The sequence below is a fragment of the Pteronotus mesoamericanus genome, unplaced genomic scaffold (assembly GCF_021234165.1).
Source record: "Pteronotus mesoamericanus isolate MK-2021 breed Mesoamerican mustached bat unplaced genomic scaffold, CSHL_Meso_final contig_180, whole genome shotgun sequence".
In the NCBI taxonomy this organism is placed as follows: Eukaryota; Metazoa; Chordata; class Mammalia; order Chiroptera; family Mormoopidae; genus Pteronotus; species Pteronotus mesoamericanus.
The window spans coordinates 4,064,173-4,208,351 of NW_026555076.1; the positions used below are offsets into that span (position 1 = coordinate 4,064,173).

General features: G+C 33.9%; 1 pseudogene; it reads right to left on the reverse strand.

Moving 5' to 3' along the window:
• Positions 1-17,134: 17,134 nt before the first annotated feature.
• Positions 17,135-17,256, reverse strand: LOC129065548 (uncharacterized; annotated as a pseudogene).
• Between the last annotated feature and the right edge of the window lie 126,923 nt (positions 17,257-144,179).

Genomic DNA, 144,179 nt, shown 5'->3' on the forward strand with positions numbered 1-144,179 from the left:
ATGATGAGAATGAGCTTAAAATGGTGAAGGCGGATGCAGCATCTCCTTACAAGAGGACTGTAAGTCCCCTGAAAGCGACGTGACCTCAGAGAGTTAGATTGTCCTATCTAGGGAGACACCCCTCCCCTCCAAAATGAGACAGAAGGAAGGAGAAGGAAGAAGGAAGGGTAAAAGGGAGGAAAGGAAGGATGGAGGGAGGGAGGAAGGAAGGGAGAGATTTTCTTTAGAGAATTTTAATTATTTTAATGAAGGTGCCACAAAGGATGATGTCTACCCTCTCTCCTCACTCCTGCCCCCGCAGAAAACCACAGAAAGAGCTCGTTTGTACACTTGCACCTAGCCGAGCCAACGATTCCCACACTGGTCGCTGAGCCAAAACAGAGGCCCGGATCCCAAACTAGAAATGAGATTATCACATTATCATCTTTTCTCTAGTACAATGACCTCAATCCAGTGGTTTCATTCAAAACAGAGTGGGGAAAAAAATAATACATTATGTTTGTAATTGTCTAGCTTTGTCTGCCAACAACAAATAGTATCATGTACATGAGAGAAAGTAAACAGATATTAAATGGAGTTGACACTTTTAAAGTCTGGCTGTGTGTCAGCTTTCATTTAGTGATCAGGATGCCCATGAGCACATGCATAAATGGAATAAACAGAATACATTTTTATTGTATCTATATGAGAAGATGGATATTAACTGAACCTACTGTGGTATCATTTCACAATACATGTAAATCAAATCATCAAGCTGTAAGCCTTAAACTTACACTGTGATATATCAATTATTTCTCTGTAAAACTGGAAAAAATATATTTTTGAGTTGATGGTAGGAACTTTTAGGCATATTACAAAAAATAATCATACACAACAGTTTTTATCTAGAAGTTAAGAGGGAGGGGGAAGTACACAGTGTTCTTCAGGGGGGCAAAAGTAGGTCTAATTCAGATGGATATTAATATAATTCTCAATAAATAATAATATAAGAATAAACCCTGTGTTTTGCATACTCACAACTTTAAACCTACTTTTGCCCCACCCTGTGTTTATAAGGTCATAAAAACTAGGAGATATAGATGAAAACTTAGCTTTCTGTATGTGTTAGACCAAGATAATAACTAGAACTACTGACCGTAGCAAACAGACTCCCTGAACTCTGTATTCGAATTGATGAGCTTAGACTAAACCACACCCCAGACTGACAGCATCTTAAGTCTCTCTGGCTGCTGCAACAAAAATACCATACACTGGGCTGAAACAACAAACAGTTATCTCTTCCATTTCTGGAGGCTGGGATGTCCAAGACGAAGGCACCAGTAGATTATACCTGGCAAAGGGCCCAATTCCTGGTTCTTAGATTGCTGTCTACTTCTTCGTAGAAGGAGCCAGTGAGCTTTCTGGGGTCTCTTATAAGGGAACTAAATCCATTCATGAGGGCTCCACCCTCATGACCTAATTAATCCCCTCTCCAAAGCCCTGTCTCCTCACATGGTCACATGAGGATCAGGAATTCAACGTATAAATTTTGGACGTACACAAACATGCAGGACATAGCAGATGGTGACATATAAAGTAACATGAAATTATCAGTCCGTTTCTAGTGAAGGAAAGTTCAGGTGAGTCAAAGGCTGACTTACCAGGCAGAGCAGGACTGCCCGTAGCATGGAGGTGAAACTGATTATTGACTGTAATTTAATCAGAAACCAGGCCCTTCCTGACTCAGGGAAAACACATGCCACTCAGTGGCTATAAATTTTCTTGGTATTTCATGTCATTTAAAAATGAAAAATTGTCTCCAGTCCTGTGTCCTAGCCCTTCCTTTGTTCTAGTGAGTGAGTGTTACAGAAGACTTCAGTTCCGGAATCTCTGAGAGAGGGCTCAGTATTCATTTCATCAGGAAAATATAAGCATGCTTTCTTTTCTGGGTGTCAAATATCATGTGCCAGCAATTTTGTATTCATCAACCCTGGAAGCAACTGCTGTGTCTTCTCAGTATATAAGCCTATGTTGTTTTCCTCTTTCTACACATGGTAATGTAGAAATAAAGACTTTGTTAATAACAATTTAAATTTTATTTTACAGATTCATAACCACAAATGCTAAAGCTGAAGACTTTGTTTCTGCCTCTGATATATTTAGAACTGGTTATGTACAATGACTTTGAAGGAAGGTTTGGTAGTTTTTTAATAAAGTTAAGCATACACCTACCCTATGACACAGATATTCTATTTCCAGATACTCTTGTAAAAGAGATGAAAATACAGTAGTATTTTCAAAGACTTGTTCATAATGACTATAGTAGATTTATCCAAAGTTCCAACAAATGTAAACAACCCAATGTCCCTGTGGTATAGTCATACAATGGAGTATTACTCACAATATAAAGAGTCAATACATAAAACAACAACATAAATAAATCTCACAGGCATTACGCGGAACCAAAAATACCATACCTAAATTATTACACATTGCATGGATCCTGGTGCCTGTGGTTGTTGAAATGACAAACTCAAGTGGACCAAGCATGCTTAAGAGAGAGAATTATGATACATGCTTGGGGTAGAGCCCTTTCTCTTGCTCTTCTATTGGACAGAAACAAGTAAACCCTACCTAAGGTATCTCTAGCAGCCATTTTAAAGAACATGACGGGAAATAGTATCAAAGTGAAGACTACAATTAAGATGATGGAACAGAGAACTGGAAAAAAAGTGGGTTGTTGGGCACATTAACTGATCCAGCTCTGGAGATTGCCTTACTCTGTACTACTTCATATCGGAACGTATACCTTTTCTTAACTTTATAGCAGTCTAAGATGTACTGCTGCAGACAGCCGAAGCAGACTAAACGAAATGGCTCCATGCTCCTTTTGAAATTCCTGTTAGATTATTTCACTAAACATATTCTGGCATAGGATTTGCTGTTTTGTCCTGCCCCAAATAATATTTCCTTGACATACACCCCAAACTTTTACATGATATCCTGTCCTAACCAATCCCTAGACAAGAATGGTGGGAAATTTAACCTCTATGACCCCAAACCAGGTTGCCTTGCAATTTTCCTCATCTATGTAAATAGAATCTCCATACTTCCATCTGTTCTTGCCAAAATCTTTGGAAAGGTCTTTGACTTTTCCTCTTATACCTCATAAACAATCCATCAGGAAGGCAAAATCCTTTCAATTTTGCCTTCTAAATATTTCTATATTATTGCTGTGTAGACTCTCCTTAAGAACTATATACTGAAGTACTTAGGAATAACATGTTATGATTTTTCTGTGAGTTGGGAAAAAGTTGAATGTGTGTATATACATACATACATACTACATATTCACATATATAGTAAACAGAGTGATATAAAGCAAGTATAGAAAAATAATAATAATTGGTGAATCTAGATGAAAGGTATGTGGTTGTTTATTTTACTATTATTTAAACATTCTATAGGTTTAAAATGTGGAATATAAAGTGTGGGGGAAATGCTACTTCTAAAAACATACAATATTATCTAGAGTCTAACTACTTCTTACCACCTTAAGCAAACCCACCTGCTTGTTCTTAATAGCTGTTTCCTCCTGCCTGGGCTACTGAAGCGCCCTTATAACTCCTTTCCCTGCCTCTGCTCCTTTGCCTCTATCATAAATTAGTTACAGCCAGAGTTATCCACTTTAAAACTGTATCACTTTGCTTCTATGCTTAAAAATCACCAAATAGCTTCTTACTTCAATCAAACTAGACACCAAGATCCTGACCATAGCTTTAAAAGCTCTAGAATCTGCCCAGATCACCTCTGACTTTTGCTCCTCCAACTCTCCTTTTGGCCACTGCATGCCCACTACACTGACCTTCTTGCTATTGCTCCAAAAAAACACTCCTACTTGCCTGCTTGTGTTCTTTACATTTGCTATTCTCTCTGTATAAGATTGCTTCATGTAGGAAGCTACATGTTTCACTCTATCATTTTTTTCTAGTTTTTGCTTAAGTGTAACCTCTCCATCTAAAGCCAACTTGTTCCCATGTGGTGAAGAGAGCTGTCTCTACCAAAGACTATTTTCCCATTATGTGATGTAGTTGTTGCTGGCAAGTGGCTGCCCAGACATGCACTACATTTCCCATGTCCCCTTGCATCTAAAGGAACCAAGTTATTACATGATACTCAATGGAATGAGGGAGGGGGTAAAGAGATTCATCACGTCTATGCCTATCCTATAAAATCTCTTGTGATAGCTCTACATTTTTCCTCTTCTCAGTCATCTAGGTATTAATACTCAAGGTAACATTAGGAACCACACTTTAAGATAATAGAGTCCTATTAGCCTGGGCTTCTGAATAATTTCAAAGAGCATTGTACCCCACTGCCACCACAAATGCCACCGTTTGTACTTATAGATGAACAAGAAATTTCAATATGGATAAAGCTCTGAAATGTAGGCATTTATTTGTTGCAAGAGCTATTGTGTACTACAAATGATATACCATCCTGTGCTCAATAGAAAGTCCCTGATCATCGTTTAATACAGTGAACATTTATTTGTTGTCTATTTTCCTCAGAAGGCCATAAATTGAATGATATGGGATACTTATTTTCCTTTTGTTTGTCTTTGTATCATCACTACTTGGAGCACCTTTTTGCATCCATCTCACCTTTTCAATCTATTCTTATCATGGTACAACCTGTCTCAGTAAATGGCAATTCCTTTCCTTTGGTTATTTAGAGTTATCCTTCTCATGTCTTTCTCAAACTCTCCCTTCTATCCATCATCAAATCTATTTGCTCTATCTTCAAAATATATCCAGAATATCACTACTTCTTACTATTTCCACTGCTACCACCGTCACCTCTGCTGGATGACTCCAAGAACTTCCTAACTGAGGGTTTTACTGCTGCCTTGTCCCACTTCATTCCATTCTTAACAAGTCACTTGAAAGCTACAACTAAAGGCTAAGTTCAATCATATTAACTCTCTATTTAAAACTCTACTATTTCAGAGGAACCTAATTCAGGCTTACAATGATCTCCAAAGCCCTATGTGACCCAAATCCAATTTTTCTTCCTACTTGACCTCTTGACCTCTTGACCTACTTGACCTATTCTTCCCTCAATCACTGCTCTGGCTACAGTGGCTCACTCTGTGATCCCAGACTCGTTAGACTACCAACTGAGAACGTCTTCATTTGCTATTACTTCCTCCTCAAGAGCTTCTCTGTCAGATCACTGCGCAGCTTGTTCCAGCATATTCTTTGAGTCTTAACTCAAAACATCAGTTTTTAAATGAGGGCTAACCTCGCCACCAGACATTTCTTATCCCCCTTCTTTATTTTATTTGTCCCATGGCATTTACCTCTAACAACATATTATATACTTTATTTTAAACCTTTTGTATTGTCTATTTCTGTTTTAAATATAAGGTCCACAAGGACAATGATTTCTGCCTGTTTTTATATGCTGCACCCCTGTGTTTAGATAATCACCTGATACATAAGTGTTCAATAAACATATACTGAATAAAATAATTATAAAAATCTCTGAAGAAATGCATGGAGTGCATAGAAATGCATCTCTAAACTGATGGAGTGACATAGTGGTATCTTTGATAGGATGGTCAAGGAAGGCCTCCCTAAACAGGTGACAAATGCTCAGACTTGAATCCAATAGTAGGCTTAGCCATTCAGATATCTATGGGATGAGAGTTCCCATAAATAAAATACTTTATTTATGGAGATAGAATAAAAATTTTTAAAAATGAGGCAGGTGTGTGCTTGATGTTTTCTAGGAATAACAAGGAGAAGAGTATGACTATAGTTTCAAAGAGACAAGGAAGCAGTAAGAAATATAGTCAAAATTTCTGCCAGGTAAGACCTATTAGAAGTTGTATAAGGCTGTGACAATAAATTTGGATTTTAATTCTATAAATTGACTACTTAGTTTCAGGAGCTGTGGTAGAAAACAGAAATATGATAGTGGCCAAAATTTCTCAGTCCCTTATCTACTGACGATCTGGAAAGGGAAACACGGGTAAATGAGCAAATTACATGAGTACATGTAAATTTCAGCTACGTTATGACTTCCTCATAGTACATCCCATTTTTTCCAATGATTACCACCAGCAACAGAGTACCTCAGAGTGATGGAGACATAAAGCTCTACTTTAGGTCTTCTAATTAATTGACTCCTTGACTTTGAAAGAATTAACTTTTTGTTATCCCCATTTCTCTAGAAATTTCAGGATAGTATTTGCAGAGTGAGAGAATGAGTAATAAAATAATGAGATTATTTATAGAAATTTAAAAGAAAACCTAAATTAAAGGCTATTTTCATACCATGTCATATATGTGAAAAAAGTTCGTTCGTTTTGTTTTTTTTTTTTAACTTATGCAAGCTCCTTTTTCCTCCCACTGTCTCTCTCCTGGTGACCCCATTTCTCCCTTTAATTTTCTCCTTCTTTATCCTCATTGCTTCTTGTAATCCAGATATCTCCTGGAAACAATCCCTTCCCACTTCAAAAGGACAGTATGCTCTAGGTTATTGTCCTTCCAAAAAGCTGGGAAAGAATGATTTATTGATTTATGTTTTTTTAAAAAACATTTGAATTATATGTATATTTTATTTCTATGTAAATATAACAATATATGTTTACTAATACTAAAATATTGAATGAAAATACTGCATTATATAAGTGGAAAATAAACAAATATGTTAGGAATTGTTTTAAAATAAACAATAAACAAATCAATGAACAGGAACTAATAGTTGTATAAGTAATTTCATGAATAAGACCACTTTTACATCTGTAGGCACAAACAGGATGTTCATTTCTGTGTTTTTCTTCCATTTGGAATATATTTTAACATTATGAATCTTAACTTTTATTTCTATCTTCAATCTGATAACTTTTTTTGGAAAACAATAGAGAAACTTCATATTTTCTAAGTGGGAGAATATGTAGAAGACTAACAAGAATCAGCATCAGAGTCATTTATTTATTATTCATCTCTAGATGTTATAGTTTAAATGGTTAACACAGAGGCAATTTTTATTATGATAGAGATATTTTCCAGTGAGAGAAATGAGCAATAATCAATAACACAGACAGACAAATAGAAACTGTGATAAAGAAGGCTTAAATATAACTGTATGTGCCTGTGTAGCATTAAGAATTCAAATTAATTCTTAAATAGTATGTAAGGTGTTGGGAACATTTGCCTTAGCTGCTGTGAACACATCGGGCAATCAGAATGCATGCATACAAAAACCTAGTCATACTAGCTAATAAATTTTATTGTTAAAATATCATGTCAGTTTTTTTGTTTTTCTCAGATATTTTCTCTTTTTTTTTGTTCTTCAATTATAGCTGTCCCAGTTTTCCCCGCAATGCTCTACTCACCCCACCCCCCTCCTTCCGCAGCTCCCGCCCTGTTGCCCGTTACGGTGGGCCCTTTGGACATGTTCCTTGACTATGCCCTTCCCCTTCTTTATCCCTCCCCCTCTCCCCTCTTCATTATCACTGGAAATACCTTTCTAAAATAATAATAATCACATCAGTTTTCACATTGAACCTTTCAAACAAGCCCCAAATCCAGTCTTTTTAGCCCTATCTTACAAATGAAGAAACTAGATTAAGAAAATCAAGATTAAATAACTATAAAGGAAGTATTTGCATTTTTTTAAATTATTCTTCTATCCTCAGTTTTCAACTAAGTGCCAGCTATGCAGTAGGTCACCAATAAATATCTGTTGACTAAATGGCAATGCTTAAATCCCATCTTTTAGACAACAAAATACATATTTCGTGTAGTATATGCTACGATACTTGTGTTTTATTTTGTAAAAATAAGATAATATTTTAGATACATTTGAAGTGGGGTGGGAGTGGTGTTTGGGTACTATATGGTTAGATGTGACATCTAAATAGTGTGGTAGGCAGAATATACATTAATAATGATAATGATGCTGTCTTATGTAGTAACCATGCATTAAGATATCTACATATTTATATTCATATATGAAATGCAATTTTATTCCTTCTCACATTCCTTAGAGATAAGTACTATCTAGTAAATTCTTTGGGACCCAACAGACATTAAATGGTTGTGCCAGGATTTATGACCTGGTGTGTCTGACTTTGAAGCCATTATGCCAAATTCTTCAGAGTGCTTTCCTCAAGCTGAGATGAGCTTAAGGATTAAAGTAACAGAGTATGGAAAGGAGAGAATTAATTAAAATGGTAAATTGGTGATCTCATGGCAAATTTTAAAGAATAATTAGATATGGAAATAAAAGATACATTAATGTTAATGATGACCTTGTTTTTAACCAGAGAAAATATAACATCATTGATAGGGATTACAAGAGAGGAAGAATTAAGAGGAAGAAGGTGAGGCAGACAATGATTTAAAAAATGTTTCTCAAAACATTCATTTCTGATGAAGTGGAATGTAAATTATAATACAGCAGTGCGAGAGAATAGGCAAAATTGAAGAAATGGAAGAGAATAGCTCTGGATACATTAATAGGTTATATAAAGATGAAAGAGATATCAAATATAAAATTGCTCAGATAATGTGCTTGTGCTTATGTGAAGAGAAAACCCATAAATCCTTTCTCTGAAAGATAGTTTATAAGATGTACTACCTGACAAGTAGCATGAATAGAGTAAATAATCTATATGATATTTGTGGTTGATAATAATACTTTTTTGGGAGAAATATCTATATCCAATATTTTCTTCTAAAAACTTCCTGGGAACAAAGCTTTATATATTTCTGTCCTCCAACAAGCCCTAAATTCGAGCTTTAATTTGCTCAGAAAATAACTTATTAGCAATTAGTCTTAAATGTTTTCTATTTACCAAGTTAATTCATTGCTCAGCTAGAGTAGTAGGTCATTTCCCCTCAGCCATGGGGAGCAAGATTTTACACCAAATGTTATTTCCACACACTGGTGTCAATGTGCCCTTCTTAGTCAAATACGACATACATTCTGGCTCTTGATCTTGTTGCCCAGGACCATCTGCTACAATGGCAGTGTGCCCATTCATAAGATGCTCTCCCAGGTTTAGCTGGACAAAGGTACAAAGAGAGGCTAGAAAGAGTTTGTTAAAATGCAAATGGATATACTAAGGTATGAAAATGTACTTGATCCTTGAAGATATGACATATGAACTGTGAACACTGAAAACTTTTTACACTATTTGATCCACTTTGTTCCACAATGTGTTAATCACAGATCTCTTTCATTTAAAACTACAGGAACTAACTGATAACTCTTCGGCACACCACTTTAGACTTTTAAGAGCAGTACATACTTATAAGAGGAAAAATTTTATAATAAAAAGAAAAGTTAATCCATAAAAGTAGTGTCACAATTGAAGAACAGAAAACTCAATAATTATCATCTTTTTGACAGCAGCTAAATGATAATGTACAAACACTTAGTCATTTTACATTCTTCAGCTTGTTTGTTTTTATCTTTATAATTATATTAGTTCCTCATCTTGTTTTTCTATTATAAAATATCATAGGAATTCCGCACTCTTAGTATGTTACAGAACTTCTATGAAAGTATAACATTCACTTGAGTTAGGTTTTATTGGAGACTCTAGTTGTCTTACAAATAATCCACCCCTTTTCTTTAAAAAACTGATGTTTTTCTATATTTGGATAGAATAATTATGTAGGTAGCCAGTTATCAGAAACGTCATTATTGCTGAGTTTTCCTGTCATTAGAATTACATTTTGTTGACTAAATAGCCATCAATTTCTGCCAAACTGTAGGTTTTACTTATTTGACCATGTTTAACTATCTGTTATTGTATAAGTGACTATAAGATTCACCAGAATTTCTCAGTGCACCAAACACATTTTCACCCTCAGACATACAGATATGCATTTCCCACACTCACATGAGCTAGCTTCTTTTCATCCTTCACAAAGCTGTTTTTGATCTAAATAGGTTTCTTTTATTATGTCACTTCACTGATTTTCCTTATAGCACTAATTATTATTTGAGAAAATATTTATTTGTTTATTGACTTGTTAATTATGTCTCCTCTAATATATTTTTAACTTCCATACCTAGGGTTGAAGTCTGTTTTGATATACCAGTTTATGTGCACTGTCTAACCCAATGTCTTATGCTCAATGATTATTTTTAATGGAATAAAGATTATCTTATACTAAGAAACTATAATGAGTGTTTCAATTTTTTCAATTTTTAAAAATTGCTCTATTACTTCAGGATTCTTAGTTGTAGATAACAGAGTCCACTCTAGTTGGTTTAAGCAGAAAAGCCCTTAGTAACTCACAGAATTTTGGGGAAGTCCAGGGAACTAATACTTGATGCTCAACAGCCCAGGCGACCCAACCATAAGATACACCCAATGTCAACACCAGAAGTGTTACTGATACAATCACCTGCTGTTCAAGAGTTATGAAAAACAAAGATGCGTATATTCCTATATCTGATGTTGTAGGAATAAAAGGCTTCCCAGACTCTGTTCATGAAAGGGAACATAGTTCCCCAATGTTCACTCTTACCTTCCTAGTCTTGTTTATGTGTGTCTATTTGCTGGAATAATGTCTCATTGGAATCCTAATGCACTGAAATCAAAGAAATGCAATCTTTAGCTTTTTAGTCTCTGGTTTAAAGGAAGGTATATGTTACCAGAGAGATAACTGTGGTGGAATGAAGTGATCTACAACAGTTTCCACAATCTCTGTGGCCAAAAAAAGTGTAATGCAGTCAGGGGACGGAAAGAAAACCAATGGAGCTGAAATACAACGAGAGTGGATGTATACTCTATATACATCTTCTCACGCAGTTCTCACCACAATCATCTAAACCAGGCAATCAACTATTTAAACCTATCTATCTGACTACATAACTGAATATCTAATAATTTACCTATTTTCTTTTATTATTTTTACCAAATATTAAATGGCATAAACATTTAGCAATTCCTTCCATATTATATAAGGTTGGCAAAAGTAGATTTATAGTTGTGAGTATGCCAAAGACAGAGAGTTCATTCTTGTATTACATATTTTCCATGTTAATAACTATAAACCTACTTTTACCCACCCCTGTATATAATATAGAGGCAAATGGATATCTTAGTACCTTAGTAACTTAAAAATCCCCGTAATGTTAGGACTCATTTTCCTGTCTCCTGGTTGCCCTTTATTTTAGGATCTAAATTTTAAAATTCCCATTATGCTCATTTGTAAAGCCCTAAGTAGTCCCACGTGATTTTAGAAAATGAGTTGTCGGTGTTATTTGTCATGTGGGAAACAGTCCAAAAGTATGCTGTTGGTCTACTTAAACTCAGTCATGCATAATTTACTGGATAATCACTAGTGTCCTAATCAATATCTCTATCTACCTACTTATTAATCCAGTTCAAGAACTATGTGATTTACATTCAACAGACTCAGGACTAGCCCTTGACAAAATGAAATCAGTTGCTCTGTTTACCAACTATCATTCCCCAAACTCAGACTATGTTCTCATTAAATTTAAGCTAAAAATGACTTGAGAGGGTTTTATTTTTCCATGTCCTCTCTCAATGTGAGGAAATGGAGGGTTATAAACTATGAGTGACTGACCAAAAGTCATTAAATTAAACAATGACAAGGTCAAAGCTAATAACCTATATCTAGGATACACTGATTCCACAGCCCATAAACTGCCCATTGTCTCTCTCTAAAGTGTTTTTAGGACTGTCTGTGAGTCCCGGTCAGTTCTATAATACGGATCTCTAGTTTAAAAAAGAAAAAATAAAACACAAAGGACATCAGCATGTTTCCATTTGGTCCAGCTGAAAAAAAATACACATTTGCCTCAAAGCAGCATTGAATATTTAAGAGAGAGAGAGAGAGAAGCACTGGGTGTATAGCCTAGCTCAGGTACTAACCAGTTCTTTTCTGGGGACTTGGGCAAATAATTTCATGTCCCTGGGCCTTAAAAATATATTATTTATAAAACAAGAAATTGAAATCAATGGCCTCTGAATTTCTTTCCAGCTTAGGAAATTCATTAAGAAGTAGTAGTACTGCTATATCAATGAAGAAAATGGCCTCAGGCCAATGATGGCAAATTCACATTGCATGCATGATAACCATCTGTCCCAGTTTGACCAGGACAGTGTTAGTTTACACCTGTTGTCCTCATGTAATTAAACACTTTCATTCTCAAAATGATTCTGGTTTTAAAGATAAATTTTAAAAATAAACTTATACATGTAGGAGAGGTTAATGTTGGGTCAAGCTGATACATTTATAAGGCAAGTAGAGTACTGATGATAACAATTTTTACACTTACAAGAGCAAACAGGATGCACTTAGACACCTTTCTTTGACATTATGCCATTCCAGAAATTCTGTGTTGGTGCTAGGAAGATGATCTCTTGAGTCAGATTGCTGGATTCAAACTTACCCATACATCTCAATGAATTTTCAGAAACAACATATTTATGGCTCAAGCACTATTATATCAGAACATTACCACATTGAACATGTTTTTCTTGTGCAGTCCCTGGTCACATGTCCCCCACAATGGCAATCACTACCTTGACTTCTACCACTAAGTATAGTGTTACCTGGTTTGGAACATTCTATAAATTGTCATACTGGATACATTCTTTTGTTCTGGCCTCTTTTTTTCTACAATTAAGTTTGTGAGATTCATCAGCATCGTTTTACTCTCTGGATATAATCTGAAAAATGCATAATCCTTTATATCTACAAGAACAAACGATTCTTGTTATTTGTACTGTTTTTGTTTTATAAAGTTGAGGGAAAACAGAAATCATAAATATTGAATTATCTCTGAGGGAAATACAGAAGTCGGTTCCTGTGAGCCTCAGATCATATTTTCGTTACCCAATCAATACATAACCTTATTTCATTGGTGTTTCAATTTAAAGATACTTTGTTTTATTCGTCTTTCAGTTTAAGGACACCTTATTTAATATATATTGTTGATATATTAACACTGAACTTAAAAGCAGCAACATTATAACTCATACCTAAATGAATACATATTAACACGTGTTTTCTCATAAGACACACCATAGCTCTCTTCCACTCAGAAACAATAGTTTGCATTTCAACACGACAACTGGGGAGTATTTCAAACAACAAAACCACCAAAAAAGCATAACAATATGCAAAAGATGACACTAAGAGATATGTAAAGGATACTTTTTAACACGATGAGAGCTGAAACAGAAAGGCAGAGTGTTGCTTTTTTTTTGACACTTTTCCCCTTCTAATATTCACATTGAGCAACTGAATTTTTTTTTTTTTTTACGTTCTGCACATGTGCATGTCTCTGAATGACCGTGAAGGAACCATGAGTAATAATCCCCAGCACAAATAAATTTTAGGGACTAGGCAAATTTACAAACACAGAATCCACAAATGGGGACTGATAGTGTCTCTTTCAAAAAATCCCTACACCTTCATCACATGAGGTTACAGCAAGAAGACAGTTGTCTCTGAACCTGAAAGTGAGCTCCAGCAGGCATTGATTCTGCCAGTGCCTGGTTTTTGGACTTCTGAGCCTGCAGAATTGTAAGAAATAAATTGTTGTTTAAGCCATCCATTCTATAGTATTTTTGTTATAACAGCCCAAATGGACAAAGACAGTCAGCATTCAGGTTTCCCACAGGCATCTCCAACTCAATGTATTTCCTCCAAACTCATGTCTCTCTCTGCATCTATTACCCATGACAGAAATTTGGGAGTTCCTGGGTAGCTCCCTTTCCCTCAACAAGTTAGTTTTATCTGTTGCTTAGTACTATTGATATATGTGGGGGGTTTTTTCCAGTCCTTTTCTTCCTCTCGACTTTCACCCCTAGCTCTATTTCCATCATTTCTCACCTGAATCCCTGCCAATGTCTCCTCATTGTTCCCTCATTTTCCAGGAACTGCTATTTATTTTCTCTTTTCTGCCTCCTGAAGGTTCGGATGTCATACTTAACACCCTAAATTCTCTAGCTTGGAAATGAAATTGGCCAGCATCTTTCTTGTGTTTGCGTCTCAGTGCCACACCGCCCCCCGGACACACACACACATTCTTTTCATTCTAATATAATTAACTATGGAGATCATTACTTTATGTTTCAGTTCGTCCTTTGAGAATACAATAGAATCTATCGGGGTCAACCTATTTATTTCAGAACTAGTTTATTATTGTGCTTTCTACATTATACCATATGTCCTAGAGTATGTTAAATCCATTTCTTTCTTTTTTCTGTTTGTTTTTACCATTACTGTATAATTTTCTTAAAGACAAGAAAAGTCTTTTCATTTTTATTTCTGTGGCTTAATTGATTATCATCAATAAATATATAAAACAATAAACTGACAGTGAAGAAAATTGCTTATTTTATGAGTACCATTTTCTTTCTTAATTACTCCATACACCAAAATATAAAACAAAAGCAAAAGTCTACTTCCAAGGACGTCATGTATGTAGATTTTTCCTTATTCAAAAGTCTTAGAATTTTCACATTTATATAATTTTACTTGCCTAGTCTAATTATATATTAAACCAGAGAGGTAAAATTTAACAGTTTTAGGGAGAGAACTCTTTATTAGCTCAGTTGCCAATGTAGTAATCACTTCTGAGAGACTTTATACAAAGGAATAAACCTTTGTTTTTTAGAAATGTGTTTTAATTCATTAAGTCTAAGTTTCTATTTACCTGTTTTTCTCATTATTCCAAATTGTTTTAAACCTTTATTGTCTCTGTTTTTAAGTTAAAACATTATAATGGACCACTAAGGTTAAACTCTTTCCAGTTAGCATTTTCTTACCTCTGGAAATTGATTTAAATTAGCAGAAATCAGAAATGCTTCCAGACAAGGTAAATGATTGAGGACAATCAGTTGCCAGTTCTCTCATGTAAAATAAAATAATAAAAGTAAAACTGCAGAGGGAGAGACTTAAATAACATAACAGGAAGAATTATTACTGAGAGTTATACGACAAATAGATTTTATAACCAATTAATGCTATAGCCTGGATTCGAATTCTGGAAGTATTTACAGCATTAGGAGACTGAGTTCTATTCACCATGAAAATTCATTCCCTGGAAAATTCCATCTCCTCAAAAGTCTTGGAAGATCTTTGTTGCCTCCATTTTCTCACCTCTCCCAAAGGAAATTTAAGCTTTCTTCATTTAAATTCTGATATAATAAAGTTATTCTGGTAACAGTCATCACTGATTTCTTCCTACTTTCATATTATATGATGTACAATTACATGCCTTTGCTAAATCTGGAATTTTTATCATCTCTTCCTTTAGGAACTCTCTTTTCTTAGTTGCCTATGACACCAAATTCTGCGCTTTCTGATTCTCTTTTTAATTACTTGATTGCAGGTATGTTTGTACTTATCACTTAAACTGCTCTTTCTTTCCATGTCCATAAATATTTGTATTCTCTAGTATACCATCCTCAATTCCTCTTTCTTCATTATAAATTTTCTCACTGTGAAATCTAATCTACTTTTGCATATTCAACTATCACAAATATGCTTGAGGCTCTTCTTGAACAAAACATACAGCTATATTTAAACTGTCTACAAATTCTCAGCTGAATGACTCACAGACATCCCCAATTCAACATATCCAAAAATGACTTTCTCTATCTTTCTTTTGGGAGGCATTAGAGTGTGGTAATTGATGAAAAGCTGGGTCTGGAGCTACCCCTGTGCACGCTGCTCCACCAGCACCCGTTTATTATCACCTTTGGCAATTTTTTTGCCTTGCTAGGTCTTGGTTACTGTATCTGTAAAGTGTAGAAAGAATAGTACTAACTTCATAATGGAAATATCATGTTTCAATAGGTTAATACATATAAATTGCTCAGCACAGTGCATATTAAACAACTGATAAAAAGAGAGCCATTTTCATTTTTACTGTTCTCCTTCTCAATGAAGACCATCAATATCTGTCCATCTGCCCAAGCTGAGATCTTGAAGTGATTCTACCAAATTCTTCATTGCCCAGATATTCAGTTGCTTACTAAATATTTACTTCTTCTTCTATTTTCAAACATCTTTTGGAGGCTGTTGTCTTCTTTCCATTCTATTGTTGGTGACATAATTCCATCACTTACTTTCAAAACATTTTTTAAAACTGCAGACTGGTGCAGCCACTGTGGAAAACAGTATGGAATTTCCTCAAAAAACTGAAGATGGAGCTGCCTTTTGATCCATTGATCTCACTGCTGGTATTACACCCCAAGAATCCCAAATCATCAATTCAGAACTCACATACCTCAATGTTCATGGCAGTGCTATTTACAATAGCCAAGTGCTGGAAACAGCCTAAGTGCCCATCAGCAAGTGAGTGGATCAGAAAACTATTCACACAATTTAATACTATGCAGCAGAAAGAAAGAAGGAACTCTTACCTTTCACAATAGCATAGATGGAATTGGAGAGCATTTTGTTAAGTGGAATAAGCCAGGCATGAAAGGCAAATACCATATGATCTCACCTATAAGTGGAAACTAATCAACGAAACAAAAAAAATAAGCAAAATAGAACCAAAGACTTGGAAATAAAGAACAAACTGACAGTGGTCAGAGGGGAGGGGAGAGGGAGAGAACAGGGGAAAGAAGGGAAAGGGGCGAGCAAAGGAACGGGAATAGAGGACTCATGGGCACGGACAGTGCAGGGGATTGACTGTGGGAGTCAGGGGAATGGAGTAGGGAGAGCAAAGGGGGAAACGGCAGGACAGCTGTAACTGAACAACAATAAAAAAATAAAACTGCATAATCATGTTCCCTGTATCCAGTCTCTCTTCTTCCATGAGTGTGCTACTTCTCAAAAGTGAACTGATTCTGCTACTTTTTCAAAATGGTGTCTACTGATTACTATAGAAAAAAAACTCAAAACTTCATAGCATGATATACAGGTCACAATCTGATCCTTGCTAGCCATCAGCCCTTGCTCTTCTGTCCCAATCTTTTTCACTTAAATCCTTGTAAATCCTCCACATCCAACAACTCTCTGAAGTGCCTTGTCTGCTTGGCAAAGTCCTATTCATTCCTTAGTCCTCATTCCAAAAATACCTGCTCTCCTATATAGCTGACTCTCTGGACCACCCACCCTCTCTCACTCAGAACAGTTACTTGCCTATCTGCACTTTTCACCCTATTATGATGAATTTCACATTATATCATCATTATTACACTGATAAGAATAGATACTACAGTTGATCTTAGCCAAAAGGCCAAGAAGCAATATATATCATCATTATTTATTTTTCTATTTATTTTACTCTAAGACTTTGGTCTTCTTATAAGATAGAAAGAATGCCTTCTTCAATATAATTTAGTAACCAGTAGGTCATTTGATATTATTATATTAGTAAGTAGTTGATGGTTTGGGTTAATTATGACAAATAGCCCCAAATTTAAATAATGACTCAAACACAATAAAAGTTTGTTTCTTGCTCACAAAAATGTTCATGTCAGCAAGAAGTCTCTGCTCCACACACTGATTTAGAAACATGGACTTATATTGTCTGGAATCTTTAACTTATGTCTATTAAATTGGTCATGGAAAAAGCATCCAAATGACAAAAAAGGGAAGAGAATGGAAAAACGTTAAGGAAATATCTTTTTTTGTTAAAATCACAAATCACTTCTGCTCACATCGCACTAGCTAGAACTCAGCCACATGACTGCACCTAATGTAAAGAAGGCTGAGAAATGCAATTGTCTGTCAAGAACAATAACTCTGGTGTGCAGATACTAGAATGGATTGCCACAGATATACGGTAGGCACAGACACACACAAAAAGTGAATTAATTGAATGGCAAACTAGTGCTTCGAATCAGAATTTTTCCATGGAGCTGTTTTTAGAATACAAATGCTTAAGCTACTATCTAAAACGTTCTATGCCTAAATATCCAGGTATAAAGTTAGGAAATCTGTATTTTGTAATTCTTTCCGGTTGCACAGGTGATTTTGCTGTATAGACAGAGTAATAATTCTACGGGTGCTAACTAACTAGTCTATTGAATAGCCATTATCACATATGGAAATGGAAGCAGTCATTATGGCACAGACTACATCAGAGGGTTTTTAAAAATAGGTTAATTTCTAACTAGAACACATTAGTTGATCTGTCTCATTAAAAACTCAATAAAATGAATGTTAGATTCAACACTGCAGAATCTCTACATTGTTGTGTACATTTTCTTAAATATTCTCCTGTAAGAAGTACATACAGCACACAATCAAATGAAGTATAAACTCTCTCTAAAAGAACGTTATTTTCCTATTTATTTTCTGCTCCAAGAGCACCTCTAACAATAATTGGTACTTACTTCGGATCAATAAATATCAAAGGCTACAGTTCTATCATTTTCCCTTTGCTTTGCGATGGTTTGGCTAACATAAATTAGTGAATGACTTGAGAAAAAGGATAAGTGGCTTTGCTTAATTGATAATAATATCACTTTTGGTTACATTACCCATATGCAAGTAAGCCTTCATATTTGTTTCAGCTTTAATCTGTGTTCCTCAATCACTTAAGGGCCACCTAATTAGTTTATAACCTGTAATCAATTTAGCCTTTCATTACTCAATGTGAAAATATTTATTCACAAGTGGTAATAATTAGTAAAATCATACGGAATACCACACTAGCCTATTCTCTGTTCACTAAGTTCTCTGGCCTTCTGTCATTCAGCAGGAATAAATTTCAAATTTATACAAATATGAACACACAAGAATGCAACTCTTTAAATAGTAACCAATTAAGCATAAGTTAATATGTACAATTCAAATGATATTGTTTACTACACTGAAAAGTATGAATTAGTAAATGGTGTATTTGCAATAGCAAAAGTGAGGTGTTCAAATTTCCAAAATGATTGTTTTACCTTTGATTATTAGCTTCTTTCAAAGCCTTCCACAGCATTTCCTGAAATGGGAATATTTTATTCAGATCTATACTGGTATTTGGATTGGTCCCAAACTTACATATAGATGGGGCAGGTCAAGTCTTTGGGAAAACATTGTTAAGATGCACTTGTTTCATAGAGATGTGATATCGATTTGTTACTGAAGCTTGAAGGCTTACCTGGCTATGGAATCCTACTTTTTAGTCTAGGTGGTACTAAAACTGTGACTATAGAGACTTTTTGTTTGTAAAAGGCTAGTTGTTAACAATAATGAAAATGCTAAAGGAAATTGTAAAGAGATTACTGTAATAGAAGAGAATCACATTTTAATATATCTAGGTAGCAGGCTTTAGGATAGTGTTTTTTAAAAACCATTGCAGTTATAATGAAATGAACAAAAAATAATATCTAGGGAAACTAACCCTCTGTTGAAATTTGAGGAATTAGAAAGACCTTGCTCAGTTTCCTCATTTAAAAATCCAGTCCTCAGCTTTGCAATTCCAGAAACTTTGGACCAAGAAATTGAACAAGTTCAAAGAAATTACTTATGAAATATAAGTGCAAATAGTAGCTAAATCAATAATAGAATCAAAAACTATTTTTTCTTCCTAGTGGCTACAGGTGCAGGTATATAAAACAACTAAGGGGATTAAAATATTTTCCAGAATATCATACAGAATGTACGTATACATTATTTTTTACATATTATTTGTGTGACTACTTATAAAAACTGTCACTGTATAGTAAAACTGATCGTATATAACTTAACCTGTCAGCAATGCCACCTTTAGCTCATTACCCAACAATAATGTATAAATATAATAAATAACAACAAAATGTACAGGATGCTGAGAACAATACTATGTATGAGTCAAAAAGTGAAAACAGTCCACATGCCCATCAACACCAGAATTGGCAAATAATTTGCAGTTTACTCATAAAGAGAATATCAGCTAGAAATCACATGAGCAAGCAATTTGTTATATGAAACACCATGGATAAGTTCATAAACATATGATAAACCAAAGAACTGAGACATAAGAGAGCACATATTGTGTGATTCTATTATGCAAATTTAACCAAAGGCAAAATTTATGCATGGTATTAAAAGTAAGGATAGAGATTCCTTTGAGAACATGATGCAATTTCTGGGCAGCTGATAATATTTAACTTCTTGATTGAGATTCTGAATATACATAATAGAATGAAACATAACAGTGAAATGTTTTCATTCTATAAAAACTTATTGAGCTACATGCTTATTATTTGTAGACTCCCGTGTAAACATCAATAAAATGCTTTAATACTGTTAGCAACTTGGGAATATAGAGATGTAGGAAGGAATATAGAGAAAACAAAATTAACCATGAGTTGAAAAATATTGATGAGGGGTGATGAATACATGGTAGATCATCATACCACAGTCCCTTCTTTTGTATATTTGTAATGTTCATAATTTTTTAAAAATTAAATATCTAGCACTGGCCTCTGTGGCTCAGTTAGTTGGAGTGTTGTCCTATAAAACAATAGGTTGTGGGTTTGATTCCCAGTCAGCCGTGCACAGGCATGGCTGCAGATTCAGTCCCCGGTTGGGGTGTGCATGAGAGGCCATGTTTCTCTCTCACATCAATGTTTCTCACTCTCTCTCTCTCTCTCTGACCCTCTCTAAAATCAATAAGCATGTCCTTGGGTGAGGATAAAAAATAAAAATAAATAAATATCAAGAAAAAACTTCCTAGGCATTTACCTAAACTATGTATGGAATCAAAAGCACGATTCATTAAAATAATAAATTACACTTCATAAAATTAAAAATTTTTGCTCTTTGAAAGATTCTAACAGGGGAATAAAAAGACAAGTCACCACGAGAAGAAAGCCACATACTTCATATAGGACATTTATCCAAAATATATACATAACTCTCAAAACTGAGTAATAAAACTATAGACAGCCCAACTTAAGAAAGGCTAAAAATTTGGATGGATATTTCAGCAAAGATGACATACGGATGTCAAATAAAGTTATGAAAAGATGCTCAACAGCACTAGACTTTAGGGAAATGCAAATTAAAACCATGAGATGCCACTACACATCAATTGAAATAAAAAATTGAAAATATTGAACACACAAAATGGTGAGGATGTAAACAAATGGATACAACTTTTGACTAATTATTTTTACTCCTGGGCATTTTTTTTTTAAGTGAAAGCATGTGAACACACATAGACTTGTACAAAAACCTTCATAATGGTTTTATTTGTAACAGTCAAAAACTGGAAACAAAACAAATATTCACCAACAGGCAAACAGATAGACACATTGTGGAAAATCTGCTGCATTGAATATTACTCCACTGTAAAAAAATGAATGAAGTACCTATACATGCAACACAGATAATCTCGAGATAATTATATGTTTTATAAAACCCCGGGAAAAGTAGTAAATTCTGTATGATTCCCTTGATGTAAAATGACAGGAAATTCGAACTAATTCATAGCAACAGAAAGCAAAAGTCTTTGAGGAGTGGGGAGAAATGGGAGGGAAAGGAGAAAGGTATTACAAATGAGCACAGGGAAACTGCAGCAGCGTGACAGGAATATCCACGTTCTTGATTTTAGTGATGGTTTCATGGGGATGCACGTATGTCCAAACTTACCAGTTGTAAACTTGCAATAGTTTTTAGTATGTCAGTTGGTTTTTAGGGTGTCAATTATACTTCAGTATAACTGTAGAGAAGATAAAATAACTGCCCAGTTCCTTTTTTATATTTCTAGTGTGAACTTATTCAATATTCATTTATGTACTTATAATAAATTAAAAATAACCTTGAGGAACTTATTTTATTTAGGTTACAATGATGCTGGGATATCTATTCCTATGTCTCAACAATATATGCCTTTTCAATGCTCAGAATATTCAAATGCATTTTTATAGACTATACTTTAAAAAATGAAGTTAAATTCTTATTTCAGTAGCTTTAACTAACCATTCTGTGAGTGATTTCCCTCATGTCAACTTCCCCCCCCTTTAAAACAGGGCTGTAACCTGGAGAGTCTACAACTTGATTTTAATCTGAATCTTCCAGTATGCTTCAGCCACCATAAAATATTAATATACAGACATTTTTCCTCTGATAAATATTACTTATTTTTGAATTGTCTATAATTTTGTTCTCACAATATAACTTTATCCTTATTTTTGAGAAATAGCACATTATCCCTTTATATATTGTGAAAATATGTATAAACTTCACAAACCCTGAAGTAGTTTTTATAACAAGCTTTTGCTGATGAGATACTCAGATTAAAAGAGTTAAAGTGACTTACCTAAACTTGCATACATGTTAAAGTGTTAAGTTAGGACTCAAAACTAGATATGACTTTTTATCATATTACATCACTTTCCAACAGAGGAAAGCAACTGCACTTCTAAATAAAAAAAATAAAAAATAAAAAAAAGTTCCCATATGGCTATCAGCTGATTTCTCAAAAGAAACCTTGCAAAGAAGAAGGGGCTGGAAAAAAGTATTCAAAGTCATGAAAACAAAGCCCGACATCCAAGATTACTCTATGCAGCAAATCTATCATTATGAATGGAAGGACAGATACAGTGCTTCCCAGATAAGGTAAAGTTAAAGGAGTTCATCATCACCAAGCCCTCATTATATGAAATGTTAAAGGAACTTATCTGAGAAAAAGAAGATCAAAACTATGAGCCGTAAAATGACAACAAACTCACAACTATCAACAACCGAACCTAAAAAAACAAAAACAAAAGCAAACTAAGCAAACAGCTAGAATAGTGAGAGAATCACAGAAATGGAGATCGCATGGAGGGTTATCAGTGGGGAGGGGGAATGGGGAGAATGGGGAAAAAGACACAGGGAATAAGAAGCATAATTGGTAGGTGCAAAATAGACAGGGAGAGATTAAGAATAGTATAGGAAAGGGAGAAGCCAAAGAACTTACATGTATGATCCATAGACATGAACTGAGGGGGTGATACTAGAGGGAATGGGGGTTCCAGGGAGAGAGGGATAAAGAGGAGAAAAAACATGAGACAACTGTAATAGCATAATCAATAAAATATACTTTAAAAAGATTATATAAGAAATACAATAAAATGTTGAAATGTTTAAACTATTCCTTCTTTTACATCATTTTCTCTCAGAATAGACATTATTTAAAATGACCCAAATCTAAGGACACTTATATACTGCTACATAATCTTCTGCAGTGTGAAATCCAGTCATTAATGAAGGTGGTATGTTATAAAAAGAAACAAATGAAATTTTCAAATAAAACATAGACCAGTTCAAATCTAGAGAGTTAACAACAACATGAGTGAGTTTAGGAGAGTTAGTTTAAACCCCTGGGTTTCTATTTCCACATTCAATAAAACTGAGAAATAATGCCTGCCTTGCTGACTACTTTCAAGTTTCAAGATAATGAACAATGACTGAGGGTGGCCATTCGATTCCCAGGCAAGGCACCTGCCTAGGTTTGTGGGCTGGGTCCCCAGTAGGGGGTGCGTAAGAGGTAACCACATATTGATGTTTCTTCCCTTCTCTTTCTCCTTCCCCTCCCCTCTCTCTCTATAGATAAATAAATAAATAAATAAATAAATAAAATCTTTTTAAAAAGTTAAAGAAAAAGAATACACACTGTGTAGCATGAGAGTGTTCAATAAATGGTTGCTCAAAAGAAAAAAACAATTGATGAGTAAAAAGTATACTTCAGAGGGCAGTCATTAGATATTGCTACCACTGTGTAACAATTATTTCCATTTTTGATGACACCTTTCTAAAAATACATTACAAAAATATTTGAAGAGGAATAAAAAATATAAGCTGTGTGTGACAGACACACACACACACATATAATGCTTTACAGTAAACAAAAGGCATGCTTGGCAAAAAAAAGTTTTGGAGATTTAGAAAACTCACATATGTGAATCACCATATTCCATTTATTCTACATGTATACAGTATTAGGTAAGAGGTTAAAAAAAAGTTTGGCCATATGAAGACCATGTTTCCAGGGCCTCTCTACCAGCTATCGCTGCTCTGTGTGGCTTTGGGCAATTTACAGCCAAGTTTCCACCTATTAAAATCTGAGACAATAGAACTAGATGTTCTCTAAGTTATATTAAAACTCAAAAAAATCCTCTCCTGACTATATTACTTTTTCTAATTAAATAATATAAAATTAGCACAACTTGAGTATTCATTTTATCCCACAAAATTAGCACTCTGTAGGATGATAAATGAATCTATGCCAACCATATTCACAGTGCCTACTGTTGTAGAAATGTAGTGAATCACACGGGCTGGCTTTTTCAGGTTCGTTGTTACAGGATTAATACTGTGCTGGGCAATTTTGAGTTTTGTTTTATATTTGCAGTGCACAGGCTCAAAATTATCAGTTCAGCCAAGAGAAAACAAATCCCTGGGATTAGATGTACTCTATAAAATTTAAACTGTAATGATTCTCTCTTTTCTGCAGCAGCAATTTCTCTCATGAGAGCATTGCTGGCGGCATGCAAACAACCTTGAATAAAATAAACCCTCCCCAGACCCCATGTCCTCCTATAATCACTACCCCATTTCCCTCCTCATTGGCCCTAGTGTCACTTCTCTGTGTTTATATTATCTGACCACTCAGTAATATTTGACATTGCTGGGCATCCTTTATTTCTTGCATTTTTTTTTTCTTCCTTGAGTCCAGAATATTTCTTTCCTAGCTACTCCTTCTCAATCTCCTGTGCTGGCTTCACTTCCACTAGACCCCTTGCTTCTTACGAATATGATCCAGAAGCCATCTTTTTCTCCTTATCTTTCTTGACAATCTCATTTACCTCATGGCTTTAAATACAATGGTATTTCTTTGACCTCCAAATGAATACATTCATTTTCAAGGTCCTCCATGAAACTGCAGACATATATACCTGGCTGTGTATTTGATATGTCCATTTGGGTCTCTAATAGAACTCTTTTTGTCCTCTCACCCTACCCTTCAGCAATTCTGATGAACTTAATCTGGCGTCTTCTTTGTAATTCTCACCCAGGCCATCATCTCTCATCTAGATTATTGCAAGATCCCTCTAATCTCTCTGCTACCACTCTTGTCCTCTCCAACCAATTCTCAACAGAGCGACCAGAAGAACTTTTTAAAATATAAATCAGACTGTATCATTCCTTTGACCAAAACCAACCAAGACCTCTCCTTTACACTTAAAGTAGAGTATATGAACTTACAGTAGACCTCAATATCTATCCCCTGCCAACTTCTGCTCACATCTACTGCCACTCAGTCCCTTACTCAATCCACTCTTCTTATAGTGACATTCTTTATGTTCTTCAAATATATCAGTATCATTCAAATTTTAGACCCTTGTCCTGGGATATTTAAATGTCTGACTCCTCAGAATTCTGGAATTAGTTTAAATGTTATCTCCTCCAGGAGGAAAGGTCTTTTCTGTCTATTTATCTCCAGCACACCATCTTGTTTCATATTCAACACATTATATCCATTATTCTGTATTTATCAATTTGTTTGTTGCATGCCTCCTCCACTAAATGTAAACTTGAGGCAGAATCTTGTCTATCCTAGTCAATTTTTTATAACTAATGCTTAAAACAGTGTTTCTCTCATAAGAGATTTTGAATACATGCTGAAGGAACTAAACATAAATATATGTAGAGGTGGCTATTCACAATAGACATGAAAATGGCATCAGATATTTGAGTATGGCTTAGATACTGTTTTTTGGAAATTAATAAAATAGAAGCTTGGCTTAGGCTAAGAGGAGTTATATGCAATTTTGGTAATAAACAGAACTCAATAATTTTTAGTGCCTGTAAAAAGCACAGGACTTCTAAAATCTATGTCTTCAGGATTTGTATATATGTTCTGACTAGTATGTCTTCCCCACACCAAAGCAACTATAGCAGGTAAGCCACCACTAAGACAATAGGCATCTGGGAAAAGCAGTGACTAGAGGTCACTACTGCTGGCATGTTAAATGCAGACACATAACTGTGACTTCTTAGTCAGTGAAGTCTGTGGCTCTAATTTAATTTGATCAGGAAGAACTGAATTAAGACAAGCCAGTGGTCCCATTTCTACACAGATTGCACTGACAAGCTCGGTTTTGGAGAGCTCTGGGCACAGGCCTGACAGTTCCATTATTTCAGAGGTCGTTATGTGTGGAAACGACACATAGGCAGGGCTTGGGAACTAAGCTGTGCTGCCTAGGTTAATAGTCAATTCTTCCATTGTTTTCGAAATACCTAAAAATGACTCTAATGATCTATATCAGCGCAGGCATATATTTAAGGATTATTGATAATATAAGACATTGTTTCCTTAGGAATATTCTAAAAAGTTACCATGGTTAGCCTTAGGTATTAGAAAGCATACGTGATCAACCCTGAGTGTCAAAAAGCACAGACAAACTCCTTCCCTGCTGTGTGACTATGTGTGCCACACTTTGCAAAGGAAAGCACAGGCAGAGGAAGGTGAATCCTTAGTGACCGGTATCTTCTAGGTTCTTGCTTGAATGACAGTCATCAGACAGAAGCTGCATCCCTAAAGGTTTCAGGACATTTGCTTACTTGTAGACTCTCGTCGCTGTGGACCGCTCACTGCTGGGCCATCATTTCACTAAGCATAGTAGGCATGGATGCCCATCTTTTATTTTCACAGAGAAATTCTCTCTCTCCTTATTCTTTTCCTCAGGAGAAAAATGAACCTGCTAATGACAGTTCCTTAACAAGTCTACCCTCATTTATCATTACATGTGATCTCATTTGGTTTCTTTAATTATTCTCCATTTTGCTAATTGTGATTATCCAGAGTACCACAATTTATCATATTTCTCTACCTCTTAAAAGACTCATTTACAGTTCTTGTTCTTTCATGGATTCTTATCGACATTTTTAATTGCAGCTGCTTTAGAAGAATTTTCATGCTTCCCTCTTCTCAAAGCATAGCAGTATTTATCTTTAATGTCTCTAGTCATTTTTTCTAATGTATGCTGTTCTATGTTGTCTTTGTAAGTGTATTTTCTTAATGTAGGCCTTTCTACAAAAGAAATTTAAGTCTGTCATTGATTTTCTGTTGAGACAGTAATGGCATGAACATCACCTTGTAGGAAAATTAAAGTAGATAACTTAAATGTTTTATTTAGCAACTAATAAAATGCACTGGAATCAATTCAATGAACTGAATTAAATACAGGCTCTAAATAAATAAGTAAATAACAGCTAAGTTCTGCAAAAGAAAGATATATTCTGCAGAACTTGGCATGCAATGTTTCTAACTTATCATTTCTTGATTTTCACCCATACCAATATTCAAGAAACATATATTATTCAATAATGAAATTAAGAATGTTATTGTAACTGGTGAGAAAAACAAAAGATGAGTTCCTATATTAAATGGGTAGCATCTTATAGATATAATAAGATATGTAGAGCAACACTGGATTATTCAATGTGCCTCAAGAAGTTAGCAGAAGTTTCTTTGAACTAGGAAAAGCAGGAAAGACTTTGGAGAAGAGGTAACATTTGAGTTGGGCCTTCAATAAGATTTAGAATATTTGACATATTAGAGAGGAATATGATTGCCTGCATAATAAGAAAACTAATATTATAGTAAAAACACCAGTTATAAGACTATAACAATAACAACAGTTAAGCTTGAACAAAGATGGCAGGAGGGGAAATGGAAGCAATCTTGATTTAATGTTAAGCTTAGGAGATAAAGTGAATATATCAGTAACTGTTTAAACAAGGATAAGGCCTAACCAATTCCAAGATTCTGCAGCCAGGTAACTAACAACAATAAAAACAATAATTAATATCAAACACTTATGAACAAGTTGCTAAATTTTAAATCCTCCAAATGTATTGATTTATTTAATTCTCAGACCTTTTCTATGTAGCTAAGGAACATAAATTAGAAAATGTGATAGGGAAATAGATTTTGGAGTGAAGTATAATAAGCTTGGTTTTAGTGTTGTGGTTTTAGTCAAAATAGGATACGGCATGCTGCAAAAAGTTATCATATCTTAAAAATGAAGGTTTGTTTTTCATGCTAATTAAATGTCCCACACAGAATTCTTGGGCATTCTGCCTCCATAGTCTCAGGATGATGAAGGTTCTGCCCGCTTTTAACCAGCACTTGAAACACAGGGCCTCCTAAGTTTCCACAGAAGCAGAAAGTAGGGATGGAGTAGGCACACACTTTTTATACTGCTTCAACACAGACAAAGCTGACATTTCCACTCACATTCTTTGAATAGAACTAACTACATGATTTTAACATAATTGCAAGGGATATATAGGGGAACATGCGTACCACTTGATCAGTGTTGCCTTCACTCCTTGGTGAGCCACAGGCACCATCTGTTCCTTTAGAAGCATAGAATGTAATAAAAGTGGGGTCTGGAACAAAGTATGGGGTCCAAGCTAACTAACTATGCTAAATTATTTACAGATCTCAGATCTCACAATTTCCTTAATTGTATTTCTGTCTTCTATCATGTGATTCCATTTGCTGAAAATTCCTTCCCTTCTGTGTCTACATAGTTAATCCTTGTTCACTCTTCAAAATACAATTCAATATGTTAAAAAAAAAAGTACATTGTAATTGGTTATCTATGTCAAAAAGAAAACACTTATCTCAAACAAAAATATATTATTGGTAAATAAGACTAAACATCAATTCAAAAAGATATGAAACATTAATAGAAAACATACTATTTTGAGAATAGTTGTAGAAAAAAATCACAAAAAAGATCAGTTGATCTAACTACATATATTCCCAGATATAAAATATATTAAAAGATAAATATGAACAAGGAAACCATTCCCAAAAATAAATATTAAAAATATTTCATCGCCCTAAAAGAAAAATTACAAAGAACAAGCCAACTCATTAAATAAATATAATATAAAAACACAAGAAATCTTTAAAAATGAAGAAGTACTAAGTATTAAAGAAATTTTAAAATGCACATAACAATGCGATTTATACTTTAAAATTGGCACTTAGAATTCTAGTGAATGGTGCTGAAAAGTATTTACTAAGTTCATTAATTTTCACAATTAGTTCATTAGTTCCACAAATATTTGCATACCTACTCTGTGCCTAACATTGTTGTACATATATCAGTTGAGATAATACTATTTAATAATAAAGAAAAAGAGTGTGCCTTCATGAAACTTACATTCTAATTGATATCTAGTTTGGGTCCCCTCAGAAAGAAACCCCGAACAAGGTATTAGAGTGCAAATAATTTCTTTATAAGTAGATGGTTTATTTAGAAGTAGGTAAAACATACAGTGGACATACAGTGAATTGGAGATAGAAAGGCAACCAATCAAAGATGATTTGTTATGTCACTTATCATGATGGGAGATAGCCACTAAGTCACGTGCAGAAATTCTGGGAGAGAATGCAAAAGTCAGCCTTGAGAATTATCCACAAAAGGATTGAGACAGCCGGTATATTTATAGACTAACCCATATAAGTTGGTTAAGATCTGTTTTGGAGATGTTAATTTTTCTATACATTCAGTCTGTCACATGCAGAACAGCATTCTACAGATTCAGAGGGAAGCCATGAAACCCAGAGATGCAGACACTAGCACTTCGGTATGAGCAGGAATAAAGTGTCTACTAAATATAGGCAGGACACTGATAAATGTGCTATACTAAGAGAACAAAGAATAAACATTACACAAAAGAAAGTTACAAATACATTAAAAAGTTACAAATGTTATTGTAATAAAGAAAAGAAGTAGAGTTAGGTAAGAGGGATCAGTGTTTTCAGGCAGAGGAATAGCCTGTTATTAGCTTGGTGTTAAATAGGGCAATCAGGGTAGGCCCCATTGGAAGTATGAAACAAGACCTGAAGAAGAGAAATCAACTAGCTATCTGTGTAGGATTATTACAGGCAGAAAGGACATTTGATCAAAGGGCCCATTAGATCTTTTCTGGAAAGTCTGAGGAACAACAAGGAGGCTACTGTAACTGGAATATTGGTTGCAGTGGGAAGAGAGGTAATGGGTTGGCTAGGGAGGGATAGTAAGCGAATATGTAGGACCTAAGTTGACTCGTAAGACTTTTTACTGTAATGGAAATGGAGATCCACAGCAGAGTTTTGAATAGTGGGAGACATAAAATGTTTTCTCTTACAAAATAATTACTCAGTACTTCCCTTTCTGATCATGAGAAAGTAACTGGTTTCAGACTTACCCTACTGGAATAAACAAATAAAACACTGCCAAAATAGATGAGGTAATTGTTTTCCTACTTTGGAGACTAGGCATCTCAGGACCATGAACCTTAAAAAAAAAAGGAAATTTATAAACTCACATAAAAACACATAGGAATAATTTAATGAATGTCAAATACAATTTCTACACTGAAAACTACAAAACACTGTTAAGAGAAATTAAAGGAGACCTAAATAAGTGAAAATATATACCATGCTCATGGATTGTGAGACTCAATATCATTGATGTATCAGTTTCCCCAAATTAATCTATACATTTTAATATAGTCCTTACCTGAATCCCAATAAAAATTTTGCTACTCATTCAGAAGTAAATTTAAAGCTCATAAAGAAATGAAAAGATATAGCATAAACAAAACTACTTTAAAAATTGTTCCCAACTTTGTTGAAATATAACTATCATATACCATTGTGTAAGTTTAATATATATAACATGGTGATTTGGTATATTTATATATTCTAAAAATGATTACCATAATAACATTAGTTAATATACCCATTACCTCACATAATTAAAATTTATGTGTGTTGAGAAACTTTAAGATCTTTTGGTGATTTTCAAAAATACAATACAATATTCTTAACTATAATCACTGTGCTCTACATTATATCCCTAGAACTCACTCATGTTATCAGTGGAAAATCTTTTAAATACACACACACACATATGTGTGTATACAAATAAACATATATTTGGAGGACTTCCATTGCCTGATTTGAAGAATTCTAAAAAGAGAAAAATAATTCATTAGACCCAAAGAGAGCTCAGAAATAAAAATTGCAGAAGTGTGGTTTCCATCAGAGACGCGCAATGCGATTCAGCGGGGAAAGGGAAATCAACAAATGATACTGGAATAACTGGATAATAAGATAAACTTGAAAAACTGCTTCATACTATATACAAAAGGTAATCTGAAATTGATCACAGACTTAACCATAAAAGTTAAGAATATAAACTTTTGGGGGAACCCCCATGAGAATGTCTTCATAACTCTGGAGTAGACAAAGATTTCCTTGACAGACTATTGAAAGCTATAACCATAAAAAAAAAAGATAAATTGAATTCCATCAAAATTAAACACTTGAACTGGTGTTTAAATATAAAGTGGCACTACTTCAGAAAACTATTTCATCACCTACCCTATTCTCTAAAAGTTTCACTCTTAGCTATTTACTCAAGATAAATGAAGACACCTATACATAAAAAGAGTTGTACAGAAATATTTATAGCTGCTTTATTCATAATAGTCACACACTAGAAACCACTGAAATGTCCAACAAATGAATGGGCAATTTTGTGGTACATGTATATGTTATAACACTACTAAGAAGTTTACAAAATAAGCTTCTGACTTAGTCAATGTGGAAAACTCTCTAAAATATTATGTTAAATACACACAAAAAATAAATATAATATCACTTCAATTGGATAACATTTGCAATAAGAAGTCAGGATTTTCTGTGGCCCAAGTCCCCTCTAATTATTATTACACAGAGAGGCAAAAGATGGCTACGAAATATTTTATAATGTCCTTTCAGATCAGATTATTCATAGTAAAGTGTTTCTTATCTCTGCATTGATGATGTCATAAAAATACAAGACTGCCTAAGAGTAGAGCTATATGTAATTTAGTTGTATTTTGTCAGCATGACAATATTTTCAGGCTTCCTCAGTTTCTAAAACCATCTTTGCCTTTTGAATATCATTTAGGGATGACCCAAACAGCATCTTTGTTGTTCTGAAGTGCTGGGGAGGGTGTGTGTGTGTGTGTGGTGGAAGGTAAAGGAAAATATAACCTGCTCATGAGCCTGATTCTTTCAAAGTTCTTATCCCAAAACTAAAATCCAGAGGGACAATGTAGCATTTTTATAAAGAGAAATGGCTGTTGAAGTTGCAGATAAAAGTCTTAGTAAAATCTTATTTATAGTGCTCAGACCATTGATATCCATACATTCATGCTAAAATGATTTGTTGAAATTAAAATTTCTTTTATATCCACCGTCTTCCACTTGTTCAACCAATGGCCTGAATTAAGTGGAGTCATAGTTGAAATGATCCTAAACTCCTGGGACAAATACTTATAAAAAGGATATTTGGACCTTCCCTACAGGTCCTGAGTATATGTTTCACTGGGATCAAGAATTCTGTTTTTATCCTTCCTAGTTTAAACAACTATGAATAGGGATAGGAAGGTAAGTAGATAATGTTTCTGGTATATTCTGTGGCTCTTCCCTCTGAGGTTAGAAGTCTCAAACTGCGGACCTCAGTTACTTTTAGTTACAGAAACTTTGGTCTATCCACCATTCCTAATGTCTCCCAATTAAAAGACCTTTATTATGTAAAGTTTTGAGAGGACAAACACATGACCCTAAAATTTAAGCAAATAGGACTCTGCTCTCTAAAACGTTAAATTCTTAAAGGAAAAAATAACTTTTATGGAAAGAAATTGGAATGCAATGCTGCAGCTGCCTATAAAATATGTTAAGTGGGTGTCCTAACAAGAAGTTAGATAGAAACACAGACTGTGAACACTGCAGGATTTGCCTTTGATTTCCATGTAGCTTTGGCTATTGCTATTTTTAGGCCTACCGGTACATACACAGGTGTTGCATCAAGGAGCAGCTGAACCAGAAGGGGTCCGGGGCTTACTGGAGTCTGTCAGTAAGGATCATAGCTCCATAAAGAGAAGGTGGAAATTCCAAGGGTTTATTACTGTCGTTGCTGAAGATTCCAGAGACAAGCTGTTCATCCTCTGATGCTTCTCTTTCTGTTGTTCTGTGTTGCTTCTATGTTGGGAGTGCAAGGCCGTTGTCATTGGTAAACAACATTCAAGGTGATTTATTATTTTCCTGCTGATATTTGGACTTTGGCTATTATGTGTTATTGTCAAAAGCACAGTTTTCTATATGTTCTGGTGTATTCTGATGCTCAAAATGACCTAAACCATAAAGGGAGAAAAAGTAGACAAAAATATGTAGTGGGCTGTAAAGACAATTTTAATTATATGGTAAGGTACTACAAAAGTTCTTCAAGATCATCCTCTCTTCCCAAAATACAACTTAATCTAAAAACTCAGTTTTTCACCTAATAGAAGATTCTAAGGACTTTTAATAACCAGAAATGTTATGCATAATCTCTTGCCAGCCTCAAAGCCTCCATCCCCAGCAAACATTAATTAAATCTCTGCCTTGCTCTCTTTGCCTGCTGCCCCTCCCTGGTAAAAGTGCATTGCAAGTGTTCGTCATCATTCTCTCTGTCTCTGCCTCTCTCATCTTCTAACATACACACATATACAATCCTACTCAAGAAGCTCATAATATTTTCTCTCGAATATTGGCACTACAATAGCAGTAGATCTAACAATGTTGTTCTTTAAAAAGTACATCTGGGAATATATATGTAAACATATCCAAATAATCTCCTTTCACTACAAAAATACAGGTTTTTACCCCCAGTCTTTGCATGTGCAACATCAAACTCCCAATGGCATTGCTCTGGTTTTCTTCAAAAGGTGGCGGCAAATGCAATGCTATCACCCCTTTTATTAGCTGCTCGATATTGTGCTAGGCTAAGACACACTACAAGAGGGTGGGGATGGGTAATGGTGCCTGATCTTGGCCAGTATGCATCCCGTCACAGGGGATTAGGCTGACACTAATGGGGTTGATTCTGCAGCCTGTTCACCCTCTGTCTGCCAATAGTCAGAGTGAGCAGCCAGAGAACAGAGTATCTGAGTGTTCATGCCAAGACAACCGCAGTAACTGAGGCTTGCTGCTATCAGTGCCTCTTCAGAATGGAGGCAGACGGTAACATGAACAAGAGAATGGCAACAGGAGGGTTTTCGGATTCACCTGGCACGAAGGGGCAAAGAATGTCAGGTGGCTTGTTCTGTTGTAAATGCCTCTTGTTTGGAAAAGATTAATTCTCACCCAAGTAGGCCCATCGGGCTATAAAGGTTGGCACTGGGGAAAAGCCCAGGATTATCACAAATTCAATAAATAGTATTTTCTGCTGAGCTGATGAAGACTTTTCCCTGTATTTGGTGTGCTATGGATAATATTGCAATCAGGTTCATTTTTGTTTCGTTTTCCTGGCACAGAATCTGGCAAAGACACAGAACTCGTGACCCAAACGGAAACTTTTTATGCATTTCCACATGAGCCCCCTGTGGCTCCGTTTGGTGCAGCCACAGCTGGTATCTCCTGCAGATCGCAAGGGCGCATTCTCAGAAGCGGGAAGGAGATAAAATGCTGTACAAAGGCAGCTTCTAAATGGTTAGTCTCTCAAACTCTCAGGATGTCACAGAAGCATTTGACAGCCTATATACTCTGATCTTTTCTAAAAGGAAACGAAGAGGCTTTGTCTCAAAGTCAGAGAACCAAGGCAATAGCATCTTGATGGGACAATTGACATTTAAGATTCAGGTTCCTGCATTGTCCCACCTGCCCAGCCTTGATAAGAGCATTAAAATTTCCACACTGTCATACTGATATTTCTTCAAATAAGAACAAAATGTTAATAACATTAGAAACTAACATTTTAATGTTTAAAGAAAATGTTTATTATGTGTCAATTACTTTACGAAGTACTTCAATTTCATTATTTTTGTGTTTGATTTTGGACCTTTTTATTTACATTTTGTTTCTGTCTTTTCCTGGAAATTGCTATACAAATGTCCAAGTCATTACTCAGTTTTAGATATGTATCAGTAATCATGACTATGACAAAACACTTTTTCCCCTATGATAGAGAGTGTATAATTCAAAGAATTTTAATAAGAAAGTGAGGCAAAAATCCCTTACTTCCAGAAACTACCATGTCAAATAAAAATTCATTCTGTACTAATGTCTTTATGCATTTCAGTAGAGAGAGATGCTAAATAAGACTGCATTTGTAGTTCTTGAATTTGAGGAAAGAAGAGATGAATACAGCAAACAAAAAGTTAATACTGTGCATAGACCTGTTGGTATATATGATTTAAATTCTTTTTTAAAAAATTCATATACACAAGTTTTATTAGTGTAGTAATTTGTTTTTCTCAAAATATTTTTAGTTAGATGGTTTCCTATTTCTGTCAAAAAATACATCATATAAGTAGTACAAAAATACCTATTTTACTACTTAAAAAGAAGAAACAGAAATTAAACATACTTCTATGAGTTTGGGAATAGCCCACACAACTGATTTTTTTTTAATGCTATAATCTCTTCATGTTTCCTTCCGTACTGCATCCTTTTATAACGCATGCCACTCATTAATCTATCTGGTCTGCAGTAAGGAACCTCACCAGACAATTCCAGAATATATGAACGTGTGGCTAGAATGAGATCACTATAATAAAAAGGGTGGTTTTTGTTTTTGTTTTTGTTTTGTTTTGTTTTACCAAAGAGTTGAAATTAAGGCCACTTACTTTTCCTGCCATAGCTCTTAGGGTTCTTTCCATTAGAAACTGAAATATAGCCTTTTCTGTACCTTAGACATTTTAACTAGCCAATGCCAATGATTCAGTCCTACTTTGTTCGTCAGAATCCCGTTAGAGACCACACAAGTTATATGTTAACAGAGAGAATTTAATGTGAATAATGGTTAAGCAAGTATGAGAGAACTGAAAGGAAAAGACAGACACTGAACTCTCATGAACCAGCCATTGCAGAAGCAGATGCTAACCCAGCCCTGGGAGAACAAAAGGACAAGGCTGGAATGATTGACATGTCCATCTTGGAGAAGGGAACTGGGACTTGGATCCTCTGATAAAGGGACAGTGCTTGGATATTATTGGGGCCTCAGGACCTCAGAGGAGGGATCCTAAGGAGTTGGGATTAGAACTGGAAGAGAATGTCTCTAATGAGTCTGGTTCTCTGATTGCTGGGAACGCTATAAACTGGAATATAATGCTTCAATTGTGGCAAACTGTTTCCATTAGGTGAATTAGTGTTGCAGACGAGATGCTGACAGGAATAGGAAATGTCTTCTGCCTCCAAGCCTCCCCTATTCTTGTGGCAAGAGCCAGACAGGAACCAGCTGGCAAAGGAGAAAACATGTTTTGCAGTATTTTGGTCTTAGCATTGCAAAGTAGAGTATGAAAGAGTGAGTTCAAAGCTGAGAGACAAATATAAAAAGAATGTAAAGAAATTATGAAGATCTTCTGATAGGTTATTTCACCAGTATTTATTCTCCCAATTTCATAGAAGGAGGCTCAGTATTGAAGCTGCATGTATAAGCACACAAAATATTAATGAATTTCAGTGGTTTTCAGTCCTGGCTGGATATCATTAACCCCTGAAGTACTTTTTAAAAAACACAAGGGCCCGCTTTCAACAAATTAAATCAGGATGTTTAGAAATGTGACCTAGATATTACTGTGGTTTTTAACCTACCAAATTATTTTCATGTTCAACCAAAGCTAAGAAACACTTCAAAAATAATACATAATGCAACCTCAATAGTGACAAAAGAATTCAAAATGTGCAAGATTTTTACCCAATAAGTTGACAGTATTTCTTTTTAATGTAATTCCTTTTATTTGATGGGTGCTTTAAAAAAGATGCTCTCATTCACTGAATTCAAAGTTAGGACAATATTTGTCAAAGAAATTTAGCTATTATTTTACAAAGATACATAAACTGTTATACCATTTAAACCTAGGGATATGGAATAGGGGTTCATTCTAAGAATATTCATCCAACTCTTTACCAGATATTATTGAAAAACTACCATGTGCTGGATGGTTTTAGAAGAACTGTGAACATGGCAGGAAAACAAAGATAGTGTGGCTAGTAATATGGCATTTGTTTTCCAGAGGGCAGAGGAAGAAAATGCATGAAAATTCATAATCAGGTAATACAGTACTTTAATGAAAATGAATTCAAACAATGGGTACGGAATAAAGTTACTTTAGGTAGTATAGTCAAGGATGGTCTCTGAAGAGCTATTTATAGAGTCAAATCCAAATGAATTTGTTACAGTTGAAGAACAGGAAGAAGTTTAATGAAGCCAAATTCAACAAAGGGCAAAAGAAGTAGGAAAGTCAGGGAGTTATTCTGGAACCAGCTCAAGCAGACCCTGAAAGGCCACTATAAGGAACTTGAACTCCTTTGGATTATTTCTCACTGGACTAATGTGAAATAACTTGTAGCATTTTTAAGAGGAAAGTGACAATCTAATTTGGGTTTCTAAATGTCATTCTGAATGTTGTGGTGGGGAGGAAAGGAGTGGCAAGTGTCGGATTAGCAGAACTAGCACGAACAATTCTGAACTTCCAGGGTAAGAGAGGAGAGTGGTTCAAACTAAAATAGTAGCTGCGGAAGTGGAAAAAAGAAGTGGCTACATGTAGAACATATATTTGAGGAAATAGATTAGATAATGAATGAATAAAAAGGAAAAAATACTTATGGTTTAAGTAATTACATGGCATTGCTGTTTACTGAGATGGGATTCTAAAGCAAAAGAAAAAAAAAGATTTGGACAAGAAATTAAGGAATTTTTACCGTAGATTTTATGTTTTAGAGCATATGCCAATATGATGGCTGGATAATTCTGTAAATGCAGAAAGCAGAGTGAAAAGTATTATTTTCAAGTCCTTAGCAAAGATAATCAAAGATTCTGACAAATGTCTTTACCAAGGCATTCATTGTAGCATTTGTTTATAATGGAAAACTTTGAAAATAATATACAGTAATTATTTGTAAAGTATATAGTGTCAGCAAAAGAAGAATCAGGTTGACTTCTGTCTTACAGCTATCATCACATTTTCCTTAGTTAGACAATGTCAGTGTAGAGTAAGTGAGCAATAATTACAACCAGTATGTGGCTCGGGAGCCACATTTATTATTGTAACTAAGAAAAATAATCTATATGGCTTATAAATGGCTCATTTATGCTCATGTAAAGTCTTTTTACAGAATTAATTAGGCTAATTAAAATGTAAAATAATTTAAATATTAAAAGAAATTTAAAGGCTATCTACAGGAAAAAATTAGAGGCACCCATGATTCACAAAAATTTTTCTGTAAATAGAAAAATGTACTCTATGCACTAATGTATCAGGATGAGGAAGATCTGGCACATCTTGATTTTAAGGTTATGATCCAATAGCAGTTATTGTCATATAATTTTAGACTTTAAGTGTAAAATACAAGCCTTCTATTCATTCACATTTAGACCTAATTAATCTATTCTGTCTTCATCTATTATCTCATGTGCTTTTCTTTGGAGTTATTCCCAAACAAAAGGTTTCAGATGCAAGAGATTAACTATGTAAGTGCCAATTTATATTACCAACACAGAGCACCAGGGAATGGAATCCTCACAAATGTTTCGTTGTTGTTGTTTTGTTTTGTTTTTTTCAACAGCATCAAGTAAGCATATTATTTCATCTCTTTTTAAGTCAGGAATCTTGGCTGGCTTGACTGGTTTATCTGCTCCACGTTTCATAAGAAAGAAATTCATGTACTGGGCCAACTGGACTTATTGAAAAGCTCTGGGAAGAATCTGCTTGTCCAAGCTTATTCAGGTTGTTGATAGATTTTCTTTCTTTATGACTGTTTCTTCGCTTGCTGTTTGCTGGGAGTGAATCTGCGCTCCCACAGACCACTCCTCTCTCTTCAGATGCCTTCTAAGTGGTCTCCCTCCCGCCACTGACTGAGTCCCTGTCATGCTTGGGATCCCCCTGACGTCCCTTTCTGACATGCCTTTGACTGACTACCCTGCCTTTCTCTTTTGCTTTTAACTGCTTATGTGGTTGCATTGGGCCCTCTAAGATAATTCAAATTAATCTTATTATAGGTCAGCTTTGTTGGTTTCTTTTAATACTGTATTCACCTTTTTTTTTTACTTTAATTTCCATACCTGGCCTCAAAAGTAAATTACTTACCAATTTGAAACAAGTCTAGCTGAAGTAGGTTCTGTGATTTCTCTATTACATGTTCTTAATGATTTTATTTCAACACATTTTGATAGAATGTGTTGGATAGGATTCACCCACAACCTGATACTCATTTCTGCTTTTAGTTTATTAAATCATGCAAATGAAATCATTATTATTTAATTATTTTTCATATGAATGTTGCAACATACATATATTTTTAAAATTCCAACATAGATCTCTTCATCAATGAGGGCTGTTACAAGTCTTTTAGTTTGTATTTTGGATATGACTAGATAAATTTCTGCTAATGTTTAGTAGTTGTGGAGGTGGAAATGTTTGCATACCCTTCCAACATTAACTAGAAAACTTTTTGATAGAATACTTTGTGTTAGCCTTTTTGCAATCCCAGTCATTACTGCCTATTCCTTGATTAAAATAGTGACCTAGACCTCCAGATTCTTTTTCAGTTCTTTCCCAGTTCTTTTCTCTGAGCCTACAATTTTCAACCTTTTTCATATCATGGCACACATAAACTTATTACTAAAATTCTGTGGCACACCAAAAAATATGTTTTTTCCAATCTGACAAAAAAATAGGTATGATTTTGATTCATTCACACCAGATGGTTATTGTTATGTTGGCTATTGCATTTTTTTTATTTGACAATCTAAAGGAAAAGAGGACAGTGTCTCTGACTAAATAGTCAGGTATTGCATGTTTTAAAAATTCTTGCAGCACACAGATAGGAAATCATTGCTTTACACTGTAAGACTTCTAAAGAAAATAAATGAAAGATATAACCTCCTGCATATAGGGAGCTATCAAAAGATAATGATAAGTTAATAACCATTTGGTTATAAAAATAACTAGTAAAGAAATAAACTATGTCCTGGTTGGTGTGGCTCAGATGGTTGGAGTATAATCCTATAAACGGAAGGGTTCAATTCCCAGGCAGGACACATGCTTTGTTGCAGATTCAGTCCCAGTTGGGGCATGTGCAAGAGGCAACAGATCAGTGTTTCTCTCTCACATTGCTGTTTCTCTCCTTCTCGTTTTCCCTTACTGTCCCTCACTCTAAAATCGATAAACATGTCCTTGTGTGGTGATTAAAAATTAATTAATCAATTTTAAGAAAACAACCTAAACATGACATATTGGTATAAATTCAGAGTTTACGAGACAATAATTTGTTTTTCTAATAGCCTTTCATTCCCTATTCTCTCCAAGCTGCCTAAATCAATCTTATCTTCACAGAAGACAAGGGGGAAAACAAGAAAACAGACAAGGAAAGAGATAATGTAGAAGAGAAAATTTCTTTATTTATTTCATATATACTAGCACAGAAGCAAGAAACAGAAAAAAATTATCCTTTTTAAAAATCATTCTTCCTGTTTCTAACACAGGATTTTAAAAATACATCTAACAATAGCTTCATTAATTAATCTCAGGGCTCATGAACTTTAGGTATCGTATGTCCTCTAAGTTGCAAAGCATCTTTCTAAATAATGAAGGTACTTGTTACCATAAATAGAAAAAAATGAAAGGTACACTTATTCATTTTTAATTTTTTAAGGTATCTCCATACTGCTTTCCACAGTGGTCACATGGATCTGCATTCCCACCAACAGTGCAAAAGGATTCCTGTTCTGCCTGTCCTCACCAGCACTTGTTGTTTGTTGATTTATTGATCATGGGAGTGAGATGACATCTCATTGTGGTTTTAATTTGCATTTTCTCTGATGATTAGTGACATTGAGCATCTTTTCATATGTTTATTAGCCATCTGCATGTCCTCTTTGGAGAAGTGTCTGTTCAGGTCCTTTGCCCATTTTTTTAATTGGATTGTTAGCTTTTTTCATGTTGAGTATTGTAAGTTCTTTATAAAATTTGGATACTAACCCCTTATCAGATGTATCGATGAATATGTTCCCCCATTCCATGGCTTTTCTTTGTATTTTGTTGATAGTTTCCTTTGCTGCGCAAAAATATTTTAGTTTGATGTAGTCCCATTTATTTTTTTTATTTTATATCCCTTGCCTGAGAGATATATTAGATAAAATATTGCTATGAGCAATGTCCAATATTTTACTGCTTATGTTTTCTTCTAGGATTTTTACAGATTCAGGTATAACATTTAAGTCTTCAATCCATTTAAATTTATTCTGGTCTCCCTTTTGACCCAGCATTCCCACTTCTAGGAATATTTCTGAAGAAACCCAAAACACTAATTTGAAAGGACATAAGCACCCTTATGTTCATTGTAATGTTATTTACAATCGCCAAGATATAGAAGCAGCCCAAGTGTCCATCCGTAGATCCGTGGTAAAACAACTATGGGACATTTGCATAAGAAAATACTTCCCAGCCATAAAAAAGAAAAATTTACCTTTTGTGATAGTTTGGATGGACATGTAGAACATTATGCTAAGTGAAATAAGCCAGTCAGAGAAAGACAAGTACCATATGATTTCACTCATATGTGGAGTCAAGTGAACAAACTGAACCAACAAGCCAAACTGAGACAGCCTCACAGGTGAAGAGCAGGATGACAGCTACGGGCGGAGGGGCGGGGGTGGAGGGCTTAGGCCAGAAGGATAGTGGACTCATTGACATAGACAACAGTTGGTGATATTTGCAGGGGAAGGGGGTTACAAGGAGCTAACTCATAATGGAAAAATACAATAAAAATTTTAAAGTTGCAACACCATAAAAACCCTAGAGGAAAACATAGGCAGGAAACTCTCAGATCTCCCACACAGCAATATTCTCACTGGTATGTCCCCTAAAGCAAGGGACATAAAGGAAAGAATAAGCAAGTGGGACCTCATCAAAATAAGAAGCTTCTGCATGACTAAAGATAACATCAGCAAAATGAAAAGGGAACCAAGCGTATGGGAAAATATATTTGCTAATGATACATCAGATAGAGGTTTCATCTCCAAAATATATAAAGAACTCACATAACTCCACTCCAAGAAGAAAAATAATCATATTAAAAAATGTGCAAAGGACCTGGGCAGACAGTTCTCCAAGGAAGAGATACAGAGGGCCTAGAGACATATGAAAAAGGATGCTCAGCATCACTAGCCATCAGAGAAATGCAGATCAAAACCACAATGAGATACCACCTCACACTGGTCAGAATGGCCATCATAAAGAGATCAACAAACAACAGGTGCTGGCGAGGCTGTGGAGAAAAGGGAAAGCTGCTACACTGTTGGTGGGGATTCGGACTGGTGCAGCCACTGTGGAAAACAGTTTGGAATTTCCTCAAAAAGCTAAAAATGGAACTGCCTTTCGACCCAGTGATTCCACTACTGGGATTATACCCTAAGAATCCCAAAATGCAATTCAAAAGAACCTATGCACCCCAATGTTCGTAGCAGCACAATTTACAATAGCCAAGTGTTGGAAGCAACCTAAATGCCCATCAGTAAATGAGTGGATCAAAAAACTATGCTACATTTACACAATGGAATACTATGCAGCAGAAGGAAAGAGCTACTATCCTTTGTGACAGCATGGATGGAACTGGAGAGCATTATGCTAAGCGAAATAAGCCAGGGGGCAAAAGACAAATACCATATGATCTCACCTATAAGTGGAACCTAACCAACAAAACAAACAAGCAAGGAAAATATAAGCAGCAACACTGAAAGAAAAAAACAAACCAAAAGAAATGAGAGGGAAGGAGGGAGGGCAGGGAGCAGGGAAAGGGAAGGGAAGGGTCAAGTCAACGAACATGTATAAAGGACCAATGGACAAAGCCAAAGTGGGGAAGGATTGAGGGAAGGAGGTGAGGGAGGGGGCAGGGGAAAGTGGTGGCAAGAAGGTGGAGACAGAAGCATTTGAACAAAAAATAAAAATTTAAAGAAAGAAAACCACAATAAAAACTTTAAAAATAAAGTTCATGTATTTCTATTTAGTGGCTTCACTTTATAAACAGAACTAATTCTTTAAATTAGCCCTGCTTCTCTCTCAAATAACAAACATATGAATTTTTCTAGAGCTACTTTTCATATTCTTCTATATATTGAAACAAAAAAGAATACAAATTTTGTATAAATCGATTCAGAAAGAGAGTGTGATATCTTCATTATATCACAAATATTGAGTATTTATCTTTCATGTATGTACAGATACTATGTACAATAAATCCCTGAGCAATAGTTCAGTCCTACAATCTGTCATAGTTATTAACTCTCATCACTTATTACCTGGATCCTTAAAAATTCTGGATTCATCCCGGGGTTATGAAAACACTGTCACAGATCTCTTACTGTCGTGTTAAATGGTGCTCAACACCTAAAAACCTCATGGAGTGTGGAAGAAACTGCTCATGATATTTCAGAGCTAATTTCATCAACTCACAATTGAAATAAAGCAGAATGGCTGAGATTAAAAAAAAAAGAACTGAAAAACAACTGTTCCTTAACTCAGTTCAAGGACTTGAAATTAAAAAAGAGAGAACAATTTCAGTAAAACTGCTAATAAAAATGAAATATTCATTCACTTGTTGAATGAATACAATAGTGACTATTGAGCTTATTTTCTGTGCACTGTTATGAAAAACACCAAAAATCTTACTTCATCTTACTCTTAAGTTTAAGATCTAGTTGAAGAATCAAAACATTGGAACATAAATGGATCAACTGAAAGCAAATAATTGATACTATACAAAAAAACATAAATGTGATAAATGTGCATGAACTGTAAGGCAAAGGGTGATTATTGCAGATTTAAACTCAAAACAAGATGATTTTTTGACAAAGGAAAATATAAGACTTATTCATTTATATAACCTACCTCATTAAGTACATTTTGATATGTTGTAGATTTTTTGCTAATTCTAGATAATACTAAAATGAATAAAAAGCAAACTGCTCTATACATCTAAATTCTTAAGCCATTTTTAATGTGTGCTGTATTTGACTATGAATGAGAAGTTAGAGTTTAGGGAAAGGACTACTTAGGTATTTATGTTAAGAGATAGCAGAGAAGGTATCACATAAAAAGTCACAGTTGAGCCACTGTAAATGACAAATTAGGAGATTCCTGAGCAAAAGAATCCACAAGTCAACAAACAGGCATAAAATATTGATCATTCCCTATGGTCATCTCCCAGGAGAAATGTACATAAGTATTGCAAATGCTGCAAAGATAAGTAAGACCCCTTGTATTTGATATAAAGAATTTTTAAATTTGTCATATGAGCTTTGTGGGATCACTGAAAAACTTTAAGACTGGATTGGTAGGATTTGCAATTTAAACTATCAGGCTGGTGGCTTTGCAGAAAATAGGCTAGGTGAGGTTAAAAAAAGGGGGGTAAGACAAGTGTGTTAGATACCTCAGATTCAACACTTTAGATCTTGTTAGGCTTGGCTAACTGTCTCTGCATGGCTCTGACCTCAGTTGTTTATAATGTGACAGCACTTTCTCACATGGCTTTGTCTGGTCACGAGCCTTGTTTGTGTATTCCTGAGACTTTTCTGTTGACCTTTGCAGTCCCTCTAGATACCCACTTTTGTGTAATCCAAAAGGGAGATGTTATAAAGCCCCTGGACCAATCTTTGACCAATAGAATATGGGATCAAGCTGATAAATTCTTCCATCATTTCCTTAACCTGTCCCCAATCCCAATCCTTAACTGTTTATAGGACTTCTCAGAGGATGGATTTGCAAAGTTGAGCAGTCACTCTTATCCAGCTAGGTATTGTGGCCACTGACTGGTTCTCTTTCTGTGTCTGCTTTACTCCTCCTCAATCCCACTCCTTATATTACATTTTTTTAAACTAGAGGGTTTATTTTAACCATAGAAGTGAAGGAGGGAAGAGAATGAATTTAAGAGTTATTAAAGAAGATAGACTCAACATGGCCTGTTTACTGACCGGATGTGGAAAATGAGCGGTAAAAGGCAAGCTAAAGATGCTTCTAAGATGGCAGTCTGGGTGATTTGTTAAGAGATAAATGCCATTAAACAAAATAATAAATACAAAAAGAGGGACATGTTTGGAATGTAGAAATGTTCAATTTTAGATATAAAATTTAGATGTCATTTATTATGGAGAAGAAACAATCAAAAAAGACTATTGAAAATATGACTATGGCACTCAGAAAGAATGGTTAGTCTAGGCATAATTTGGGAGTCACCGGGTTTAGACAGCCAGGTGAATTTTGAGGAGAAGAGAATAGAGGATGAAACTTTTCATTATTCTATTATTAAGGAACATAGAACAAGAAAAGTCAGAAAGAGTCTTACAAGGAGTTGCAAATGAAGAGTAAGAAGAACAAGAAATAATATGGGCTTGGAAGTCAAGGAAGGAAGGGATTTCAAGAAGAGAGGCATCAACTGTGTCAAATGTGCTAGAGATTAAATAAAATAAATAGAGTGGAAAGTGTGAACTACATTGAACAATGATGTCATTGTTGACTTAACAAGAGCATTTTCAGAAGTAGAATATGGTGAGGGGAAAAAATCCACATAATAAAAATAATAACTGGAAAAATGAAATTAGCCAGGGAAACTGTAAAATAACAAGTAGGCAAATATGTATGTAACAGGCATTTCCTAATCTTTCTCTCTCTTGTCCCATTAGGATTTCTTCCACCAGTAACTCACAGATACTTTAAAAGAAAGAGAGAGGCCAGGCTGGGAAACCCCCACTTAAAAAAACGGACTTAAGCCTTCCATTGTTCTCCTAGAGATTTACTACTGATATTATTGGCAATTGTTTTTTACCTTCTGGTTCCCACTGACAGCGTTCCTTGTTTTAATCCCTTTATTGATATGGTGAAATCAGGAAGACTTATCTATTGTCACACTTCGCAGGAGCATATCATATTTCCATTGAGGTATTTATTTATCTATTAATGCATGGCAAATATTTGTACAGAACACTGGGTGACATTTAGCCTCCTGAGTAGTAGAGCAGAGCCATTTCTCAGAACTGCACTGAGAGTGTGTGCGTGTGTGTGTATATATATATATATATACACACACGTGCACACACACACTCAGGGTGTGCATGATCTCTTAAAGCAAACAAATCTCTGCCACCAACTCCTGCCTTCGAGCTCCACCTCTGCCCCTTGAAAAACGAAGCATATTTCTCTTCTTTCTCCTTTTTTATTCCAAGACATATTTTGCTGTCACAGTTTTAACTCAAGCATTCCTCTCCCATTTGGGAGGTTAGTACCTAAACAAGTAATGGGAGTATAAAATAAACAGAATTATAGATTAACATATTTGAAATAGGTTTGTTCTTTAATAAGCAAGGACAAGATTTCTTATTGAAGCAGAGGGACTTCTGATATTTTAACATGATTCAGAACAATTAGAAAGTACCTTTATGCAAAGTGAATATTATAAAATAAATTATTTTTTATTTTATATTGTTTCAATGCAATTAAAGAGGGTTTTCTTCTGTCAGGGAACACATTGGATTGATTTGGAACATCGCTATAGTATAAATAATGCAGAAGAACACTAAAGAATTCTTGTTCAGTTTCTTTTCCCCGGAAAAGCAAATGTGAACACACCAGTATGTTAGAAACTATGTATAGGGCATGCAGGATCAAATTTAGTCATTTGTAATGAGTAAAATAATATTGCTAGGTTATTCCAGCAAAAATAAAATAAGATGGACTGATCTATAAAAATACATTCTAACATGTTCTGAGACTCCAGCAAAAATTAGAAAGAAAACCCAAAGTAAAGATAAAATAACAAGAAAGAAATACTGGAGAAGCACAATAATGATGTTTGACCTGCCCAGGAATGAAGAAAAAAATTTAATCCCAATGGTTCTAAGTCATGCTGAAATACTAGAAGTCTGTCTGGTTCAGTAAGAAGTGTAGTTTTTGCTTAATAAAGAACAAGCATAGTTCAAACTTGTGATTTTATATATATATGTATATAATATATGTATATATAATATATTAATATATTTATAAAATCAGCTTTGCTCATTAAAATAAGACTAAAAAATTGAGGAGTTCTTTTAAAAATGCCAGTGTTGAGAAGCTACTTATAGAAGGTTAATTAAGGGCCACCTCAAATATCCCTTATGAAAATGATTATAAAATATTTAACAAAACACTAGGAAACTTCATTACAGCAACATAACCAAGCAAGGTTTATCCCAGGAATGCAAGGTTTGTTCAAAATACAAAATGAATCATTATAAAACACTATGTAGCTATATAAATATATGTATATATAGTTATATATAAATTTGTGTGTACCATAATTACACTTATATGAAAAAAGATAAGGATCAAAGGAAATGTTAAATAAAAATAACTGTGTTGCAGTAGTGGGGATTATAAATAATAAATATTTTTGAGCATTTATAACTTTTTCCCCTTAAGATAATAAATATACTTGATTTAAGAGGAAGATATCGTAAAGTAATTACATAGTAAGAAGTCCCATACATTTGATTATGAGGAAGTGGGCCACTTGTACCTTCTTTAAAGTTATTTATGAGCTGCGAAAAACATTAACTTGTTTTGAAATTCTGATTACATGGGTCTGGGGTACTAATATTAGTACCAGTGCTAAATGTGTATATATATATTATATATATATATGTACATATATATACACACATATATATGTATATACACATATATATGTATATACACATACACACACACGCGCGCATGCACACGTGCTCTGTTGTTGTTTATGTAAAATTTTGCCACCCTTCACAAGTATATTATATTACTATGGTAAATTTTTCTCTATTTTACTCGTAAAATGTTCACAGGTCAAAGCTCTATTATTTGTTTTGTTGTGGCTGTTTACACCAAAATGAAGTTAGGCCTTCCCAAAGGGTTGTACCTCTAGCGTCAGGTGATAGTATGCAAACATAATAGTAGGTTAATTAAACTAGCAGTACTCCAGAATAATTTTTAATACCATTAGTGTTGAGAGTCATCACAGCTGAACCTTCCAACCTACATACTATGTTCACTAAATCTTCATTAATGGGCCACATTAAATTTATTTGACAGCCACCCTGTGGCATTCACAGTATAGTTCTGAGTGAAATTGTGATAACTGTAAGGAATAATTCCTCCCATCAAGGATCCTTTCCCACTAATGGCCCTCTTTATTCCCACTCTATTTTTAGTTTTCATCCTTTGTTACATTTTATTACAAAATCATACTTACTTATTATAACAAGTAAAACAATGCAAAACCTATAAATTTTAAAATTCACTTATCCATCCCTCTCCACCATCATGCCAGTGAATCCCAATTCCATGATGAAGAGTATTAACAGCCTAATGTATATCCTTTAATTCTTCCCTTGATGTTCACAAAAGCATTTACAGAAATGTTTAGTATGTTGTTTTTTTTTCCAAAAACTGCTAAGACTCCCATAATCATTCCATAAGCTCCTTACTAAAAAAAAAAAAAAAAAGAACTCCATTTTATTCATTTACATGAATGGCTAACCACTTAAGGTATTGGGTTGGCTAAACATTTCATTTTTGTTTTTGTTTTTTCTGTAAGATGGCTCTAATAGTGCATAGCTATCTTTAACTTCATTTGAAACAATTTTGTTAGATTTTATTGTGACATCTGTCATATCAGTATGCATTTTAAAAAATTATCAAATGGTGAATTTTTGTATAGCCATTTCAATAATGAATATGGAAGAAAATGTACAACATTTTAGGCATATTATGCTTTTTTTCTCAAGAAAAGGTAAAAACATGACTGAAATGCAGAAAAGATTTGTGCAGAATATGGAGAAGGTTTTGTGACTGATCAAATGTATCAAAAGTGGTTTGTTGAAGTTGTTAGTGATCAAATTGAGACATTAATTGAGAAAATCAATACTATATCACACGGGAGATAGCCAACATAAAATAACCAAATCGATAAAGTTGTTGGTGAAAATGAAAATATGTCTTTTATTTTACAGAAAACACAGAACTTTTTTGGCCAACCCAATTTTAATCTTCTAATAATAATTTATTGTTAACAAGTCAAAAAGCTGTAAATTAGAAATTAAATTATAATGACAGAATTGCAAGTGTTGATCAGTGGATAAGAAAGGACTATATATAGTTGGGGTAGCGGAAAGGGCAATATATGGCCTTCAAGAACCTCAGATCTTTGATTTCTTATCCTTTCTTATACATATGGCACTCTTTGAGCAATTCTTATTCACTAAATGTACACAATCTCAAAGGTTTCAGTTTATTGAAAGATTCCGGCATCACCTCACATTCACAAATGTATGTAAATATGCACTGGGTTATTCTTTCATCCATTTGCAGAACATACTAGTCCCTGCATGTTAGTGAAAAGCTATACATATTCATCAATGAAAAGTGTCTTTGTTGTTTATGCACTGACTTTTTATATGGGGACAAACCAGGTGGAAAATAACATATAATGTATTAAACAATAAAGATCATTATGAAATAATAGAAAATAATGAGGAAAGAATGAGGTAACACAGCAGCCATGTTTAGGCAACTCCTTTTACTCTATCTGCCCCAGGTAATATGTGGGAGAAAAGAATGCAAGGAATGTCTAAGGTTTGCTTTTTCTGTATCTTTGAAGTTCATACCTGTTTATTATACCACTAAACACTAATTGTACAGCTTAATTGAAGCAATTACTTTGGGATTAGAGAAAAAATAAACCCTTACAACACTGCATACAGTCCTGGCTGGTGTGGCTCAGTGGATTGAGCTCTGGACTGTGAAGCAAAGGGTCACCAGTTTGATTCCCAGTCGGAGCACATGCCTGAGTTGCAGGCCAGGTCCCTGCGGGGGGGCACGTGAGAGGTAACCACACCTCAATCTTTCTTTCCCTTTCTTTTGCCCTCCCCCTCTCTCGAAAATTAAAAAAAATAAAATAAAATCTTTTTTAAAAATCCTGTTTACAAAACATTAGTTCTGGGATTTTTGTTTGTTTGTTTGTTTGGTTTTTTGGTAATAAAATCAAAATTCCCAAATACTATGATTCTGGAAGCAGTAATAGTGAAAGTTTAAGTATTAAAATGAAATCTCATCAAATGCCATTGTTTAAAGCCTATCAAGATAGATATTAGAAAACAGATGACAAACACTTCATACATCCCTCTAGGAATATTTTTGCTTACATGTCTCTAGAAAAAGCACTAAAACCATTTCATGAAATAACCAACTCATTTATTGTGTCATCATGAAATCAATATAAATCTTTGACATAGCTGATTTCAATTGCTCAGACATTTTTACATTCTAAGTACTAAACCACATTACAACACTGAGCCTATGATTTATTTTTCTGAATTATTTCTCTAAAAATTTTGCTCACTATTTTGATCTTGCATTTTATTTTCTCAACTTTCTTGCCTAACACAGACCTACTTTGGTTCACGTAACTAGTAAAAATCAAAACCAAAGATGTAGGGACACATTAAGACAAGGGACACATTATAGACTAAAACCCAAGTTTAAGAAATGAAGATCTGTGATATTAATAATATTCATGATGTAAATGATCAAAGATTTGGGGATATAGAGCAGAGGGCAGTTTAAGGTAACAGTTAATATTGGTGACTGGGTATATTACACAAGAGGCAAAGGATGGATTTTAATATCTGGCAGCTAACAGCCCTGGTGTACCTTCAAGGTTAACATAGCTATAAAACTGGATTTCTATGTTAAATTAGGGCACTATTTGTGAATACCCACTATTAAGCTTACTTGACCTAATATTTTACAGTCATTAGCATATTAAAAATTGATTTATTAAGTAGTCTTTGGAAATGAGGCACAAAATATGTGGTAGAAGTAAAGGTTAGGGCCAGAAGATAAATCATACTTAAAGTGAGGCAACTACAACCTGGTGCCTGGGAGGACCTGGGGCAGCACAAGGCGACTGGTACCTCCAGAGGCAAAATGTCAGCACGATTACCGTCCTCTTTTCCCGCACACACAAAATATATTTTATTCAGTGGACTCATGATAATACATTTTCTTGAATATTTTTAGAACTGAAAATAGGCTTAATAAAAACCTTATTAGATTACAGAAAGAATGAACTTAGGAAAATAATACTTTAAGAAAACATTAAGAGATTTTCAAATATGGGTTTTTGAAAAGATCAAGTGTCAGACTTAAATATATCCTCAAAATTTTGATAGAAAACATTGCAAAGGTTTTAAATGCTATTACAAATTGTTCTCCAAACAAAACAAACCAAAAATATGCATAATATCTAGTATAATTCTAACTGAAATTAGTGAGGTAATGACTTAAAGGAAGTATATAATTTAACTAGAATTTACCTGTCCACAGTCTTCCTGCATGAAAATATGTTAGCATTATGTTCCACAGAAAAGAATTTTTATTTCCTGATGAAATAGATGTAATTATCTAAATTTTTAATTTACTCCATGGGATCAAAAGAAACACCCACCGACAAATGAAGAATTATAACAATTAGAAATGTTTAAGCTTTGACATGGTTATTAGATTTTAGACATTAATAAATGGACCGCTATGATGACAAATATGACTTGTTTAATCTCTGAAGCAAAATAGATATTAATTATACAGAGTAATTTTTTAAATTGAAATATTTCCAATTTTGATCAGCTAAAAATGTTAGTCTATATATTTGACTTTAAAATTTCTTAGGTTTAAAATGTTATCAGAAGAAATTCAGTTGCATAACTTTTAAGAAAAATGAACTTAAAATAAGTTAACAAGAGTTACAGCTTATTAAGTTTTAAAAAATGTATTCATCATACCAAGGAATGATCCTACCATTCTTGGGATCTAATGGTAATAAAATTACCTAAAGTTCTTAAAAGTAATGGGTTTTTTAAATGAGGATATAAGCATGCTCCCTGACATTGCCTCAGCCATTTGCTTAAGGACAGGACAGGCACAGAGGGTCACCAGCACAGAAAACCCCCAGAGCCTAGCAACAGGCAACATGGGAAACACAAGTATTGAAGGGTGGGACTTCATCTGCAAGGTGACCTTTCCACTCCTAGCGTATGACTGGGCATGTGGTTTAGACTCTCCCCGGACCTTTCCTACCCTGGCATGTTGCCAGTAATCTGGTAGACATCCCTTACAGGAGGGACAAGAGGGCCAGGGAATATTCTCATAGGACTCTCATACAAGCCTTTGCATCACCATCCTCTTAAGCATTAAGCCCTAAAGATAACAACTAAGCCTTAGCGGTGTTTCAGCTCCAGGCCCAGGAAAGCTGCAAGGCCAGTCAGGGAAACGCCATGGCTGACATCAGGACCAACTGCATGACTAATGGCCCCCTGACCTGGTGCTGACCAATCAGTAGAGATCACCACCTTGAACCGACACACCTGGAAAGTTGATGAATATTCTATTGAGTTCCTCTCCTGAGACCTCCCCTGAAACCCCCCACCTCTGGAAAACAGATAAAAGCCCTTAAGACAAAAGACCCAGTTATATGTATGTGCTGCCACATACACTCTCTCTTGGGCTCTCTCTCTGTCTCTGTCTCTGTCTCTGTCTCTGTCACTCTCTCTCTCTCTCTCTCTCACACACACACACACACACACACACACACACTCACACACACCACTCTCACGCCTTTCCCCAACCCCTTTCTTCCCTTCAGGAGCATACCTTTGCTTCCTTTCTTCTAAGCTCCAAGGCCCTTCCTTTGCCACTGTAACCAGCTTTCTGAGTCCACGCAGTCTAGCATGGATGGCTTACTTCCTCCACAGCTCACTTCTATCTCTCTGACTTTCTAAACAAACTTTTATCTGTATTTGGAAAAAAAATAAAAGAAAAAGAAAACTTGTCTTTACAGCTGGTGCTAAGTGAACCCTAATTTAACCATTGTTTCATGATTAGAAACAGAAAAACATGATGTAGAAATTGATACTAAGTTATAATATAGCTGTTTTCACATTATTACAAGTAAAGCTTGACATAGTAAGAAAAAAAAAAAAAAAGATAAAAGGGAGCACTGAAAGAAAATGTGGGAGAAAGAAGTAGGTGCCGGGCATTGCCTATTGTTAGTTTGCTGTAATACTTTGGCCTCATCACCTTATCTTTAACACTGTTTTCATTTATTCAGTTAGTAAATTAGATAAGGGAATCTATCAGGATTTTTCCAGCTGAATTGATAAAATACTAATTGATGAAAAAATATTGTAATAGACTGCTACTTGATTTAGTAGTCTATTATGCATTCATGATTTAATAAATCAACTGAGAGAGTTGGTAATAAATACAATGTAGCATAAGATTATGCTTAAACTTTGAGAGTTGCTTGGTATATGTTTAACTACATACTTCACTGTCAGCTCTTGTTAGTACTCTGTAACTGTAAGCTTTTAAAAAAATATTTAAGATAGAGGTTAAAAACCACCATCCTCTAAGTTAAACCTCTTCAATAGTTGACAGTGCTCACTGTGTTTAAAAGAAAAATATATAAACTTTTCAAATTAGGAATCATAATTTTAAAAACATGGATTTGTAACTTGTTCAGAAAAAAAATGGAAGATTTTAAAACACTAGTATACTCAGAGCAGAGGAACAATTTGCTGGTAATGAAGAGCGAGAGCCTTAAACGGAGCAGGAGTTCACACCTCAGCCTCCGCCCAGTCTCATTTTCTCATTTACTTGTAGACTTTCATTCATAAATCTTACCTCTCTCTGTCAGTGATTCATCAAGAAATTACGACAAGAGAATAAAATACCATGAGACTTGATCCTAGAGCATTTCCTTGGGAGGAGCTATGTCTTCAGAAATTGTAGCAGAAGATTTGAAATCAGCAATTTGACTCTTACCTTTTTATATTTGCCGCTTATAAACATATCATCCTAGTAATATGTCATCGACATTTCTTCCCCCAAATATGTGCAGACAAAAGGGTATTATCCTATTTTTTATATCTGTAGTGTAGAATATACAGTGACTGATCTCTATATAGTTTTGAATTGTAGCAGTAAAAAATTAGCTGTGTGAACAGGAACCAAGAGACAGTCTGTGCACTATATTTCCTGCTCATATGTTGTCTCAGCTGTTTTGCACTTTATAGTTTCAGCTGAAGAATGTCCATTTATCACATAATGCTAATCAGTTATCATTCTACTCTACATTTTGTATAAAACATCTCTGGGAAGTCTGTTCTGGATTTGATGGATAGCCAGAATGGGATAGCACATAACCAAAAAAGACATAAATACTCACAGATGTCTGGTTATACAGATGAGTTAAAATCAAAGAAAATTAGAGCTGAATAAGACAGACGTGATCATAGAGCACATCAGGGGAGCATAAACTTGCTTGTTCTTCACCTTTCTCATCCAAATGGATTTTCCTCTCATTAAAATAAATATTCAAACCAGAGGGTCTTTCATTTGTTTCCTTTAACTAGTAGGGTCCCCCCTACCAATGTAAACCCCACATCATGAAGACAAAAAGCAGAAATCCTGTTTATTATAAAGGCATCCAAAAAGCTGTCCAAATCCAAATTAGAGCATATGGAGCAAATTCCCCCCTCTTAAGTCCTCCAACATTCCCCACCTTACCCATTCATCCCTCTATTGTTCTGGTTTGAAAAATCTCCTTATTTGTTTCCTCACTCCTTATTCAAGAACCACTGAACAAGTCATTTTTGCTTTACCAAAAAATAATTGTCTAGCAGTAAATAATTGTAAAGTAGTAATTTTACTGTTTCTTTATTCCATTAGTGATACTGTATTTTTGTTAAGCAATATCTAATTGTTGTAAATGTTTCTCATATATTCTTTTGTTGTTGACTATTTTTCTTTTCATATATTGTTATCTGATTATGAGTTCTTTGTTTCTTCAATCTATTGGTATACTTTTCCCATTGCCAATCAGCCATTACTCTCATAGCCACCTATTAAAATAGTCCATCTTAATGATGGACTAAGAAATAATCTTAGACTCAGCCTAAGCTTATTTCTATAGATTTAATATTTTTATCTATAAAATAATAAATTATTGATGTTTTCTTATAACCCTTTAATTAATGAGAATTTAAAATTAAAGAATAGTAGTGGTTTCCTTCTTGGGAATTGTCCTTTCACATTGTAATAGTTTGTAAGGCAAAGTAATATACAACAACGTCTGTCTAGAAAGTATCCAGTCATGTAATAACGGAGGTATTTATTTAAAAAGACATGAGAAACAAGAAACATTGTACATAGGGCAATGAAGCCTCAGCACCCTTCAAAGTGGGTACTTTGGAACTGCACACAGTTCTCCCAGTGTCTCTTCCATTGCAAAATCCTTTGCTGGAATTGCCATCACCTGCTGCATCATATTTTCCTGAATCTCAGTGATGGTCTGAAATCTCTTCCTTTTCAAAGGTGATTTTGTTTTGGGAAAAGCCAGAAGTTGCAGGGCACCAAATCTGGACTGTCTGAGTCACCCAGGTGATTTGACGTTTAGCAAACAAACTCTACATAAGATGTGATGCAGGAGCAGGCGCGTTACTGTGATGAAGCTACCAATCACCTGTAGCCTAGAGCTGCAGCCATCTTCATTGTATTGCATCTCCCAACTGATAAAGAACATTGAGATAGTACTCCTTATTAATTGTTTGGCATGGAGGGGTATACTTGTGTTGCACAACACCTTCCCAATCAAAAAACACAGTTAACATGATCTTGATCTTGCTGTGATGTTGCTGTGCCTTCTTCAGGCATGGAAAGTCAGGCAACTTCCACGGAGACAACTGGGCCTTCCTTTCTGGATCATAACAATAGAACTGCAATTCATCTCTGGCTATCACCTTCTTGAGGAAATCTGGTTCCTTCGTAGTGGTTTAAATCAAATCATTAGCAACTGCAGCACAATGTTCCTCCTGCTACGGTAGCAGAAACTGCAGAATGAATTTTACCAAAACATTTCATGCCAAGAATCTGTGTCAAAATCTTATACACAGTAGTTTTTGGAATCCCCAGATCAGCTTCTAGTTCTCACACTGTTGGTCGCTAACTGTTGTTGATTGCAGCCCATACTTGTTCAACATTCTCAGGTGTTCTGCATGTTGCAGGCCTTCCAAAATATGGATCACTTTCAACAGATTCTCTACCACCTTTGAAGGATTTGTGCCACATGTTTATTTGTGCTACACTCATTGGATTGTCCCCAAAAGCCTTCTGAATCATCCAAATAGTTTTCACAGGAGAATGCTCAAGCTTCATGCAAAATTTGATGCAAATTCATTGTTCTACTTACTAAGTCATTTTAAATGTGATGGCCATGCAGTACACAGACACTCTCAATGACATCTACTGCTCCCACTGACTAGTACAGTGAAGCCATTATTGTTCACACATGCACATTCCAGTGCACTCTTGGCCGCCACGTTTCATCAATGTCGTGCAAACTGTTCTCATTACATTAAAAAATCACTGGACTTTTTCTGGAAAGACTTCACATTTTATTTTATATTCATTCATACAATTAGTTTTCAATCACCCATAAATTTAAATTTAGCCTTCTCAAAGTTGTATCGATTTTCAAATTTCTTGATGGATTTATAAAATAATAATATTTAACTGTACAAATGATAACTTTAAAATATTGGATATTTGTGTAACAAATGCCAAAAATGTAAGATTTCAAATCAAATGGCAATGGCAATTTGAGAGAATTGAAGATTAGGAAAGTTTTATGTATTTGAACTCCCAACACTAGATTTTTAAAGAGTAGTCTGATCAGTTCAGCAGACTTATGAAAACCATGGTAAGCATTATGACAGAGAAGACACAGTAATCATGCACTTCAAACTTATGTTTTCTGAAGTCATTTTCAGTATACGTTTTGGAAGATAAATTTCACTGTATTTTATTTTGAGTTGGAATTGCTAGCAAGAAATTGACTTTAATATATATATGACTGTTATTCTTTCAAGAAAAAACAATTCCACCCTGACTGGTGTGGCTCAGTGGGTTAGGTGTCATCTTGTAAACCAAAAAGGCCATGGCTCAATTCTCAGTCTGGGCATATGCCTGAGTTGTGGGCCAGGTCCCCAAGTTGGGGGTGTGTAAGAGGCCATTAATCATTGTTTCTCTGGCACATCAATGTTTTTCTTCCTTCTCTTCCTTCCTCCCTCTCTCTAAAAATAATAAATAAATAAATTCTTTAAAAAAAATAAAAAATATGCCATCCCATTATTAAGCAGAAAAAATTGTCATTTTCCAAATCTACCAGCCCCTTGCTCACATACATGACTACTAGTTCTATTTTCATTCTTTAAAAGACCTATACAATTGCCAATACTTTTAAATGATTTAGCAACTAAAGACCATATCCTCTTATTCAAGTTCAAATATCTCCAAAAATATAAAGAAAATTGTCAACTATAAAATGTTGATTGCATATTCTATCTGGTGGATAACAAATAAGGAAAAAATCAGAAATAAAATATAGATATATAAAATAAGCAAAAAATTATGAATTTGAGACTCATTTTTTCAAAATTTAAAATCATTTAATGATTTGTATATAAATCTAAGACAGAACCCACTTAGTTCATTTATTTATTTTTAAATCTTTTTTATTCTATATACACTTACTGAGTAACTTCTATGTCTAAGGCACTCCACTTACACGTGAAAACATGTTATTAGAACATAAGGCTTCTAGAGTCAAGGCAAATTAATTTCAGCTTGACTTGAGGGCACAGGAATATGCCTTATTGCTTTTTGTTTGACAAAGGGTAGGTTTGGGGCAACCAGTAACATAAATTTAAGATCAAACTTAAGTTACTAGTTCTGAACATGACACCAATAAAAGCTAACCACACAATTTCTTATGCAAATAATAGAGCAATAACTTCACTTATCACAAAATTGAGGAGAATCAAGATGGTGGAGGAGTGAGTGGAAGTCACACTGACCTCCTCCCAGGACCAACCTGGAATTACAACTAAATTGTGGAGAAATCACCTGGAACAAACAACTGAACAATAGCGGGAGAAGAGCCTTATATCCTCAGAGATGGAAGAATCAGCTTTAGGGCAATCTAACTGGTAAGGAGTGAGGGAGAGACTTGAGAAGGTGGGCAAGTCACCCACGGGCAGCAGCACCAGAAGGATATTGAAAGGACCAGTTGGATCCCCCTGAAAAGAGTGGAGTATAAACCAGAAGCAGTTGGATTTCCAGCCTATAGCACCAGAGCCCAAAAAGCACACAGAAAACAGCCAGCTGCGAAAAGCAGCAAGGTTGCTCTCTGCCAGAGACAGGCAGTTGGAGACGCAAAGAGCCACTTAAAGGGCCAACGCATTAATTTTTATTTGTAGCCACTTACCCTGGTCTCTGGCAAAGGTGGGGACAGAGTGAGCTAGAGATGCCTGAGGAGAGACTGGGGAAGGAGGCTTTGGAGAGAGAACTGAGAGAGTAGCCAGCAGGATCTTGGTGCTGACTCATCCCCCATGCAGCAGCAGCCATCTTGCTCAGGCAGGGACCATTCCCCTGAGGGGGAGCAGCATGAAAGGACGCAATAGCCTCGCCCCCAGTAGGGACTCTGCCCCGCCTTGAGCTGTCTAAGCGAGCCTGCTGAGTGCAGAGTGACTAGATTAACAGCTGAAGGAGAAAGCCACAGAGAGTAGATTCCTGGAAGTCTCGAACAGACTGCCCAAGAATAGACAGAGACAACATCTGACAGCATTAGAGGCAAATCCAGAAAGTAATAGCAGCAGTGTCCTACCATAGAAGTTCACAGCACAAAGTCAGGAAATCAAGACAGGTCAATTTAAGAAGCAGAGGCAAAAAAGAAGAGTCTCACATAAAATGGGAAGATACAGTAATACCTCCTACTCAAAGGGAAAGGAGGAATCCCCAGAAAGAGAATTAAATGTAGTAGAAGCAAGTAAACTATCAGATATTGAGTTCAAAACAACAGGTCTATGGAAGCTCACAATGAGCTCAGTGAGCTCAGAGAGAATGAAAAAAATCTACAGAAAAACTATGAGGAAACTTACTGAAAACTATATCAGCATGAAAAAGGACATAGAAACTATCTGTAAGAGACAAAAGGAAATGAAGAATACAATTTCTGAATTGAAGAACACAGTAGAAAGAATCAAAAGAAGGCTAGATGAAGCTGAGGACCGAATCAGCGAGCTGGAGGACAAGGTAGAAAAAAGCTCCCAGAAAGAGCAAGAAAATGAAAAAAAGATTCAAAAAGAATGAAGAGGCATTGAGGGAAATGCAGGACAACATGAAACGTAATAATTTCCGTATAATAGGGATGCCAGAAGGAAAAGAGAAGGAGAAAGGGATAGAGAACCTGTTTGAAAAAATCATGATGGAAAACTTCTCTAATTGGAGGAGAGAAAAAGTCACACAAATCCAGAAAGCACAGAGGGTCCCATTCAAGAGGAACCCAATGAGGTGCACTACAAGACACATCATCATTAAAATGGCAAATATCAAAGACAAACACAGGATCCTAAAGCAAGCAAGGAAGAAAGAGGTAGTAATATCTAAGGGAGCACCAGTATGGCTAGCATCTGACTTCTCAACAGAAACACTGCAAGCCAGAAGGGAATGGCAAGAAATATTCCAAGTCATGAAAAGCAAAGGCCTGCAACCAAGACTGCGCTACCCAGCAAGGCTCTTAATTAAAATGGAAGGCAAAATAAGGAGTTTCCCAGACAAAAGAAAGCTGAAAGAACACACCTCCACCAAACCAGCACTGCAAAATATGCTAAAGGGACTGCTTTGAGATAAAGAAAAAGTCTATGAATACCCAGTTCTATTCAGAGTTGCCAATACTTGATATTACCAATATTTTTTAATATGTATTAATCTGATTGTGACAATGATGTATTATTTTAATTGTTCCTTTATTATTTGTTGAAACTAAACCTTTCTTTGTACATTTCTTGCCTATTTCTATTATTTTTAAAAAGTTTTAAATGACTTTTTGGTATTACTTATCCATTTATTGATTAAAGGCTTGTAGAATTGTTTTTCCCTAAAAAAAACTAAAAACAAAAAACAACTATTAACCCTTTTTTTTCGATGTGTGACAAATACTTTCCCATTCTATTACTTGTCCTTTAACTTTTTTATATGGATATTACTATACAGTCTTAAATGTTTAATATAGTCATATTGTCAATATTTTACTTTATAGCTTCTGGTTTTGAATATTTTACTTCAGGATAAGAAAAATATTAGTTTGCATTTTCTCCTAAAACTCCTTAAATTCTACATATTGATTTTTAATTCACCTGAATATTTCTTGTATAATGTGTGAAAAAGGGCTCTATATTTGTTTTATTTCAAGTAATAGTGGTTTATTCACCTTATTTGTTGAATAAGCCTTATTTTACCCATTGATTTGAAAAATCAATTTAACCATATATTACATTGTTAGGCAGATATATACATTTGTTTCTAGAATGCTCATTATATTTATCTACTTGATTATTTATGTGCTGGTGTCATGTTGTTTTAATTGCTGAGACTTTATAATGGTTTTAAATTTTTTAATATTTTATAATGGATCTTGACATTGAGAAAAATTAATAAAGTCAATCAGAAAGAAAGAAAGAAAGAAAGAAAGAAAGAAAGAAAGAAAGAAAGAAAGAAAGAAAGACAAAAAGAAAGAGGAATGAGGGAAGGAAGGAAGGAAGGAAGGAAGGAAGGAAGGAAGGAAGGAAGGAAGGAAGGAAGGAAGGAAGGAAGATGGAACTCCTACCTTTTGCGACAGCATGGATAGAACTGGAGAATATTATGCTAAGTGAAATAAACCAGTTGATGAAAGATAAATACCATATGATCTCACGTATAAGTGGAATCTATTCAAGAAAATAAACTAACAAACAAAATAAACCACAGGCATGGAAACATGGAGGAGACTGAAAGATCAGAGGGGATGGGAAAAGAGGACGGTGGCAGAACGAAGGGGGAGGGACTAGACAAAGAACATGTGTGAATGACCTATGGACATGGACAACAGAGTGGAAATTGACAGTGGGAGCAGGGGGTGGGGGTGAGTTGGGTGGAGGGGGGTAAAGGGGGAAAAATTGAGACAACTGTAATAGAATAAACATGATTTAAAATGTTTTTTTAAGTTTAGATTAAAGAAAAAAATTGAAGCAAAGATAGATAACCTCAATGTTCCATAATAATGCTTTTCATTGTTTTGAGACATCTCAAATGTATTAATGCATCATTAATTTATTTTGTAAATGTTTATGGAACATCTATCATGTGTTATTTTTTTTCTCTCCCAGTTATGTTGAATAAGCATAAAGATCCAACAAACCAGAGAGGAAGACAGACAAGAAAACAGGTAATTTCAATATAAGGGAAGATGGAGAGGAAAGACCATGCTTAGGGGTTTCAGACTTTATCCTGAAAACTATAGGAAGACACTGAGAGTACATAAACTAGAAAGTAACTTGATATGTTCTGTATTTTAATAGGATCACTCTGATTGAAAGTTCAAAAAAATGGAAAAATATAGAGAAATAAGACTAAAATCAGAAAGACGAGAGGAAGATTCTTTTAGGAAATGTGATGAAAAAGAATATTGTCTGAAAATAAGGCCATTATTCTAAATATAGAAAGAAGTAAATTGATGTGAAGTGAATCAATAGAGATAGGAAAAAATATATTATGATTGATGTTGAGGTTGGTTAAGAAAATATTATATTGGGCACTGAGAAATCTACATGGCAATTCAAATTTGCTACTATACAGTGCAGTCATTAACATAAGCCTATTATTTCTATACCTAAATTCACCTTACTAATTTAAAATATATGTTATTCTATCTCCAAAATTTAGATATCTATCCATTCTTCATTCATGCATTCATTTAGTTATTAATTTGTCAAGTACTTGAGGATGTTCTAGTGTCACACTTATTGGGATACATAGGACATAACCAGTTGGAAAAAAAACAGATGAACAAAAAGAAAATTGTATGCAAATATGAGAAGAGGAGTCTGGCATGTACAATTAATTAAAAGAAGGTAGAAAATTAGAACTAGAATACAAAGCAAATATTATGCAAGAAGGAGCTGCTGGGGAGACCACCCCAAGTCCTATATTCAACATAGTCATTACCATTAATCTAAGAAAAACTGGCAAACCTCAAACAATTTTAAACAGAAGAGAAAAAGTAGTGCCATTAAAATATTTGTGTTTTGAAAAGACTATTCTTTTAGAATAGAGAAGAAATAGAGATTGTTAAAGAAAAAAATAGGAGAATGATTTATAGGAGACATATTTATTGGTAATTAGCAGCAGGTTAGTGAAGTAAAGAATATGGAGAGAAATAGGTTAAGATATTTAGAAGATAAAAGCAATAAAGCTTAGGGGAAAATATACAAAGAGGGAAAAAGAAGGGAAATATCAATATTTCTGGTTTATAATATTGTACTATATGAATAGAACCACCACTCACCAAAATAGGTGACATTGGAAGGGGAAGAGCTTCATTTGGAGAGAGATCATATTTTTGAGACCTCATTGAAGTCTTCAAGAAAGATCTCACAGGCAGTTGGATACCGTGTGGTCCAAATAGATTGGTATACGAGGTATGTCTGGAAAAAATCCAGCCATTGTTAATATCACAAGAACCTTTTGCACCTCACCTCAATGTAACCTGGCAGCCAAGAAGAGCAGACTGGAATGAACATGCATGAACAATGACAACTTCACTGTATTAAATCAGTGAGGGCTGTAGACACTATTGAGTGAGCATGTGTACTGTGTGGCTGTTGCATTCAAAATGACTGAGTGAGTAGAGCAACAAATCTGCATCAAATTTTGCATTAAGCCTGAACATTCCTCCATGGAAATTATTTGGATGATTCAGAAGGCCGTAGCCATGGACAACTGGTGACTGGCAGCTTCATCAGGACAGCACATCCACTCATGTATTACATTTCGTGCAGGGATATTTGGAAAAACATCAAATCACCCAGGTGACTCAGCCCTTCTACAGCCCAGATTTGGCACCCTATGACATCTGGCTTCTTCCCAAACAAAATCACTTTTGAAAGGGGAAAGATTTTGGACCACCAGTGAGAATCAGGAAAATAAGATGGGGCAGCTGAGATGATTGGGAGAACTGTGTGAGATCCCCAGGTGCCTACTTTGAAGGGGACTGAGGCATCATTGTCCTATGTACAATGTTTTTTGTATCTTATATCTTCTTCAATAAATGTCTCTATTTTTCATATTATGTGGCTGGATACCTTCAGGACAGACCTCATATTTGGCCTAAAAGAAATGAGTGCTTCTATTTTCTCTGTGATATGGAAGATTAGGTCAGAGGTAGAGCAGGAAATAAAATAAGTTGAAGCATATGAAGATTTTTTTTTAAGTTTTATATAGTTGAACACATGAATTGGCCAGAGAAATATAGTAAGGTTGACAAGCAATAGACGTAAGTATCTTGCATTTACAGTGGAATTCGTATTCACCGGACTTCCTTTTTCAGTGCTGGGATATAGACAAGCTATAACAGGATTCATTTATGGCTAAGGTTTGCTGTACAAGTATGGCTTAAAAAAAAGAGAAACAGGGTGTTTGGTAAATTTTTGCAAACGTACAACTGAAATTATTATCTATGAAATTTAATTTTGATAAGAAAAAATGGAAGAAACCTGAAATATTGGTAAAAATTAGAGTTATAAATGTTTTCTCATGATGGTGAGGAGGAATTAAAATGACAGTCATAGAATAAGCAAGTGAAGAAAGAAAAGTGACATATTTAATTGCGGGTTTTGGATATAGCAGTTACGGGTGACAACAGAATTCAAAGGATGATCGTGGAAGAGGAAAGCTAAAGATTCAATGAACTGCCTAAGACATATTAAAAGGTGAGACATGGATATGGCTCTGAAATTATTCAAGATGAGGACAAGATTTGTAAATAAGGTTCTTATATTTTTTGCTTAGTACAGCAGAATAATCAGCTCAGTGATTATCAGTAACCAAAAGAGAAATAGGGGGTAGAAACTTATTTTCAGAAGTGCAAGAATGAGTAGGCGGGTGTTATGAGCTGAATTGCTCCCCGCCCCACAATTCATATGTTAAAATTCTAACACTCAGTATCAAGGTCTTTAAAGAAATAATTAAAGTTAAAAGGGGCCATTAGGGTGGGCCCTAATCCAAATGACCCCTGTCCTTATGAGAAGAGGCTATTGGTCACAGAGTTCCATAGAGGGAAGATGATGTGACGATCTAAGGAGAACACAGCCATCGATACATGAAAAAGAGATGCCTCAGAAGAAAAACTGCCAACATCCTGATATGGGACTTCTAGCCTCCAGAATTAAGAGAAAATAAATTTCTGTTGTTTAAGTAACTCTGTTACTTAATACTACAACTGTTAAGTTTGTAGTATTTTGTTATGGCAAGAAACTAATACAAGGGAATTTGAGAAAGGATGGCCTGGAAGCAGCAATAGAGAACTACCAGCCCCTCTCCTTGGCCCCGCAGTTCATGGAATATGGTAAAAGAAGCAATACCCATTTAAACACACTATAGGGGAAATTAGCCCTCAGGGTTTCAATTATGGCAAGGAAGCAGAATCGTACCCAGTAAAATGTTGGAGGATCAAGAGGATAATATGGGTAACTCTATTTCCAATAATTTGAACTTAATTCTAAGGAAGAAAACAATCAAAGGAGATCAAACTCTCCTAGCGTCTTAGGTCAAGATACAAGACAGTGGACATTAAGACTTTCAAAATAGGCATGCCTAAGTACAAACTAAGTAGTTTAATTAAGTGCGTCATTGAGATCAATCCAATTTTAAATAACCAGTTTAGATCACAGCTGGTCAGGTATAGAACAGAGAAAATCAGCAATCTCTTTCATGTTTCTTCTATTTTCATACTGACTAAAATATGAAACGCTTAAAAAAGAAGATTTCCCATGCATTTTCAATAAGAAAAATGGGAAAAGGTAAGAAAAATGAAGGCAGACACACTAAATGACCTATGGAAAGACAGAAATTTTCTTAGGGGTAAGTTAAAGACCTTAGAGGCCAGGCTAGGCAGATATGAAAAGAAAAAATGATATATCCAATTACAATTATTTCTAAAGAAGAGTATATGACATAAAGATATCCTAATTGTTTTCTTAGGGAATGTGCCTAAGATTCATGTTGATTTAATAGAACTGTAAGTTTTCATAAAGAAAGCTGAATTGGCTTCCTAAGAGGGAGACAAATGAAGAAACATTTGAGGCTCTCTCTGAAAGCATGGAAAATAGTTTAAAATTGGAACAACTGGGAACTTATTTTTCATAATGAGTTAGGTTTCATAACCTAGTTAGGTGTAAATATATTTGAATAGCAAAAGGTAGAAACATCGGGAAGAATTCTTCTAAAACCACTTAGTCGTTTCAAAAGGATCCAGTGATTGTACATGGAGAAACAGTTCTACCCTGTGTCAGGAAAAGTAAAAAGAAGGAAAGACCAAATTCACTTAAAAAAAAAGGTCAGATGAAACAATTTGTCAAAGCCTGTTGTAAAAGTCTATTCCCTGTGTGAAAAATGCCACAATGAGGAAGAAGATAATGGGAACTTTTTGTTTTGTTTTGTTTTGTTTTGTTTGTTTAAAATAACAGATGCTTTGGAGAGACCTACTACTCCTTGACTGTTGAAGAAACTGACAAAGCAGAATATAGAAGCGTGTGTGCAGGGAATAAATGCCTAAGCCCAAAACAAAGAAAAAAGAAATATTTTAAATTCTACTTATAATATGTTATTCTTTCTATCAAAAAAGAAAGAAAGAAAAGGAATATGTGCAATTGAAAATAGATGGGACTTTTTTAAATGTAAACTTTTGTTAGGATTGGGGTAAATCATGGAAAAATGGAAGCCTTGAGAAATGGAAGCCTTGTTTTAGAAGTAAAGGAAGTAGAAAGTGTTTTTCTTAAGACTATGAAAAATCTAATAAAAGATACTATGGCTTGGAAAATTAAAACTCAGAAGGGAAGCCCTACTTTGCGGAGCAGCAATAATCTAATTGTTTTCATCCTGTGATTTGCCAAACATACTGTAAATTTTGAAATGTCAATAGAAGCACATTAATCTGTTGGGCACGGCCCTCTAGTTAGCTCAGGGAGCATGCCAGAAGAAAGGTTTCTTAGAAAGCAGCAGAAGGTGCTATGACATAGCGTGAAAGATGGAGTATCCCATTTGTATTGAAAAACTACAGCCAACAGTAGGTCATGTGTGGGGCCACAATAATTAACGTCACTCACGGATTGACTGCTACAACGGCGAAATACAATACGTGCAAGTGAAGATAGACATTGAGGGAGAGAGCTGTCCTTCTCTTGTATCCTCTAACTGAAAAGCCTGGTGTAGTGAACGAAAACACAGTTACAATTCCTGATTCCACAAGTTATCAGCTTTTTGGCCTTGGGTGTTACTTTAGTCTCCCTCTTCTTAGATTTTTCACCTTCAAAGTAGGATTAATAAGTGTCTGCCCCAAATGCATATTATGAGAATTAAATGAAGGTAACAACTATGTGATAAGGACTCAACCAATTTTAAATATAATTAAAATTATTTTCTCACATCAAACTAAACACACTTCTGTCAGGCAATACCAAATTCTTTTTCATCTGCTCTGCCCTCATATCCTCCCTTGAAGAAAAAGTATAGCAAAATGGTGAAGAGCATCGGCTCTTAAACCAGACTATCTAGATTCAAATCCTAACTCATATAGTATGATTTGAGGGTAGATACCATCATTGGACCTCAATTTTCTTCTGTGTGCCTACCTAGCAGAGTTGTTATGAGAATTAAATGAGTTGCTATACGTGAGGTGCTTAGAAGACTGCATGCCTATGGTATGAATGTGTTAGGGTGCATAATGTATACTATCCCAGCATTGCTTTTATCAGTATGATTGATGAGCACCTGGGTATTCTGTAAACCTCACTTTACCTTTGTGCCTTAGCAACCAGGGTCCCTGCTTCACCTTTCCTCTTAAACTTTGTACTTGCTATGGCGGCTATGGAGGAAAACGTGCCTATCTCCCAGGGCAGCCCTGACTCACTCACTCTCTGCTGTGCCCTCTGAGATTTCAGTAGCAGTAGAATTATGCAAAGTAGGAGATCCCACTTATACCCCCAGGTCTATGCCAAAGCTCTGACTCAGCCTTTTCCCCAATAATCTGCTTTAGAGAAGTAGGAAATTACACAGATATTGAATAGTCAATTCCAAATAAGTAAATTAATTAATTAAACAGCTTCCATGGGACCCTCATCGGGTTGAGGGAGAAGCCTTTGGCAGGATTCATGATTCAGACATTTGTGAGTTCCGAGGACTAACAACAGTCCAACACTAAAATCTCATCCTTAACTTTAACTAACACAGAATCTCTGATATTGAGCGCATTTTTTAAAAAATATTTGTAAAATTACAAAATGTCACATAGAGGAAAAAATTCAGAAAATGACATATAAAGTTTAAAACCGTTACTAAAACATACTTCCAGCTTTCATCGTCTATTTAAAAAAAATAGAATGTAAGTGCCATATATCACAGTTACCAACCTCTTTGGCACCGGGGACTAGTTTCGTGGGGACATGGGAAGCAGAGTCACTGGTGGCCGCATTCCCTAAAGGGCCGCAGACCAGTACCAGTCCTTGGCCCTGGGATCAGGGACCTCTGCCCTATGTAACCAGGTTTTGTTAGTTTTCTTGAAGGGAAGGATATAACTTTCGTGTCATAAAATGTTCTCTCCTTCCTTTCTTCTTAATGAAATCACAATATTTAGTATGAGTATACTCCTAAGTAATATAGTCCAGCCAGAAAAGCTACTTATTCACCAACTCATAACATTAAAACATATTCTGGATTTCAACTCTCAGCGTCAGCCTAACATACTCTGGGAACAAAATTCTTCCAAAAGATGCTATCTTTCACTGTACATATTTTACACTTGAGCCAGTAAAATCCAGTCAATTGTCAAAGAACATATTAAGCACTTTTCATACTGACAAGTTCTATGTTTGGCTTGTCTGCTGATTTTTACCCTCAAACCCATGGACTTTCATTAGTTAGCAATGTGTAAAACCAAAGATTGGTTAACCTCTCAAAAACTGCTCCCTTGGAGTTTCTTGTTGGGAGACACTATGCTTCTCATAACAAACCTCCCTGAACAAGAACAAAATAGACTTGGGAAAGGGTAGTTTTTTGTTTTTGTTTTTGTTTACCTCTGTAGAATGTTTTTTATTAACTGGTCTCAAATATCCAACAGAGTTCTAAAAATTCCTTCTTCCAAAACACCACTGAAAAATATTTTACACATAGAAGTGGAAACAAGGAGAAAGTTTCTGGAGGGAAAATTGATCATAAGTAACAAAATTAACATTATATACTTCCTTGACTCAGTAATTTAAATTGTAGGTGTTTTAACTAAGTATTTAGAAAAGTTTAGAAAGAGATATATGGTCACAGTAGCAGTTTTGTTGGTTTCATTGCTGTTGTTAATTGATGAAGAAGCAATTAAATACTTATTAATAGAAAATTAGTTCATTAAATATAATGCCTTTATACACCAAAATGTTGCATAATAGTTAAAAAGTACTTTAAAAACTTGAATATATTAACATAGTTCAAAATTGATTAATTGAAAAGAGATACAGGGGATATATATAGCATTATTCCATTTCCATTTCTATGTTTGCATATAGAAAATTTCTTAAAGGGAAAACATTATATTGTTAACAGATGCTATCACTCAGGAGTGGAACAATGTAAAGTCTTCCACTTTATACACTTTTCTTTTTTGTTTTCCTATATTTTTTAATTGTTCAAATACATTTGTCTCCATTTTTCCGACACTTTTCTTCTTTAACATCTTACAATTAAGTGATTTTATATACATATACATTCCAACAGAGACAAAAAGCAGAGAAAAGAATGGGCCTCTGGGAATGAGCTCCTCCAGGTGGCCCACAGGCACTGGCATTCCAACGTGGATTATGTAAAATTAACTGGCCAATTATTAAAGTACTTTTACAATCACAGGGAGAGGAAGGAATGTGTGTAAGCAAGTCAATTTACAAAAGGCCAGGAAAACAAAATATCGGATATTCCTTGGTGAAGAAGAAAGGAGAGACGTACGGTGGTGGTAAGAGAAGCTTTGAGACTAATTTGCTAACACCCCAATTTTTACCAGTAGCTAAGCTTACTATTTAAATTTTGGGTTGTCTTACAACATTTAAAGTAAGCTCCGACAAGCTAGAGCTCTTCACATCAAAAGTATCAGCTGATATAGCTCTCACCTGTTTATCCCACACTAGTGTTAAAATTATGTAAACTAGTATCTTGCATTTTACCTGTTAATAGAATAGAGCATCCAATTCTTTGCCTTTTATTCCCCAATCTCCAGAGTTAGCAAATGCCATTTCTGCAGGCAGTTTCAATAATAAAATGACATCAAACAATGTAACTGCGGCTTGAAGAAGCCAAAAGATACAAGAATCTCACATGCAAAAAACTAATCAAGAAAGAAAAACAACTCTCCCATCCAACCACCAGCTTCTTCTCACAAATCACTTACGTTTCATTCCCTGTTGCTATCCTGCCATCCAAAGTTCTATATCTGGAACTCAAAGCAACCTTAAATTAAACTATGTACAGGTGACTAAATGCAAGCCTTTCATTTACCATGACTTCCATAGTTTATGAGTTTTCCTTTTTAACAAATGGCTTTTATTTGTACTATGAAAAACTAAGTTCTCATTAATCACTCAGGTGTGTGTGCGTGTTTAATTTATTGCATAGAATAGCACTGGGCATGAAAGAAAAAAAATGTTCTGTCGGTCATTAAAAGCTACTGGCTTTAGAGTAAATAGTTAATACTTCTGCATGTATGGCAAATAAACTTTGACTAGCATTAATAGATCTTTTAAAGATCTACTCATGAACAAGTCTTTAAATCTGCTTTCCCATTGCAAACCATACAGATACGCAAAGAGTTTCTTATTTGGAAAAATGGAGTACATTACTGGGTAATATTGAGCTGCCTATGATGTAGCCAAAAAATACAAATAGTTCCATTTACTGAGGCCTCTCCAGAGGATTTTAAAGACCACAATTTGCTGCCTTCTAATTCTGGATTTCTGGCATAAAAATAAGATATCTTTGGAATTGGGTAGGTTTATAATCTACCCATAAGGCTAGTGCCAGAAAATAAAGCATATTTAATTTCATTTAACATTCAGAGTGGCAATGCTTTATGAGAAATTTAGTCCTACTGAAATTACATGGCAATATTTTGTTGAGTTTGAATCCTGTAGGAAGAGCTCATTCCACTATGCATTCGTCTAATTGAAAATTTTCCACTGACAGTCAAACTAAAATTGTATTATTTGGCCAAGAGCCAGATGTAAACTTTTGAAGTATTGTAAGTGTCGTGTCAGAGCACTCCAAGACTGCAATAAATTTATGAAGTCAAGTCTTGCAAGACTAACATGGGTTCAGGAAATCCATTGTTGCCCTTAATGATCTGCTGTAACTTATACTCTGTTCTCAAGATATGAGCTACATGACTCTAGACAAAGCTGTTTGCTATATCAGGTGATTATCATTAGAGGTACATTCCAATAATTAAAGGCAAGCCTGCATTTTTCTCCCAGAAGCACATTTCTGAACCACAAAAAACATACTCATTATACACACACATCACACATCCATACCTATATACCCATGATTGATGAAGCATTACATGTGATGATGTCAAAATATGTTTATATATAGTGTGTGTGATTCATCATATGTTTAAAAATATACATTACATACTCACTTATATAAGCCTATATATGCCTAGGTAATTTTGGAAAGATAAACTAGAAATCATTCCATAGAAAATACTCTGAGAAATATGACTAGGCAGCTGAGAATTTATGAGAGAAATATTTATTTTTCACCATATGCTGCTTTGAACTGTTAATTTTATTTTAAGTAGTATTTACAGTTTTATAACTTTAAAAATTAGTTATAAATATTTATATACAGATTAAAGAGAAGAATGTCATTAATGTTGATTTCATACAGTATGAGGAAAAAGTAAGTTTACAGTCATGTGTATGCAAAACACAGTTAATTCTTGTACTATTGTCTATTAATTATTGTATTATTTTCCCTGTGAAGAACTGTAAACCTACTTTGCCCCACTCTATATAAATATGCAATTAATTTTCTATAAAAATCAAGAAAAATTAGTTCCTAAGAGAACTTTTTGTCATATTTGCAGATCTAAACACACTGAACAAAAAATTCCATTTGATTTTCTTATGTTGTATGTACACCCTTAATACAACCTTAACTTTTACATGAAACTTCTAACTTTTATAAACTATTTACCCCAGCAGTGCACTCTCTCACAAGTATTTAGTCAAACTGATGACAACGTTTCCCTATCCTCAGCTCATTTAGCCATATTTTCTGACAATGAGCTGGATACTCTCAATAAACAATGAAGGCTCCATCTCCTTGCAGAGGACTCACAAATGAATTAATGAGAACCAGCAGTGTCCCCAAGATGAAATAGCCTTAAGTAATCTGAGGATTGTTACCATAAGAAGGTGGCACAACAAGGGAGTGAATATGGTCAGACTTGGGCTACAGCCAGCAAATTCAAGGTCTTTCAAATACTTTAATAAAATTTCCTTAAGGGTAGAGTGTACACAGAGTCAAAGGGGCGTGCCTCGATTTCATGGAATATGCTCTTTGCTTTAAGAGATTAGTGAGGGACATACAAACGATTTCCCTTCCAATAATCTATGAAGAGAGAATCCAAACTGCAGTAACAAAATGTTGAAAGAGTAATATTCCATAAAGACAAGAAATCAAGCTCTATTATAATCTTCTTCAGCAAGACTGTATTCCATTGAAACTCATCCTGGAAACTAACTCCTTTGGGAGAGTCCAGAATTCCTGTGTCAGTCCTGGGGTCGCTTCTGTGATTACAACATTATTTGCAAAAAGATGCCACATCTATGTACCTTTTCTTTTTCAGAAAATTTCCATACATCTCTTTTCTCCCCCTTCACACTTTCCCCTGTTATTAACAACATGCATTTTAGAGTAGTTCATTTGTTAAAATTGATGAACCAGTATTGATCTATTATTATTAGCTGAAGTCCACAGTTTACACTAAAAGTCACGCTTTGTATTGTATTATAGTTCTGTGGATTGTGACAAATGTACGATGTTATTTATCCACCATTACAGTCTCACACAGAATAATTTCACTGCCCTAAAATTCACCTATCCACTCCCCTCTTCTCCCTTCCCTTTTCAAACATCTGGCAATCACTGATCTTTTAACTGTCTCTATAGTCCTGCTTTTTCCAGCAGGACTATATGTCAGATAGTTGGAATCATATAGTATGTAACCTTTTCCAGATTGGCTTCTTTCCTTATGCACATATGCATTTAAGTTTCCTCTGTGCCTTTTCATAACTTGATAACTCATTTTTTAATCACTGAATAATATTCAATTGTGTGGCTGTACCACATGTTTATCCATTCAGCTTTAGAAGGACATCATGGCTGCTTGCAGGTAATTGCACTTTTAAGTAAAATTACCTTTCTTTCAGCCCTTTGTTGAGCTTAATTGCTGTTTCAAGAGGGTGGCTAACAGCTGCTTTACTCTCCCCTTCTGCCTTTTGTTGAGAAACTGAGTTACAGATGATGCAGCGTTAATTTCTCACATCCAGTATTGGCTGTCCTTATCCTGTCTCCTTTCTAGTACCTCCTGAATAAAAATACATCCCTGGGATACACTTTGGACTTCTACTTACTCCACAGACTACTTCCCTGCATCCTGACACTTTATAATCTATGCTTGAAATGGGTGTAAATCTGATCTTAAAAATATTCATGGAAAGAAATATGAGAACTTCTAATATTACCTTTGGATTTATGGATTTAAATGCATTCATCTATGCTCACTGAAACCATAAAGGTACTTAACCTTGGATATCTTAAATCAAGAGTGTAGAGTTTGAACAATAACAAAAAAAAAATTCTGGGAGGGGAAGTAAAAATAAATAGCATAAACTTCAAGCCTCTCATAAATATTTTAAATGAAAGGAATTTGAGGCTTACAACCCTTGAAAGAAATTGGCCTGATGATAATATTTATTTATCATTTAATAAATATGTATGAAACAATGACATTTTAGCATAAGCCATGTTTCTTAGGAGATGAGATTCCTGTTGAAGGTATAGACCGTTTTTAGTACTATTCTAAGTAAAACGAATAGTACTAAATTATTAGTACCATGTGAATTAACCTACTAAAGTGTTCTGTAATTGTTTTCAATAATTAGTGTGTTATTGATTAATAGTACTGCCTTGATTACTATTAACACATTTTTGTGTATATCTTCTGTTGAAAATTTGTCACAGGTTGATTTGAGAGAATTCATTCAGTAAATATTGATGACTTATTTATTCTTTAGGTCCTGCATTTAAAAGCTCCTAAACAAGTAACAGTGGCCTATATTTGGGAATCAAGAATTTCCAAATATCAAGAAATAAGAAAAATATTCATTTGTTCATATCTTATGTTCTTATAATATGACATATCTCAATAATAGACAAATACAAAAAAACCTACAAAATTGGGCAAAGGGATATGGTAGACAGATATGCACCGCCACTCCCCCTCCCTGCCCTAAGTGTCACAAAGTTATAATTTCTTGAACCTATGAATCTATTGGCTCACATCGCGGGGGGGCGCTATTGAAGTCTTTTAAGTTAAGCATTTTGAAAAGGGGAAGAGTATCCTGGATTATCCAGGTGGGCCCAATGTAATCATGAGAGTCCTTATAATAGGGAGGCAAGAAAGAGCTCCCTTTCATGATGTGACGATGACATCAGAGGTCAACAAGGCGACCACGAGAAAATGAATGTAGATGGCTTGTAGGAGCTGGAGGAGGCAAGGGACATGTCCTCTCAAGCCTCCGGGAGAGGTCAGCCCTGTCATCACCTTAGTTTTAGTCCTGTAAGACCCATGTCATACTCTGATGGCCGGAACTATGAGATAATAACTGTATGTGATTTTTAAGCCCCTAAGTTTATGGTAATGTGTTAGAGCAACAATAAGAAACGAATTCAAGGAATAACAGTGTCTGTCATTAATTTACCTGTTTCCTCTCAGAGCCATCTTAGGCTCTACTCTATCTCCAGGTTTTTTTTCCTCAGGTTGCTAGGAAAACAGAGCTAACTCAAGGGTGGATGGGTGATTATGGGGTGGGAAGAAGTGAGGACCCAAAGAACTTCCCTCTCTGGTTCCGGAGAGCTCCTTCTGTGTCCCTCTATGATGCCAGCTCCTGCGGGTCTTCCGTCCTATCTACCCAAAATAGACATAATAGTTCATATATTCCAGAAATAGTAATATTTTGAGAGCAGATATTTTAAGACATTTATACATGTTTTAGTACTAGTTTACTGGCTATCTTATAATTGTGTGTTCAAAAGAGAATAAATTGTTAAAACCTGCTTGCTTTTTCCAAAATGTTCTCTCAAATTTACCCCAGACTCCAACAACCTGTTACCCAAACCAGATTTTTCATTTTTCCAAACTCAGATTCTTGTGCTACTTAAAGCTGGATTTTTAGAACTTGTTACTATTTCTTAGCTTGTTTTAGTTTGCGATTTCCAACAACTACCTTTCCTAGTTGGATCTGAGCTTTCGTAATCCAGCACGTCCTATCTCCTCTCTTCTTTAATGTCACCGTTTAGCAGTCTGGATGTACTAGTCAGGTTTGACTTGGCAACACTTTCAGGGAACCACTCCACTGAGCATTATTTCCACCTTTCATTCTGGATGCTCCACCAAGGCACTTGGCCTTAAAAGCTATAATACATGAATTTAAAAAAAAATAAGGATATTTTCATATTGTAATATAAGCTGATAATGAAAGTCTAGAGCAAAACACCCATTGATCTCATAAAATTATGATAAAGTGATGAAAATGTACCATTAAATATTTCTTTAAATTTTCATACATAACTATTAAATATGTATCTTCATAGACATTTTAATTAAAAAATAAGAACAACAAAAATAAGAGGGCAATAAATCTGCAGATGTCAATAATTTGTCTAGGTCCTACATTTTTTAGGGCAGTTTACTTACCCTGTTTCTTTAAAATAACTAAAAAATAACTTTAAAATTTTCTTAAAGATATCAATAACTTATTAGTAATTTTTTCAGAAATCTTTTAAAATGAAATATTTGATCGATATAAATGAAACGTTTTCTACCAGATATCCTATTATAAGAAAGAATGTATAAAAAGTAGGTGGTTATTTTACTTTTCTACTCACAAATGACTATTAGCCTTCCCAGAAATGAATTAAAATTCTATATCATTATATCAAAGAATGCATTTACTCAGGCTAAATATATCAACAACACCCTTCCACTTCTTCTCAAAGTGAGTTGGGACTTCATAGTAATAAACTCTCAAAAATAATATTTTTTCTCCATAAGCCTATATGAATGTATTAGCTCCAGACAAAAAGCAGCATAGCATTAAGCTATATTTGAGTCCAATTTGAAAAAAATCTGAGTAAACAATAGAGCAAATTTGCATAGTGCTTTTGGAGAAGCAGTAGGATGTTCAAGTATGATTAAGATTGGTCCTTAAATCACAAAATTACATCAACTCCAGGAGTTATGGTTACTTTCATCAGAAAGGTGAAAGTTGCCTGCTCAGTCAGATTACTTTCAGCAAGATGCCAGCGCTTGTTGGCCATATGTTTCAAGTTGTAAGATGTCCTGTTAGAGTTATGGATGCAGTTCTGCAGTCGAAAATGACAGATTTCTCTCCCTTGAAGACATTAACTTTATTCCACTTTGTTGTAGCACTGTGGGCAGACAATGAGAATGATATAGTAGTCCCCCGTTTTCTCAATGAATATAATTCAAGAAGAGCCTGTTACATTCTCATGTGGTTTCTCTCTGACCTTATGAATTCCAGCTTATTCTGAGCCTTGTCTTCTCCCAATGTTGTCTCACTTGTGAATTCTCTTACTCATTACTTGTTTATGCAGTGATAATGAATCATTTATTCAAGAATAAAACATTATTTATTATTACCATATGCCAGAGAAAAATATAAATTAGTTCAACTAGTCATACTAGACATACTGCACAAGCTAATATTAAGTATAAACTTAAATAGATGACCAAAAACGACCATTTTCATATAGAACACTTCACACTGACAATGAAATTTCAAAATATACAGGTATGTTAATACCATAACTTGCATTATGTATTAATTTATGAGAAGAACCTTTCTTTCCATTCTAAATGCTAGAATCTTTCATTTGATCCACATGTACCTAAGAGTTCAGCTTACATTCTCGTTCTTCCTTATTATTCATTCTCAGACAGACAAGCACTTAAGGATTTCTTCACCTCAGGATCCTGCCAGCTCCCCTACATTTCTATTCTACTTTAACATATATTTTTGCACTCTGCTGCAAATTCTGCTTCTTTAGTGCATGTCAATTATGACAGAAACTTTTGTGGATTTTTACTATATCCTAATACAAAGATCTACCTCATTTTCTCCCCCACCCATGCAATCTTTATTGAGGTATAATTGACAAATAAAAGTTGTATATTTAAATTGTACAGCTTCATGTTTTGATATGTATATACTCTATTTCCTTTCCTTAAATAATTTCTATGTATTTTTCAGTATTTGTTTTATCCATTTAAAGTCATAAGCAGCTAAAAAACACACTCATGCATCAATTTTCCATTTAGAGTCCATGTTTTAGCAGACACTTAATAAATAAGGTGTGATTATGGTAAAAAGCAGCTTTGGAAGGAATACCGAGTCCTCAGGGAGTTTCGTTTACTCAACAAGTACTGTGCACCTGTTATGTGCCAGACACTGTTAGAAGCATGGCACACATAGCAGAGAAGGTGCCCTGCCCTCACAGAGCTTAATTCTTACATTCTAGTTGTAGAAGACAATGAACAATCAATCACATAGACTTGTGATGCAAAAAAAAACACCAAAAACAAAAACAAAAAAACTACGGATAGTAATAAATCTTTGAAAAACGTGAAACAAGATGTGATAGAAAGTGAATGGAGATGGGAAACTACCTGAGTCTGAAGATGAAAGGAGGCCTCTCTGAGAAGGTGACATTAGGCTGAAATCTGAACGATAAGATGATGCCAGCTATGCAAAGATCTTGCAGATGACCATCCAGATATCAGGAAAGAACCAAAGGCAGAATTAGCAGTACTTTTAAAAACAGCAGCTAGATACAAAATCAATATATAAAAATTGTATTTATACACTCATAAATGATCAGAAAACAAAGTGGTGGTGGGTAAACGGAGACAAATGTATTGGAACAATAAAAATTTTTTATAAAGATAAAAAGGATTATAAGGAAATACTCAAGTAAATATTTGCCAAAAAATAAATAAATAATCCAGGAAATGTACAAAATCCCAAAAAGACAGAAACTGACACACACAAAAAAAGAAAAGAAAATCTGAATAGACTTAAAAGAAGTAAAGAGATTGAATGAGTAATTAAAAAAAAAAGAAACATGCAGGATTAGAGGGTTTCAGTGGTGAATTCTACCAACCATTTAATGAAGAATTAATACAAATCCCTCAGAAACCCTTCAAAAAAAAAAAAAGGAAAAGAATCCCATTTACAATTGCATTATAAAAAATAAAATATGAGGAAAAAATTTAACCAAAAAAGTGAAAAATCTGTAAACTAAAAACTGTAAGACATTAATAAAAAAATAGTTGAAGAAGATACAAATAAATGCAATGACATTCTGTGCTCATGAACTGAAAGAATATTGTTAAAATGTCCATACTACCTAAAGCAATTTACAGATTTAAGCAGTCCTTATCAAAATTCCAATGGAATTCTTCACACAAATAGGAGAAATAATCCTAAAATTTGTATGGAACCACAAAAGAGTCCAAACAACCAAAGAAATGTTGAGAAAAAGTGGAAAAAAAGAACAAGGCTGAAGGCATCCTGCTCCTTGATTTCAAACTGTATTACAAAAGTATAGTAATAAAAACAGTGTGGCATAAGTATGAAGAAAGACACATAGATCAATGTAAGTGACTAGAGAACCTAAAAATGATCCCATGCATATATGGTCAAATAATTTATGACAAAGAAGCTGAGAATATACAGTAGGAAAAAGACAGTCTTCTTAATTCGTATTATTGGGAAAACAGAGCAGTAACTTACAAAAGAATAAAAATAAATACTATCTTATACCATACACAAAAATTAATTTAAAATGGATTAAAGATTTGAATGTAAGACCTGAAATGATAAAATTCTTAGAAGAAAACCTAGGCAGTAAACTTCTTGGTATCAGTCTTCATGATGGGTTTTTTTTTTTTTTTTTTTTTTGGATTTAACATCAAACCAAAGGCAACAAAAGCAAAAATCAACAAGTGGGACTACACCAGACGAAAAGCTTCTGCACAGGAAAGGAGACCATCAACAATATTAAAAGGGAGGCTATTAAGTGGGAAAAAATATTCACAAATCATATGTTTGATAAGAGGTAAATATCCAAAATATATACAGAACATATTCAACTCAATAGCAGAAAGAAAGAAAGAAAGAAAGAAAGAAAGAAAGAAAGAAAGAAAGAAAGAAAGAAAGAAAGAGAGAAAGAAAGAAAGAGAGAAAGAGAGAAAGAGAGAAAGAGAGAAAGAAAGAAAGAGAGAAAGAGAGAAAGAGAGAAAGAGAGAAAGAGAGAAAGAGAGAAAGAAAGAAAGATCCCTTTAAAAAATGGGTGGAGGCTCTGAATAGACATTTTCCCAAAGAAGATAAACAGGCAGCCAACGGGCACATGAAAAGGTGTTCATGACTAATCATCAGGGAAGTGCAAATTAAAATCAGAATGAGATATCACCTCATACCTATTAGGATGTCTATTATCAAATAGACAAGAAATAAGCAGTAAGAATGTGGAGAAAAGGGAACCCTTCTGCACTCCTGGTGGGAATCAAAATTGGGGCAGCCACTACAAAAGGCAGTATAAAGTCCCTCCGAAAATTAAAAATAGAACTACTATATGTCCTAGCAATTCCATTTCTGAGTATTTCTCTAAAGAAAATGAAAACACTCACTTGAGAAGATATATGAAACATCCATCAATGAATTAATGAAAAAAATGTGAGATATATATATATATATATATAATATGAGAATATTATTCAGCCATGAAAAAGAAAAAAATCTTATTTGCAGCAACATGAAGGGAACCTTAAGGCATTATGATACAGACTGAGAACAACTACCATACGCTCTCACTTACATGTAGAATTAAAAAAATTAAAAAACCAGCTCATAGGCTCATAAATACATATAACAAGTCAGATGATGATTGCCAAGTTTGGGGGAGAAGAAAGCAGAGGGAGTCAAAAGACAAAAACTTCTAGTTATAAAATAAATAATTTCTAAGTCCGTATTGAACAGTATGACTATAGTTAATAATACTGTATTGCATAATATAAAGTTGCTAAGAGAATAGATCTAAAAGTTCTGAACACAAGGAAAAAAATTGTAACTATGTATAGTGATGGATGTTAAATGGACTTACTGTGGTGATCATCTTCCAATATATACAAATAATGAATCATATGTAGTGTACTTGAAAATAATATAATGTTATATGTCAATACACCTCAGTCAATCAGCCAATCTACCAAACAGCTATTCCTGCAGTATATGAGGCAGAGGAAGAGAAACACAACAATAAAACTGGAGGTATACGTAGTACAATTCCTTACAGGGTTGCAGCCCATAGTAAACATGTTAGGTTTATTATACATGTGATAGGAAGCCTTTAATAAAGTGAAATGGGATGATTTGTTTGCTGTGGAGAATGAAAGATGTGCTGGCAAGACAGAAACAAGAAGGTCAATGAGGCAGTTATAATAACTAAAAAGCTCAGCTACAGTAGAGATTGAAAAAATAAGGGAGTGTAAAATATATTTCACTGCAACACTTTGCAAAGTCTTTAAATCCTCAGCACTGGACTATATTACTCTCTTCCTCAGAAGAGTTTCATTGATTAACCTACCACTAAACCTTTCAAGTCTCAAATGAAATCTTTTCCACTGGTTTATATATTTATTGCTGTTGTTGTTGTCATTACTGCTTTTTTTTCCAATAAAGCAAGTAGTGGAATAAATGTGTCATATTAATTGTATTTTAAAAATGTCCTACTTTCCTCTGACACAAGTATTTTGCCTTTGTATAGCTATATGGAATCAGTTAAATGACATCAAATTATAGGCAAAGTATGACTGAAAAGAGAATATGCTACCGGGTGTCAGCCACCAAGCGTGGAACTTCTACCATGTCCATTCACATTTTAGAGCTTTGTTCAAGACCCAACTTTTTCTATGTTTATCTTTACATTTATGTATTTTATAGACAAACTGTCAGAATATTGTCTCTGCCTCCTAAGCTACTATGATTATAATTAAATGGTTGTTTTAATACAGAAAATATTTTCTTACAAATCTGTGTTCTTGGAAAGAAATGGATCTGGAAGCAAGAAAGGGAAATGTTTGTTTGTTTGTTTGTTTTAAATCTAGTACACAAGCTGAAGATCATTGTATTGGCTAAATGTGACAACCTTATGTCCTCAAGACAGGATTATTAATTTATAATTTTGAGAAAAAGAAAAGTAATAGTTCATATAAAAACACCATTCATAAACCTGAATTTTTTCTCAATTAACAATTTAACTTTTTTCTGAGGTTAGGTTTCTCTTTTATCTCCTTAAGGCAGTCTGATTAACCAAGTATTTGTCCTTGAAACTCATGTGAAGTTTTCAGCTTTCATTCAAATCTTCCAATGTCATCTGACAAGATGCGGGAATGAGGCAAGCTTTGTATAAGGCATTAAGCCAAGACCCTCCCTGACATTTATGGTGATGACTAAAGCAGAGTAAATTCCACATTCCCGTTAGAGGAAGGAAACTGAGTGGAGTGGTATATTTGGGAACTAGGGCCAAACTAAAAGGAAGGGCCTTTGTAGTGAAGGAAAACGTAACTGGATTTAGTTACAAAGCTATAATGAGGGCCAGGAGTCTAGGCGGAGGTCACTTCTAAGCAGCCGTAATAAGTTATAGCACAAGATTTCCATTGCCCTCTCCATACTGCTGCAATAAAGGATTTGTTGCAGCTAAAATTCAAACAAGATTGAAGTGTATTTGGCTTTTTCTGAGGCCCATCATCACTCTATTTTACCCGACAGGTACTCAGAACCCAGATTCTCCATCCAGCCCACCTAGAGTGTTGACAGATGAGGAGAAGAGACATTCCCCATTCTTAAACTCAACAGCACATGGAGATCTGGGTGGGGGCGGGGTGGGGGGGAGAAAGAGAACGCGCACGAGCGAGGGCACTAACTACCCGGAACTGCTTTCCAATGTAGCAAACACATCAAGTTAAGAGCAGTCAGCTGCCTTTGTCTCAGCCCTAAATTTTAATGACTAAGAGTTTGTTCATTCACCATGTTTGTTATTTCATGCTAACTCTTTGGAAAGAAAATGAGATAGAAGAAAACTTACAGGACTAGGTTAGTTTTATTGTTAATATATTTTATTTAGAAGGGATTAAGGACTATGCCAGGGACGTGATTCTCCTTTAATTCATTCTTGAGGTAAGGGTAGGAGAAAACATATGCTGTGACTATTTCTTTTTCTCTGGTTAATGTTGGTGGGAAAAAAGACTTACAAGTTCCTACTGAAAGTTGCTGACACAGTAGTGACAAAAGTTGGTTTTGTTATATAGTAATACAAGTTCATAAAATTATAAAAACCAATGCTCACTCATGGTAAGACACAGTACAAAGGTGTGCGTAAAGTTAAGTAAATATTATCTTTCTTCTCTATTCTCTTCACATGGCATCTAGTCACATACCTAATGGTAGCCATTAACAACATTTCCCTGTGTGTTCTTACAGAAATTTGTTATGCTCATCATTTATAGAGTTATTATTCTTTATTGAAAGAATTAAATTAGAAACAATACTATAAACTTGCATTTTTATTAATAACACTTAGAAACATAAATGCTTCTATGTTTCTATTAAACTAAATTACCAAATAAAAAGCTGCACATTTTTGTGGCTGTAAGAGCAAGCAATTTTAGAAACTCACAAATTTAACAGAAATAAAGATATTTTCAATATTTTATGCTCTGGTTTCTGGGGCTCATTTCATTGAGCACTAGCCTGTGAACCAACGATTTGCCAGTTCAATTCCCAGTCAGGGCACATGCCTGGGTTGCAGGCTAGGTCCCCAGTAGGGACTCATAAGAGGCAACCACACATTGATATTTCTCTCCTTCTCTTTCTCTCTTCATTCCCCTTTGTCTAAAAGTAAATTTTTTTTAAATTTAAAAATCATTTAAGACTACCTATGTTGTTTTAAAGTTAGTAAATAAGCTGAAGGGAAAATAAAAGAGAGAAATTTGAAATTTTGGCCCAGAAAATACCAAAAAAATAAAACATAAAGAAAATATCTATCCCTCACCCTAATGGCAAATGTGGAAATAAGTATCAATGTGGAATTTTTAAGAAGAATTCTATTTTTACTGGGGTTTACAATAGTTAAATAGAGATATTAGTTAAATGAAGTAAGGAAAAGCTAATGACTCCATTGGTTAGATTCTCTGAGTCTATAAGTTACTCTCCAGAAATTTAAGTGTTTTGACAGAAGCATAAACTTAGCATCCTGCAGCTGGGATATAGTCCCCAGAGCAAAATTTACACACAGAATTTCTGGCTCACCATCAAGAAAACTTTTATCCAAATAAATCAAAAAAAATTATAGTGCTGGAAGGGACAATAAAATTCCCAAAAGAGATGGAGACATTCCATACCTTCCAAAAGCATTTACCTTCTTTGCTTTCCAAAATCACCAGTGTCGATAATTCTCCAGTATCTTTGTGTGATGATGCAGTTCATAACCTCACATACTTATGGCTAAAATCACATGATTTTCTGGAAGTCTAATTGCAAATTATTTCAGCTGTAATTCAGTCAATTCTTCCCCTGTTGTTAATGAGAGAGAATTGAACGCAACCTCGCAGTTCATTTAGTCTAAGAAGATTATTAGCATGTGTCAGTCTGTAATATTCCCTGAAGAAGTATTTTTTCCAGTTTACCATAATGTACTTAAAAGTTATTGCCATAGGTTTATAAAAGCTTCAGCATTATTTGCATGTGCTGTATGCCCTGGGCAAAAGCACAGTTTTGAACACTGTTCTAATACCCCTTACATGGAAGGAAGCAGGAGAGAGTATATAAAATGTGGGGTCTCATCTCTGCCTGAGATCTGTTTATCTGTGGTAGGAAAGAGGTAAAAGTCATTTTGCAATGTTTGCTGCAGCCACAGAAAAAAATAGGTCTGAAATAAAATAAAACAGCTGAAGAACTTTCATTCTGGACAGAATCTGAATCTGTTGGTCCCAAACAAAAATCTTGCACAAGGTCCTTAAAGAGCAATCAAACAAGCTCCAAGAGGATAAAGGCCCAGTGGGATAGAATGTGTGTTCTGCTAAAGGAAATACATTGAAAAACAGAGTTGTAAGTGGAATAGAGCCGAGGAGCAAACATAAAGTATTCACGGGTTGATTTCAGGGAATTCAAAGGAATAAACTTTTATGTGAAGTTGTAAATGAGCCTTATGAAGGACCAGGGAAATGGAGAAAATGATCAAAGACCAAGAAAAAAAAAGGTACATAGGATATTAACCTTGCAGAAACAGCCTGTTTGATTTAAAGAACACACGAAAACGATCCAGAAAGTAAAGGCAGAAAATGAAATGGAGTACACAGAGGGCAATGAGATAGAGGATAAAAGGTTTTTCAGATAAACCAAGCAACAATAAACTTATGAGAGCCACCTTTGCCTCTTGAGAAACTAAAAGACAACTGGGTACTGGAAAAGAGAGATAGGATAGGGTGTGTGAACCCCCTTTTCTCCAGCAGAAAGCAGAAGAAAGCATAATGCACATACTCATTTCCTCCAAAGGAAATGAGACACTGAGAAAAAAATAATAATAAAAATTGAGACTAGCTCAAAAATATGTTTAAAAAACAATTCTTAAGCCAAATAAAAGTAGAAATCTGAAAGAGCTACTAGTGATAGAAGAAATAAATATTTGCATGCACTGATTAGTAGAGGAAAATAAAATGAACAATTAAAGTACATTTTTACATGGGCTAACAATTCTTTTCTTACCATTAAACAGTAACATTTTTAGGTACAGTATGAGATGGTTTGTTAGTCAAACATAACAAAATTTTCTTTCTGTTTGAAAGAAATGGATATAAAGAAAAGCTTGGTGAAATGTGTTATAGTAGCATCATTTTTAAGTTTCCTCATGATATAATTTTACTTCAAGTTTACTACAGCTCTAAATTCTTGCACCTATAGCAGTGGTATAATCTTACAACAATCTAGGGAAAAATGATCAAAGTAAACATTGCAGAGATATCACACAGACATGCTTAGCAAATATCTTTGTTAACTGCTTGCTAAATATTACTTTTATTATAATACATTTTTCAGAAGATTTCTATAACATACCTGAATACCCCCTGTTTCTTAATGTTCCACTTTAAATTCATTACAAATAAAAGTAAAGATAGTCAACATTGTAGTCAGTGCAGTGAATCATAAAGAAACATACTCACTTTTGTTCATTCTGCTCATTTCAGTCAAATTCAGATAGAAGTTATGCAGTTAAACCTGAAGAGCAATTGAAAAAGTCAGAATATGTTGTTTCTATGCAGGCTCTCTAGTCCATATCTCCATAGCCCATATTTCTTGTTTCTGGTAGCATCACGTTTCCCTCCTTGTTTTAGAAGAATTAATTGTCTGCATTGAATTCAGTGTTATGCACAACCTTTATTTGATCCAGGTCATTGAACCCAGACATGTAAGGTTGTCTTCATTGCTCTTTTTTTACCAGAAGCAAGAAAGAGAAAGATGTTTAGAAATTTTCAAATTCTTACCACTTTTTCATATTGAAATGAATGTATGGCTTCATAATTATATCATAAGCCCAAGAAGAATTTACTACATGGTATTCTGATACTTTAAATGTGTAACATCAATAGCATTCTCTTCATGACAGCCTGAGAATATTGCAGATGTAAACTTAAGTTAACAGAAAACATTGGGAAATAACTCTAATGTATTCTTCAGAGAGTCACTTCAAGTATCTGTAGAACATTATCTATCTGAAGCACTGGCTCTTCTTTAAATGATAAAATTTACAAGCTATATAGAAAATGCTTTCAATTGCAGCATAATTGTAATAGAAACGCAGATATCAGGACATCTGTCCTTTCATGTCTGAGCCATGAATAATTTCACTAATGCTTAGAAGTGTTGCACTCAAAGAGAGGACCTCTGTTGACCATTCAATCTTAAATTATTTCCCATCAGAAAGTGCTCTATTAACGTAATGTGATTTATACAATCTACACTGCAGCACAGTGTTGATTTTAAATTGATTCAGCTGTATAATGCATACATTACAATCAAAGCAAATATTCCTGAATGGATAGACTGATATGATACAATATTCTGTTGATATAATTAACAATATAAACAGTTTACCCTGCCATATCTTGCCCTGCAGCTAGTATATTCTGAAGATATAAACTGATCATCTTCTATAATGAACAATGAGCATCTAATTTTTGCCAAATATAGGATTAATTATTGTGCCAAATGGTACATAGCATTGATTCTTTAGTAAGCTTTATTTATCAATGAGTTTACTCTCAGAGATATAAATTGTTGAAAAAGCTGTCTTTCTTGCTATGGATGGCATCATTCAGATTTCTATGGTTTTACTTTTCTTTTTAATTAACAAGTTTAACTCTAGCTTGTAAATCACCTATTTCTAGCCTCAATCAATTTAGTAGTGTAAAGCTGGCCTTGTTAAATTACTTAAAACTCAGGGAACTTTAAACTTTTAAAAAATGGGTTTGGGTGATTTCTGATAAAAGTAGATTTTTGGGACGTAAAGCAAAAATATTTAATATGGTAAGGTGGAACACACAATCATGTCTCTTACTATGCTATTAAAAATTAAGCACATCAGAAATAATGCTATTAGATGGGGGGGCAATAGAAATTATCTTCTTTTGCATCAAATTTTATTCTCTCTCACCAGTATCTGGATTACCTTAGCTCCTAAAGATACATATTTCACTAAATATACTACTAACTTTATATTACTACTACCTTTGGATTGATGCACCGCTAAGTTCAACACAGTGACCTTTTAAAGCCCAGCCATCCTTAATACATGAAGCAAATCTAGGGCCCAAAATATTACAGAATCTGTCCAACTGATGTGTTCCATGTGGTAGGAGCCATGTTCACCAGGAACTCTGTGAAGAGGCCAAATAATTATGGGCTGAACAGAAGCATATATTTTAATTCATCAGACAAAATTTAAAAATAAAATTCTGTGTTATCCCAAAATTAAAATTATTGTTGAACGGGAACACCTTCTATCGCCTTTGACAGTCCAAAGGCTAAGTTCAATATTATGCATCCTATTCTCAGCACATAAAATTGATGAGTAGAAAATACCAGATCGGCTCTTAATACCAGAGGGACAGTTATCTGGGAAACTATGGCTAGATACATAGATTAGGATAAGATAGAGGTAAAGACACACATAAGCAGTTCAAAAAATAAATAAATATTGAATAAATACCCAGCATACACAATTTATTTTAAGTGAAATCCATAGAAAGTGTCTGGCAATGCTAATTTTTTTCCCAGAGCTTTGTGGTTAAAAGTATTCATTTAACATAAGTCTAACTTTCAAATGCAAACACAGAGAGTGACATTGTTTCCAGATGTAGCTTTAGCAGATCATGTCTTGAGTAATTGAAGCAGCATAGAATACAATTTATTGCCAAACAATTCCAGACACTAGGAAGAAAGTAGAATTAAAATACTCCAAACATCAGATTCCATGTTCTTGGAAGCTGCTTTTATGCCTTGAAGTAACAACATTCATTTTGTTTTAATATACAGACACACACATACGTATACCATAAATAAATAATAAAGTTAGTTTACTTGAAAAGATAGGGTAAGTTCCTGGAAATATATCATCCCCTCCTGGGCATCCATTGTTTTAGTTTTACTTTGTTTTGTTTTGCTGTACATGTATACATGATGTTATTTAGTGTAGTAATTGCACATATAATGAAAACTCTTTAGATGTTCACTTTACCCCACTCTACTTAGTACAAAAGACAGACATTTTGACTCCAAATGTGAGCATCAGCTCTTAGCTCTCAGCTCTGATGTGCTCAAAATAGTTTATGTCCATGTATAAACTGAACCATCAGAAATAGGACCTCAATCCATTAAAGTGTCAGAAGATCAAGTTCACAGTGAGGCAATGGCTAAATTTCCAAGCCCAGAGCCTGCATCATTGTCAGAGTCTCAGGATTATTTAGGTGAGCTGATTTACTAACATGGCAGCTAACAAGATTTGTGTTCTTGGGGGCTTATTTATAAGTTGAATTCATTGTGTTCCACAAACTGTAAATAACATCTACTTAGAAACAAAATTTTAAAAAAGCTGATTTTAAATATCAAGAAAACATAGGGAGTTCCCCAAATGTATTATTCCATTTGGGGGTCTATGTAAAGGCCATAGGCAAGATCTGGTTAAATACGTTCTCACTGGAAAGACTAAAATGATGAAAATAGATTTTTCTGTTCTTTACAAATTTCATTCCTCATTTTGAAATGAAAACTGCCTATAATAGAAAATAATTACAAGAAAGATATCTTAAAAACATACCTGAGCACAATGGAGAAAAACAATCATAAGAAAGATATTTTTCTTCTATTTTATTATGCTCTTAATCATTCCTATAATTTTTAGAATTAAATATTACCATCTATGGGCATCTGGGAAATCTAGTTTATTAATTCAATGTATCATTGCTACTTATATAAGTCTAGGGAAGTTAGAGAATTTTTATCTCATCATGGAAATCAAGCATGTCCATCAAGTTAAGAGGAAAATAGAACCTTGATAATGTTGTTTGAGCACCTAGATCCAAACATACCAAAATCAAACCCCTAGATTAGGTCATTATTTTTAACAATAAATATCTTTTTTTTTTTTTTTTTGCTAATTAGATTTGGTTTGATTCTGCTTGTATCTGAAGGGATTTTGACTTATACTATTATTAGAATATGTGACAGGCAAACACTATGGCTACTGTTCAATTGGACAGTCCAAAATTCCATTGTACTTATGGATCTGCTGTTTAGTGAGTCCACTGGGAGTTTCTTTGGTGTGTGTTTTGGATTGCATATCACAAGGCAGAAGGAATCCAGGAATGTATGTCTATAAGGATTATTAATTACTATAAGCTAAGGGAACCACATCAACATGATCTCCACCCTCAAACAGTTTACATTACAGAGAGAAAGACAAAAACAAAAGAGGTAAGCAAAAATTTATTAATTCTTTAAGTTTTATAAAGGACACAAGCAAGGTCTGTGTGTGCGCTTAATCAAAGGAAGAAGATCAGCTAAGATTTCTATGATGCATTAAGATTAAATTGGGGACTTTATGATGAAAGAGAAACCATCATTTGAAGACAGAGGAAAAAGAATTTTGTAAGAAGAAGGGACAATGTATACAAATACACTACGGCAGAATAAAGAGCAGCTAGCTGCAGGAATAGAGCAAAGTTCTAGCATGATTGGACGTAATCAGCAAAGGATGACTTTGGAAAAAGAATGAAGGTCCACAAATCAAGAAGAATTTTGGAGACCATCTATCTTTATCATTTTGGCACATTTTATCCTTAGTATAGTGCAAAGCCATTGAAGGTTTTTTAAGCATGAAATACATGATTATATTTACATTTAATAAAATTACTCTTGATATCGTGCAGGTGAATTTTAGCAAGTAAGTGTAGAGGTAAATGAAGCAAGTTAGAAAACTGTTTCATAATTTGGGGAGAGACAATAGTTTCCTAGACTAAGAGAATAACAGTGCTGCACAGAAAATATCTTGAAGATAAAATTAATGGGACTTGATAATGGACAGGGATTAGAAGGCGGGGGGGAAACAAGGACCAAAATTTCTACCTCATGTAAGTATGGAGCTTCAGGTACTCATACAGAGAATACTCAGTGAGCGAAGGATTTGGGGGACAGGAAAGATGTGAGAGAGAAATGCAGTCAATGTTGGACATGTTCACTTCCGAAGTGTCTCTAATTGTTGCTCGCTCTAAACCCGTGGAAACTCAGTGTTTCTATTACAGTGAGGAAAACAAAAATGAGTCCACAAAAAGTTAAATAACTGAATTTTGTAAGTTTTATGAAAAAAATACAAATATATGAGGTTGCCAAATGAAGAGATATAGCCCAAAGATATAAATTTAAGGGTCAGTTTGAGAGATTTGGCCTGAAGATCTAAATCTTGAGCATATTCAGCAAGATTATGTTTGAAGTGGTGGCACTGGATCAGATCGCATTGGGAGAATGTGAACGTAGAGCAGAAGAAAAGCATGGAGAGAAATGGAGAGATACTGAAAGAAAAATTGGCATAGCACACTCTGGCTATACATACGCAATCAGGTCTTCTTCTTGCCTGTCTTTCTGTTTTGATAATTTAGGAAATATCAGTCAAAAGGTAAACTTTTGATATTTAGTCATATTTCATTATATTTTATAGACTCTTTAATCTTTGTCCAATTAAAAGATATTTCAAATATATATTTTTATTATTTACATTTCTTTGACACGCCAGGTCCATATGAAACAGAACAGTGTCATAACTTGTCTAAGAGTTCCCAGGGCAAAAACCAGACCTAGAATTCTGAAGAGTCACTCTAATGTATCCATTGCCTAGATCCCAGGTGCTTTTGATCACCTTGTTTTGCCTCCTTAAAAAAAAAAAACACACATAATAAAATTTAATGTGCAGAATTAAAGTTCACTAATCTCTTTGTGAGATAATATTGGTTATTTTGTACATTTATATATAAATTATTATTAATTATAGATATATATTTTAACAGGTCAATGGATTGGTTTCTAAATGTATAATAATAATAAGGGAATTTTTTAAATATGCCTTATTACTTAAAAAATCACATATATTTATTACCACTATTAATTCAAACTTTAAAAAGCTGTGCCCTTCATTTCTGACCAAGAAAACTGTAGCACTGAAACTGCAGACAGGTTTGAGCATTAGGTCACACATGTGTTAAGAAATATATTTAATTTTACAGTATGTCACTTTACAATATATTTTATTCTAACACCAAGTTTGAAATTAAGCTATTTTATATATAAAACATATAATAACTAATGACTAAGGGTTATAGCATGTACTTTTTAAAAGATAAAACATTTTTTCTTCCTTGATATATCTGTATTTAGAAAGTCATTGCCAAATCAACTTTAGAGTATATAAATAAATAGTAATAAATTTGGGCTAAAATACATTAATTTGTCTTACTATAGAGTTATGCTATAAAAGCTTGGTAGCAACATTTAAACTGAATCACACTTATAATTAATTGTTTAATTCTCATTGATAAATCTGTAAGAGTGAAGGTGAATTAGACTATACTTTCAGAAAATGCAAAGGAAGTTTTTAAGTTCACATGATGCTGGATGAAGCTTTATAATAAGCTGGTCCCCATTTTTAAAAAGTACAGCAAAAGATGTTCAGAATAATATTTAAAAAATTTTATCCACCTTCCACCAAGAAATGAAACTAGCAAATGGTAGATAACACTGGGCTACTGTTAAGTATACCATTCAAAAAATGTTGATGAATAAATAAATAATTATTATTCTTATAGAATGACTTATGGAGAGCTACAATTCACTTAGGAAAGTACTATATGTTATCACTAATTTACTTTTACTGTAGTCTAAATTCTCAGAAAGGCAACTGAGTATTTCAATCAAGATTCCTAGCAATAACTATTTCATACCAACATGCCTATGTTTTGCTTTTTGTAATTAAAATTTATAATTGTTTAATTCCTATTACACATCATCCAAAAACTTCATCATAGTTTAGATCTGATTAAAACATGGCAATAGAGGATAATAAAATATGATATCTATTCCTGAGCCTGATTCTGATAGACTTGAGGAAGAAAAGTTACTTTGACGTGTATCCTGAGTACAAGACAATATCAAAATAAGTTTCTATGGCAGATTGGATGTTGCTATGAACACCAATATAAAATCCATAATGCTTAAAAACACTATAAAAGCATACTGTATATTGTTTTTCATTTCATGCTCCTTAAACACTTGGCTCATTTTCTTAGTCAATCTTCTTCACTCCTTTATATGCCTTTGGCAGATAATTGTTTTTCTTCATGCTATTTACAGGCTGAATTTCCTTGCTTGTCTTTGAGATTCTTAGCTTTTTGTTTTGTTTTAGTTTTTTTGTTTTTTGTTGTTGTTTTAGGTTTTTTTTGTTGTTGTTGTTTTGGGGTTTTTTTGGTGTTGCTCAGTCTTTTTTTATTAAGAAAAAAATGTTGAGTCTAGATATATTTGACCTTATATAATGAGATATCTTAATATCTTGGTTATAAATAAATTGACACCTAAAATAATATATGAATATATTTTAAGTTATGGACACTACAATAAGCTACATGTTTAGGCATTTATTCGATATAGTGTATAAGGACATACTTCTATACATCTTGCCAAATTCATCTTTCTCACCACACTCACTGTCAATGCTTACTTTTAATCTCTTAGACAAAAATCTATTTTCTCATTTTATTCTCATCAAACTAAGCATTAATTATTTATGCAATGTCAGTAATTCTAAATCTTACTTAAATTATGTACTTGCCTGTTGTTCCATAGCAGCATCACCTCTGCAAACCGTGGCTAACAGTGTTAGGTTCACAAGGAAAGACTGGATGCTGCAGTATGAGAGAAGCTTATGGTGACTGTCACTTCAAAGACAAGATGAGACATAGAGATTTACCCAGAGTATGTGCTCAATAACATATTGTTATTATTTGTTAGGTCATCCACGTTTTCTGTTTTATAATACCATAACATTTATAATGTATGCTCCCCAAAATAATCTTTGTTATGTCACATATTTTTTGACAGTTTTCTGAAACATAGAAGCATATATATATTCTGTCTAGATTTCTTTTTCACATATTAATTCCCCTTGAGTGCAGGGTCAGTGTTATAGCTAAAAACATATCTCTACCACTAATCAGATGATCAACTATGAGGTAGTTGAAAAGTCAAGTGAATTAATTTAATTGAGGATACCAACACATAGAAAAATAGGAGTTTTGTTTGAGATCATACTATTTTTTAAAAAAGAAAGCCAGAGGGTAATTCCATAAGTGCTGACACTCAACCTTTCTCTGCCCTAGAATACAGGTTCCGGCACAGATAACACCACTTTTTTATTACAAAATCTTAAGCATGTAATTCTGTAACATAACAATATCACACTCAAGCACACCATATGACATTTTAGGTGAAATGTTCAAATTAAAACTATAAATTATTACACCCATATTATTACCCTACCGACCACACTCAAGTAGACCTTATTTCTGCTGGGCCCTGTGTATTTCCAAGATAAGTTATTTATCTGTGGGCTGGGAATTGGGGAGGGTGGGAGTTCAATGCTTAGCATCTGGAAAAATAAGTTATCTCAGGTCAAAATCAAAGCAAAGCAAAAGGATATGTTACCAACCTATAAAATCCAAAGTAGAAAGCTTTTTTGCCCATTGTGTATCTCTTCCTGTTGAATTAAGGGTACCTTACCAAGAAAACAACTACAGCTTTAAGGATTTGTTTCAGTTGATCAATCAGCCCCTCCCCCCACTGCCCCATCCTGGTTGACCACAGATCTGTCTCTAATTGTGAAGCATTACAGTGGTCTTTAACTCTTAGGTAGGCTAAATCGCTGTGGCTGTATTTACATACCCATTATGGTCTCTGCTGCCTCCTCTCATTGCCCATCCCGGGATTGTTAAATTGATTAGAAAGTTGAGACACTAAAGAACTGCTCTTTCCATCACTTTTTGGAGACACAGCTGTCATTGGTACATTCAAACATATACTATCCTAAAACTTGTTTTTTTCTCCTCATTTTCATTGTGACTCTCATTCACAGAAAATAATATTATTTACTCTCTTTTTTTGGTAAAATTATACCCTCAGCTATTATTGATTAAAACATGAAAGTGAAATTCTTAAAAGTCAGGAATATCATTCATCTAATATATTTACCTAATGACTGATGACTGAATATTAAGATTCACTTCATGTGATTCATACAGTAATGGTTTGGAGGGTTGAATCTGAAATTAGACTGTCTGGGTTCAAATACTGAGTCTCCAACTTATCTAGTGTCTTATCCAGTGTGAATTTCAGTAGATTGCTTAACAGGTGTTTTATGCATTGGTTTCTTCTATTTTAAAATGAATATAATAATAGCCCTTACTTCATAGGATTAGTTTAAATATCAAATGTGTTAAAACTTATAAAGCACATAGAACAATGCCTGGGCTAAAAGTATTTATTAAATTTTAAAAATATATATGTCTAGAAGTATATAAAATAATATGTATAACATAATTCATTTCCAGATATATTAACCCCATTTTACAGATATAGCAATTGATAACTCAACCATGAATAAATCCATTCATTCATCAAATTTACATAGAAACTTTACATTCTGGATATCATGGTTACTGAAAAGTTTTTACAGACTAGTAGAGCAGTTAGGATATGTGTTTTTTTTTAAATATACAAACAACTTTAGTTTATGAAGAACATGAGGAAGAAGCACAGAAAAAGATGTAGTCTGAATAACAATTCAGAAAAGATGTATTTTTTAATGACAAGCACTGAAATTCATGACCTTTGTATTTTCACACAGTTGCCAGAAACCTGCGTATCTATATTTAATACAGTCTAAATGGTCATTAAACAATGCATAAATGTTAAACAAAAAACATTTGGCCTCCTGGAAAAGGCCACTTTGTAAACAATATCTGTACACGAGGGCAGGATCTACGATTAAGGGAAATAACATAGTGAAGCCAAATTATGCTGTTACAATTTTACTTTTCTTTCTGTTTTGTTTTCCGGAGAAAACGTAATGAATTTGAGATCAGCTGAGAAGAAAAACAATAAGAAAGCTAAACCATTAGAGGATATAGGGCATTGTTTAAAAGCAGTAGTTCTAAAGCTTGACTCCCTGAGTTCAAGACCTAGTTTTTGCCACTCTCGTGCTGTGTGATTTTGAACATATAAATTTACTTTTCTGTGTAGTTGTTTCCCCAATTGTTAAAGATAATAATAATAACAACAACAACATTTTTTTCTTTGTTAGCAAAATGGTATAGTGCTGGCTAGAAAAGAGGTGTTCAAAAATTATAAATAAACAGCAAGCCTAGTTACTAGGAGCATAGGCTCTGAAATAAGGTTGCTTAAATTTGAACCCTGGATCCAGCAGCAGCAAAATGTGAAAAGCTCACAAGACTTACTTAAACACCCTATAATTAGCAATCAAAATGAAATTTTAAAAAATTACACATTTACAAACATGACTTGAGAATTTTTATTTAATTTACATTGAAAAAATCAGTCAGCTCTAAATCATTAAACTATAAGGATGATTTTATACTTTGAAGCTTAAACAACAAAAGGCAAGGTTCTGGAGACCATGCATGATTGGAAATGTTGCTGAAACCATTTTCTGGAAACTATAATCTACCACAGTCTACCTGTGCTCATAACAGTTTATATCCCTCTCTTTTGCAAAATACCATCACTCCTTCCCAAAGATCTCCTAGAGTCCTATCCCATTATGGCATTAATTTTATGATGGGGCTCTAGGATCTCATCATCTAAATCAGGTCCAGTTATAGATGAAGCATCTCAAGTACAATTTGACTAGAATAACTTCTAGATAGTAGCTCCTGTTTATATGAAGACCTGTGAAGTAAACAGACAAGTTATCTGTCCCCTACAGCCCCCCCATACCATGGTTGCACATGCTATAGATTCTTCCATTAAAAACGGAGGAGTAAAATTTAAAAAAAAAAAAAGAATCACAGGTCCACAAAAATTCTAAATTTCAACTGGGCACATATTGCCAGGAATGATTCTCCACAAATTAGATCTTGGCTCTGCTTTCTGGACTTTTGGCATCTTCCTCTAAGTTAGCATTCATTTGTCACCAAAAAACTGTTGGTGTTGGCAGACAAATTTTTTTTAGCCTATTTCCTACCTACAAGGGTTTGAGGATCCGAAGGCCTTTTTTCATTGAACACTACCTTTGTCTTTTAGTCTAAGCTGAAATGTTTTCACCAATATTATTCTCTTAAAGAGTCTATGGATTTCTTATAAATCTTACTGTAGTTTACTCCATTAAATAAAATCCACACTCATTCATCTCCTTGAAATAAGACTTTCTGTGTCATGAGTTTTCTATAAGGGTATTTTAGGATAATGCCACTTAGAGTCTTAGAAGTCTCATTTTTCAACAGAATCCCTGAGATAATAAAAGGATTTTTTGTCAGGTCAGTACTACCTTAAATTCTTCTTAACTGTTAACAAGGATTATACAGTTAGGTCTTTATCAATAGATCATGTTTTTGTGACAGTACACTGATACAATCTTTCTTAATTCCTTAAATTTAGTACTGTTTCCTTCTAGAGAGGATGGAAATAGGAACAAGTTTACTTCCAAACTACCAAGTACTTCTTCATTTGTATTTACTAGTTCCTTCTTAGCTTATCTTTTCCTCTTGAATTTTATAATAAACATTGCGGGGGGAGCCAAGAAAAACCTTCATCCCTCTGCCAGACATCTCCTTAGCTCGGTCATCAGTTCATAGTGATGTTTTCTGTTTCCACATTACTGCAGGCAACTGTTGTGAAACTTTCTACAACTACACAAGTTTTCCTTAGTCTCCAGCTTCCAACAACATGTAAACTTACTTTCATTGAAGCTATCATCAACGGCCAACTCAAATGTCATCAGGCTTCTCGCCTTTTGTTCTTCCATTTTTTAGTCTGCCCCACCATCCTAGATTTACATGACTAAATCTGAGGGTTCCTTACCTCAACACTCTTGGAAAAAATTATACATATATAAACAATAAATTTTAATTTATATATGTTATTATATAAAATTACATGTAATTTTATAATTATGATATATATTTATTTCTGGTTGTCCAGTGCTACTCCAGTAACCGTATTTATTTTTTTGTATTTTTATACTTAAATATCAGGGGGTCTTACTTTTCCTGGAGGACCTGCATCTCCCTGTGCCAGCCTATTCCTAGAGATAGTAAATAACTCGCTTTTGAGTGTTCTTTTCAAGTGCAAATTGATCAATCCAAAGGCCACACCTCCACTTTGTTGTACCAGGGCCAGGTGCCAGGCAACTAAGGATGATATCTCTGCTGTAGATCCCACTGAATTTTTCATATTAGCCAATCTTAAGCCAGCCTACCTTGCCCCCTCCTTCCTGAGGAACTACTATAATGTCTCTTGCCCACACTTGTCTTCCTTCTACCTCCTGCCAGACCCTGGTGCTTTGCTGTGTGTCCTTCTCAGGTATGGAGGGTCCCTCTTCTTGGGAACTGTGTGTATAACAGTCTTTCCAGTATCAGTTCTCCTGATCTTTTGGCCTTGCTGTACCTAAATAGTAATAAAACCTATATAAACCTTCTATTTTTAAAACTGTTATATAAAAAAACCACACTACAGTAGTAGCTTGAAACAACACAAATTGGCTTGCTGAGTTTGGCAGGATCCACTAAATTCAATAATAAATTAGTAGAAGCAGCACAGTTCTGGAAAAGTATGTCGTGCTAGAATAGTGAAGAAGGCATTTCTGAGATGTAATATCACCCTCCTGGTTCACAGTTTAATTTTTTTTTTAAAGATGAACTAAAAGGTAAACTAAATTTATGTCCTTATTCTGGTAAGTCTACAAAATAAGTCAAGTTAAATGTTTGATATGCACTGTCAAAGCAGTAACATTCCTAAAAATCAGATATCTAGAATATCATTAAATTTTAAGTTAGGGTAATTATATTTCAAGAGTCACTCCTCTTGCATCTATCTCATGTAATTAATGTTTCAATTCTGGGTGTTTTAATACAATACTTTCCCCCTCTACAAATATATTATGTCCTTTGTATAAACTGAGAAAACTGGCTCATTGAACCAATCTGTAATTAAAGCTAGAAGTAACATTGATACATTTTTTACTTAATCCTCCTGACTACCAAGTTATTTTTGCCCTTTATTTTTTATACCATCTTTATGAATTAATGAATACTATTACCCAGCTTTGTCCAAAAATGGGATTCGATACAACAGAATCTTCCTGATATTTAAAGTTTTCACCTCAAGCATCTTACATTTATTTATTTAACAGGAGAGAGTAAACAGTGTGTAAATAAAGCTTTTCCTTACAATTATGGATTATACAAATTATCATAGTCTTCTTTTAAATTCTGAATTCACATTTATCTTTTAAAAGCTTGACATGTACAGATGTCTGATTTCGAAAGTAGTGATTTGATGTTGTATATTTTAAATTAAATATAAATTAATTTTTCCTGAAAAACTTGTGGGAATTTTATTCCAACTTGTGAAATAATCAAATACCCCCTGGGATGATGTAATAATAATCAACTAACTATATATAATTACTGTTGTTATAAAACTTCAATTCCTGTTTCTTCCTGTCTTTAATGGTTGCTGGTATGATCATAAGAATGATCCAGGAGATTCTAAGATTTTATTTTTTCATATTTTCAAGAAGAAATATCTGGGATAAAGCAGTGCCCTGATTGATACATACTGTTTTTGAGAATTTTACATTTATAAATTGTTTACTTTTAATAATGAGTGTTAGAATATCCATTCAACCCATAAGTTTAGCTTATAAATTAGTAGAAATGAAATAAAATTGAAAAGAAAGCTTTCTGTTCTATTTTCTCTGCTGAAGTCTGAAAAGACAGCAAGGCAAAACAAATGTTGAATTCTTATTTTGACTGAATAAAAATACCCAAAATGTCTTAAAATCACTATGAGAACTCTGATTTAAGGCTATCTATGTACAATTTCTTTAATGTGATAAAATTAGTTGTTGACTTATTACTAAGATTTCCTATTGGTAGGTGGAGGGTTGAATGGCTATTATTTTGAAGTATATACTAACAGGGTGAAAATGTATTTTTAAATAATTGAAATCACTTATTTAATTTGAAGAAGAATAATAATGTAGGCAGAACACAAAATGCTGAAATACCTGTGGAGAGTAAACTGAAGCATAACAAATAGAATACTACCAGTAACATTCAAAAATTTAACACTATGTGAGCTCCTGTAAGATAAGTAGTGTAAATCACGATAGCTGTGCAAGAATGTTAACATACCACATCAACAGAAGAACATTTTTCCCCTTATGCAGGATTAGTTTTTTTGTTTTTTTAGTTGTCACTTTTTTGTTTGTTTGTTTGTTTGTTTGTTTTTTGGTGAATTCATGGCAGAGCAGTTGATAAATCAGCTTGTGTTCAGGCACTGCTCTGAGCCAAGTATTTACATTTTTATTTCAGATGTTTTTCCAATATAGCTAATATATTTTAAAAGGAAAATCTAATTTCTGGGTACTGAGGGAATAATAATTTCATGATTATTTAGAAAAGTCTAGAATGATCATTATATTTTGAAACACAAAATAAATGTAATAAAAAATTATTTCATTTTCCTTAAAATTGTCCTTTCTCTGGCTTTCCTGAAACCACACTTCCTTCTATGGGATCTATGGTAGCAAAAGCCTATTCTCACTCTGCTGCCTTGTTTTTCTACACTGACTCTCTAAATTCACTTATTTTCAAATCCTCAAATGGAGAATATCCTTGTTTTATGTTGACATGAATGAGAAGGAGAGTATTCAGGGAGGTACAGAGAAGCTATATATAATCAGATATTGCATTTGAAGCAAGCTACAGAGAAAATCAAACAGTACTAAATTTAGCAAAACAGTCACAAAATGAAACTACCTTACTAAATCTCGTGATTATGCCAAACCACTCCTCAGACCCCAAATTAACATCAATCTGGAACTTAAATCACTTTATATCATAAGCCCATAGAATAAATACCATTCAGAGTAAAGGAGAAACTATTTCCTTAATTATTTATAAGAGGTCTAGAAAAAACAAAAACATGGATATAAAAACTGAGGATATTCAACACAAATGTAATCACGTTACTAACCTACAGCTGCAAGAACTGGAAAGAAACCAAAATCTTACACAAGAGACTAGATGGCTTTAAAAGAAAGTGAAATGGAAGATATTTTACTGGAATAAACCAATTTATTCCAACAGATAATCTGAGGAAATAACCATTGAGAACGATGTATCTACCAGAACTATCAACAAGCACCAACTTATTTAAGCCAACTATTCCAGATGTCCACCCACGGGCACAGAGCCGCAAAATCAGATGGTATGACCTGGGTGCCAAACAAAAACCTTAAAAAGCACCACGCACAGAAAAATAGGGCAGTTGATCTTAATGCCATCCAACAGATGGCAATAGAATGTAGAAACAATTATTTTTTACACCTTGTGCCAAGGTTGGAGAAAAAAGGAGTCAATAAACATTCCCATTTGTGGTAAGAAAGTATACTGTTGTGTCAAATCTAGAATATGCTGTAGTACTTTTCAACATAGAGTAAAACACTAAGAAATAAATCTTTATTTTAAACCAATCATATAATTTAATTAAGCCAAGTTGCATATATTGAAGTCACATTTTTTTCCCTACGACTAGTACATATACCGTTTGATGTTGCTTAGAAAATTGTCCCTTAAATGTAACATGTAATCCATGAGAGGAAAAATGAATGAAACTTATTCTGGCAATAAGACACGTGGAATTTTTGATTCAGCAATTTCCTTCTTTACTTCATAATTTTTACAATTTATTTAGCATCCATTCTGTGCAGAGCTGAGTACCAAAATTTATGTTTTTTTAAATTGTTCACTGAAGGAAGGCAATGCTCTACCACAGGTGCAGATGGTGCAAGACTATAGTGGACCAATTTCACACCATTTTTGTGTCATTCAGTAATACAGATTGACAGGAACATATAATTTATTCTTAATGACCCAGATATGAAGTGCCCTTGGAATCATTTAATAGTGCCCACTAATACTCTGGCGCTCAGGATACTACTTTCTCTCATCTGTTGGCATGTAGTCAAAGAAAACAAATTAACAGTGATATCACTCAACATAAAATGCTAATAGGAACATATATGTGTAGAACAGCTAGACAAACACACAATGCATACCAACATTGAAGAGCAAAGCCTTTGATTTGTCTGTAGCTTTGATTACGTGCCATTGTTTTCCAATGTGTTTTCTAATTAGTGTGCAGTAATAACAGACAGTACAGGAAATGCTTCCTAAGTGTCACACACACTGCGTGTATCGTCTTTATGCTCATAACTATTTCCTTCAGGAAGAGTAAACTAATGTTTATTAAGGTTACATAAAATGACCAAAGCAACACAACCAATAAGCCACATGCCAGATATCTAAAATTACCCATATACCTTATTAATCTAAGAAAATCTCAAGAACTGTCTATGTATCCAGCTCCAAAATGAGTAAGACCTGTTGTGTTTATTTTATCTGTGGCAGCACGTTGTTGGAAATCATTAAGACATCCAGTGAGGATCATTAAAATTCTCCCCAAATATCTTATTGAGTATTAATATCAATGATTTGTTAGGATATGCATCGTTTTAAAATTGAGTTTTGTCCTTGAAGACTTAAATAGGCCAGATGGTTGGTTCAAATGGACTAAATTTCTAAGCTGTTAGGCAACCAATATTTGTATTATCAAAAGTATCTCCCGGGCAAAATAAACTAATATTGATGCCCCATAAATTATAGGCTATAGAAACTGCATGTAAACAAATGGCTTGTGAGGAATTTCATGCTGAAATATTTTATTTTTAAATATCTTTGTTTATTTCATATTTTAACATCTTAGTTAGCTTTTCAGGTTTGCAAATTAGAATGACTTATATTTCCAGGCAGAAAATATTAATATGTGAATGGGCCAATATCTTACAATAGTGAATGGTGAATATATGTGTCAAGTCTAAATAATAATAAATAATATAAATATTAAATAATATTTTTACCATTATTCTTAACTAATAGTGTCCTAATAATAATATATTTACATACAACATATATTACACGTTCCCTAGGTTTTAAACTCATTTTATAGGTACAATAATTAATAAGTTGGCCATAACTTAATCCACTCATTCCAAATACCATCGTTCCTGTAAACACATCCAGAAAAATAATGATGAGTTAAATGAAGACACCACAAATAATTTAAGGGTCTGGCTATTTTATTAAAAGTCATTGATTATCATTTGAGATTTCAGATATGATGCGCTCACTATATATCCATATATAGTACAATGCCTTGAACACCGTAAGGCCCCAGTATGTCTAATAACATATTTAAACATTTAATTGGTCAGCTACTATGGTGCTATGCAGAGGGTCAATATCAAGCTCAGGTGGATCTTTATGATTTACTAAGAGTAAGGTATTATCGGTATCATATATTCTCTAAAATATAACTTGTTCAAACCCTTCAATGACAATAATTCTATTAGCATTGACCAGAATATATGAGAAAATAGTGAATAAAAAAAACTCTGAATGCTAAGGAAGCCGAGAATATGATAAATTGGTTTCATCCCAGTAGGTGCTATTTAATTAAGTGTCATAACACGTAAAGAACTCAGTTCAGAATAGGCAATACAAGGTTCGAAGATGATAATCTCCCTGGTGATAGCTCTAACCGGTAATTGAAGCCTGCTTCATTCTGTACCATCTGTAGACTCCATGTGGTCCTAGAACATAGAAAGCAGAATTGGACCCTTAAGCATGGATTAATCAATCCTCCTCCATGGTCTGTCATAATATACTGCAGGCACACGTGTTATGGAGGAAAGCTGGTATTAAAATTTCTTTTTTAAATAAAGCACTATAAAGGGCAGTACTTTAAAAGCTTGCATGCAATTTCTAAGCATATCTAATCTCTAAATTACTGGAATACTTTTTCTGATGTATTGATTTTATGTTTTCACAAAGTAATATTTATTTTTGTTTCTTTCCCCATCCCTCCTGTCTTTTCCTCAGCTTGGATGGCAGTCAATGCAATCAAGTTTGTTCATTTTACTAGTTGTTGTTGTTTTTTTCCTAATTGCTGATACCAGAACAAGATGTACAACAAAGGAAAATAGAAAAGGTAACTGAGAAGTTTGGTTTTTAATCCCCTCTTTGGAATAGCTCTCATCCACGCCTTCATATTTTCTTATAAGAACAACCAATTCTCTGCTAAAACCCAGTACTTGTAACTCCTCGTGTGTACCCAAAATGGAACAGCTCATAACTACAGAATTTTACTTGGGAATTTGTGAGAAACAACTGCTCCCACTTGAGCTATTCAGAGATGACTGCAATTATTACTCAGCTTATTGGAGTCCAGAAGTGGCAATACTAAAAGAACATTCCACAACAGCTTGGAAAGTGAAAATATCATGGAGACTGATTTGTTCCCTCTTCTTTTGAGCCCCTTTGGAATATTTGGTCCAACGCCCATTCCTGCCTGCAGAACAATCACCTGAATAATTGCATTTCCACTCTGAAACATGCAAAGGGAAACAACCAAAAATAACACACAGTAACTCACAGGCATTAAAGGAAACATATCTGACCTTTCAGTTTCATATTTACCATCATAATTCTAAACAACTTGCATCTTGAGTTAAACTACACTGAGGAATCATGTTTTTCCTTTATTGTCACTGGTGTGTGTGTGTGTGTTGGCAAAGCATTGAGTATGATAAATTCCAGTAGGTAGACTGGAAGGAAAAAATGACCCTTTTTTTTACCCTTGAAATCTTGGCTGGATAACCACGAAGGGAGAATGTTGACCCTTTCTCCAAAGAAGCATAAGTAACAACAGGCCTGATGAGGACCGAATACACCAGCCTCCCCTTTACAGGCTGAATTCGTCTCCAGCAAGGCCTAGTGAATTTTTTGAGTCCAGGTGCAAGCTATTACCCTGTTTGTAACAACAAAACATGTGATGTTAGCCTGAATATTTACAAACGAGTACAGGTGGCATTACAAAATAGGCTTTGGAATAGATATTAGCAAGCAGAAAAACGGCAGTCTGTCAAAAAGATTTGCTTCAAAATTGTTTTACTTACAATCTTTCGTTATGTACAGACCAAACTTTCTGTCTGAAACTATTATCATTATTGTCAACATCATCCTTACATATTATTATTTATCTTATCATTACAAAAGTGTTCACCAAAGCCATTATCAATTGTTTTCATTCTATTTATACAGACCAAGAAAGAGTTGCAATGCAATAAAATTTGAAATTTCAGCAGATTTTAATGGTTTGCCTTTTTTCAAGGTTATTAATCATGAATACAGCTTTGTTTTCACGGAAATGATTTGGGGATATCAACATAAAAAAGGGGAAATAATTATCAGAAAAATGATTTAAAAGTGGAGATCAATCATTGACCCCATTCCCTATATATATCTTCTTACTTCTCATTCTTCAGCCATCAAACCACATCATAAATGTCTCTGATAAAAAACTGCCTGTCACTGTCTCTAGCAAATAGTTGTGACACTACAGATATCAGTTCTTTGACTTCATGTCATTTTGCCCCAGAAGAGTATTATTCACACATATACACCTTTAGTTTTTCCACAAAAAAATTCTAATAAAATGTTCTTTAAAAAGTTTAAGAAAGATAACTAAAAAAAAAAAAAAAAAGACAAAGCATATGTCTTTGTGTTTCAGAGAACTGAGAGAATATTATCTGGAGTTGAAGGTATATTGCCCAACTTTGACCTATAGATTTTCTTTTTTTTTAAATTTTATTTTAATTTATTTTTTCAAATACATTTGTCTCTGCCTCTCCCCCACCACTTTCCCTTGCCCCCTCCCTCCTTCCCTCCCTCAGCTCTTCCCCTTTGGCTTTGTCCGTGAGTCCTTGCTATAGATTTTCTTAAATATTCTTAGTAAATTGTGTAAAATGGTTGTTGGTTTTTTGAAGTTACAGTTATTTATGGAAATAGTTTTTGAGTAAACATGCTAGAACACTTTGTTCTTGAGTATCTAAATCAGCAGATATACTACAAAGGATTTTCATATCTAACAGTTTATAAAACTATTTATAAAATAAATAAAAATGTAAGTTACTCCCAGATTTATAAACTTTGTCTTAAATTATGTTTAATTTCTGACTAATATACCACATTATTTCAAGACCACCACACAACCTTGCTTTTCAGAATACCTTAAAAAATTGCATTTGAAGAACTTTTAGAAAACTTACGTTTTTCTTCAAAATAAATAAATGGACACCAGAATTCTGGCTTGTAAAATATTAAATAAGAATAGTGCTTAGAGCCTCATAGTAGGACTCATTAAACATAAATTTCCAAATAGACTTATGTCAAGTAACCACTTTGTCTTAGGTTGACCTCCTAAATAAATAAACTTTTTAAAAGATGACAGTATCATTTAATTTTAAAATTGCTAAAAGAGATCTAATCAATTTTTCACTAATTCTGGTATCTCCTTTTTCATAGAAAATGTCTTAGAATCTTAATATTTCTCCAAATGGCATGGAAAAAAACCTCTTAAAATGCAAAACCACTCAAAGTTTTGAAAATATGCTAATTAACTTAAAATTATAATGTTTATATGTCTTCCTTATGATTTTAAAATATACATATGAAATATATGACTCACAACATAAATTAAAATTGAATCCAAATTAGAAAAGAATCTTAGTAAACTTGGATAATTAAAATGATCTTTTTTTATGATGCCACTTTTATTTAAATATATGGAACATATGTGTCATTATAAATTATATGAAATGACTATGATAACAAAGACACTGCATAAAAAGCTAAAATCAGAAACTATTTCAATTATTTTATATGAAACTATAATTAGTTCATCTATCAATAAATGAAATAAATCTTATTGATATTTTTTCTATGAAGAGAAAGGACATGACTTTTACTTGGATTTGCTCTCTTTCTTCATTACATAGTGCATGTGCACATCCACATTTATAGACAAAAATACCATCACCATTCGACATCCTCAATTATTTTTCACCACCATTATTTTCAAGATATTTTAGGAGGTCATAACCTTATTAAAATTTCAACAGAGAATACCATCAATTGAAAATATCTCTATTGTCTGTCATTATTCAAGGATAATGCAAACAAAAGCCTACAGTACATTTACATTAATAACAGAAATAACAACAAAGAAGGTATACAACTCAGCAATTCCACACGTAGGTATTTATCCAAAGAAAACAAAAACACTAATTTTAAAAGATATATGCACCCGTATGTTCACTGCAGCATTATTTACAATAGCCAAGACATGGAAACAACACACACACACACACACACACACACACACACACATTGAACATTACTCAGCAATGCAAAAAAAAATGAAATTTTGCATTTGTAATGACATGAATCGACATAGAGGGTATTATGCTAACTGACATAAATCAGAGAAAGACAAATACCATGTGATTTCACTTACATGTGGAATCTAAAAAATAATAATAAAACTGAAACAGTCTCATATATACAGAAAACAAACTAATGGTTGCCAGAAAGAAGGAGAATGGTGAGATAAAAAGGTAAAGGGAACAATAGGTACAAACTTTCAGTTACAAAACAAGTCCCTAGAATGTGATGTACAGCACAGGAAATACTAAGGATGAAATCCTTAGTATCATAATTACTTTGTACAGTGACAGATGTTTACTGGACTTATCGTGGTGATTACATTATAAGGTATATAAATGTTGAATCATTATGCTGTACACCTGAACTAATATGACATTGTCTGCCAACTATATTTTAATAAAATAATTAATTATATTAACGGCAGCACATTTAACAAGGAAATTAACAATACTGAATATTTATAGCAATATTATAAACATCAATGAATAAATACATGAATTATAAGAAATACTGGTTAGAAAAAATAAACTAACTTATAGTTTTAGATCACTTGTCTACAATAAGTCTTTTTATGAAATTAAAATCTTTAAACACTTGGGATCTTCCAATACTTCTCAGTTGCAAATTTTATATCTTCTTCCATAAACTACTGCTGTAATAATATTGATGAATTTAGAATGGTTTTCATAAAAATTAATGGCTGATTGTGAGAATTTATTATGTAATTTATTTAACATTATAATTCATATTTCAAATTTTATTTTCTCAAAAACAAATATTTTTCCCAATATACAGAATTTGGGAATGGAATTAAATAGATTTTAAAGTAAACCTCAGTAATAACTTGAAATATGCTTACATTTTTTTTAAGTTGGCATATAATTTTAATTTTACTTTTAAATTAATGAATACAAGTAGGAGAATATATAAACAGATAAACGGTTCCTTGATCTCATAAACTAGAAATATAAGCCAATGGCTGTGTTTTTTCCAGAACTGTTGAATAGCACATAGTGTGTGCTCTCAGTTACAGGTTTGAGTGTATTTTGTCCCAGTCATATAAGGAAAACTCCGCCCTGAGGTGAGAAAATAGTAACAATTCTAGAAAGACACAATGCTTTCTCTGCATTAAACTTAATCCAAAGGAAAAAGAGCTCAAATACCTATTTTCTAAGTTTTAAAATTATAATCCTAGCTGCAAAAAGTAAAAATATTTCAATAAGTATGATGTACAAAACCTAACTACAACAGTAAAATCATCTAGTGATTTATATATACATCACCTTCTACATAAGTAGATTAACCATCAGTTAGCTTTTGATGCAAAACAAACCTTCCAGGAACTTGGTGGCTTAAATCATCTCTCTTTTGTTCATATATCTGTGGGTCAGCTAGACCAGAACCGTGCAGGTCGGTTCTTTGGATTTCAGTTGCGCTCATTCACATGCCTGCAGACAATGAGGATGCTGTACTCTGGAGGGTTGTATGATGCTGTGAATGGAGTGTTGGAGACAGTGTAGACTGGGCTATGTCATTCTCATCATCTGGCAGGATTTATCTCATCCTTGGCCTGTGGTAGCCGGACAGGGTTTCCAGAGTTCTTGGGTATAAGCCCTTTAGAGTCCTATGCTGGAAATTGGCACAATATTTCTTCTGTCACATTCTCATATTCAAGGCAAGTTACAATGCCAACTCAGATTCAAGGAGTGGAGAATAGACTCCAACACATGATAGAGCTACAAAGTCACATTGCAACGGGTGTGGATACAGCTACAGAAAATTGGCCAATTCTTTTGCAACCTACTATGGTACAGTGAATACATTAAACCATTGCATAAATACTTGTTGATTGACTGAATGAATGCATGAATAGGTGAATGTCCAATGATGAAGAGGAAGAATAATACGATTCTCCTCAGTAATTCACTGGGAATGTAATAGATGTCAGTTATTGACAATATTTTGTAGTCACTTTTATGCAAATAGACTGTGTTGACTAAATTGAATATTTGGATTTTCTCTAAATTTTTTTATTTACATAGCATTTTCTGAGTGTTAGTTTTTGAAGCTGTTAATTCAGTTATTACTAAAGCACATAGTTGTTCAAACTCCTTTCTGAATAAAATTTTCAAACTTTTGTTTCATAGTAATTGATGTCACTGAATTAGTTCTGGCCTTTAAATAGATTGTTAGTCTAATCTTTTCAAGCTAAAAAACTATAAGTTATTAAAACCATTATTTATGTATTAAACAAGACTAACTGCTATCAAATGTAAGATAGCTTACGTTATAAAACTTTACTTTCAGGTAAATTTTCACTATCTTTTCAGTATCTATTCTTCCTTCAAAACAAAAAGAATTACTTGACCAGATTTTTTTTATCCAAATGGCATCTTCATTTCTACTGGTATAGTTTTACAAAATGAAGAGCACTGTGATAATGAGCTTATAAAAAAAACTGGAAATCATCCCAAATTAAACATCTGCCCACATGCAGCACATCGCAAAGGAAAGGCACAGATCTGTGAGGGCAGAAAAAAATGCAAAGACAATTCAATATGTAAGTAATTCTCATACAAGTCTCTGAAATTTTGCTATACAAGTATAAGACAATGTAGGCCTTAAAAAGTATAATGGTAAACACGTATTCAAATGCAAATGTGAGATGCATTAGTTTAGAATGCATCCAGACATGCACTTGAATTTGGCTGACATTCTACCTTGGTAGGTCCACGTGCTAAATTAGGTCCAGTCTCGTAATTGCACCTGCAGTTAGCATAGCAGTACAAAAAGACCAATGCTAAGTTACGGTTTGAGCACAGGCAAGGTCCAGGGTTTTATTTTCCCTTAGCTTGCTTCACTGTGTGCCACTATTAAAAATTTCCATGGAGCGCAGCATTATACAGAGCTCAATCAGACAAAGGGTAATACTCCTCTGAGGGAGTTAGCTCATTTTCTTTTTATTGGTTGCAACGTGCATGGTGCCAGGCCACTGGTTTCCTCTTTGTCGCTTTAAAAAGAGAAGCTCATCTAAATTGACAGATAAACTAAAACTGCAACTACGTCTTCTAAATTCTTTTGCTTTTCACCTACAAAAACACGAGTTTTGTGGTAAAATAATCTTCTATTTGTTTTTATTCATTGTAATGGTGCCTCACAGCTGCCTTCAATGCCCTAGAAATGGAAGGAAAACCAAATTTGAGGTTAGAAAGAATCTTAAAATTCTCTGTCAATGAATCCATTTGAATTTAACATAAATTAGGAGTAATAAAATTATTTACAGAAACTTGTAAGAGAAACTATATATGCAGTTTATTAATATCATTCAGAAATCCTCTCCAGCTACACATAGGCAATTCTGTGAGTGTGTGTGTACAGATGGCACTACCTGTACATAACAAATTGGTGTTTATACACAGCATGTGCTCATTGCTTTGTTCTTCTTCTGTTGTTACAGACCTAAGACTTCATTGTTGTAAGTGAATTCTTCTTTCCAATTAAAGCTATAATATATGTTATTTGCCATATATGGAAATTATTACATTTCTACTTGATAACCCCATTGGGGAAGTTAATGAGTTTAAGTGAGTGAAGAAAATGGCTTTACTATTCAAAGGAACAATCTGAAAATACTCACACAAGAAAGTCAATCTGTGAAAAATAATTGTACATGTGATTGCTGTTTTCTCAAAGAATTTGGGAAAGTAGGCATTTAATAGTCTTTTTATGTATGATGATTTTTATACTCAGACATGTGATTTTCCAAGCCACTCAAGAATCAAAATTTCCTCCCATTTTGTTAACTAAACTCTTCATTCAGCCTCACCACAACAGTCTGAAACGTTGCTTTATCAACACCATCTACACTTTGCTTGTGGCCCAAGCTACGAATGACTTGCCAACATCACTTAACAGAAAATATCAACTTAATGGCTTTTTAATGACAAAGAAGAATATATTTTTGGCACTGTATGTATTATCTTAGTTTCTATAAATTATGAAAATATATATTTTATTATATTTATTTTCCCCAGCTTTATTGATGTACAATGGACACATAGGATATAAACTATATTATAAATATTTCTTTTCCAAAGCAGAAAAAGTTTTTCTAAAACATTGGGAAATACAGAATCTTCAATTTGAAATTAACTACATAAATTATCTGCTTCAATCTCCAATTTACTCTAGAATTCCCTTATATATAATTCCTAATTTCTGCTTTACTAATCATCTGGGAACAAGAGTGCATTATTTCTTTAGGAAGACCACATTTCTTTGCTTTGCAGGACTTATATAGAATTAATCTTAATCACTTTATAGCTTAACCACCTGTTAAATTCTGCCCTGTGAACCTAGTAAAGTTGTTGATTCATTTCCACATGAACTCCTGCCTAGATATTTAGTAGCAATTGTGTTAACAATAATAACAACTGAAATTTACTGAATAATTTATTCCAGGAAAAAAGTCTATGTGCTTTACACATATCTCTTAATGCTAACAACAATCCTACAAAGTAGACTCAGTAATGCTGTTTTGTAGATGTGAGGAAATGAGGGAAAGATATTGCAGTAATTTACCAAAGGTTAAGCAACTTATACAATATCACTGGATCAAACCCAAAGCCTAGTTCCACAGCTCTTAAAACTAACTATTGAATATTTTGTTGCAATAACAAAGCTAACACATAATCTTTAAACCTTTCCTTTTCAGCTAAGTGCATTTTATTCAACCACCTTTCATATATCAATAATTGGAATTTATCACAAGAAAAAAATTGTAACTATGGTGACATATTAATCAGATTTACTGCGGTGTTCATTTCACAATATATACAAATATTGAACATTATGTCATTCACCTGATACTAATATAATGTTGTATGCCGATTATACTGCAATTAAAAAAAGAATTGGAGTGTTTTCACTACCCTTTTATTTTCCTATATAAACTGCAACTTTTCACAATTAAATGCAATAAGTCAGATATGGTTTATCTGTGACACAGATCCTTGAAAATTGATATTCCCACTTCATGTAAAGACCATATTAGTACTAATGTAGTTTAAGCTGGCATGTATTAAGTTTGACAATATTAGTAATATTTTTGCTGTAAACAACGACAAAGAACAATGGAAAAATTCAACTGATTCAAACAAACTTTTACCAATCGGATTTCCTTAAATCTTTACTTTGTAGTCATAATATTGGACCCATATACAATGTTATATGAGGTCTGTCCAGAAGATATCCACCCATGTAATATGCATTTATTGAAGAAGATACAAAGAACATTGTACATAGAACAATAATGCCTCAGTCTCCTTCAAAATAGGCACATTAGGACCTCACACAGTTCTCCCATTCCCTATCTGCTGCCCTGTCATATTTTCCTGAATCTCATCAATGGTCTGAAATCTCTTTCCTTTCAAACATGATTTTAGTTTTGGGAAAAGCCAGAAGTCACAGGGTGCCAAATCTAGGCTGTTAGGGGGGCTGAGTCACCTGGATGATTTGATGTTTTGCCATAAATCTCCCCAGAAGGTGCAATGCATGAGTAGGCATGTTGTCATAATGAAGCTGCAAATCACCAGTTGCCCATAGCTGCAGACTTCTGAGTCATCCAATTAGTTTCGATGGAGGAATATTCAAACTTAATGTAAAATCTGATGCAGATTCACTGCTCAACTCACTCAGTTATTTTGAATGTGGTGGCCACACAGTACACATGCTCGCTCAACAGCATCTACTTCCCCCACTGACTAGTACAGTGAAGTCATCATTGTTCATGCATGCACATTCCAGTCCACTCTCTTTGGCGGCCAGGTTATATCAATGTCACACAAACCGCTCTCATTATATTAACAATGACTGGACCTTTTCTGGACAGACCTTGTATATGGTATACATGTTAAATTTTTCCCATTCAATTTACACTGTCAAAAGCCTTTGAACTTTATTCTTTCACCCTGCATATTAGCAATGTTTTTTAGCATTGTATGTATGGCTCACTGTATTATCATTATCATCAAACAAATTTTGCTCTTCATTATTTCATTCTTGAACTACAACAGTATTTTCAGTCTAATGGTCAGTCTAAGGTTACACCAATATCTTATGTTTTATTCTCACAAAAGCAGTCAGGCAAAACTTATTAAAACTGTTTTGAAAACTAATTTGCCTCTCATTCACTTTCCATTAAAGTTGCAAAGGAAAAGCTTACTTGGTAAGGACCCACTTTCTGACTTATTTACCTATTCTCTTCCAATTCATTAGATTCCTAGATGAATAGCAAACTTCTAGCAGGGAATAAATGCGGTTTCACCTAAAAGTAGGAAACTCTATTCTCACATGTGCTCTAATATAAACCTACATTAAAGAGAATAAAGTCACTGTGATTGGAGAAATTTTGCTGCCTTTGTTGTTACAAACTCTGCATAACTCCCATTGCTATAGTCATTTTTCTTTAAGTCACTTGATACTTCCATTATTTCTATGGGCTCTTTCAGGGTTATTTTAAAATGCATATGAGAAACTAAAGAAAAAAACAATTTAAAGTAATTAGTATCTTTATTCAGTTAGCATTCCATTTCTGAAGTCTTTCCACAATACTTTCAGAAAACACATTCATCTTGTTCCAATGCTAATTCTTGGTATTCACCAATGAGAGAAAGAAGGAAGTCACATATACTACCAGAAAATACAGAATGATGCAGGAAGACCACATTTTTATTTTATGTGAACCTGGCACATAATTTCTCATCTCATATAGAGGTCTCAAAAAGTAAGTGAAAATAGAAGTTTTAAAGTAATATATACCAAGAGCAATCTATTTTTTGGTAGAAACTAACCTTGTGTAAACCCTTTAATAATATGATTAAGAATTCAACAATGCCTCTGTATGTAATTCACAGTTCCAAGTGTCTACAGCTCTGATTCTGACCTTTCAAAACCCCATTAAGCTATGTAAATACAGTACAAAGAAATGTGTACTGTGCATAAACAGTATTCTAATGTCAACTAGACAAGGACACATTGCCTCACTCTGGTTTGCAATACTTATTAGGGCACTATACAGGCATTAATACATTTTTGCTATTGATTTGTATATGACAGATCTACAATGAGACTCATGTTGTAGCCTTTCTGTTCAATATGTGGTTCACAGGTGACCCTTACTTATATTATCCTGATTTATTAGAACGTGATGGTTAATTTTATGTGTTGACATGACTCGGCTAAGGGATGCCAAGATAGCTGGTAAAACATTATTTCTGGGTATGTCTGTAAGGATGTTTCTGGAAAAGGTTAGCATTTGATTCTAGTAGACAGGTAAAGACATCAGCTCTTACAAACATGGGTGGACATCATTAGATCTATTGAAGGCCAAATACAACAAAAAGATGAAGAAAAGGCAAATTTTCTTTCTCTCTTCTTAAGCTGGAATGTCTATATTTCCTTGTTCTAGAACACTGGAGCTCTTGGATATAGAGCCTTCGGAATGCAGAACCTATAGCCTCTACTTCGTGGTTCTTAGACCTTTGGACAAAATTACACAACTAGCTTTTCTGGTCCTCTAACTTTCACACAGAAAATTGTGGGAATCCTGGCCTCCATAACTGTGTGATGTGATTACTAGAATAGATCTGCATATGTATCCTATTTCTCTGGAGAACTCTAACTAATACACAGATATTACAGACATTTAGTAGTTCAATGAAAATGAAAACAGTGAAATGCTTTGGAAGGAGAAAAAGATCTAGGACCTCACATTATATCTCATAAAATTCTGGAATGGCAGTAGTATTTCTGATGATTGATGGAATCTAGGTTATTAAGTCTTCTACAGTTAATATCAATTTTGTAATTGTTACTAGCATGTTGTATTTACCTTACTACATGTTATCTGTTAATGTAGTATGTGTATGCATATAGCCCACAATCATATAAACACATATATAGAATAAAAATAAATCAACCAGTAAATATGTTCAGAACCTTTTTTTAAATTAACAATATAGTGGGAACATATTTTATGTCAAAAATATCCTTCTAAAATACCATTTTGATGAATAATCAATATTACATTTTCTGTGTATCCCACGCAACATTTCCTTCTTGTCCTGCCTTAAGGCTTACCATGTTATGTGATGAATTCAAAAGAAGCAAAAGTAGAATTTTGCAAAGAATATAAAGGAGATACCAGTTATCAAACTGCATTAGTTTTCTATCCTTGTGTAATAAATTACTATATATCTAACAACTCAAAACAACGCTTACTTCCTATCTTACGGTTTTTGTGAGTCAGGAATATGAGTTAGCTGAGCCTTTTGCTCAGGATCTCAAAACTGAAAACAAATTGTCAGCCATGTTACATTCTCATCTAGAAGCTTGAATCAGAAAGAATCTGCTTTCAAGTTCTTCGGGGTTTTGGCAGAATTATCTACTTGCAGCTAATGGGCTGAAGTCTTTGCTTTCTTATTGGCTGGCCTGTGGGTTACTCTGAGATCCTAATGGCCATACATGGCTCCTCAACACTTGGTCTTCAAAGACAGTTCAAAACCTGGCAATGTGCATTCTCAAAGCCACAGGGGATTTATCTTCTGACTTTATCTGCCAACTGCCAGAGAAAACTCTGATTTGGGGGTAGGGGGGCAACTTGATTCAGTAAGGCCTAATCTGGACAATTTCCTTTTTACTGAGGGTTTGTTCAATTACTTGCAAATAATATCATATACATATAGAACAAGTAAGTGAATATATAATATAATTTTAACTAAAAAATTCATAGTTTTTCATCAACATTTTGATATGGGGTCACATTATCTCTCTTAATAAATTAAGCACATATCTAATTTTGAATGCTTTAAAATGAAGAAAACTTAGCCTGCAATTAAATATACTTTGTAATTCCTTTTTATCCCAGTAGTCTTTTTATTTGCCTTTTTTTCAAAATTAAATCATAACTGTATAATATAAAACATGACCTATACAATTTGAATTTTTATAACTTATTGGGACTTTCTTTGTGGCCTGAGTAAAAAAAGCTTCATAAATACTGTGTGGATGTTTGGAGGGAAAATGGAACTTAAAAGTTACAATAAAAAAATATCGAGTTAACCTCTGAATGAGTGTTTTTCAATTCTGTAACAAGTTTGTTGCATATATCATAGTATTATGACCACTTCGATAGATTAAAATAAAATCTCTCCCATCTGGCCAATCACCTTCAACAGCCTTCATTTCATTTACTTGTCCCTTGTTTTCTGTTTGCCACTGTCTATTCTGTTCTGTCCCCTGTCCTCTGTGACAAGGGGTGAATGATTTTTAGGTGTATAATCTCAATATTATCTGTTCATGGTTTGATCAGTTGTTAAAAAAAATGTTTTTCTCCTGTTTGGTTTTCTAGCAGTACTTGGTCCTCCTAGGAAACTACAACTAAGTCCAATGTAGCTACAAATATTTAAGCTTAGGCAATATCAAATGACTAATTGCTATTTTTTTTCTTTTTATTTATTTTTTAGAGAACCACCTTCCCAGCCATATATTATATAAAAAATTCTCTAAAGCAATATATATATTTTTGTAATGTTTTTCAGAGGTCCATTTAGCTATATTAATGCTAATAGGACTGGCATTGAATTGCAACAGCTCAAGAATTCTGAAAATGGCAATGTAGTCTGAAAGAATTCCATATTCTTACATAGCAGTCAATGAGAACAAGTGACTACATATTCTGCAATATACATTAGTGAATTCTTAGTAATTTTTGGTGCTCAAGTTTTGTGTATTATAACTCTATAGATAAACTGAGACTTTGAAATGCTGTGGCTTTTGAATCATCTGCATATCAGGAATATTAATAAATTTTGAATTAAATACAAAGCATAAAATTGTGTTACTATTTGAATTGCAAAAATGAAACTTCAGCACTGGCCAGTATGGCTCAGTTGATTTGAGGCTCATCCTGTAGACTGAAAAGCCATGGGTTCGATTTCTGGTCAGGGCACATGCCAAGGTTGAGGTTTGGTCCCTGGCCAGTGTGCGTGCAGGAGGCAGCCAATCAGTGTTTCTCTCTCACATCAGTGCTTCTCTCCCTCTCTATCTTTCCTGTTCCCTGTCTCTAAAATCAATGAACATGCCTTCAAGTGAGGATTTAAAAAAATGAAATTTTGAAACTGTTATATTTTCCATCAAACTAAAATTGAAGCAAGAGACGTAGTTTACCTGTGATTTTAAGATTAAATGTCTTTATGCTAAGTACCTTAAAACAGCCTTTGATTTGAGAATTTATGTGCAAGTCATTTATAAGAAAAATCTCTTGGGGAAACCATGGAAGCAGGCAGACTATTCAAGCCCATGTCCCAGACTGGAAGCTTCAGCCAGATCTCACAGACAGATCCTGGAGTGTCAACTGCTTTCGAGGTGTCCTGAGCCAAGGCGAGGGGCTTGGAGCTGGCTGCTCCAGTCCCCATCAATCATTAGCTAAGGAGCATCATTCAGATAGGCAAAGAGGCCTTAAAATGCAGAGACAGTCTTCTTTAAATGCCTCAAGCTATTGAAAGGAAAAAAAAGAGTGCTTTCCATAAACACAAACATGATAAAGATGAATTTGAGGAAATATGAGTGAAGCATGCAAAATTATTCTTATTTGCATTCTGAGACCTGCATTTGGCCAATTATAACATTTTATCTGACTAAAATTAGGCAGATAAAATATAAAAATATTGCTGAAGAATAAACTACTTTCTGGTAGCTATTTGTCAGAGTTGAAATATATAGAGAGAGAGAGAGAGAGAGAGAGAGTTTTGCACTCTCTCTCTTTTTTTAAAACAACTAACAAAGCTTTTATATCCACCAGAGACTCCAAACGGAAAGACATGATCAGAGTATGATTAATCTGTACCAGAAACACAAGTCAGTAATGCTCTCATGAAAAAACTATTAAATTATGGAATCGTTCACTGTAGTGTAGGGTTAAAACATTTCAATTGTAACTTTTATTTTGAAACTGAAGTTGCCAAATAAAACATAGCAAGACAAGAACAGAAACTTTAGTCTCACCATTGGCCAGAGCATCATGAGTTTGACTTGCTTGCTTATGTTTAAGTCTTAAAATTAGTATGATTCATGTTATTGGTAACAACAGGGTCCTTATATCAGGCAGCTCGCAGACACCTTCCTAGTAATTTATGTTATATGCTCAGTCCCGTGTGAACCAAGTGAATATAGGTAAACTCTGGCTCATTTTGATTTCCAGAGAAAATTTGAAAAGGGTGTGTGTTTGTGGAAGCATATTTACAGCAAGAAGGAATATACTGAGCATAGGAATGGCCAACTTACTTCACTTGTGTGGAAAGTCCTATCTAACTAATTTTTTAAAGCTATTTTAGGATTTTTTTCACTTTCTTTCCTCTTTCATGATTATTCCAACTTGCCATTCTGTCATACTGGCCATTTTGTATCCTTTGCCCCAGAGAACAGCTATAATTGGAGAGAGCAGAGAAATACGTGTGTCTCTTTCACTCTTTTATGTTTCCAAAATGTATGTTTTAAGAAACCAGAAAACAACACTTGACTGAGAAAAAGAAAAATGATCATTCAGGTAATATCATGTATGAAGTGTTGAATAAATGAACAGAAGACATATATTCAATTGCTTTTAAATAGAAAACTTTATTAATGAAAAGTAAAGTATATTTTTAGGTCTGGGATCCTAATATCATTGTTTGTTTGAATTCTGAAGTTCTTAGCCATAATAAATTTTAGATAAAAATAACTCAAAGATGTTTATTTGCTAAAATGACTACCCTGTTTTAAACTCATATATTTATATACATAAACACACAAACATACACACAAGCACACATAGATGCATATTTAAACTTTGTATCCAATGTTTAGAGAATACATGTTATTTTCAAGTCCATATTTCAATTTTTGAAATGTGATCATAAATTAGCCATAAAAATATTCTCAACAAATTTCAAAGACTTGTCCTAAAGATCACATTCTATTGTATAACTGCTATGAAATAAGGGTAGTTTGATGTTTAATTTTATATGTCACCTTGATTGGGCAACAGGGCACCCAATCATTTGGTCAAACACTATTCTGGGTGTGTCTGAGAAGATATTTTTGGAAAAGATTAACATTTGAATGGGTCGAGTCAGTAAAGCAGGTTGTCTACCTGAATGTGGGTGTGTTTCACCCAATAGAACAGAAGGGCTGACCTTCCTCTTAGTAAAGATGAACTCTGCCTCCCTGACTGTCTCCAGGCTGCGAGGTGGACTTTCCTGCCTCCAACTCACGTGAAACATGGGCTCTCCTGAGTCTCTGGCTTGCTGACTCGCCCCGCAGATCTCAGAACTTGTTAGCCTCCAAAACCATGTCGGCGATAAATACATCTTTTTGGTTCTGAAAACTCTAATACAATTAGATATTTGTAACAATAAAATATAATTTTTTAAAATCCTCACCTATTTACAAAATAAGAAATATATGACAAAGTAATTCTTGAGTCAAAGAAGAAATCACAGTGGAAATTAAAATACTTAGCTCTAATGATAGAGATGATATCCTGTGTCATAACTTATGAGATTATGAGATAGCTGAAAGATTTCTCACTTCCCTTGGCCCTCAAAATTCACCAAGGTGCAAAAGCAGCAATTTTGGTTTCCATTTTAATGACCACATTTGAGGCACTTCGAAATATCTCCTCAATAATTGAGTAGTTGTTTCTAGTTTCCATTGCTTGCTTGAAAAAAGATATTAATATTTAACTGTGTTCCCATGCTACTTTTTATTTCATGTGTTCCAGGACATTTGCCGCCAGATTTTAAACCGCCTGCCTTATGTATTTGTTTCTCAGTAGAATGTGAGTTTGATGGACTTGGAGTTAGGATTAAAAATTATTCAACTTCTTTATCATGACATCTAGCACATAGCAGGAACTAAAATTAACTTACTTAATTGGTTATAACTATTTTTAAATTCTGAAAATAGTATTCAGTATTCTTGGGAGAGCTGAGGGTTGAGTAGACCTGTAGGATGATAAAATCAGTAGCAATATACATCCCTACATTGCTATATTCCAAAAGAAAATGACAGAAAATAAATGAAATATATCCAATAAAAGACACCTGAAACATAGAATAATACCTTTCTAATTGGGATGAAGGAATCATTTTTTAAATATGGCTTCTTCCTCCTCCAAAAAACAGCTATAAACTTGATTACTTCTATGAAATTCAGCTTGTCAAAAATATATCAAAGAATATGAAAAATAGGCTACAAAGTAGATGCTACTTGTAATACACATCATTGAAAAAGATTATAGTATACAGAATAAAAAACACATATCATAAGAATAAGACAAATAGATTCCATTTTATATCTATTTGCTTGGCAAAATTTAAGAAGTCTATATTTGGAAAGGATGTGGATCAATGGAAATACATGTACATTACTCATGAAAAGCAATGTAGCATTTTCTGGAAAAATCATGCATCCACATACCCTACTACCTAACAATTTGGTTCCAAGGTACCTTCCAAAAAACTCATGTACAATAAGGATTACAAGAGTGTACAAAATATGGATACAATGTAAATTTCCATAAACTAGAGAATAGATTAAAAATTATAGCATGTTCACATGTGGCATATTATAGAACAGTAAAAAATAAACATTCTATAGCTACATTCAACAACACAGATGAATAATTCAAACCTAATTTAGGGTTTAGAATATGTTTTAAAAAACTAAAACTATAGGAGTATTATACATTTCTATGAAGTTAAAAAATTAGAAAAACAAAATAGTACTTTAATCAAAGTCTACTGATTCAAATGTTCTTTCCATCCAAAAATTGCCTTCACAGAAATATGTAGAATTAAATAGCCTATGTACCATGGCCTAGTCAAGTTGACACAAAGTCGACCACCACAGTAATTATTACCAGTATTATTTTGTATATATCGCATATTATATGAGGATAGCAAACACTAAGGAAAAACATGCTGGAGATTAAGGTGAGAAAATGGGCCCCAGTGGAAAAGACAGTGGGAGGAGGGAAAGGGATGCTGCAGCTGGAGGGAGAACTTATAATGAGATGTGTCTCTCTCAGCTACAAAATCTGTGTTGTTATTGGGGAATATTGAGTTTTACTCATGAATTTTAGAAGGCCAACATGTCAAACCAGCCACTCAAATTGAGCTACTGTGTACAAATTACTTTAACTCACAGTGCCTTCTTTTCCCAGGCACCAAGTGAGACTCAGAGCAGTGTTTATCTACTGAGAGTGTTTTCATAGTTAAATAAGGTAATATATGTAAAGCCCAAAGAACAGTGCCTGGAACATAGTTAATTTGAAGTGTTAACATTATCATTGGTAAGGTTAGTATTTATAATTGTAGCTATATTTATTCAAAATTTATTGGTTATTGTTAAACAGAGGTATGACGATGGTATACTTTCTTCACGAATGCTTTAAATCTAAGAATAAAAGGGAAGATACAAAACTACTCTTGACTTCCTTCTCAATCTGGTAGAAGCCCTTTCACCTAGAAAGCATCCACATGTGCCCTGCAGTTGCTCAAAGGCAAGGGGAGAGTCAGGCTAACATGTTTCATCCTTGTCTGCTGTGTGTAGTCATCTCACCGCTGTTCATTTTTATATTCTTGACTAAATAATTCAAAAAATTATAGCTGGTGTGTGGGTGGTCCCTTTCTGTCATTCCACAGCCCATCAGACATATTACATATGTAAAACATTCATTTTTAAAATAGATGATGTAGTTCCAGACCTTATAATGGAGAAGTACACTTTAAATCCATGACAAAATAACCTAAGCAAACATCTCTGTATTACTTAAACTCCAGGGTTCACTAGCTGGAGATAGCTTCTAAGATTTTAGTTGCAAATATGTATTTATATAAAACTTTGCAGATAAAGAACTCATGTTTATGATCTCCCTTGAAAAGAATATTTATCATTTACAGTCAAATAATCTCAAAAAGTATAATATATTTTGCCAAATCACAATTTCTTGGGAGAAACTGCCAGCCTCAGAAGGAGTAACTTATCTATTATAAGATGCTTTGAAAAACAGTTCCCTTTTTCCCCAATACAATGATATAAAAATAGTAACTGCTGCATTATGAGTAATCCGGTCAAGCTAACTATATTACTAAATAGTGTAGTGCCGCTTGTGTGATCCTCTGGCTTTTAGAAATTGCTCTGAAACTCCCAATGTCCCCTCAGTGGCCTGCTTGATATTTTCCTTCTTACAATAACACTGGGAATAATTAAACTGTTAGAAGAGAAGATTCATAATGAAGCAACAAAACACAAAACAATTAAGGCAAATATTTTATGCTCATTTTATTTGCCTTCACTAGTATTTAAAGGTCAGAAAACATTTATAATTTGGAAAAAAATAAAACGGATGGTAATTTCCTTATTCCCACTTTAAGCAATATTAACATTGGTCTGAAATATAAACCCAAAAGCAGTTAAAAAGAAATAATAATCTTTACGATTAATGTAAGATGTAGCATTCATGAGCAATTTTCAAAATTATAAAAGAGTAGCTAAAAATCTAAATTAAGAGAATGCTAGGTTTTAACCCTTATTCTTAAATAATCAAACAATTTTCTTTAAGTATTATTTAGAAGTGAAGTATACAACTTTTTACATGACTGATAGGATTTATATTAACATGCTAACCTTTTATTACCTTATTCACATAAAGCCCGTGCAATCTAAGAACTAAATAAATAAAGAACTAAAAAGCACTAGTCAAGGCAGAAGTTCTTGGTTAAGTCGGGAAACCAATAATTCCATTACATATTTTGAGGTTTATTTCCTGAAATTTATTCCATGATGGGTTTCTCTTCCCTCATAAGCAATTCATTTCACTTGGGGGAAATTTATCAAAGGCCTATTTCAATTAATACTGCTGGACATTAAATGAGGTCAATTAAAATGGCTTGTTCACAATAGCATGCACTTTCATTCCCAAGTTAAAATATATTACTATACATAAGAATACAATTCTAAATAAATTTCCAAAAACCACATTACATGCTGCTTTTTTCTAATTTATTTTTTCAACTACAAAGGATATTTTTGTTTTCCGATATAAATATCTACTATCTAAAATAAAATTATTTGATGAAAAACAAGCCACAGAATTCTACTGTGAGGAAAAATATGCATTCCAAAGATTAACATAAGCGTGATAAATTTTATTAATGCATAGTCCTTCCAAATTTTCAATAATTTAGAAGGAATTTAAACTGAATTTTACCTTAGTTTATCTATGCAAACCTTTTCAGATTCTATAAATGTGCTGTATAAAGAAAATAGCTAAGGGCTTGCTTCATGAAAGCAAGTCAAAGGCCTACTTTTGAGAGTTTCTCAAGCAATTCACATATAGAAATATATTAATTACGTTTTTCTAGTTATTCATTTAAGAAGGTCTGCCATGGTTTGCATTCAGAAAAAACATTTTAGGCTAGTCAATTTTTTCAGTTCCTCCTCTTTGGGTAATTGCATGTCTCTAAAATTAAAACACCATTTTTCCTTTCAATTTTGCCTAATTCAATTCTTAATTTATTAAAATGGCCTTTACTACAAATAGTCCCTACTTGATAGATTTTTTTAACAAAGTAGTAAATAATTCTTGATCTTTCTACTAGAACAGTTAAAAGCAGAAAATATTTTTGTTCATTAAGGGCACTTGTAGGTCCTATTTATTATTACTAGCTCTATACTTATAATACATTGTGTCTTCTAGTTCTCAGGATTTTTCTCATTTCATGTCATCATGTCTCTTAGAAAGGAAGTCTAAAGTCTATTCAGTTCTGGAACACAGAAAACCCACATACGAACCTCAAGCAGCCATGTCCATTGTCAGTGGCTGCTCATGATCAGGCTCCGTGAAGTTTAGTTTCATGTGTGAACTTGGCTAGGCCACAGTACCCACATATTTCATTTTAGATATTTCTGTGAAGGTATTTTTGGGTAGGATTTACATTTGAATCAGTAGACTTTGAGGAAGACTTCCCTCCACAATGTGGGGTAAGCCTCATCCAATCAGTTGAAGGTCTTAAGAAAAAGACTGACTTCTACCTCCCACTAGTGATCCACCCCCCATGAAAGAGAGAGAATTATTCTGCCAACAGAACATCTTCAGACTAGAACTGCAACTCACCTTTGGGTTTTCAGGCTGCAGACCTTCCTTGCAGATTTTGAGCTTGCCAGCCTCCACCACAATCATTTGAACCAATTCCATAGAATCAATTTCTCTCTCTCTCTCTCCTCTCTCTCTCTCTCTCTCTCTCTCCCTCACACACACACACACAGATGTAAAAAGAGGCGTGTGTGGCCGTGGCTGGTGTGGCTCAGTGGACTGAGCACCAGCCTGCAAACCACAGAGTTGCAGGTTTGATTCCCAGTCAGGTCACATGTCTGGGTTGTGAGCCAGGTCCCCAGTAGGGGGTGTTTAAGAGGCAATCAATCACACATTGATGTTTTCCTCCCTCTCTTTCTCCCTCCCTTCCACTCTGCCTAAAAATAAAGTAAAATAAAATATTTTTTAAAAAAAGGTGTGTGTGTGCATATCCTATTTGTTCTGTTTTTCTGAAGAATCCTGATTAATACAATCTGTAAAAAGTGAGAAAAACAAACAATTTAGAAGAAAGTTATTTTATTATCATCAGGTATAACTGTTTCAGTTAAAAAAGTTGACTATACTAAATTGTATAGTTCTTTACATACAAAATTAATTGAACTGATTTTACCAATAGTCTATGATTATTTGTAATTATTTTTGATAAATGTAAAGTTGAATTTTCCTTTACCTATATGACCATGATGTGAAAAAACAGTAAACTTCAAGCTTTTTATAAAGTATCGGAAACAACTAAAATATCCAACAAGTGTAATGAAAATTTGGTCCTTCCATATGATAAAATGTTACTAAGCTAAAATTTATAAAATTCTTCATATACAAAAATGTTAATATATTACATTTAAAAGAGGCATTCTAAAGGGTAACTTCAAATCTTAACTTTGTAAAATATATAGAAAATACATATATGAAATAAAGCATAGAGGAAAATCTTTCAACATGTAAACAAAGGTTATTTCTAGATGGTGGTTTCATATGTGATTATTATTTCATTCCCCTCTATATTTTCCAGATAATTTTCTTAATGAATTCTCCAATGATTTCACATGATACTGTCTTCCCATAGCATTTGTCATATGCTTATATATAATAGCTTTTATCAACGTGCTATAATCATGTATCTATATTTCTGTCTTCCCTGTAGTCTGTGATTTTTCTAGAAAAATGCATCATGTCCAGTTTGCCTGGGCATGTCCTCAGCATGTAACGGGGTCCATAATACTTTTTCGTGATAGGCAATACATAATATCCAAAGATCTTTAATAATATTGACTATTAATAATTATTAATTGAATCTTGGTTGTCATCAACAACATTATTTATTTTCTTAACCAACAGTACATTTTTTATTAGGGTCTGTTTTTTTATGAAAAAGTACACAAAAAATTTGATAATGGTAGAAGTAAGCCTTAAATGATCCTCCTCTTGTTAGCCCACACACCCATGACTTCCCACTCTAATCCCCAGGACTGGGAATGGGAATTCAATGAGGTATAATGCCTCTGATTATGTTAGGTTACATGACAAAAGCGATTTTGCAGATTTAATTAAAGTCACTAATCAATTGACTTTTAGTTAATTCAAAGGGAGATTATTCCAGTGAGTGGACCAAATCTAATCACATGAACCCTTTAAAAGCAGAGGGTTTTCTTTAACTGGTAGCTGTGGAAGATATGAGAGAGACAATGCATGAAGAAGACTTGATTTGCCCTCGCTGCCATGACTATAAAGGTGGCCACATGAGGAAGAATGCAGGTGGCTTCCAGGAATAGAGACCAGTCCTTGGATGACAGCCAGTGAGAAAACAAGTAGATTCAGACATACAATCCGTAAGGAACTGGATCCTGCCCTCATTCTGAATGAGCTTGAGGTGGACTCTTCCTTTGACCATCTAGATGAAAGCCCGGGCTACCTGGTGCTTTCATTTCACCTTTGGGAGACTAAGCAAAGAACCCATTGGAGCTTGCCCCGGCTTCTGACCTACAGAACTGAGCTAATAAATACAGGTTGTTTTAAGCTGCTCAAGTGTCATAATTTATTCTAAAGCACTAGAACCTTACTGTACAAACTGCCCTTACTTTAATGCAGAGATTCATAATTATGCAAATGTTTGTTTTGTACTATGAGTAATATTTTGTTACGGTTATAAGGCATAACATATGTCTTATGAGTACAGACCAGCATATAAACTGGAGGATTCTTGAATTTTCTCTCACTCTACTCAGAGGTACATAGAAAAATTTAGCTCCTATATTCTTTAAACCTAGCCTAATCTTCTACCAAAGTCTATCCTGTACAGAAGAAAATGTACCTCTGCCAAATAATAGTCTGTTCTGATTTTTCTATTTCTGGTTATATACTTCAAAGCCCAAATCCCTCACCAAATTGTTTTCAAGGGTCTTTTTTTTTTTTTTTTTTTGACTACTCAGGCTTTCTAGGTCCACATGTTTACATCCTTGTCCCTTTACACTTTTCTGCCTCAGAGTTGGGTAGGGCTATATTAGGAGGCTCATATTCCTTTGGGACACCAGAGTGAGGAAGTGCCAGGGCATCTGCCACTGGGTCCTTTGGCTCCTCTGGGCTCTGGGGAGGTTTCTCACCTTGTGGCCGCTGCTCTCCCTGCTGGAGAATCCACGTTCTAACTCACTGTCTGAGCTCTGCAAGCTTCCAAGACATAGTGGTGAGCTCTGACTCATAGGCCTCACCTCAGCTCTTGCTAGTACCATGAATCTCTTTGAATCTCTTCTGCATCTTCCATCCTGAGCCTGAAGTAGACAACCCACATCTAACCTGTAACCACCAAGAGCAGGGTCATGCACGAATACTGCATTCTATTCACATTCATAGGTAGTGCAAACAGCTCAGGAAAGCCAAACTGTATCTGTTCTTTAGCCTAACCATGCTGACTTCAAAGGTTAGTTTTGCATGGCCATCTAAGAAGCAATCTCCTTTTGGAATTCCAGGAATCCATGCAAGTGCGCTGAGCCTTGGCTATTATTTTCAACTTACATAACCTGGTCTCTTTCTGTCCAAGACAAAGTCCGAAAATGAGAGATTGGGCCCAGGTTCTTCGCTGCACTCATTTGCCTTTCTCTCCCTTCATTTCTCAAAATTTCTTGGAATCAGAAAGGAGAGACTCTGAGATATCTACTTATTGATATTATATAATATCTTCCAGTCATGGGTATCAAACCGTAAAGATGATCCATGAAGGTGGAAATTATGCCATCTCTACACATAGAGAAAAATTCTGAGAGTCTGTGCCATTGATGTTTGAACATAGATACATTTAAAAAATTGACAGTGTTCATTGAAAAGTATTCTTTCAACTCCTTTTGTGAAAAATTCTTTTTTTGGTTTTCAGAAATTAAACATTAATTATATCTTAATCTTTGCATATCTGCTATAAAATTCCTAATAACACTTACCCACCCTCCGAAAACTAACAGGAGCTTCAATTTAGCTAGATAGAAAGCCTTAAAAATAAACAGAAGTCAAGGCAATATCATGATAATATAATCAAAATATCACCCCAGATATATGAAACACCATAAAGTTGAGAAAAGAAGTCACAACATAGATGATTTTTTAAAGTTTTATCATCCTTGATAGATGTTAACCAGTTCATAAATTTGTACAAATATATTTGCCTAAATCTTGCTGTGTCAATGTAGAGAAAACAAATGTTATTTTACTTAATAATTTCACTAAAAACTGTAATAAGACATGTAGACTTTCCATGGCATTAACGACTTTATCCATAATAAAATGTAAAGAAAGTTTCCATAGGATAATTTATAATTGGTTCACATTATACTATTATAATATATAAATGGCCACCTTGGAAAATGCTTCCTTCTTTAATTTATAGCAATGGCAATATTTCCACATATCTGAAAGCATTTAAAACATCCAAGACAACCACTGTGGACAGAAATAAATATAACATCATGTGGGGCACTTCCTTGTTGATATAATCTTGAATTATTACTAAATCCTAGCTTTGAATGAAATTAAAAGGCTTATAAACTAAAATGTTGCTCTTGAAGATTTTTCTCGTACATGTAGTGCTCATCTAGCTTTTTAAATAGAGACTTGGCTGAAAATACAGTGTTAAGAAACAACCTTTTCTCTACATTTCCCAGGTTCTCAGTTTAAGAATAAAATAGAAGTAATGCATTGTCCTAATTTATTTTTAACCCTTTCATGTGACTTATTTTGTAGGACACTGGACACTTCCTAGAGAGCTAGAATTCTGCAGCATAGCATATTCAGTGCTGCCATTTACTCATTTGAGTCGGTATTTCTGAAGTTGCTGTGTCTGATAGTACCAGGAAGTCCTTGCAGTCTTAGAGAGTTTACTAAGTGAAACATCCTCTGGTCTTTCAGCTGCTGAGAATTCCACTTTCTATGTAGAAATGTCAGTAACAACTTAATTTCCTCCTGGTGTGTGAATAACTTTCATCAACAAAATGTTGATAATCACATCGCATTTTAGAATGCTACCTTTGGTTTATGCAGACTGAGGAGTTAAATGAGAGAAAGAGCAAAGAGAATTGGAAAAAATTAATTGTGTGATAGAGAGAGATCAGTGACTACTAGCTGTGTATGAAAATGAAAAGTGTTCAGATTAATCGATGTGATACCATTTCTATTAGTCTCACTTATTAAAGCTATAACACACTGTTTTGCCCTGCTGGTTAGCTCTTGCAAGATTGACTCTGATCTTATGAATGTCAACACTTGCCCTCCAGGTTTACTCAGCTTTCAGCATGGATACCTTTCCTGTCCAGCTCTTCAAAGGAAAGAAAAGAAGAAAGAAAAAGGAAAAAAACGCATCCAGTGAGAGATTAGAATACCCTCTGCAGGGAATCCCTTCAGAGATCTGCTGACTGCAAGTTTGTTGAGAAGAAGCTCATTGTGCCATAATCTATTCTCAATGTGCCTGGAAGCTTCTGTGCAAGGTGAGCTAAAGGTCACTCTGATGTCAACGCGGAGTCAAAAGACAACCCATATTTTATACCTATAATTTTTTCTTCTTGGAGGCAAAGTCATTCTTTCCCAAGGTTCTTCTAATTTTACCAAATGAATTACAACAAAGCCAAATATTTGGCTCACAAAATATTTAAGCAATTAATTTTTTTCTTTCGATACTTATAAAATAAGCTCCAGCTGCATAAATGTGTAACTAGACTTTGGAGTAATGTTCCAGGTAACCTCAGCTCTAGGGAAATCTCTAGAATACTTGAGCAGCTTATTAGTTACCTTAAGGCAGAATCGATGGTACCATATTCTTGTGTCATTCAATATGGTTATTCTAAGTCTACTTCATCAGAGCCCATTTAGAATGAACCCATTTTATTACTGAAGGTTAGTGACTCTTAGAAGAACAAAATCATTTTTAGACAAATGCATATGTATGAGACAAATATAATGAATTAGCAAACTCAAAGTAGGATATTTATCCAACAGGTTGAAATATTAAAAACTTCTTTGTTACATGTCACCTCCATGTGTTAATTTCTCTTCTGTTATTTCTATAACATCCATAACTGAAAACTGTGTGATCTCTCACATTAAGTATTTCAATAGCCTGCTGTCAAAACTAACTTCTTCCTCTCCTCTGTCTTCTTCTTTCATTTACCACGCCTCAACTCTAACACCACATTTAGCTTTCTAGAACGTAGTAGTGATATTACTTTCTTATTGAAGTTTTTATGAATTTTTATTTTATACTAAAGTCCAAACAACTCACCATTCGAATATTTTTGCAATCTCTTTGAACTGTCTTTTCAGACTCACCTACTCCTTCACTGCCACCCCCATTTACAAATTCTGTTCACAATTCACTCACGCCTTACAAGGTACCAAAGACTAGCTTCTTTCAGTTACTTCACACAGTCTTGCATCAGAAGGTACCTATCATCTCTGTGCCTTAGCACACGTCCGGTGTACCTAAAATGCCAGCTACCTCCTCATACTCTTAATTGTTATTTTCAGCGCAAATGTTTTCACACCCCTCCCCTCCTTGACCACTTCATAAGGGATCTATTTCTCCCACTACTATGCCCACTCAAAAGATAATTCTTGGTTAAAGACAATTATCCCCATAGACTCTGATCTCCTTAAATCTAGGGGCTTGTCTTACTCAAATTCTTTAAGAGGAATTATAGAATTTTCAAAACTTTCATTGAATAAAAAGCATAAAAGAATCTAGTAAACTAGTATCTGATACTAGTCCCTATGCATCTACCCATCTCAAAACATCCATACTATTAGCTCATTAGTTCTAAGGCAATGTTATCTTCCATTAATACCTGTGATATAATTACCAAGTATATTGCTGTAATTCCATGAAAATAAGTAAATTACAATCATACCAGCTGTTGTAAACAGACACTGGAACTTTACTGAGATCTTATAATTTCACTATAAATTAATCAGGCTGAGATGATACATTATTTCCAGTTAGCAACATTTCATACTTCCTTGTGGCAACATCATATGGCTTTGCCTGAACAACAGTTTCTGCAAATCTTGAGGCATTACTAAGAACACTCATGGGAAACAATGAAGATATATAGTATGACTTCACATCCAATTCTTTACAAATATAAACCTGATTTCCTTGAGAATAGGCTTTTACAATCTCTAGTAAATTTAAGAAAAACACTCTTTTTTTTCCTTCTATAATTGTACAGGTAAATATTTTGAGTTTTTTTAATCTCAAAACATGGAGTCTATTCTATTAATATATAACAAAGGCAAGATATACCAGAATAGTTATTTAGTCCATTAAATAATTAGTGTATTGTTTGAAAAAAACTATTTTCTTGAATTAAGTTCTAAATTACTCAAATTACTTCAGATTCATAACTAAGGATAAAGCACACAATTTTTCTCTGCTACATCCTCCTATCTAAAAAACCAGTATCATTCAATATAATTGTAAATATTTTTGACCACCTGAGAAGTGTTTGAGAGTTTTATAAAGGTGTTTTAGAAAGCAATTTTATTGACTTAAAAAAATGACAAATTTTTGAAATGCTTACTTAATGATAAAGGACTTATAGACTAGGAAAGACAGTCAATATCAAGAGATTTAAACATGGATTTTTAATAGGCATTCTACAATCCTCTTGATTCAACCCAAAACTAAAACCAGTGACAGTGAAAAGTAGCAAACAAAAGTATGGTTCTATTTGCTATTCGATTTCATTAGCATATCTCAAGTAATTTCTAACCTGTCAAATAGAACGTATTTAAATGATTGTTCATTTATAACAAACCCATAGCTTCTTGTAGAATCATTATATTTGTTTCATCCACCTTTGAATGCATTTTATTTTGTAATTTAAGAAAAAAATGGTGAAAGTTTTTAAAATAAATATGTATGTTAGTTATTAAAATGAAAGAACTCTAAAATTACTATAAAGGGTTTAAGAAGGAATTCATTATCAGGTCATTGTCTTTATAAATTATTTCCAAAATTATATAAATATAAGAAAGAGAGTATAAGGTAAAAAATCAAAGTTATCTTTTAAATCTGGTTTGAAATAACACTGAAGATTGGGTGAAATCTAGTTTGAAATGATATTGTAGTTGAACAAAAACTACCAAAAAATTTCTCATCACTATTAAGAAACACAGAGTTGGGCCAAGTAGGTCTATAATTGTGAGAACACTAAACACAGAGTTTAGTCTTGTATTATTATTAATTAATTGCTATGTTATTTTCCATATAAACAATGATAAACCTACTTTTCACCACCTTGTATTTACTAAACACTTAGGAGTACATAAATCTTCCCTTTTGATTTCACTGGAATTCTTCAAAATATTTTCAAGGTTATTTACAAAAATATTCTATTAATATAGAAAATGCAAGTAAATTAAACAATAAGTAATCAGTGGATAAACAGGAGATAAGAAATAACTGATTTAAATCAAAGCAAAAATATCTTTAATAATGATAATCAAGAGTAAATGAGAGCTTTAAGCTTCAAAAAATAGGTTAGAGGCATTTCAAAATGTGATTAGCATTATTGGTGCATTTGAGAGATGGGATAGATGGTGTGTCTGTGTTTAAGCATGAAATATAACTCTCATTTTATTTTCTGTAAAGTAAATAAAATCAAATTTCATTATAATTTCCATGAACAAGATCATTTGTCCATCTTCGTAATTTTAGTAGTATGAACAGGCCAACAAAAACCCTTTGAGTCAAACCAAGTCAAGTGGCAGAGTTGATTGACCTGGTTATCATAGCTGAACACTTCCTACAGTAAAATTTATCCTTTAACCAATTCCATGTAAATTATATAATTCTGTGTTGCAAAGTAGAAATATTCTGATTATTTGGTATACTAATATTTCTTCATTATTTCCTTTAGAATTGACTTAAGTTTAAAACAATTACTAAAGTTTATTTGGTATTATGTTTCAGTAAGCAACCCATTTTAGAGATGGATAAACTGAGAAAGATGAATACTGAGTCACTTACAGATAAATTTAGTTAACTGCTCCAAAACCTGGAATTAGAATTCTAGGTTAAAGATAGAAAGAGAAACAATTAACCCCAAGGTCAGCATAACAAATGAAATGAATAGGCAGCCATTATACACAATATATTAATAATTTATAGTTTTTTAGAATAATTTAATTCAATGAATAGCTAAAAATATATTTGGTGAGAGTAAGAGGGAAGGGGATGAGTGGGAGTATTGCGCTACTTCATTGTTTTTGTATAAGGGTAGGTGAAAAAGGTAAGAAGCAGTTGGGACTACTTCAGAGTTGTTTCAAGTCTTGTCTTTTATAACCTTATAATAGTTAATGATCATCTCTAATACTTTGTAATTATTTTCTGTATAGTTATCAGTATGGATCACAAAAAATATGTGGACACTTTCATTTTTCCATTTCATAGGTGCACCATCATTGGTAGCACCTATCTGGTCTCTTCCTTGATTACCTTAAGTGTTAAATCATTTGCTGTATTACCTTTTCTTTCAAGGTTCCTTCCTTTGCACCCCTGTTCTTCCTGCAAGTGAGACAACTTTAAATTAGCTCTGTCCCTAGCAGAGATCATCCTCACTTTCACTCACAGGGACATCAAAAGTCTCTTGTTTCACTCATAGTTTTCGGCTATCCTGCTTTTAAACAAGTTCTTACACTCTAGTTCTCACTTATTTCCGAGGAAATTCTTAAAAACACCAACAAGTTACTACTCATAGAGATCCCATATCTAAGTTTTTTACATAATTATATTTATATGTTGTACCTTAAGACTATGTAATGATTATTTATATTATGGTTTCATATAATAAAATACTCTGTTAATTAATATTTATTTCTTAAAATATATTTTATTACAATAATGTAAAAAGCATTATTTTTAGCTAAAGATTCAACAAGTATTCTTCTACATGATTAGGAGGATGATGTGAAATTTATATCTTTATTCATATATATTTATTACGTATTTTCCTTCATGGATGCTTATAAGAATTTTGAACAAATTACTGAGCTGACCTTTGTGTCTGATGCTTTTAATCTCAAGTCCTTTTAAATTTTAAAGTGCTAATAATTACAATAGTGTCAGATACAACAGCAAATCCTCAAATACAAATTATCAATAACTTAAAAATTAATCACATAGACTTTGTCACAAAAATCTTCCTCTTTTATGTTATCTTAATATAAAGAATGTTACAACATTAATCTTAAACTGTAAAAATAGAGAATAAAGGATAATTGTCATATCCTATTATATGAAGTTCTGGTAATTATTTATTAAAACAACAAAATGAAATTCAACTTTTAAATATAGCTGTATGTAATCAGGATTTGTACATTTCAATTAGGTTCTTGCAAGTCTCTGCTACATTTGAAATATATTAAATAGAGGTTAATATTAAATAGGGATAAATGCATAGATTCATACTTGATTTAAAAAAATTTAAAGTATGAGGTGGGAAATTATATTCTCATGTTTTGAACTATTAATATTTGAAAAGGCAGGAGCACAAGTGGGCATATATACATACTGATAGGAGTCTCAACTATTTCTAAGCATTTCTATAAAAGCCAGATGACATATTTTATGACAACTGAGGGAAGGAATAATGAGAAAGTATTCTCTTTATGATTTTAACATTAAAAACCCCTTTGTCTGAATTACGCCTTTCAAAAACCAAAGGCATTATGCCATATTGAGCATTTAATTATATACAAATAAGGGTGCTTTTCAGCCATAATTTTAGATCAAATCTGCCTAATATCTGCTTGTTTTTATTATCAAAACTTTGAGCATTGCTTATTATGGGATACTTAAATAGGAGTATCCTAAAGTTTCAGAGGAAAAATGAGTCTCAGAATAAGGTCGTTTTCAATCCAAGCCAAGTAAAAACAGAAGTAATATCATAAAGAAATTGAACTCTCTGTACTTACCACTGTAAGACATTGTTCAGAGTGTTTTACAAATACACCTATCTTATTTCCATTGAATTTATTGGGGTGACATTGGTTAATAAAATTATATAGATTTCAGGTGTACAATTCTACAAACACATCTAATTTAAATCTTATAATTATCATGTGAGTATGTACTATTTTATTTTCTCCAATTTACAGATGAGGAAATTAGGGCACAGAGAGGTTAATGAAGTTGATGCAGAGCATACAACTAGTGAGTATACGAGGCAGTCTTGCTTTAGAAATCTTGAGCCTTGCCAGTACACACTCTGTTTCTTGATACAAAAAACTACAGACACCCAAGAAAAATAAAAACTTCAGTTTGCACAAAAGTATGAACATCAAGCCACATATATTTTACTATATATCATAAAATCCACGGAGCACTTTATCTCTCCCTTTCTTAAGGCATTTATTTCACTCTATCTAGTACTATAAATATTTTTTACATATCTCCTCTCACATAAGTTTACATCAAGAGCCTAAGTTCCTTGACATAAAAACTGAACATGACTTTTTATATCCTGCAAAATTCCTAGTAATTTCTTTAAGCATTTATTCAGCATTTTTAAATGATACAACATAAATCTGTCTCCTTCATCAAAAAGAGGAGAAAAGGAAAATATAGTTAATGCAATGTACTGCAGATCTGGATTAAATACTGACTCTTCATATAATTATTTCCCTCCCCCCCAAAAAAAATAGAAATAGATATAAACTCTCCTACTAAGACTGAATTTACCTCGTGAAAACTGAGCAAAACTGAGTGTAAACCTTCAACTTATAGTGCTCTTATTTTTTATTTTATTTTGTCATTTTAAAAATCATAACTTACTATATTTGAATTCAGTGTACTATTATTTAGTAACTAATTTCCAGGTTTTTTAATTTAATTGATAAAAAAAGTTAGATCACAAAATGTTTGCAACAATTGCATTTTTATTATTTTGGCATGCAAAGATAGGACAATGGCCAAGGTTAAAATCAGAAAATGACCCAGATAATAGAGGTTAGAATATCAAGAAGGCATATTGATTATAGGGTAGTAAAATCATAATTTTATTGGAATATTGAGAAATAATAGGAAGTAATAATGAAGTAGAGATTAGAGATAGAGACAGAATTAGCATTTAACTTCTTTTAGAATAAAGACAGACTTTGAGTATTAATTATACTTCATGGGCAAGGGAATAGTTAGGCAAAGAAATGGAGGAAATGGAAAAAAGAACTTATTGGCATACTAGCTTACATCATTTTAAAGAAAGCAAGCATATGTAATTTTCAGGAAACAGGGAATATGGAAAGACCAAGGTTCAAATACTATAGATAGTATAATTAGATGAGTAGGTGAAAAGAAATGTTTAATTTTAGTAACTAAACACTTTCAGTGATCATAGAATGGTTTTATTTGAATTCGAGAAACTATATCATAGCTGGTAAAGAATGAAGATTATATGGGTACTGAAAAAGTGAAATATATATATGCATATATATATGCATATAAATACATATATATTTATATTTAAATACATACACATACACAAATTACTTTTTTAAAGAAAGATAGGGGTTGAGTGGTTGGACCTAGAAATATACAAAATCATGGTCTAAGCATTAATAACCAATGCTGTTAGAACTTCTAGCAGAAGGAAAATGATTTTAAGTCAAAAACATAAGGATAAACATTCTTGAAGTGAAAGTCATTACAGTTTTTTGAATATTACCCTGTGATATACTTGGTTCTAAAATACATTTAAAATGTCATTAACTTTAGGAATATCACCTTACACTTAGATAACACTTCACATTTTCCAAACAACTTTCCTAGTCTTCAAAGCATTGTGATCCTCACAATAACCATATGAGTAAGGAAGATAATTGTCCTGTCTTTTCAAGGGAGGAAATATGTTTCCTTCAGAAGTATCACTTGACCCTGCAGAATGAGAGGCACTGCTTGGGCTAGAACTCAGTACATCGAATCCTAGTAAGAATGTTCTTTCCACTAAAACCAACAGAGTTCAGGAACAGTTGCCTTCAAAGTTTATAGCCAAGACTTGACATAAAATATCCCAATAACTCAAATACGTGTAAATGCAAAAAGTTAGAAACCCTTTCATTTCTGGCCACTTGCTTCTTATTATTTTTTCATTATTCTCTCTCACAAAACCATTACTTGAGTTGATATAGCAATCTCTATTTCAGTGCAGAAATAAATAGAGTGTGTTATTGGTGAAAGTTCACACAATAGGTCAGTGAACTGGCATTGGAATTTTAAAATCTCAATTCCTTACCAGTTGCTCTTATTGAATAATCTTGTTCTTCAAAAAATCTAATTCTATTTAATATAACAGCTTTATTATCTTACAGCAAATATATATTATTATGTGTACCTGTATATGCATACAAATTTATCAAATATTTCATTGTATATATTTTAATTATGTAATATTGGATTTTCAAGCAATTAAAATAATCAAACATTCCTTTTCACTCCTAACCATGCAAAACCAAGAACCTAAACAAATTTTCCTTCATTTTGTTGTTTCAGTTAATGCATGCACCCTGTTCTGAACTTGACTTTGCTGTACATGATGCTCCATAAGCTATTAGGATGGCCAGAGGTATTCTCACTTCAATGTAAGTGGAGGAGAGAAATATGTAAATATGATAGGTAGAGGTAAATAAAAGAGAAGTAAAGCCAATACCTCAAGCATGATTTCAACAATACGAACAACATGGGTTCAAGTTGTCTGAAGGAATAATGAGGACTCCTTGTAAGTATCCAATACCCATGAAGTAATAAAAAAAAATATTGTACACAGAGATACCTGATTGTAAAATTAACTTCATGGAGAAAAAAACTGAATGTGTATTTCACCACAGACAGCAAAAGTATAAATTATCATATTGTATTTACGAGGTACATAAAATCTAATTGGATCAGTGATAAATATTTGTGCTTCAGAAATTTTACTGTTTTACAGACTATCTTCCTTGAGAATGTTTACAAAATACATGGACAACTTATTAATCAGGATTAAAACATAATTTTAAATGCTTTGGCATGAAATGTGTGCAAAGCAGACACTCTAAAAATATTTAATTAATGGGATAAAACTCCATTCAAAAATTATTTTCTTGGAATAAAATTCTCTTTATATAGAGACAACATTTATGAGGCACATGAAGATTGGAAGGCTCTTGTTCACAGAGGAATGTTTTATAAATAGTGTTTTGCTTTTGATACTAATCACATTTTAAAATACATTGATGTATACATTAAATACTGAATACAACTTTTTATTATATATGACAGTCAGCTGCATTTACTTCTGATTCATGAAAATTTAAGTAATTTTTTTATTATTCTTAGTTTTTAAAATTTCTGCCAAGCATATTTTACTCTGGCACTACCGGTTCACAAGAATGTCAAGGAAATATTTAAATTTCCATTTAATACACATGTGGTTAATTTGGAATAATGAGGATGTGCTATTTTATAAATGAATTATTCATTACTAAAGACAACACACCAATGAATACAAGCAAGTAATATTAATCATGACAGAATTAAGGTCATAAATCTGTCATAGTAAAAACCTAAAACACAAATAAGAAAAAAATGCAAAAAATTTAAATGCAATTGGTTGGAAAAATGGACAAAAACTACATATTTTGAATTCTTCAAAAATCACATACATGTCATGACATTTCACAAATCTTATATTTTTAAGAACTTAAATTCTTCTTATACCACTAAAACTATGTGGCAATTCTGTTAACAATCACCTCAGTCCACTCCAACCTCCAAAACTAAATCAGTTTTCCCATGTCTAGTTTGGATTTAATAGAATTGCGATCCATGTTGTCAGCAAGGCAAATTCTTTCTAACTAAGAAGCAGAACAATAGCTTAATACATATTGGTCTCTGGTTATTTGAATACTTTCATTCACATTGAATAATGACATTCAGTTATTAAGTAGCTGAAGAAATTCAAACACTAATCAAAGACACTTTGAGCCATACTCCTTTTATTTGGAGCCAGGATACAATTAAAGTGATAATGGCGATGATGGTGACAGCCACAAAGAAGCAAACCACGAAAACACTGCATATATCTTTTCTCATGTAAGACCTATGAGATAGGCATTACTATGCATGTTTTCCCATTGAGAAAATAGTGGCCCAAAGAAAATATGTAACCTGTTTATTATTAGTATAAGATCGATTCATTCCTTAAACCAATATCTGTTTAACTGAAAGTTGTATTATTTTTATTTTATCATATATTTTTAAGGGGTTGTAGTGTAAGGTCAAGCATGGTAGATTAAGTAATTACATTTATCTTTGTTATTACATTACATTTTGCTCCCTTCAAAATGCCACAAATTACAGTAAAGAAAATAAAAGCATAAACTCGAGAAGACAAAGAGCAAAGAGGAGAGAGGGAGATAATATATAAAAGTAAATATTTGTAAAACGAAAAGCAGACAGCGGGTAATTGACATGGCAACTAGGCAAAAGTAAAATTGTGTTGGAGGGCCCAGTAAAGATTAAAGCTGAAATGTGTGAGGGTTTTTAAAAGATAATTGATTAAAAATCTTTAAAAGTTTGAAAACTTTAAAATTTCCTCCTAAATCCCTTTGTCTACATTTCCTATTTTGGAAATTACTCTGTCTCAACCTAGCAGAGGACTCTGGTGATAGAGACATTGAACCTGAAAAAAAATCTAGTATTGAGGATGCTGGCACAATTTAGGGTCGAAGAGAGATTCTATCCTGAGGAAAGGAGGTAGAGAAATCACATCGGAAAAGTCCTTCTCTGGGACACCACCCCCAGGCTCTCAAAATGTTACCTAGGAAGCGTCGAGCTCACCACCACCAGCAAACCTATACCCACACTGCCCCAGACAGGTCTGGAGGATTCCTCTCTGAATAGATAACCAGAGCCAGAAAAAACCCCTTCAATTACTGCAAGTTGTTTCTTCAAAAAAACCATAATCAGTGCTTGATCACTCTGTGGCCTTTCATCTCTCAATTTATTTGTTTCAGGTCTTTTTCTCTGATGGTAGTATTACAAACTTATCTCTCTTATGGTTGCTACTCGCGTGGTACATGATTTCTGTCTTTTTATTTTTAACTTATTTGTTTCATTAAGTCTGAAGTGTATCTCCTATAGACAGCATTTAGTTAGGTCCCTTTTTTTATTTAGTTTAATAATATCTGACCTTTTTATTAAATAATTTCTTTTGATGTTATTCCATTTCAGTTGTCCCAATTTTTTCCCCTTTACTCTCTCCTGCCCATCCCGCCTCCCACTCCTACAGTCAATTCCCACACGATGGTCCGTGTCAGTGGGTCATTCATACATGTTATTTGTCTAGTCTCTTCCCCACCTTTCCACCATTATCTCCCTCTTCTCTCCCCTCTGATCACTGTTACTCTGTTCCATGTTTCCATGCCTGTGGTTCTATTTTGTTCATTAGATTCCTCTTATAGGTGAGATCATATCATATTTGCTGTTCACTGCCTGGATTATTTCGGTTAGCATAATGCTCTCCAGTCCCATCTATGCTGCCTCGAAGAGTAGTACCTCTTTCTTTTCTTTCTTTCTTTCTTTCTTTCTTTCTTTCTTTCTTTCTTTCTTTCTTTCTTTCTTTCTTTCTTTCTTTCTTTCTTTCTTTCTTTCTTCCTTTCTTTCTTTCTGTCTTTCTTTCTTTCTTTCTTTCTTCTGTTCCTTCCTTCTTTCTTTCTTTCCTTTCTTTCTCTTTTTTTTCTCTTTCTCTTTCTTTCTGCTCTGTAGTATTCCATTGTGTAAATGTACCACAGCTTTTTGATCCACTCATTTACTGATGGGCACTTAGGCTGTTTCCAGCACTTGGCTATTGTAAATAGAGTCATTATGAACGTAGGGGTGCATAAGTCCTTTGAATTGGTGATTTGGGATTCTTAGCGGTGGAACCGCTGGGTCGAAAGGCAGTTCCAATTTAGTTTTTAGAGGAAATTCCATAGTGTTTTCCACAGTGTCTATACCAGCCTGCATTCTCACCAAGAGTGTACTAGGGTTCCATTTTCTCTGCATCCTCACCAGCACTTGTTGTTTGCTGATTTGTTAAAGACAGCCATTGTGACAGGTGTGAGGTGATAGCCCACTGTGGTTTTATTTTGCATCTTTTTGATGGCTAGTGATTTTGAGCATCTTTTAATATGACTATGAACCATCTATATGTCCTCCTTGCAAAAATGTCTCTTCAGGTCCTTTGCCCATTTTTTTAAATTGGATTGTTTGTCTTCCTGGTATTGAATCATATGAGTTCTTTATGTATTTTGGAGATCAAACCCTTTTCTCAGATATCATTGGCAAATATGTTCTCTCATACAGTTAGTTCCCTCTTCATTTTGATGATGGTTTCTTTAGATATGCAGAAGCTTTTTAGCTTGATGTTGCCACATTTGTTTATTTTTTTCCTTTATTTCCCTTGCTCTAAGAGATGTATCAACAAAAACATTGCTACATGTGATATCTGAAGTTTTCCTGCTTATGTTTTCACCACTCTTATTCAAGATAGTACTGGAAACTCTAGCCACAGTGATCAGACAAGAAGAAGAATTAAAAAGCATCCAAATTGGAAAAGAGGAAGTAAAACTGTCATTATTCGCAGATGACATGACAGTATACATAGAAAACCCTAAAGACTCCACCAAAAATCTATTTGACCTAATAAGTGAATCTGGCAAAATTGCAGGATACAATGTCAATATTCAGAAATCAATGGCATTTTTGTACACCATCAATGAACTATCAGAAAGAGAAACTAAGGAAAAAAATCTCATTTACTATAGCGACAAGAAAAACTAAGTGCCTAGGAATAAATTTAACCAATGAGACAGAAGACTTCTACTTGTAAAACTATAGAACACTGAAGAAAGAAATTAAGGGAGATACAAACAAATGCAAGCATATACCATGTTGATGGATTAGAATAATCAACATCATTAAAATGTCCATATTACCCAAAGCAATCTATAGATTCAATGCAATCTCTATTAAAATACCAATGGTATATTTTACAGATCAAGAACAAATATTTCAAAAATTTATATGGAACCAAAAAAGACCCTGAATTGCCTCAGCAATCTTGAGAAAGAAGAACAAAGTAAGAGGGATCAAAATACCCAATATTAAACTATACTATAAGGTCACTACAATCAAAACAGTCTGAGACTGGCATAAGAGACATATAGATCAATGGAACAGAATAGAGAACCCACAAATAAGCCCAAGGTTCTACAGTCAATTAATATTTGACAAAGAGGACATGAACATACAGTGGAGTAAAGAAAGCTTCTTCAATAATGGGTTTGGGAGAATTAGACCAGTACATGCAAAAAAAGTGCAAGTAGACCACCAACTTACACCATATACCAGAATAAACTCAAAATGGATAACAGACTTAAATGCAAGTTGTGACACCATAAAAGTCCTAGGTGATAAGTCTGACTTTTGATTTGATTATTTAATTCATTCCTATTTAATTTTGTTATGAATATAGTTAGATTTACACCAGCCATTTTACATTTTTTCTATGTGATTCATATCACTTTTTTTCTCTTTTACTGTTTTCTTTGTATTAAATGAATCTTCTCTAGTAATATTTTAATTCCTTTAATAATATTTAATTATATTTTAAATTATTTTCTTAGTGATTGTTCCAGGGCTATACATCTTAACCTCCAAAATTGATTTCAGGTTTACAGTAATTTGATTCCTGTAAAATATAAAAGCTTTGCTGTTATACAGCTGCATCCCCCCATTTTTTGTGATGTTATACATATTTACATATGTTTCAAACCCTATAATATATTAGTATAATTATTATGTTTTATAATATGTCTTTAAAGATAAGAGAAGAAATAGAGCAAATATTTATCTATAGAATTTGTTATATTAATATTCTTATTTATCCTTTCTGAGTCTTTTTATTTTATCCTATGGATTCAAGCTACTACCTGGTGTCATTTTCATACTCAAATAAAGCCTTATTCACATCCACCTCCTTTGTGTTGTTTTTGTCACATGCCTTACATTTCTACATGTTATAACCTCAACAATATAATTATATACGTATTGTTTTATGCATGTACTTTTTTAATGAGTTTTTAAAAAGGGGAATAAGCATGCAATTATACTGTCATGTATAAAATTACCTACATAACTGCCTTTATTGACACTCTTTATGAATATGTGTGAATTTGAATTACTGTCCGGTGTTACTTGTTTTAAGCCTGAAATACTGCTTTAGTAATTTTTAAGGTAGAATTGCTAGCAAGAAATTTTCTCAGTTTTTGCTTTTCTGAGATTAACTTTATGTCATTTAATTTTTGAAAGATAGTTTTGCTAAATATAAAATTCTTGGATGATAGTTTTGTTTTTTAGTTTCATCACTTGGAATATATTGAATATGTCATGCCACTGCCTTCTGATCTCCATTATTTCAGAAGAGAAATTAGCTGTTAATTTTACTGGGGTTAGTTTGTATGTAATGAGTAATTTTTCTTTTTCCAGTTTCAAAGTTTTCTGGCTTTCAATATTTTGACCATGGTGATTCTGGGTTGACTATCTTTTTATTTATCCTGCAATTTATCCTAAATGCATAGGGCATTTCAGCAGCTACTCTAGGCTCAGAAAAATAATGGATCAATATTTCCAATCTTCTTGTGGAAAAATATTTGCAATATAAAATCCTATATTTGCCTAAAATTTTAGTCATGAAAGAATAGAATAAAAAAACAGTTTAGATATTCAATAACTAAAAAGTTGTATCTCTTATTCACCACTTATTAAGAACTTACTAGAGGTGCACTTTAATAAAATTCAGGAGTGAACCAAAAGAGGAAAAGATGGTATGTGGGAATCAGGAAATTTAACACTGGAGAAAAGGAATTCCCAAAATTAAGACAGAGGGAAGTATCAAAACAGCTTCTGTATTCCAGCATAAAGAGGAATCGATATTTTATACGTAAACTCTTTTATGAGAGAGTTTCCCATGAAAAGTTAGATGACCTAATATGAGTAAATGTATTGACAGGAGCATTGTAGAATTTCCAGCAATTTTGAAGTATATTAATGACAGCTACATAAAAAAACTTGCCACCCCAAAAATTAATTCAATGGGGGTATGAAGGGTGGACACAAGTCATTGTACTAGAAGATAATATAATTATAGCCTTGGCTAGTGTAGCTCAGTGGCTTCAGTGCTGGCCTGCAAACCAGGGGTCATTGGTTCAATTCTCAATCAAGTATACATGCCTGGGTTGCAGTCCAGGTCCCCAGTAGTGGGGGTGCATGAGAGGCAACCAAACATTGATGTTCCTCTCCCTCTCTTTCTCCCTCCCTTCCCTCTCTAAAAGTAAATAAATAAAATATTTAAAGAATAAAAAGTTAATTAATCATAGTTAACTATATAGCTTATCTTGAAAGTGAATACTAACATAAGGTGCACTTCTGAAAGAAAAACTTCCCTGTGTCCTAAGAATAAAATTACAGCAATTTGTCATCAGCTTTTTAGAAGCCCATACCATTTTTCTTCCATGCTAAAATAAGATAATTAATAAAACCCTTTTACATCAAATGCACTGATGAAATGATTGCACCCACCCTCTCTTCCTCAATTCTATATTAGAGTTATTCCTATGTTTACATTCCTGAATGTCTTCCCTTAATTTTTAAAAATGATTTGAAAATCTTTGTTTAGCATTCAAAAACCTGTGAGATTTTTACTTCTATCTACTTTTCAAGGCTCTGCTTCCTGTCCCATACATGCCCGTCACCAGTCATACAGTGAGCTACTCATAGCATTTCATAACCCTACACCTTTGCACATGCCATTCATTCTGCTGAAAGCATCATCACCAGCTCTACTTCTCTTTCTATAAAATTTCTACCCTTCCTTCAAGTCCCTACACAAAATTCACTCATCATAGATATTTCTTGAATATTTAGTTCCCATTTGCTCCTCCTGTGCCTTCGCAAATGTATCCTAGCTTACTAAGCAAATTTAAATAGTTTCCCAAATTCCCAGACTGGATATTATTCAAGATTCCTTTCTCTCCTTTATGTCTCTCATGAAATTAAGGATTAAATTCCATCAATTCTACTGACAACATCTTTCCAGAAAGCTTCTCTCCGTTTTGTTTTTCTATTTTAATTGCCTATCTTAATCTCAATTTAGAATACTATTATTTCTCCTTAGAATATTACAACATCCAGTGCCTGTATTTCCTGTCTTTCCTCAAGTTCCAATCCATCATCCATACTGAAGCTACAGTGTTAAAGGGATCATTATGTTGCTACCTGAGCTCAGAGGGAAATTTCAAACTGCTTACAACTAGTCCTATACTGAACTGTAATCAAAACTTTTCTTTCATTTTGCCACCACCAAATTATTCAAATCTCCACTTTCAATCCTAGCAGAGGGCCCAATTAAAGTTATAAGGCCATTTATTTGTGAGGTTCTTCACAAATAACAGGATGATGGAGCTGAGAGGAAGCAAAAGTTGTAGACAAATGTCACTTTGCATTTATTGCCAATGGGGTGAACTCTACATGTTTTAATTCTCCTTGGACAGTTACAAGAAG